Source organism: Lacerta agilis, chromosome 5 (assembly GCF_009819535.1).
Source record: "Lacerta agilis isolate rLacAgi1 chromosome 5, rLacAgi1.pri, whole genome shotgun sequence".
Classification (NCBI taxonomy): Eukaryota; Metazoa; Chordata; class Lepidosauria; order Squamata; family Lacertidae; genus Lacerta; species Lacerta agilis.
The window spans coordinates 79107558-79251736 of NC_046316.1; the positions used below are offsets into that span (position 1 = coordinate 79107558).

The window sequence follows — 144179 nt, forward strand, 5'->3', positions numbered from 1 at the left end:
TCATAAATATAGCTACTCCCAATAGGGCATGTTCATATATCACCATTGTAGAATTTGAGAAGCTTAAACTGGCATTTAAAAAGCATCGGCCCAGAGTTTGAAAACCGCAGGATTGGTCTTATCTTGTTTACTTCCATCATTTCTATATCACCTTTTTGCACTCAGGGTGGCAGTTGTTGGTACTGGCATCCATCTGTCTCGAGAGACAATGGAAAAGTGTACTTTTGCTGCAGCAAAACACAATAGCATACAGTTTAACAGGCATGATACAAAAAGGGGGAAGGTGGACCTCTGGAAATAAAGGATGGGGGAACATTCAAAGCTCTGCTGCTGCTACCAACAAGCCACCGACACGTCCCTCTCTCCGCAATGCTTTGGGAGTTTGAGTCACAGCCTCCAGAAGGTATTGAAAGAGCTGCCACCAACTTGCCACCTTCAAATGGAGCAGTGAAAAAAGGGAGCCATTTCAGTCGACACCTAGGACAGAGCCACTATGATGTCAAATAGTCTGCTGATTTTCTCTCACAGTGTCCCCTCTCTTTCTATTTGTTAACATTTCCTCCCCCCCCCCTCCAACTCTGCTCTCTGCCGGTTCCTCTGCTGTCAACATTGTAAGCTCCTTGGGGCAGGGAGCTCTCTCTCTCTCTCTCTTCCGTTTTTCTTCTTTCATTTACTTCCATGCCCATGGATGGTGCTACAGAAATAACAGTAGATTCCCTGCTCCATCACTCCATGCATTGTGGCAGCTGATTCTATACACTAGCGGGCAAAGTGCCAACTGTCTATTTTTCACAAGCTTTTTGATTTGCTGGGATTCATCTCTCTGGGACCTTCCAATTTAATGAGCACTTTCGTGGGCATGAGGACCCCCCTCCCTTCTTAGTTCTTTTGATTTGCTTGTCCTTGGGCAGGAGACAAAACAAAACAAGAAATACACAAAAGACCTTTTTACAGCTTATCCTTATATCATTAAACGGAAAACAGTGGGTGCAAGGCATTTTGCTGAAGGCGTCTATGCAAAGAGCCTAAATAAATATATATATATTTTCCCAATGGCAGAGGTAGCCATTTTATGCCTCGTATGCCTGAAATCAAACCAGAAATGCCATTGCAGTGCAAAGCTCTCACAGTGTGTGCACAGAGAGTAGGTCATCGGGCAAAGCTGTTCTTAGGCATGTGTGACATGTCCCGCTTGATGACATATCCTGCCTGTTTCTCCTTGTCATAAATACATTTCGTAATTGCTGCTTGCCGGTCAAAATGGGGCCCCATCTGCACAGCCGTTGAAGCAGCGCTGAAGGTCAAAAGATGGTTTTGCTGACAAGCGAAGTTTGGAGCGGAGTCAATTGTGAGGCTCTTTTCCACTCCCTTGAATCAGGTTCTTAGGACACAGGATAGGAATTGAGGCTGTTTAGGGAAGAAGGGGAGGGGAAGGGTAACACAAAGGGGAAGTTAGAGACACTTGAGAGGGAAATGGCCGTAGCATTTCCAATACAACTGTGAATCCCGTTACAGGAATTGCTGCTGGCACCAGTGAGGTCAGGGATAAGGCCTTGGAAATCAAAGAGCAACTGAGCAGTGCTGCTCAGCCTAAAGGCTTGAACAACAGAGAATGCTGAAGAGAAAGAAAGAGAGGAGAGAAAAACCCTCTTTTGAAATGAGATAGAATGCAGCTGAAATCCTGTTGTTCGAAACCCACGTATTGGCAACAGCTATGGAAAATTGCCTTGCCGGCTTTTTCTTTTCTTTTCTGTTTGATAAGTGTAAATGGAGCAAAGGGACTCTGAGGAGTGCTGCCAATATCTTAAGGTAATGTAACCACTGATTAACAGTGGGGGGAAGAGAGGCAAGAAAACAAGCCCCCCCCCCAAAGTGAAAGACAAGGATATTGGCAGCAGCAGTAGGTGGGGGGGGGAGACTGAGGATTGAAATAATGTATATGCTAGTGCTGGGGGCATACATAATAATGACTCTTGCATGGAAGTTTGGGGCTTTGTGGGGTGGAAATGTTATCAGAATAAGCGAGTTGCCCTGGTTCCCCCATGAACACGGACAAGGGACTAAATTAATAATATATATATATATATATTTTTAAACTGTCTCTGCTAGGACAAGAAAGCAAGCTTTTGTAACTCTTGCCAAAAGATACAGTGTCTGGCCTGGAGGACAGAGAAAAGCACACCCGTTGAAATATTTGAGGGGAAGAGAGGCTAAAAGGCAGCTCATCTCAAAATGCTCTTATGGGTCTTTCAGAGCTGGAATTGCAGCCACACTCCAATTTAAAGAGCAAACACTTACTGCACTTAGTTACTGTTTATTTACTAAACCACAAATAGGACTAACCATACTGTCAAAAGCTACATATATTTGAGAGGTGTGCCATTGCTAGACTGCACCATTTTAGGATGCAGGAGGTAGGTGGGGGTCAATATAAAAACTCTCCCACACACATTACATTGTGCAAGAGGTCTGTGATATTTTACCCTTTTACTCCGCAATCTGAAGACAGGAGTGTGTGGCGTGCTCTGGTCCATGGGGTCACGAAGAGTCGAACACGACTAAACAACTAAACAACAACAACTCTGCAATCTAGGAATTTTCAGTGGAGCGCCATCTTGGAGATCACCACAGCAAATCCTTGTGCTGTCTAAAAGTCTAATGTGATAGTCCAGTTGTGACAAGGATGAGCCAACAATGGAAAATGGTGGGAACAGATCCAGCAAGGGGCATGTTGCTACATGGAACCTGAGAAGCAGAAGGCATTAGTAGTCACAGAAGGCCATTCAGGACCTTGGACAGATCCCATTTTTAAAGCAATGTGTTCAAAGAAGGTGTGGATGCTAATTGTGTCCTTATGTCAGGGGTTGCCAACATGGTGCCCTCTAGATGTTGTTGGACTACAACTTGCACCATCCCTGATCACCAAGCCACACTTGTTGGAGCTGATGAGAGTTGGAATCTAACATCTGGAGGGCAGAATGTTGGCTATCACAGCATTATGAATTTCTTGTGTTTATCTAACTCCCCCAAGTCTTATCATCTTCTAGAGACTGAAGAACCTTAAAAGGACACTCAGACATCTTTTGCCAGACATGCTGCTTGTGGGGTGAGCAGTACTGATATGTAAGGCCATGGATGCAAGAATATTGCCTCTTAGGTGCAATCCAGCTGTAGCCCCTGGGTGGGGTCATGGCTCAGTGGTCTCAGCTTTTGTACTTAGTCATGGATCTGCTGCTGCTGGCGCAGCTGGGCAGACTTCCTCCAAATGGTGGTCTGAATCATGATGACAAGAGTGCAAGTATGAATCACAGAATTGTACAGTTGGAAGGGTTATCTAGTGCAACACCCTGGCGTGCAGGAATCCCTTGCCCAATGTGAGGCTCAAATCTATGGCCCTGAGAGCCAAAGTCTCATCCTCTACCAGCTGAGCCATTCCAGACTTGTGTTACACACTGAAAAAGTATGGTGTTCCTCTGATGTGTTTTTGCTGTCATCCAAACCAGTGGATTTGTTTCTTTGCTCTATAAAGGAGTGCTATCACAACCAGTGCCCCTTAAAGATTCTGTAGAAGTTGGTAATGAAACACTATGCAGCTGATTGAACTGCATAAGGTCATATTCATTGCCAGGAAGTCTGTTTAAATTTGGTATAAATCTGGGCCAGATTTAACTAAATAGTTGCACCAGTGTGAGCCAGCAGAACAGCTTTCCCACTCTTGTCCCCCTACATGCCCCACAAAGATGCTCTGGGGGTAAGTAGAATCCCTAAAACAGTAAAGGGGGGGATCCTCCAAGCAATTCACACACCCCTCCCATTCCCTGACATTGTTTTTTTTGGGGGGAGGGGAGATAATGCAAGCAGAAATGTCTGAGTTGATGGAATGACAAGATTAACATGATGTTGTATTCCACCTTCTGAATACCTTCTTGGGAAGGAAGCATTCAACATACAAATAAGTCTGGTTCCTTAATAAAAAAAAATGTAACCAGGTTGCTAACCAAAATATCATGGAGTATCTTGTGAAATGCCTTGCTGAAATAAAAGTGAATTCTATCCACTGGCATTCTCACAATCTACTAAACTATTAACCCCAGTTAAAAAGAGAGCAAGAGTGGAATAATTGGACTGGAATAATTCATTTTTAACGAATCCATGGTGACTTCTACTAATCATTGCAGTGTTAAGCAGGTGTTTAGCAACTGACTCCTTTATAATCTGTTCTCCTATCTTCCGTGCTATCAGATTGACATATCTGTAGTTTCCTGGATCTTCTAGTTTCTCACGTTTTGAAGATTACAAGTATTCCATACTAGTCCTACTCAGAAAAGACCCATTGAAGTTAATAGACACAGTTCATTAATATCAGTATTCAGCTCAGTCCTACTCCAAGTAGACTGACTGATATTAATGAACCAGGTCTATTAACTTCAATGGGTCTACTCTGAGTAGGACTGAGTTGAATACAACCCATAGTTAGCATTTGCATGCCTCCAGGCCTGGGACAGCCCACCCATTCTCCAGGATTTATCAAAAATGACAGCACATTGTGTGAGTACCTCAGCAAGCACTTTTTGTGCCCTAGGATGCCCATTCATCTGCCCTGGCAGTTCTGAGCTCATTTAAGATAGCTAGGCATCAGTTTTGAACTGCAATCCTGAGTCTTCACCAGTTAAGTTACATGTCCAAGGTTGCACATAGCTCCCTTTTTAAAATATGGAGGAGTTGAGCAGTTCCACCTTTTCTTTGTCACCCATTACTTAGCACTTGTACCTTCCTCTTCCTTTGAGCATACCTGAAAAAGTGCTCTCTCTCTCTCTCTCTCTCTCTCTCTGTGTGTGTGTGTGTGTGTGTGTTCTTAACATCCCTTGCCAAGCTCAGTTCATTCTGAGCTTTAGCTTTCCTGACACATCTCAACATGCCTGGGATACTAGTCTGCAGCCATCCTTTGTTACCTGTCCTTACTTCAATTTCTTATACATGCTGTCTTTGATTTTCAGCTCTTCACAAAGCCTTTTGTGCATCCACTGGGGATGGGCAAATCTGTCAATTCTGGTTTCTCTCAGTTTCTCATTTTTCCCAGTCTTAAGTTCACTTCACCACATTTCTGCATCAGTTTGCAGTTTTTGAAAGTCCTCATAACAACTTGTCAGGGTACACCACGATAGAGTCCTCTTACACTAAAGACTACTTTATTGTGCATAACTATTTACAGTGCAGAGCTAGCTAAAAACATGAGCGCTCAGTCACTTGCAGAATCCGGAAGTGCCCCTCTCCTGTTTCCTGCCCAGCACCAAAGCCTCGGCACCCTGAAACGAAGTGTTCTATGTCCCCTGACCCCCCCCCCATCGCTTCTGGCTGGCGTTGCTGGGTCTCTGCCCAGCTTCTCTGACCCTCGGCTCCTCCTCCTGTTCCGCGGGAGAGAGCTCTGGCAATGGGCTTTGAGAGGAGTCAGATGACAGCAGTGGCTGGGGCTCCCTGTACCTGAGCAAAACCTCCTCTCGAGGAGGTTCCCTACCCTGATCCTTCCCACTAGCAGGATCACCTTCCCTGCTCTCCCTGCGAGGAGTACTCCTGCCCGGGCTCTGCTCACGAGTAGGACCTCCCCCAGGCTCTCCTTGCGAGAAGAAGGCAAATCCCTGACACAACTCATCAGCATTTTAGTGCCTGTTTTGTCTACTATGCATATACATTTTTGTATGCAATTCTGCCTAATTGGAACATTTTTTCCCCAGCAGTTTCTCCTAATTTGATGCATGTGTGTGTTCTCATTTTTTGTGTGTTTTCAGAAGGTTTAAAGGCTGAAAAGGTTTGCACATGCCATCAGTAAAGGGCATTTAGTGAAACCTTTCCTATTGCAAGAGACAGGTGAGTAATTTGATTCAAAATAGAAAATTCTTTCCAGTAGCACCTTAGAGACCAACTGAGTTTGTTCTTGGTATGAGCTTTCGTGTGCATGCACACTTCTTCAGATACACATTCTTCAGATTTGATTCAGCTTGCATTTAAAGGTGACTCTATCAAAGTAGCACTTCCTGAAAGAATTTGAAAACTGAAACACCGCAAACCTTTGAAATTTGCACTTAGCTGAATTTTGTTATCCTGTTTGCCCACCAATGTTTTGAAATTTGCATATATCAGGGAACTGTGCATGAAATGAATATACTGGGGGGAAATAGTATACAACAATACACTACCGGTATATTTGGGAAACATATTACAAAAATGTGTACATTACTCAAAAATGTGCTTATTATGAGGAATTTGTACTAAAACGCAAATGATTTTTTATGAGGATTTTTTTTTTAAACTGTGAATTGCTGCATGAATTTGAAGAAATGAATTTAAGATTGGAGAAATGAGAAGCAGAGAACCAAAATGGACAGATCCTTCCATCCCTAGTGGTGGCCACTAGGCATAAGTGGATTGCAGGGTGGGATGGAAATGTTTTGCTTGCTTTATTGTTCATTTTCATTTAAATAAATAACCAAATAAATGGTTTTCATTGGTTTTTCAAAAGGAACATGAGAAAATGGCCATCTTATAAAACATTTCCCCTCCACACACCCCAAATTTCCAAATCCTATGGGAAAATGTTATTCCAAAGTTTCAGGTGGGTACCACTGTATTTGATGTCCTGTTGTGCATGGGATGAAAGGATGCCATTTCTCATTAAAAACATCCATTCTTCTTCAGTGCTAAATGGAACTAGCTGCACTTATTTCAAAAGGCAGCTCTGCCAAATGCTTTCCCAGTAAGCCCTCCCCCTCCCCGAAGGTTCATAGACTTTCTCTCAACCCTGAGAAAACCACCAAAATGCACCCCCCAAGAATTTGCAGCCTCAATAATGGGACCTCGAATTGGAGAGACATTTTCTGCACATCGCACAGCTGTGGGAAGCTGAGCTTCTATTTTACATCTCCTACAATACTCCAGGGTGTCTGACAATACTCTGGAGTGATGTGGAATTAGCAGTCTGGGTCACTGTAGGTGACTTAAAATGAAGTTTAATGCCTTCTCAAAGCCTAGCATGAGGTCCAGCACCAGAGCTGGTGGGACCTGCATGGTGCTGAGATCCCACCAGCTGCCTGAGGATGTTAAAAGCTGAACCACATAACCTTCGTTCCTGCGTGTGGCAGATAAAATAGTCATCTTGTATTGACTTTGAGTCCTGGGAGTACATGCTCACTGCAGGTGGACTGCATTGGCGTTCACTATTGCTTTACAATTGCTCAATTACATCTGGTTATAGTGGCATGCCAATCTCAGTGAGCGATTGTAGTAAATGGGTGCTCATAGGTGCTGCTAAGTCTGAGACTCCTTTTGGGCATTTACATGCTAAGGATCTTACTTGTGGTGGGTCTTGGGACGAAGGGGAGTCAACTATCTGCCTCAATGGGCTTGCCATGCCATCAGGGAGAATGAGGCAGTTGCCTCTGGCAGCAGATGTTGGAGAGCAATGAAATTTTGGAAAGAAGAGCTGAATGCACCATGTGGCCAGGCCTGCACCCTCTATGCTAGCCTGCTGCCCTCATGTGCAACAGAGGATGTGGTCCTGTCACTGGGATTTGCAAATAAATCCATCATTTCAAAATTTAAAGCTGAGATTCAGTACCTGGGTTCTGATAGATGGGAAGTGACGAGTTTTAATACATCATTTAACATTTCGGGTTTACACTCCCATATGCAAGATTAGGTTCTCAGAATTATTTACAGCACTGACAAACCTTTAATTGGATTTTTTTTCTGCCCCGGTGGCAGTGCATATGGTCATTGCCGACTTCTGGAATGTCCTTAAAGGGGATACTTTAAAATAATGGTATAGAAGACTGTACAGCCCTCACTGAAAAGCTAGCACAAACATTATGGCAAGAGGAAGAAAACATAAAGGCACTTTTGCTGGAATGTGGTAGAACTTTATTGTCTTTACAAATATGCCAGAAAGCAGAAGACCAGTCTTTAGAGTTTATACTAATACATGGATTTCATAATAACATCCCTGCCGATATTGTGTGGGAATTGTTACTATTGCAAGGGTGAAGAGATCTCCAAGGTGGGAGTTGTATTTCTTTGGTTTTGTTGACCTCACTTATGTAACACAGCTGTAAAATGTGGAATGTTTTAAAAAAAGAAAAAAATATTATTTACAGCACAGATATATTTTCTAAACCTGGAATGACTTGATTGCCTTGTGTATTATTTTTTACACCAGAATTTGTTCTTTTGTTCTATCAGCTCACATCAGTGTACAGATTGTGCTAAATATCTAGGTATTTATTAAAATACTGATCATCATCTGGAAACTAAGCCTTAAGACGAGCACTACATAGAATCATAGAGTTGGAAGAGACCACAAGGGCCATCCAGTCCAACCCCCTGCCAAGCAGGAAACACCATCAAAGCATTCCTGACAGATGGCTGTCAAGCCTCTGCTTAAAGACCTCCAAAGAAGGAGACTCCACCACACTTCTTGGCAGCAAATTCCACTGTCAAACAGCTCTTATTGTCAGGAAGTTCTTCCTAATGTTTAGGTGGAATCTTCTTTCTTGTAGTTTGAATCCATTGCTCCGTGTCTGCTTCTCTGGAGCAGCAGAAAACAACCTTTCTCCCTCCTCTATATGACATCCTTTTATATATTTGAACATGGCTATCATATCACCCCTAAACCTTCTCTTCTCCAGGTTAAACATACATGGCTCCCTAAGTTGTTCCTCATAAGACATCGTTTCCAGGCCTTTGACCATTTTGGTTGCCCTCCTCTGGACACGTTCAAGCTTGTCAACATCCTTCTTAAATTGAGGTGCCCAGAATTGGACACAGTATTCCAGGTGAGGTATGACCAGAGCAGAATACAGTGGCACTATTACTTCCCTTGATCTTCCCTTGAAGGAGCTGGGTATGTTTAGCCTGGAAAGGAAGAGACTGAGAGGAGATATGATAGCCATCTTCAAATATCTTAAGGGCTGTCACATGGAGGAAGGATCATGATTGTTTCCTCCTGCTCTGGAGGGTAGTACTCGAACCAATGACTTCAAGTTACAAGAAAATAGATTATGACTAAACATTCAAAAAAACTTTGACAGTAAGAGCTGTTCAGCAGTAGAACAGTCTCCCATGAGAGATGGTGGACTCTCCTTCCTTGGAGGTTTTTAAGCAAAGGTTGGATGGACATCTGTCTTGGATGCTTTAGCTGAGATTGCAGAGGGTTGGACTAGATGACCCTTGGGTCCCTCCCAACTCTAAGATTCTATGAAATCAGATGTGCAAAAGGAGTTCTATAAGTGCAGGAGCTTTCCCCCACTCTCTTCTATGGACAGGAGAGCACTCCATATATGCAATGGAGAATTGGCATGTCTGTACAGATTGCATCACTTTGCAGAAATGAACATGGCCGTAACTTAAGGTGATGTCCAATACAGGTAATTCTACTTTAAAATACGGACAGGACCAAAAGGTATATTCTACAGATGAATTATGTGGCCCTATAATTAATAATTAGCTGGCATTTCAAGACACTGCAAAGAAAGACAGAAAGATCAAAGGGTATAACGATTATTAAAATATCAAAGGGTGAAAAGCCAGGAGCTGAAAATAAAATAGTAGTAACACAGACTGTTGAAGGAGGAGATACTGTACTGCTTTAGGCAACTTTTGCCATGTTAGATCCATTCATTATCATCTACTTTTGTAAATTAGAAGATGGGAATGTGAAAGGGGGTTGGTTGCAGGAAAAAAGGAGGCTGCACTGATGCAAATCTGCAGGCCAGCTATTCTGGCCTGCAGATTCCTTGCAGTCAATGCATAGTTGATTGTGGACCAGTTCAAACTGGTGGCCTGGCCAATGTGTAGATGAGTCACATGACCCATGCCACAGAACACAAACAATGGTCCTATCACAAATCAACTCTGACAAAGAGCTGAGCTACCATCACAACACACACAAACACACACACACACACACACACACACACACACACACGGTTTCAGGACCAGCACCTGGATTCAGCATTGTTGGTCACCTGCCAAGGCCCATGTCCCAGCAGGGGGCCCATGGGCAATACTTGAAGCTTCCTAGCCTTGCTCTTCCTCATCCTTGCTGTTGCTGCCTGTTCACCTGATGTTTCTGAAGGTGAAAGCAATGGCATGAGTGTGGTAAAGCAGCTGTAGTTTCCTCTCAGCTAGCCCTCACTTTCTGAGAGGAGGAGGAGGAGGTGGAGATGGGTTTGATGGGCTTGAGGTGGCTAAGCTCTGATTCTCCAACACTGTTGGACTGTTGATCCCATAATCCCTGACCAGTGGCCACATTGTCTTGGGCGGATGGGAGTTGTACTCAGACCACATCTAAGAGAGTGCCATACTAGCTACCCCAGGTTAAATAGTCCATCCAAAACAGCAACAAAAGCTCCGTCATTTTGTCCCTTCCAAAGTACTTTCTTTCCCACAATCTCACCTTTCTAAATGATCTTACCTCCATATAAGCACCTTGTGTCTCAAAGAAAAGGGAAATGTTCCAGGGGAACAGGGGGGTACAGATTTTTCTTTAACGTGTGATGAAAAAATGATCTCTCGGTTCATTTTAATATATTGGTGTTGAGTTTTCATTATAGGTTTTTACAAAAATGAAGAGCTTATTCCTTTCTATTGAAATCAAATAGCAAACCTTTCATTCATTTAAATGGTACAAATATCCTTCCAAATAAATATCTAGTTAAATGGTTTGAGTGATCTGTAGAGGTAATGCATAGCTGCTGATCATTATTGCTATATTACAATTAAATATGTAGAAAGATACACTCTCAGAAATATCAGTTTATTTGGGGTTACATCCAATTAAATCAGGGAGTATATGCACTAAAATCAACGGGCTTGACTAACTTAAACGTCTTGATTCCAATGGTTCTACTCTAAGTTGGATGCAATCAATTGTCTGTAATAGTCAAGACACATTTTCTGCAATGTGTTTTCAATATTTCCATGCACCAACATAAAATAAAGGATGACAAGCCATCACAACAGCAAACAGAAAAAGAAATGACATTATTCCTCCTTTGTCACCACTGATTACTTATTAGTATTTCTCCTGATTTGAAACAAATATCTTAATGGCCATGCACCTATCAGCATTACTGAATCACTTCTAGATCTCCAGCTGATAGCATCTATACAGTGCACTGCTCTATAATTAGTGAGTGGGAGAAGGTTTAATATTTCAGAAATATCACTTTGGATGTTTAATTCAACTGGCTTCCTGCAGGCCTAGATAAAAATCCATGTGAATTACTTTCTAAACAATCTCTGATAGATGATCCATCACATCCCTTGGAGTTAGACCAGGTTAACCCCTAATACTCATGTGAGTTGAGATAACAAAATCAGATCAATCTAGGACTCCACTAAAATATACATATCTATTTCTGAACCAAAAATAAAATAAAATAATGCAGTTGGTAATAAAGAGATGGGTGATGAGATGCCCTGAAAGTGATTAGCCATGCAGCAAGAATAGATTTAATTTGGGAGATTGAGAGGTGCAGAGATAACTGCTTTCTGCCTACACACTTCTACCAGTGCTCTGTATAACTGAGACTTTAAATACTTTATAAACTGAAAGAATTAACCACCACAGTCCTGAACTGAAAGAACCACCTACATCATTTGTGCATTTATTCTATTATTAGTGTCTCACACATTAGCTGGTGAAATTCAAGAATAAATTAGATAAGAACGCAAAGGGATGAGCACTTGTCTTCTGCTTGTGCATTTATATATGCTAATGGAGAAAGGACCAGCGAGATGATGGGATGCTTTTTCTAGATCTCAGCAATGTGCCCAGGCAATTGAGAAGCTATTCACCTCCAGTGAAAGATTGCTAAAGAGAAAGGGTTAGGAGGACTATCTTATGGCCCTGCAAAGTGGAAACTGACTCAAGATGGTGTGGTCCAGAGGTGGGGAATCTACGACCAGCCTCATCGCCCATTATCCCCAGACATCCTGGACAATGGTGAGGAAAGATGGAAGCTGTAGTTCAGCAATATCTGGAATGCCACAAGTTCTCCACCCCTCTTCTATATACTACCAGTCAATTCAGTTGTCCAAGTGTGCAATCCTATACACAGTAAGCCCTGTTATACTCAGTAGGGCTTACTTCTGAGAAAACATGTGAAGGATTGTATGTAGTCAAAATGGCACCATCTATGGTCAAGTATTGGCAAGCTTGCAGAAGTAATCTTTAGAGGGAGGGAATCTTATGGGAAAGGACCAAAAATAGCTCAATGAGGACTGAGTGTTTTCTATTGCCATGGAATGCTAGCTGATTGTTGAAGTGGGGTGAGGGGAAATGGAAGAAAAAGAATGGGATGGTGTTTCCTTGAAGATGACATGGCTGGCTGGTGGCATCCTGAACAAGAGCATAGTACCAGTCAGTGTAGACAGTACTCAGCTAGATGGACCAATGGTTTGACTCAGAAAAAAGCAGATTCCTCTGGGGTCATGACATAGCTGTCAACCCTCCCTGCTGTTCCCCACTGCTATAATAAGGGAATTTCCCGCAAAAAAGGGAAATGTTGACAGCTATGGGTCATGTGGCTTGAGAAAATCAGGAAGCAGAGGATGTTGTTGAGCACCATGAGGCATCATTTAGAGGGAGAGGAGGGGGCAGTATCAGTTTAAAGAAATGTGCACTGTTGAAAACTATATGGTTTGTGCTTAATTGTTCTCAGGTGTCTGATCCTGTGCATAAACCCCAAAAAGAGCACGAGAACGAAGCCTTTCTGGTGCTACAGTTTTCAGCATGGGTGTAATTTACAGCTGTGCTGTATGAATGAACACCTAAGAGGGGGAGAGTAAATTGAACCAAATGATCCATTTATTCTTTTTTTTTTAAAAAAAAAAAAAATGGTGTCAGGCTTAAATGGAAAAGAAAAATGGAATTTAAAAAAGCCAAAAGAAAATGTGCTTGACCAAAAATGGAAAGCTTCTAAGAGATAAAATGATTTTTTTGGGGGGGGGGAATAAAATATGGTTGAGCTTTCTTATGTAAACAAAGCTGAATTTAATGCCAGCTGAAAAGGAATTGGGTGAAGCTGAAATATGGAGAGAGAATAGTTGACTGAATGGAAAGATTCCGAACATTTATCTTGGACAAAGAACAGATGAGTGTGGGAAGCTTTAGACGTGGAAGGGAACAGAGAAGCATGTGATGGAATCCATCATTGGAAAGCTGGAGGCTGGCTATAAATTAAAAAGCAGAAATAGAGAACAAGCTCATAAAGAGGTATATCTTTGCAACTGAAGCATGTCACTGTGAACTGGGGATATTTCAACCAAAAGATCTGAGATCGTTTTTGCACTTACAAAAGTTCAACATTAAAGACCGGGAACAAGTGGCCAAGAGCAGAGAAGAGCAATGCTTTTCATGAAGCCTGGTTTGGGGATTTTTTTCCCTTCCTTCTACAGTGCCTTGGAGATTTTGGGTGGGTGAAATTCAGGGAAGTGAAAACAGGGAAAATAAGAACATAAGAAATGGCCCATCCAGTCCAGCATCCTGTGGCCACAGCAGCCAACCAGATGCCCGGGGGAAGCCTGCAAGTCTAAGGTGCAATGGCCCCCTCCCCACCTGTGATTCCAGGCAGTCAACATTCAGAGATGTATCACCTCGAACTTGAGGTGGCCTTTAAAAAGTAAAGTGGGGGAAAGCAGCAGCTATGACTATGAAATAGCCCCCTTCCCCAAACCACTGAAATCTCTCTCACACTGCCTGTGGATGTGGATGGTTTTTGTTTGTTTGTTTGTTTGTTTGTTTTGAGGAGGGCAATTCCACACATCCCCATTTCCAGATTTCCACAAGTCCGAAGGAATTGGATATGTTGTTTCCTGTCCTTACTCCCCACAATAATGCTTCATAAGGCAATAGGTAGATGTTATCAGCGCTCTCTCGCACACAAGCACAGGGGTGCCAACTAGAATAATATATGGGGAGCAAGTAAGCCACTCTCTGCACAATTGGTCACACACGGACACCATTTTAATTGCAATGACCATCAATTTTGGGGAGGGGATTTGCCCCCCTCAAATATTTTATTGGTGGCCCTGAAGTGTCCTTCCTTGGACCTTAGGAGTTGTCTCCTATGGCAAGAAAACTCCTTTATGTCCTGCCATTTGACATTTCTCCCACAAGGGATTATCTGTTCATTTTATTTACTTTCCATCTTTCTCCCAAGCTGCTCCAGGTAGTGTACATGGTTGTCATCTTCCCCATTTTATCCTCTCAAAAACCCTGTGAGGTAAGTTGGGCTGAGCAGCAGTGACTGTCCCAAGGGCACACAGAGAACTTCATTGAACAGGGATGCCCTCAGGTCTTAGTCTAGCACTCTAACCCACATGGTCTGAGAAGGAATGCACTGTTCCAAACTGAGGGCAGAGCTAGACGTGACAAATGGCACAGGGCTGCTACCGAAAGTAGCAGTACCGTGACTAGATCCCCTTGGGATCCAGTGTGGGGATCTTTGTTCAGCTGACAGGCAAGCAAACACCTGACCACTTTTTTGAGGGGCAGGTGTTTCTCCTCCCTAGTTATTCAGCAACCCCACACTACAGAATTATGAGTTGCAAGGTTCCTCATGCAGAGAGAGAAAGAGAAAAATACTGGTGAACTAGTTTAAGGTGTTGTAGATGGTGCACACTTCAGAGCTGGCATGGTACCAACCAACGACAAAACAAAAGACACAGTGTCTGCCACCAGTTAAATTACCCCTTTATCAGCAACTTTCTAGGAACAATTGCATAGCATTATCCAGCCCCAAACAAAAACAGCAACACCCACATATGTAAATGATTGGTTACAGATAAAAAAACAGAGCATGCACAAGAGAGGGAGGGAGATTCTTCTAAATTATTCCAGGGATTTTATCTTATGGATTCAAGTTCCCAGTCCACCCACTGCAAATCCATTGGCATGCAAGCCTTTAATGCAGATGGATCTGGCTTGATAAACATATCCAGCTGCAAATGTCTGTACCACAGGTGCTTGGTTTTTTGTAACTCTGAGCTGGCCAAAAGCAGACAGATTTATTGGCCTCGGGGCTACTCTTCACTGGCACTGGAAGCAGAAGCATGTTGGTAAAAATAGACATGATATCCTGCTTTGCACGTGCGTCTCCGTGGTTGGTGGGAAGTGTTGCACATAGACAAAGGCAGCCACTGTCAGTACATGAGCAAACGTAGTCAACTCAGTCATTTTTAACCCACAGAAAGTGCAACTATCAATTGAAAAGCTATCACAGACATACAGAATTCAGAGTCAAGTTCAGGATCAATTTATGCATTGTTTCTGCTGCATTCATATCCTACTTTCCCACCAGTTAGTGATCCACAAAACATTTCACAGTCAATATGCAATAAAATAAAATTAATATTAGAGTAGACCCATTGAAATCAATGAGTTGCACCCCACTAAGTTCTACTGGGAGAAGACCCAGTGAAACTCTGACCCAGAAACTCCAGCAGGTGCAGAATGCCGCGGCGAGGCTCCTTACCGGGTCTTTGCCGCGGGACCACATTCATCCAGTGCTTCACCAGCTGCACTGGCTCCCGGTGGAGTACAGGGTCAGGTTTAAGGTGCTGGTTTTGACCTTTAAAGCCCTATGCGGCTTAGGACCCTCGTACCTAAGGGACCGCCTCTCCTGGTATGTCCCGTGTAGGACCTTAAGGTCCTCAAATAATAATCTTTTGGAGGTCCCGAGCAACAAAGATGCTAGGTTGGCCTCAACTAGAGCCAGGGCCTTCTCAGTATTGGCCCCGACTTGGTGGAACAGTCTATCACAAGAGACCAGGGCCCTGCGGGATTTGGCATCTTTCCGCAGGGCCTGCAAGACGGAGCTGTTCCACCTGGCCTTTGGGTTAGCTTCTACTTGATATTTATGCTTCATTTTTATTGGTGGGTTATTTAAAAATGAGACTGCAGTTTTAATTATTGAATTTTTAAATTTGTATTTTAATCTGTTATTTTAAATTGATCGTGTTTATGTTTATGCTGTGATTTTAATGAGTGTTAGCCGCCCTGAGCCCGGTTTTTGGCTGGGAAGGGCGGGGTATAAATAAAAATTTATTATTATTATTATTATTATACATAATGTCCATTAATTTCAATACTGAATTCAATTCAATGGAATCAAGTCCATTGCTTTCAGTGAGTTAGTTAGACATCACCTATTGTTATTGATGGGTTGTCTGCAAATAAGTTCTACTCAGAGTAAACCCATTGAAATTAATGGACCTAAGTTAGTCATGTCCATTAATTTCAAAGGGCATGTTCTAAGACTGATGTTGATGCAAACCGTTGTTGGTATTGTAATTATTATATTTAGCAGTGCAATCATGTGCAAGGCTCTTCTAAGTATTTTATGCTAAAGTGAGAACAGCTATTTGTTCCCTTGCTAAACACATGACCCTGTTGTTGTAATGGTTTTGTTACATATGTGATTGTCATGGAAGGATTTGGAGAACACCAAAAGTAGTGCTAACAGTTAAAGTCTTCTCAGTGTAAGGATTCAAGACCCCCTCCCACACACAGCATGATTGAAGGACCTTAAATTGAAATACGGAATCAACAAATGGCAGGTCCATCATTATTATGGAAAGAAAGCAAATCAGGGATTTACAGCTAATGAGCCCCCAAATGGTGTGCTTTTCCATTTTGAATTTCAAAATTTAGTGAACTTTTAATTGTCATCATTTGGATTTGGATTTCAAAATTTTGACCTTAGTCATTCCTGAAATGAAATTTGACTTCCAAATTCATCTCAGTGGAACTGAATAAAGGAGCATAAAATTGTGCTGTAAATAAACAACGGAAGTTAATAATACAAAAAAAGTACTGAAATTTATTGCAAACCCTACTGCAATCTATCAATTAAATACTGCCAAAGCTAATAGCTGCTTGCCAGTTTGTGTCAGAAACTAATTGCTACTGCAGATCAGCTGTCAGAGAATATTCGGGAAACGTTTAGCAGAAAACTCGCAGGAAATAACATGAAGGGGCAGTTCATTAGAAGTCTGTGGGAAGATGGCCTGCAGAAATAGTAGATCACTGGGAAAGATGAAAGTTGATGTTGAGCGTTCAATGTCTACCACTCAGAACTTGAAGTCAAGGTTTTCTGCCCCCTGGTCTTGCTATCCTCTCCAGACTGCTGTTTAACATTACTGAAAGACACCTTCTAAAACACTATACATGTCTATCACAAACTTGATTCTTACAAAACAGTGATTGCTTAGATCAGCCCTACAATTAGGCAGAGAGAGTTGACTGCCTCAGGCAACAGATTTGGGGTGTCAAGGAAAGTCAACAAATTATTAGTTATTTGGATTATTATTGTTGTATTTTCACTGGCAAGAGGGAGGAGAGAAGTTTGTATGTTATTTCTCATGTGCCAAAAATAATCAGTGCTATTTTTCAAGGGGAAAAAATGCTGGAACTCACCATGAACACCTCTCTCATAATGGCAATGGTGCCCACCTGAGAGGTGCAGGAACTAAGTTCCGGCTGAAAAAAAGTCCCTGGCTTTGAATGTCAAGATTTTTATTAAAGGTTTTCACAAAACAGTAAGATATAGAAAACTAATGTAAATAAAAACAACAAAGACATATACAAAAATTACAAATAGAATACCGAGACCTCACTTAAAGGTAGTTCTTGACCCTTACCATGCCAGAAAGTAGTAGCTAATCCCAGCTTTCACATAGGATATTTCCTTTCTCCTCCCAGCCGCTCACCCCAGGGGGACCAATATTTCCCTGCTTCCCACCCAGGGTCCCTCCATCAACCATCTACCGCACCCATGGGTGGACAATCCCTGGGCCCCAATCAATGCCCTGAGCAGAGGACACCAAAGAAGAAAAAGAAGAAAAGTAAAAGTAAGAAAAAGAAGCAGGAAGGAAAAGGGGGAAAGGGAAAAGAAACAATAAAGGGGGAAAAGGACTTCCAATTTTCCATATGCCTGTTACCTGTACATAAACAAAAGTTGAATACTGTGTGTGAAGGGGGGGGATGTAGGAAAATACAAAAATGTGTGTTTGACCAACCTTGGTGTTCATCTCCACCTATAACAGTGTGGGGAAATCTCAGACTCCGGGATCAAATGCAGCCCTGCAGGCTACTGTATGTTGCTTCAGGATTCTTCCCAGGCCAACCACCCTCCTGTGCAACACCTGTCACCAGTTGTTCTTTGCACCTTCCTTGAGTGTTTTTGCCTTGGCTGGAATGTGTCCTTGAACTCTGATAATGACTGGATGGAGGACAGCGAGGAGTGTGGGAGTCTGTAGAGAAAGCAAGCTACTGTACAATGGCAGAATGAACATGCATTGCTCTGCTCATGCCTCTCGCCCTGCCCACCCCTGACACACTGTCCTCAGAAGGTTGTTCAGAAAGGAAAGTGGTCCTTGGGCTAAAAAAGTAAATGGACATTGGACACATTCCAGCAAGGGAGAAGTCCTGTGCACAAGAAGTCCCATTCAACCTTGGGACTGCTGCCGCTCTTCCTAAGCCTGGCAATGGGAAAACAAGCCTTGAAATAGTGTCCTTCTATAGCCCTACCTGCATCAGACCTCTTTTGGAGAACTTACACTGGTCTCAGCTCAGCCAGCTGTGGCTCGGTCAACTGATCCCCAGCTGAGCCATGTATCTTAAGTTGAGCTGGAGTTGAGAACTTAATGCTGTCCAAGGCCAGCTGAGCTAGGAATCAGCCAGCTGAGCCAAATATCTAAGGCATCATAAGCTGCCCCACCTGGCAGATCTTCTCCATAGGATTGCCCCCTTAGTGTAGAATGCAACCAAGTAGAATTGCTGTATTGAGTGGACGGTGCGATATTTGTTATGATTATTTTCTAAGCATCCCCTGACGTATCTTTAAAAAAAAACTCCAACCAATAACATTACACCATATACAGAGATCATCAACACAGACACACCAACATCTCAGCTGAATGGTTTTACAGTGAATTTTATTATGGTTATTTGGTTTGCTTTTGTCCACAACCTCTCCTTTCATTATTATTTTTAAAACATGTGATTGTCTATAAAATTTGGAGAGTCTTACTTTCAAAATATACTCCTCATTTCAAAGGAAAGGTGAAATGAAAAGCTTGCAACGTTCTAAACTAGCAATCTGCAATTTGCCAGGCCGAAACCTTGGTAAGGTGCCTGGGGATTCAAAGTTGGTACCGAACTCCATTGAGATTATCCTGGGGTGGAGAAGAAAGACCTGATGGGATGAACAGACTGTCAGATTTAAGTGAACAGACGGTGAGATTTAAGTGGCATTAAGGGAGCAATCTTTTACACACAAGAAGCCAGCATAAAGGAAGCTGCTGTAAATTAAGTTGATGGAAAGTTACACCAGATCCAAATCCTGTTCAAAAGCGGGGCTGCTCCTCCTGCTCTGCATAAGCCTGGCAGAAGGAAATCAAGCTTTTAAAATAGTGTTCTATGCCCAGGTTGCCTGAGATGAATGGGTTTAGGAGGCCTAAATCCACCCTCTGGTCCTGATCCCATCATGAAAAAGCCAAATCCCTTTTGGGAAACTTACACTGCCTGGTTCAGTCAGCTGAGCAAGTCACACCAGCATATCTTGGGCTCAGCCAGGGTTGGAGGGATAACACCAGCTGAACGAAGAATCAGCTGTCTGATCCACAGTTCCATTGTATCCTAAGCTGCTCATCCCGGGGGATCTCACCATAGGTTTTCTCCCTTATCCATCCATTCCTACCTACTGCAGAAGGATGTTGGGAGACCAGATAAATTGATGATTTCAAAGCACTTTCCAAATTAAAAGTGCCAGATAAGCACCTGATAATAGAAAGAGTGCTCTTTGTCAGCAGATGATATGCTCCAGTGGAAGAGGGTGAAGGGGTGAAGAATGGTTTGCCTGAATAGCTCTCCTTTGATTCAGTGACAGTGTCAAGAAATAATTCTGTTCTCTGTTGGGAAAATTGGTATAATTTGACAATGAGCATTTGGGTCTCCAGAATGTTTAGTTTTCAAGGAGCGAGACAGTCAGTTTTAAAAGCCTCTTTTGACTTAACAAGAAAATTGCATCTTTTTTTATTTCCTGTAACATTGGCAACTCTTGATATACTCCTAACAAGTAAATTACAGCTGAAGCAGGATTAAAATGTTGTGACATTGCAGTTGGAGATCTGAGCCAATGGAGCTTTTGATGGCAGTGTTCTAGAATACTGATATTTCTGCTGTGTCCTTTACGGTGAAAGAAATGTTGCATTTATCTGTCAACATACAACAAATATTTATTCCCGCTGAAACTTACTTGCCGCAATCCAGCTCAGAAGACACATGTATACAAATAGGCTTACGCATTTGTGCTACTTCCTGGATTGGGAACAACAGCCATAAATGAGCTGTGTGTTCAGAAGGACAGATAAATACACACCCGGAGAAGGTTGTCATCTGTCTGTACTGCATCACTTGGAATGGGTTGCAATTCCTGATGTGCAATCAAATCTCCATCCTCATGCTTGTACAACTACCCATGTGGCTAGAGTTGGATCGGGGCCATTAGACATCTAACGATAATCACACTTGGCCTGATTTTCATTTCTCAAAGCTTCAAAGGGGGGAAGCACTTTATAACATTTATTGATATAAATAGAAATGGACCTGGGAGACAAGTATATTTGTGACGTGTCACTGAGCCTGCATAACATGCCTTATTGCTGGATATGCTACATTAGCTATCTCTGTGTTTGCCTTGATCTTTGACAATGAAGGCATTCCAGAAAGGCTGGAACTTTTAATTAGGGACCTGCACAGCTTTCCTTCTTACTAGTGTAATCATTAAATTGATTTTTCCAGTCCATCATGTAATTGTTCCAGCGAAGGAATCCTGCTTTCCACTCTCGTTCTGCTTCATCAATATTGCCTGTAAAACATGAAATGGGTGGCATTAATCTAAATTTAAATCTCTTTGTACATTAATTGAAAAATAATTCTGATTACCAATGCCATTTCCCTCTAAATACACCACACAGCACTACACCCTCCCCTTTGTCACCTGATTTATTGCAAATCCGAAAGGGCAACATTTTATCTCTAGATCTTGATATAATCGGTTGGTGTGAATAATTATTCTTACAGATCAATGTACAGTATCATATGGAATTTCGTTTTTAATATTTACACCCCTTTGACATTTACTAAACAGTGTATAGTTCATGAGGGATAGGCAACTAGTAACTTGGGTCCAGACATTGGCTTCTAATTAGTATGGGGACATTGTTGTTGTTGTTGTTCAGTCATTCAGTCGTGTCCGACTCTTCATGACCCCATGGACCAGAGCACGCCAGGCACGCCTATCCTTCACTGCCTCCCGCAGTTTGGCCAAACTCATGTTAGTAGCTTTGAGAACACTGTCCAACCATCTCATCCTCTGTCGTCCCCTTCTTCTTGTGCCCTCCATCTTTCCCAACATCAGGGTCTTTTCCAGGGAGTCTTCTCTTCTCATGAGGTGGCCAAAGTACTGGAGCCTCAACTTCAGGATCTGTCCTTCTAGTGAGCACTCAGTGCCGATTTCCTTGAGAATGGATAGGTTTGATCTTCTTGCAGTCCATGGGACTCTCAAGAGTCTCCTCCAGCACCATAATTCAAAAGCATCAATTCTTCGGCGATCAGCCTTCTTGATGGTCCAGCTCTCACTTCCATACATTACTACTGGGAAAACCATAGCTTTAACTATACGGACCTTTGTCGGCAAGGTGATGTCTTTGCTTTTTAAGATGCTGTCTAGGTTTGTCATTGCTTTTCTCCCAAGAAGCAGGCGTCTTCTAATTTCGTGACTGCTGTCACCATCTGCAGTGATCATGGAACCCAAGAAAGTGAAATCACTCACATTATGGCCTTCCAAATGATGTTGGACTCCAACTCCCATAAGCCGCAGGCAGCATGGTCAGTGGTCATGGATGATAGGGACTGTAGTCCAACAATACCTGGAAGGTCACAGTTTCCCCATCTTTGAATAAGGGAGAAGGAGTGTATTTCCTTCTGGAAACAAAACAAATAAACACATCACCTATTCCCAGTTGCAGAACAGTGTCCTAAATATAGCAACAATATGTTGTTGTTTGTTTTTTTTTAAAAAAAAAACAAGTAAAAATGGACCTGAAAAAAGGAAAGTCTTATTTGTTCAGTTTATTTGACATTTAAAACAGCTGGAAACAGACAATCAGGTCATGTATCCAAAGCAGTGACCAGAGAATGAATAACCGCTGTGAGGAGCATAGGGAGAAGAAACTCCATGGTGCAGCTGTGGCAGAAAAACCACAAAATTGCCCCAGGTGCAACAAAGCATGTCTCTCCCATATCGGTCTCTACAGCCACAGTGGTCACTGTAATTCTCCAACAGTTTGACTTAATCTTCAAAGGCGCACTCCTCCATTGTCTCCCGAGACAGACAGATGCCAACTAAGAGTTACTAAGAATATGCAATAACAAGCACTGAGAAATAGCCCTGTTATCACAGCAATCAGTTAAAGCACTCACCACAACTGCAAGAATCCTGGGAACTGTAATTTACCCCTTACACAGCACCCTTAACAAACTACAGTTTTCTGGATTATTTTGGAGGGAATGAGGTTTAAATGTATGCTACGTATTCATTTAGGATATGAAATAGGAACAGGGTAAGCATCCATAATATTATCCAGTCAAGAATAGCTCTCTGAGCTGCCTAAACAGGTTGATAATTATCTATTGTTATTGTTCTCTGGTAGCTCTGACGTGGTGTTTTAACCTTAGATCACATGAGAGGTATTGAATTGCAAGTTCATCTTTGTTCCCATGCTCTGTGGAAGTAAGGACATGTAAATGACCCTCTCCAGCGAGTGAAAACAGCTCCAGGCAAAATGGAAAGTGTAAGGAGAGACAAACCTCTGATTTTAGATCTGTTTGGGGTATGTCATATTTTATTTCTAAGATGATGAGCTTGTGCTGGACTGCACAAGATATTGTATGGAATGATTTGGGTGTATCTTTGATGCTTTTGTTCTGCTTTGAAGAAAGTTCGACAAGTAAAGTTTTGAACAATCTAATGGGTCAGGTATTTTTTTGCATCCAGTCACTTCAAGTTGTGCAATATTGATATCTGCAACATTTAGGGAGTAATCCTATGCACCAGAAGCTGGCATAAAGCAAGCCAGTGTAGGTTGAGCTGCTATAAAGTTACACCAGATCCAAGAACATTTCAAGAATAGGACTGCAGCTACTGCTCCACCTTTCATCTTACGTCCCCATTATTGGAGATTATTTTACTGGCCTATTATGTAACACAGAAGCATATCTTACTGATATTGGTTATTTCACAGAACATTTGGTTACATGCAGCACAGTTGCTCGTCAATACAGTTGCTCCAAACAGATGGTGTCTTCAGTTATGATTTCCGTGAGTTAATGTCAGATGATCACAAGGAACATTTCGTCAGATTCACGATATACCCACATCTTGCTTGAAACTGGTCCAGGTTCACACAAAACACACACATAGGATGCTTGTTCTTAAATGTCTCCCACATCCTACATATGATGGGATGTCATGATGCAAGAGATGATAAAATCTCTCAGACGTCAAATGGAAAACAATGTGTCAGATGAAGATGGCTACGTTCTTTCTCCACTAGGAAGCCTTACGCATAAAAGCTATTTGAAAAACCAACCAACCAAAGCCAGCTTATTTGTTAGCTTTCGCTGTCAGAGATACAGACAGTCCCAAACACAACATAAAGATATGACATGTGCCACTTGGCTGAGTATAAGTACACAAGAGAATTCGAGCATAACAAAGAGAAATAAAATGAAGATGTTGCAGCAGCTCTTTCATACTTTGGATAAAGACCTGGGCCCAGGTATAAGTACCTCTCCCAACAGATATGCAATACTGAGCACTGCCTCTACTTATGAATGTCCTAACTGGCCTCTCATGGTTAATGTCTAGAAACAGATCTATATTCCACAAATTTATGTAATTCTTTTTAAAAAAAGCAAAAACAAAACCCAAAACAAAACCAAAACTTGTGGCCATCGTCACTGTAAACTTCTTACAGCTTACTCACTTTAGTAGAGAGAGAGTGAGAGAGAGTTTTGGATTTGATATCCCACTTTATCACTACCCGAAGGAGTCTCAAAACGGCTCACATTCCCCTTTCCCTTCCTCCCCCACAACAAACACTCTGTGAGGTGAGTGGGGCTGAGAGTGTGACTAGCCCAAGGTCACCCAGCAGCTGCATGTGTAGGCCCAGAGAACTCTTGGGCCTACAAGCTCTGTGCAGTGAATAGGGGTCTCCAAGTAACTCTCCACACTCTTAACAAACTAGAGTTCTCAGGACTATTTTGGGGAAGCCATGACTGGTTGAATTGGTATTAAAAAGGTAAAGGTAAAGACTGGACGGTTAAGTCCGGTCGCAGACGACTCTGGGGTTGCGGCGCTCATCTTGCTTTATTGGCCGAGGGAGCCGGCGTACAGCTTCCGGGTCAGGTGGCCAGCATGACTAAGCCGCTTCTGGAGAAACCAGAGCAGAGCACGGAAACACCATTTACCTTCCCGCCGGAGCAGTACCTATTACCATATTTTTCTCTCCGTGGGATGCACTTTTTTCCTCCTAAAAAGCAAGGGGAAATGTTTGTGCATCCCATGGAGCAAAGGAGGCACTGGACGGCAGTGGAATCCCTCGGCTGCTGCTGCAGTCGCAAGCAGAGGGATGCCTCTGCCGCCGGAGCCAGCGCCTCTCCCAACTGCAGACTCCTATCCCAGCTCTTGCATTGTGGGGGGGGGGCAGCAGCAGCGGCGGGGGCAGACAGACAAGCGGCTGAAAGGAGCTGCTCCTCCATCTGTCCCCGCTTCTGCCACTGCCCCACCTGCGACGCTGGGATCGGCGCCTGCGGAAGATTTGTATTCCCTTTCAGGCAAGATTTCACAGCTCACCCTTTACACTATTGTTGTGTTTTTCAGTTGTTAATGAGGCATTAGGAGTTCTATTGGCGATTGTGAGCAACTGAACTTCCTAAATTCTGACTCTAGCACTGATGAGTTCTTGGGGTTCACAGAAGACTAGAAGAGTACTCGAGCCTTAAAGTCTCTCTTCAATTGTTAATGACAGTGATGATGGTTCTTAATGCCACTGTTGACTGCTGTTCACTTTACATGGTTGAAATATTATGCTGATATACCGGTTGTTTATTAAATACCAGTGTAGTACAACATTTGATTCAGAATAATTTTTCCTTGCTTTCCTCCCCTAAAAACTAAGTGCCTCCCATGGTCCAGAGCATCTCATGGAACGAAAAATACGGTAATCTACTTGCACTTTGATGTGCTTTTGAACTGCTAGGTTGGCAGGAGCTGGGACAGAGCAACGGGAGCTCACCCCGTCGTGGGGATACGAACCGTCGACCTTCCGATCAGCAAGCCCTAGGCTCAGTGGTTTAGACCACAGTGCCACCCACGTCCCTAAAAGTGGTATTATAGTGCTTCAAATGTACAGTGCAGATGGGGTCTTAGCTTCAACCCCTTACAACTGGAGACAGTTCATGACTCTGTCATTACCCATTACTGCAACTTCTGTTTGTGCAATGGAATCCTCTAGGGCAGATCTGCGGAACTGCAGGGGTGAGGAGGCAAGAGGGACAGGAAGTTCCATTGTGTGAACAGAAGGTGTTCTGTGAGCATAATGGCTTCATTGGATGCAATGACACCCTGTTCTTTATTCTAATGGATTTTAACCCATTGGTGGGTAGATCTTGGATTTCTAGTAGGGAAAAAACCCTGAAGTAGTCCTGACAAACCCAAAGTCTGCTCAGTCCTTTTTAGAAGGCTCACATCATTGCTGCTTCTAAGACTGCACTTCAGCCTAAATTTAGAAGAAGAAGAAGAAGAAGAAGAAGAAGAAGAAGAAGAAGAAGAAGAAGAAGAAGAAGAAGAGTTTGGATTTGATATCCCGCTTTTCACTACCCAAAGGAGTCTCAAAGCGGCTAACATTCTCCTTTCCCTTCCTCCCCCACAACAAACACTCTGTGAGGTGAGTGGGGCTGAGAGACTTCAGAGAAGTGTGACTAGCCCAAGGTCACCCAGCAGCTGCATGTGGAGGAGTGCAGACACGAACCCGGTTCCCCAGATTACGAGTCTGCCGCTCTTAACCACTACACCAAACTGGCTCTCAATAAATTTATTACCAAGTAAAGTCTGCAACTAATTCTTTTGGCTTAATTACTGAAAAAGAAATGACAGATTCCATCCATTCCTGGCTGCAACCTTTAGCACCCTTACTAAGATGAAAGTCCTGCTGATCTTGGTAGGGTTTGATTCCAAGGGACTATCACACTTCCATATTTTGCTTTTGAAATGAATGGAATCTGTGTAGGAATGCAGCTGTTCTCTCACCCTTTCATTTCAACGGGACTCATGCAGCAGATGTTCTCAGCAGACTGTGCTCTTGCAATGGACAACAAATCTTATGTGAATGAAGCTGAAGAGAGCATGTGAAACTTGCACAAAACTATATATCACACGAATTAATTATGTGGGGGGGAGTGTTAGTTAAGTGAAGGAGGTTGTCTTTTTGGAAGGACCTCTGGATTTAATTTTACACAGATAGTGCTTGCTCATAAAAGCCTTGAAATTGAAATTGAAATTAAAATTTAGTAGCAGCAAAGTGACCTTGCATTAACCAATTTACTGTACATACATACATTTGCCACCAAAATTACCTGTCATCTCCAGGAGTTTGGGAAAAAATATATTCCAGAATCGGCACTGCTGGGCACGTAATTTTGTACGAATCTTTGAAGCGCCTGTGCTTAATGTTAAGTATTTTTGTTCAGCGGTGGTGAAGACTGGCCATCTTGTCCCATTAATCTGAGTCCCATTGGGTGTTCTAAAGGATTAAAGAGAAGCATTAGATTCCTCATGGGAAATTACCTGTGCACATCAGTAGTTTAAAATTATACTGCTGAAAAGTTATTTTATATCAAAGATTGGTAGGGTTGCATGGAATTACCCCAGTACTTTTGAAACTAGATAGGAATAAATATCAACATCCCCAAACTTTAAATGGGAATTTGGAGGGGGGGAGAAGTTTAATTAAGAATAGAGAAATATGCATACAGTAATAAAATCACTGCTCATCAGTTCCATGGATGAGCCCAAGAGGTCAATGAGAAAATGCAATCTCATGGATAACATTAAGGACAATAAATTCACTAGCCTGGGTTGCCCAAAGTTCTTAATAAGAATGCTAATGCCTTATTCAAATATGCAAGAATACTATATTGATTTTTTTAAGGTAGAATTTTTCCCCCAAAGATATGCGCCTATATGGGTGAAATGAATGAAAATTGTATCCTGATTAAAGTATGCTGGAGAAAGAATGAGTTTCCTAATGGGAAAAAGGCATCTTTCCACTGTTCAAAATAATTAATGTGAGACGATGTGCAGAAATGAAGTGCTGTCATATATTGGAATTGATTATCTTGGACATGATGCAGTAATGTAGGGGTGGGTGATGTTGGGACTTGCAGGATCATTGCATCTGGGGGGGGGGGGGGCACAGGTTCCCTCTTCCTGTTCCTAGCTGAAGAAAGGAAAGTTCCTAGCTAAAGAAATCCTTCCATCCACAGGAATCCACATTAAGGGATCACTCAGCACTCGAGTGACAATATAAGAGCAAAAGAGGAATCTATATAGGGCATGTAGGATCACAGCCCTGAATTATGCATGCTCTCTAGACCAGGACTGGAAAACCAGTGAAGCATCCAGATGTTTCAAGACTGCATCTGCCATCAACCTTGACCATTGGCCATGCTGATTAGAGCTGATGGAGGTTGACTGACCAACAGTATCTAGAGGGCCACAAATGCTCCACCTCTGCTCTAGACTGTTTGTACCAGCCTTCTTCAACCTGCTGTCTTCCACATGCTGTTGTCTTACAACACCTGCCATCTTTTATTATTTTCCAAGCTGGCTGAAGCTTGATGGGTGTGTCCAAAACAAATGGAGGACACCATGTTGGGAGAAGGCTGGGCTGTATAGTGCCGATGTATGTGCAAAAGGGACACCTATAGGTTCCATACATGTGTTGAAACAGTCAAGTGAACAGGCACAAGTGGGAACAGGAATTCCGCAATAGTGAACTTCTCACAAACATGCTTGTTTGCAATTTTCCCTAAAGTACATATTTTTGCAAAACAATTCCCCACAGTACAATGTATCTTTGTATGCTACCTTCACAAATGTATGCATTTCTATGTATCCTTTACCTTAGGACTGCAGGTGGATTTTGGTACCCATTACTAGGCTGGAGAACTGCAATGCAAAATTCTGAGAACTGTGAATTTTGAAGGATAATTGCGTTTCAATTTGCATATCATTTCAGAAAGTGCAACTTAGATAGTTTGGCCCCTCATCCAGGGAAAGGTCCCTGCCCGACATTCCAGTGGTAGGGTAGAGGGACCAATAGCATGGTCTGTTTGTTTGTTTGTTATTACGTTTCCATTCCACCTTTTCTGCAAGGAGCTCTTGGTGACTTACACACTACTCCCCTTCTCCATAGATTAGGCTGAAAGATGGCCCAAAGTCATCCGGTAAGCTTTATGGCTGAGTGGGGATTTGAACCCCTGTTTCCCAGACGCTAGTCTGCCACTCTAACCACCACACCAGCACTCTCAATAGGGCAGCTTCCCATCCCATCAGCAATTAAGCAGCTGGGTATCAGCATGAATCAATAAGAAGAAGGAGCAGAGTTCTTTTTTGTTGACTTCTATTCATGTTTATCAGCCATCTCTCCAGAGAGGGCTCTGTCCAAACTTGTGCACAGCAAAGAAATGGCAAAGCAAATTCTCCAAAGCAAGGGAAAAGCTACAAAAGCTTTTCTTAAAAGAGGTTTACAAAATGCCCTGAATGATTATTTAAACAACACTCAGAGAGGAAGAAGGCAATAAAAGAACTGAAAAGTGCAAGGGCTGAGAAGAGTAATTGGGTCTCCTTTCCCATGGTCTCCAGCCAGGAAAACCAGCGAGGGAAAGCTAACTCTTTCCGAAGACAGTGGGAGTTTCAGTTTGTTTACCACCACTGAAGTAGAGGTCAAGAGTGGCCATTTTAGGAAAGAGTGCTGGACTGCAAATGTTTACTTCAGGGTGCGCTTTAGAAAAAAAAAAAATCTCCTAAGTGGCATGGTTGTTAATGTATGCTGCACTTAGCAGCTGGAGGGCCTCAAGGAAAGAGAACTGGGTTTAAGGTTCATGTTCATCTAAGGAAAAATCACTTTTGCAAGAGGCTGTTGGAAACAGATCGTTCGATTTGTACGCTGGCTGGGTAGTCATATCGCTGTTTTAAAACAACAAAGGATGCTACAGCTAAATGTGTTAAACAGGTAAACAACCAGCCAATGCAAAAATGAAAAGAACACCAGCTGTTCTTGCTACAGGCCACTGGCTGGATGCCTGGAATATCTCAACTCTGTGAAGTGACTACCCAGATGTAGCAATGGGAAGCAACTTTCCTTGCTCCTCCTGCTGTTGCGATCAGTGAAGCTGGTGAATGTCAGGCTGTGGAGGGAGGGCAGGCTCAAGAATAGGTATGTGGGTATTTTGCCCACCTTAAGACCAATCCCATGTCTTCACACACACACACACACACACACACACACACACATCATCATCATCATCATCATCCAAAACTTGGGTCCCAATCAAAACTGGCATGGACTGTTGCCAGTGCCAACCATTCATCAAATCATAGAATCATAGAGTTGGAAAGTACCCCCCAAAGGTCATCTAGTCCAACCCCCTGCAATGCAGGAATCTCAACAAAAGCATCATTCAAGACAGATAGCTATCCAACCTCTGCTTTAAAAACTCCAAGGAAGGAAAGTCCACAACCTCCCAAAGGAGACCATTCCACTGTCACATAGCTCTGATGGTTCTTCCTGATGTTAAGTCGGAATCTCCTTTCTTGTAACTTGAAGTTATTGGTTCGAGTCCTACCCTCCAGAGGAGGATAAAACAAGCTTGCTCCATCCTCCAATTGACGGCTCTTCAGATATTTGAAGATGGCTATCATATCTCCTCTTTTCCAGGCTAATACCTAGCTCCTTCAACTGTTCCTCATAAGGCTTGGTTTCCAAAGCCTTGACCATCTTGGTTGCCCTCCTCTGCACACATTCCCTTTGCTAAGCAAAACTCTACCTGATGATGAAAGTCACCATGACAAGAATGACTGATAATGGGGTCTCCATTATGATCCATTATGATCTTGAGCAGCACAGCCACATCGTTTTCATGACTGGACATATTTTAATGGGTTGGGTCTGTCTTAACATATTGCTGGAGGAGCATTTTGCGTTATTCGGTGTTTTAAAACTGGTATGGTTTCAAGCTGTTTTTATGTGCTGCATTTTACCTTGTATAATCACTTTGAGACTTTTGGGTGCATAAAGTGACTGATAAATGCAATGGATAATAGTAATTCATTTCTTCTAGTCAAGATAATTACTAGAATCCTCCTCACCTTCATACAGATACACACACACACACACAGAGATGTATGGAGAGAAGGTAGCAGAAATTTCAGCAAACTAGCATCAAGGTCCAACTATAACTCGTGGGTCGTTTCATAAGCTCTGCTTTTAGTTACTACATTCCGGGCATTTAACTCTTCCTGAAAGCCCACTGGACAGACACTAGTGAAGTCAAGCTTTTAGTCTAAAATATCCCTTAATCTGATCTGGCATGGCAATTCCTAGGTTCCTCAGTTGCCCACTTCTTTGCTAATTCTGCTCTGATTAACTTATGGCACCCATTTAATTGCATGTTTATTTGTGGCTCCTGAGAATAGTGACTTAAGCAGAGCTGACTAGTACTTCAGTTCAAGATCAGGACACTAATAGCACTGTCAGAATTCATTTAAGCACTCCTGCGCTATGAAGCAAGTCATGACATTCCAAATTGTACTTTACAGGTGGGAAGGGGGCTATTCTTGTGGATGCAGATATCACTTTGTAGGAAGTGATTGAAAACATCATGTGTTTAATATAATGCCCTGTCACATGAGACTCTGAAATATATGTATATTACTTGCATTGCTAGAGAATACTTATTACTTTAACAGGATATATACACAGAAATTCCCACTTATCAGATTCACCAAAAACACTGCAGAACTTATAACAGAGTTTTTATGCATGTTCAGTGCAGGCTGGTCTGTTCTACTGGGACAGCAATCTCACCTCATCCATCCTACACCTGTCTGTCTTCTTACTGATGTCCAGTCCTTCTCAGTCTAGAATACCTGGATACAGCTAAAGTTTTATCATTATTGTCTTCTTTTAACTTTGCAACAAAAGCAAGAAACAAAGGAAAGAAGGAAGCTATGAGATGAAGCAGGCTGACATCTGCCTTGATGAATTTAAATGTAGATTTTGCAACTCTAAATGCAACACATTGTCCAAGATTTTGTCTGAATTCCCACCAATATTTATCCTCCATCTGTTCTTTGGTTTGCTTTTCAGTTTTTTTTTACCCTCAAATTTGAGATAGAAATAATCTCGAATCTCATCTGGGGGCCATGTTTACGGAGATTAAATATTTTTAGAAGTGGCGCTATTAAATATATTTCATATTTAGTAATCTCTCCATATTTACTGTGCTCCATTCATGCAGGGTCATATTCTCTCTCCAACTTTACAAGTTAGAAAAATCTCAGTTAATAGCATTAGGCTGGCATTATGCTAGTGGAGGATCAATATGAGACCTTTGGGACACTGAAAACTCTGCAGAAGCAGTAAAACTGCCTTTAAAGGTTGCTTTTTAATAAACATTACATTTGTAAGCAATTGCTTATTAGCCACTAATTCCATAAGAAACTGTTTATTGGCAGCTGACTTTCGTAGATTTGCTGCTGATAGATAAATACTTTTTAGTCCAACAAAGTAACCTTAGTGGAAATCTTTACTTGGGAAGGAAAACTTCCATAATTAAAATGAATTTTTTTGACCATTATCGTTTTTGCACTAATATGATTAATGCAAACTGAAAGCACAATGTAAGCAGACATTAACTTGTTTTTTTTTTTTAAATTATTAAAAGCCCCATTGTTATAGATAGCTTATCATTCACAGGCAAAAAGGCAGTCAGCTTAATTTTTAATCTCTACAAACAACTTTCACAAGTTTGTAAGTCCTCTTTTTTGTTACAATTCACTGAGAACCCATTTCACCAAGGAAACTGATGTTAACGCAAGTCAGTGTAACATTTAAACCAGGGGGGTCCAATGTTGTGGCCCTTCATATGCTAATCACATCTCTCAACATCCCTGAGCATTGGCCATGTTGTCTGGCGCTGATAAGAGTTTGAGTCCCATACCGTATCGAGGGTACCATATTGCCTGCCCTTGAGTTAAGCATGCCATGTGCTTCAGGAGAAAAGTGAAAAGACATAACTACTTTTATTCAATAATAACATTACATTGTAGTGCAACACTTGTGTCCACAAAGCTTCACTAAGAGCACCCACCCCCCAAATAAGGTGTCAGGGTTCAGCCGGATGAGGAGGAGTGGTGGCAAGCCCCCCCCCCCCCCCGTGAGGCTGCACCCATGGAAGAACCTGGGGAAATGGAGGAGTTCGTACCTGGAGAGGACTGGTGGCGGCACTCCTCGAAAGAGGAAGAGTCAGATGGAGAGGGGGAAAGACCAGAACAGGAGGAGGAGGAAGTTGAGCCAGAATCAGGCCCTTGTGAAGAGAGAAACAGCCCTTCCCCTCCTCCCTTCTCAGCTGTAGAGCGTAGAGCTGAGAGCCGCAGGGAACAATTAGAGGCAGCTCTAGCTCGTAAGAGACGTGGTTGCAGGCCAGCTACTTAACAAAGGCTGAATGCTCCCTTCACTAGCACCTGCAACTGACATGCTGAGTGCGTGGTTGCTCTTGCTCGTTCTGTTCCTGACTCCTGGCTTGTTCCTGACCCTCGGCTTGTTCCTGACCCTTCCTGACTTGGACTGTTCTGACTTCGGCTTCTCCTGACCCCATACTGATTCCTGACTTCGGCTGGCTTCTGACCCGGACTGTTCGACCTTGGCTTATCTGACTGACTGCTGCGCTACAGCATGCCAACTTGTTGGTGCCCTAACATAAGGCTCCATCCAAAGAAAACCTGCCCATTAAGCTACTGGCACAACAGAGAGTTATTAATGAACTGTAGTGGCTGCATCTTCTTGACACCTTAAGAAAAGGAAGATTACCAGTCCTTGTCACCTTCAGATACAAGCAAGCCATAGACCTTTCCTGGGCACTCCAGGACACCAACAGAATAGGTGAGCTGTCCTGGAATTAACCAACCAGAGAGTCTTTCTTGGAAGCCAAGTGCTACCTTATCTTCAATGAAGACAATTAGAGTTAATAGTAATCGCTCTAATTGTAATAAATTCCTTCCAATAGCACCTAGTTGGTCTCTAATGTACTACTGGAAGGAATTTTATTTTTATTTTTTTATTTTGTTTTGACTATGGCAGACCAACACGGCTACCTACCTGTAACTGCTGCATGCTGTTCCTTTTATTTCATTGTCATGCAAACCACTAAAAAGAGTCCTGCTAGATCAGGCCCAAGGCCCATTTTGTTCATCATCCAGCGGCCAACTAGATGCTAATGGGGAACCCACAAATGAGACGTCAGAGCAATAATGCTCTCCCTATGCTATCTTGCATTCAACCTAGTGAATGCAGTAAATCAATTCACCGGTGCCAGCAAACCACTATAAATAAGTTCAGGAGAACAATATTTGGGAAACATGGAAGATGAACTATAATTGCCATGATCCCCCAGCATAAAATGACGCTGCCACATTGTGCTTTACTAACTTAGGGCTCATGGGAGGGAGAAGAGTCCGTTGTGCCACTGTGACACAACTTGGGGGGATTTTCTGTTGCCTGCTGTGTGGAAAAACTTCCTCAGTAAGCAGTGCTTAGGGAAGAGGACTGACGCAGCAAGTGGGGGAGGAAATCCAGTCCGTCAGCAAAGACACCTTGAAAGCTCAGCATCTCCCGTGTCCAATCACAGCAAGCACATCAGATGCCCTTATCCATGTTAGCTGGATTTTGCAGTAAACCCTTGTCAGTTCTCTGGGATAGTGAACTTACTTTAGGTAAAGGTAAAGGGACCCCTGACCATCAGGTCCAGTCGTGTCCGACTCTGGGGTTGCGGCGCTCATCTCGCTCTATAGGCCAAGGGAGCCAGCGTTTGTCTGCAGACAGCTTCCGGGTCGTGTGGCCAGCATGACAAATCCGCTTCTGGCAAACCAGAGCAGCGCACGGAAACACCGTTTACCTTCCCGCCAGAGCGGTCCCTATTTATCTACTTGCACTTTGATGTGCTTTTGAACTGCTAGGTGGGCAGGAGCTGGGACCGAGCAACAGATGCTCACCCCGTGGCAGGGATTCGAACCGCCAACCTTCTGATCAGCAAGCCCTAGTCTCTGTGGTTTAACCCACAGCGGCACTTGGGTCCCTGAACTTACTTTAAAGGAAGGTTAACTATTAGATATAACCATGCATTTGTTGAAATGTGCACCACCTTTGCTAGTCTAATGGAGACGATCGATAAATTGTGCTGTTTATGACTGGAAGTAGAGTCCTCTTTCTTTTTAGACCATGATAGAAAGATGCTCCTAATTACTTTGAAAGCTGGAAGAGCAAACCATATATGATTATTCTGCCCCCAGACCATCAAGTCACAGCTAGCTGTGTGTGCAAAGTCATCAATCAATCAGAGAATGGCAAGAAGTATTTGCGGCATTACAGAGACATAACACATCCAGATGTCTCACATAATTTCTAAAGGCCAGGAGGAAACACAATCTTCAACGTAGGGTAGACCTTCCCCTATTCTGTACTCACAGTGTAACAACTGCAGGGCAAGTAACCACCATGAGCCTTTGTGCAATTCCTGGGAGAGTCAAGAAGTAGAATTCCAGTGACAGAATGCACAACGCTTCCTGCAATTTCCCTGCTCTAATATGCAGACAGGAATGAGAGGCACTGAAGATTTACTACTGAGCAGTCTCTTCCTAACCCCCACAAATGGCTTGTTTTAGCCCTGAGCTAGTAGGAGAGAAAGGAAAGCTTGTTCGTTTGGTGAGCTGAATCATATTCCTGGGCTGTTATCACCTTATATAAAGGTAAATTGAAGTTGTGCATACGCATGCTTAATTAGCAAGGGAAATCAGCTGTTGCATAGCTAGCATCATTGTTATGTGGTGCAGCTTCTGAGATTGGCCCAGAAATGGAAGCTAGTGCAAAATGCAGCAGCTCGACAGCTCATTGAGGCAGACTATTCATCATGTTACACCGCTGCTGAAAGAATTGCACTAGTTGCCAATAAGCTGCCAGGCTAAATCCAAGGTGCAGGTACGAGCATGCAAAGCCTTGTGGAGCTTGGAACCAGGGTACCTTTGCCAGCCAGCCAGCTCTTACTGATGTGTTTCGATGTTTATGTAGTAATATACCACCTTGTGGAAGGTACTCCAGAAGGTCATAACCACAGCCCGAAAGATTATTGGTCACCCTCTCCCATCTTTGGAAGAACTACACAGTTTCCGCTGCCTTAAAAAAGTAAACAATATTTTTCAGGATCCGTCTCATCCGGGATACAGTCTTTTTGCACCGCTGCCTTCGGGCAAGAGATATAGAACAATTAAAGCAAGAACAAATAGATTAAAAAATAGTTTCTACCCCAGAGCTATAACCATCTTTAATGCTGTAACCAGATAATATGACCTTGGAGAGTTGTGATGGGTGTGTATGTATGTGCATGTGTGGCTGAAAATGTTTTGGGTTTTTTTTGGTCTTGATTTTATGGGGTGGCATTCAATTTTGTTGCACAATGACAATAAAGAAATCTTATCTTATCTTTTATATGAAAGTGACATTGATACAGTGGTACCTCAGGTTACAAACGCTTCGGGTTACAAATGCGTCAGGTTACAGACTCTGCTAACCTGGAAGTAGTACCTCGGGTTAAGAACTTTACCTCAGGATGAGAACAGAAATCGGGCGGCGGCAGCGGGAGATCCCTTAGCTAAAGTGGTACCTCAGGTTAAGAACAGTTTCAGGTTAAGAACGGACCTCAGGAATGAATTAAGTTCTTAACCAGAGGTACCACTGTATTTATAAATAAATACATCAATAAATAGCACCTCACACCTTATATATCCAACCCACCACAATGCTTTTGAGGAGAGGGCCTCCCACACATCCCATCCCATCAGCAGATCTGTATTCATACATGCAGAGGTTACAGATACTTGGAGAGTGTAGGACTTGTGAGGAACATATCTGCTGCTTTTTCGTTGCTTTTTCAGAATAAATGATGCTTTTATTAATTGCTTTTTTATAAAGGCCAAAAGGCCTCCAAAGCAGCTATCTTTCAGAATAATAGCACATGTAGATTTTTGACAAGGGTTGCAGTTGCTGAGAACGCTGCAACTGATAAGATAACCACAAACGGCTCCAGGATGACGGATACACATATTTAGCAAAACTCGTGGTTAAAATATTCGTAAGTCATCTAGGTTGTGCTTGGGACCCAGACACGAAGCCTGCTTGTACCTGTGGTGCTGGAACAACTGGTGGTAAAAATGTAGTTTTCCCTTTTAGCTTCATAAGATATGCATTTGGAACAAATGGTGATTAACACGTGTAACTAGAACAATTTGTGGTTAGATAAGGCTATGCTGCTTATGTCAACAGGTAAATGCTAGGGAGGCTTTGACCAAGTAAGGGCAATAAGGAATGGGCGTAGGTGTTCTGGGAAATGAGTATAATCAGGCGGTCTGGTAGGCTGTAACCTCTGCGCCGCCCTCCAACCAGCTGGAGGACAGGGGAGGGATTTTGCACTCGGGGAAAGGATAAAGGCTCCTAGGACTTTAAGCCTTAGGAACCAGTGTTTTATATCTCACAGAGAGAAACCATACCTTCCATTTTTTTTTCCCTTGCAGGACCTTGGTGGCCATTTTGGATGCCACATTCTCCTGCGCTTTCGCACTGCGCTCTCCCCCTCCCGCACCAGCACTTTTTTGGGGGGTGGGGGCAAGAACAAGGCCTGAGTCACGTGAATCACCGGGGAGCACATCCTGGAATGCATGTGTGGCGGTTCGCTCAACCTGCACAGGACCCCCAGACGTTTAACGGTCCGTTGATACCTGCGCTCACCACTTTGTCAATTAACCGCTACCACCAACCAGTCTGCCTGGTATTTACTTCACTCTGTTCAATCAAGGAGAATATTGGAAGAAAGCTATTTTATTTGAAGTTTAGTACATAAGCATGTGGTTTCTGAATAAACAGTTCTTTCTTGGTTGTGTTCTTGTTAACAACAGTGCCCAACGATTTCTCCCGCCCCTGTTCCTACTCCTTCACTTGCCACCCTCCTTCCAACCTCCCAATACCCACAACAAGCCCCAAGACAAAGACAAAGACCCCAACAAAAGACCCGCCTTCCTTCCCCGGGAGGGGTTTATATAGCCCACATAACTCCACCCCCTAAAGGTTCTTATTGGTTATTCCTTTTAACTCCTTCTATGCCAATCCTAAGTTTGGGTGATCGTCACAGCGTGCATCCCAGAAAATGTGTGTCCTGGTTTTGCATCAGAAAATATTGGATGGTATGACATTCTTTTTTTTTCCATCTTAGCTTCATGGCAAGTAATGAGCCAACTCAACAAATTTGCCTGCCTCAAATGAAGATCAAGAAGAAATTCCTCTCCTCAATTCCAGCTGCAGAACTTGAACAGACTGCTGTTTGATTCTGACTTCAACAGTGATGGTGGTACAATTTCCTCCACCCTGCCCAAGGGCAGCATGCTAGTTTAAAGGGTGCAGAGCAGGCCATCTTAGGAGACTCTGGGCCAGCTTTCCTGAACCTCAGCCCTCCAGAACTTTTAAAACTACAATTCCCATCATCCCAGACCACTGGTCCTGCTAGTTAGGGATCATGGGAGTTGTATGCCAAAAACATCTTGGAGGCCGAGGTTGAGGAAGCCTGCTCTGGGCCAATAGTAGGGGTTGTTCTAGCCCCAAAAAACAGCTTCCCAAGTTTCATTCTGCCTATTGATAGAACCAGACTCAATTCTTAGGAGGCTGACATTCTGAACTACTCTTAAAATAGCACTTACTTGTTCGGAAATTAGAATTCCAGCAAGCCAATCTCTCTCTCTCTCTCTCTCTCTCTCTCTCTCTCTCTCTCTCTCTCTCTCTCTCTCTGTGTGTGTGTGTGTGTGTGTGTGTTTAGAAACTGTGCTGCTTGACAGGTTCGTGAGACACTGAAAATTCACAGGTCCCACTTGACGAAAAACAGTGCTTTTTCATACAGCGCATTGTTAAACTATGGAATTCAATCCCACAGGATGTAGTGATGGCTGCAATTAGAATGGCTTTAAAAGGGATGTAAAAGGGATCTAGTATTAGAAGCAGTAGACCTTTGAATGCCAGGATCAGGAGATCAGAGTGCGAGACTGCTCTCGTGCTTGTGTCTTCTTCATTGGCTTTTCAGAGGCATCTGGTTGCTCAGTGCTGAAATGGATGGGCCTTTGGTGCGATCTAGCAGGACTCCTTTTATATTCCACAGGGGGGGGGGACCTGATTATTATGCAAAGTGTACCATCATAAATGTGCCTGCAATCTACATTTAAAGAACACACCTGATTGTTATGATTATTTATTACTCATTAAATTTCTATACCACCTTTCATCTGACGAACACAGGGCACTTCACAACATAAAAACACAAAAAGACAAAACAAAAAAATACCACCGCCCCCAGGTTAAAAGGCCATTGATTGTTTAATGAGCCAAAGGCCCAGGAGCAGAGGGGGGTTTTTGCCTGGTGTCTGAAGATATGCAACAAAGATGCCACATGAACCTCCTTGGGGAGATTGTTCCACAAGCGGGGAGCCACCACAGGAAAGATCCACTCTCATGTTGCCATCCTCCAAACCTCTCACAGAAGAAGAGTAAGAATTTAAGCCACATCTGGTTAAAAACATGAGCTCAACTATTCTGGGTCAAATCAAACACCCATCTATTCTAATTAGGGATGTTTCAGATATTTTCCCCATCTGTTGTTTCATTCCAGATCTTATATTTCTAAGGCACCTGGTCTTTGCTTCCAAACTATAATGGATGCAGTAGGAAATTTGCATTGTTTGGAGTCTCTGCCCACCCCAAAAAATTCCACAGTATACAATGCAAGTTTTCCAAAGTTCCATGACTTGGTTTGTGTCTTCTCCCTGTCAATGTTACCCATGAGTTTGCCTGTGTGTTTCAAAAAAATGAATATAAAATAAAAGCATTTTTTCTCCTGCTGCAATATTTCTCTTGGGTGGTATCACGATTCTTTTGGTATGGTGTTTTATCACTGCATAAGGGAGCAGACATGTCGCCGCTAAGACCACACACACCAAAATATTGGTGCAAGCACATCTGTGGTCATATCAAAATTGTTTTGTACTGTTTTCTGAACATTGGCAGTACAGTGGTGGTGAGGAGACGCAAAAGAATGAGAAAAAACTAAGTGCAGTGGGGAGAGGAAGTACAAAGAACCTCTGTGCACAGCCCATAGTGACACTGTGGAATTTGCCACCACAAGACATCTTTAAAAGTTTGACTGGGTTGCTGGCCATAGCAATTGCCTGTGGTAGTCGGCTCTGGGAGTGTGGGTCTAAGGAGCATCATGGGGTAAGAACCTCTCCATTTAGGGCAATTCCTGTGATATCAATTAGGATCCTGAGCTGGATTGTGTTATTATCATAACTAATCACCTCCTCCCCCCATTTTCTCTTACCTGGCAGCACTCATCCAGTTCCAAGCTTTCCACCTGCTAAAGACCTAGATGTGCCAATGGAATCTTTGTTGTTTGACCCCAACTCATGGCTAATTCATTCAGTGATGTGAGGTCCCTCGTCTTTACTACAAAGAAGCAAACCTTGAGAGCGCTACACAAGACAGCTCTCCAGAAGGTGACAGCCAGGAATATGGGTGCATTGCAAATACTTCAGCCAACTGGTGGCTGTAGCCAATTTATATTCCAACCAGCAGATGGCAGCAAAGAGATTCAGCCAATCAGAAGCATAGGCAAGATCCCAGCTACCAGCTCACAAACCTCCCCCCTTAGCAAGTGATTTCCACAAGGCAGGATGCACTCACATATTAGTGATTTCAACTAATTGCAGCATAGGAGACTTTGTTGAAGAGTTGCACAAATGCACTCAACTCAACGGTAGATCAGCTGTCAGAGACCTAGTTGCAATTCAGACTAAAATCAAGCAATCAACCTCTTCATTCCACAGAGAAAAGAATTCATTTCTGGTGTTTATCTCCCTTGCTAGGCAGATTTGCACCTCTGAGCATTCAGTGCTGCTAGTGATTTCTTATTTAATGAGGGTGGCAAGGGGTCGGGGGGGGGGGAGGCACAGATGTCCCAAACACCCTTTGCTGGTAAGCATATTGCAGCAGTTTAAATTCAGTGTTGCAGCTCCTACCAACATGGAAAGTGGACTTCTTCACAGCAATGCATCTTGGGTTTCTTACAATAAGGGTACACTACAAGCCTCCACCACTTAGTGACTTCCCTTTTTCTCTATAATCTTACGATTCTCTGTGATGTTACATTAGCACATCCTTCATATACATTTGGTTTACCATATGGAGATCTAGAAGCCTGGAGCCACAGTTTCTACAAATTGATATGCAAAGTTCAATACACACACACACACACACACACACACACACACACACAACCACCCTACACTCACATTGATCACAATGCTGGCGAAATATAACTTTCCTATTACAACTACAATATATACCTGGCCACTTACTTTAGCTACCTTTTCTCTAAACCATCCTCTGTGGCATTCTCCATCTTGCTTTCCTGAACTGTGAGTTCCCAAACTCCTTTCTGTTCAGTCCCTTCTTTCTTCAGTTTTCTCTGACACCATTGCACTTTCCCTCAAGCTGATTATCATTCCTTTAGGAGTCATTTCTCACTCCATTGCCTTGAGTTACTAGCAGTACATGTGAAAAAGGATCTAGGGGTCTTGGTGGACCACAAGCTTAACATGAGTCAACAGTGTGATGCAGTAATAATAATAATAATAATAATAATAATAATAATAATAATAATGCTATTCTAGGCTGCATCAACAGAAGTTTAGTGTCCAGATCAAGGGAAGTAATAGTACCACTCTATTCTGCCTTAGTCAGACCACACTTGGAATACTGTGTCCAATTCTGGGCACCACAATTTAAGAAGGATGTTGACAAGCTGGAATGTGTGCAGAGGAGGGCAACCAAGATGATCAAGGGTCTGGGAACTAAGCCTTATGAGGAATGCTTGCAGGAGCTGGGTATGTTTAGCCTGGAAAAGAGGAGACTGAGAGGAGATATGATAGCCTTCTTCAAATATCTTAAGGGTTGTCACACGGAGGAGGGAACATACTTGTTTTCTCCTGCTCTGGAGGGTAGGACTTGAACCAATGGCCTCAAGTTGCAGGAAAGGAGATTCTGACTAAATATTTGGAGAAAAACTTTCATGACAGTAAGAGCTGTTCAGCAGTAGAACAGACTCTCATAAGAAGTGGTGGACTCTCTGTTTTTAAACAGAGGTTGGATGGCTATCTGTCATGGATGCTTTAGCTGAGATTCCTGCATTGCAGGGGTTGGACTAGATGACCCTTGGGGGTACTTTCCAACTCTAAGATTCTATGATGCTATGACTTGGGCCTCTTTGCTTCTAGAGCAGCCTTCTACAAACTTGGGTCTCCAAATGATATTAGGATTACAGCCCTCATCAACTCTGACTATTGGCTAAACTGGCGGTGGATGATGGGAATTGTGTTTCAATATCTGAGGATGCCAGAGTCTGCTGTAGGGTACCTGCCCCCCTGCTACGCAACAGGTTCCATGCATTCTGAAACCTCTTCTCAATCCTCGGCTTTACCATGAGGCTTTAATCCCAGCCAAACTGACAACATTCCCTTCCCTCTTAGAAGTGCCACTGCTGCTGTTTAGTTGTCTGAGCAGCTGAACATTCCATGCCATCACACCAGCTCAGTCAGTCAGTGCCAGGAAGCTTCACTGATACAAACCACAACAGAAGAATGATAATGCAAGATAATATACAATAGTGGTGGACTGTGACCACAAACTGGAACCACCTATATGATGACTTATAAAGTGAAATCCCTCTCCAAAGGTCTCTAATATCAGTTGTCAGATTGTCACAATCCAATATATTTGAAATGATAGGTTTATTGTGCAGAAAAGTTCCCTCTCGGATACACACTGACTTTAAGGGGGGCGGGGATGTGCTATAGGTGCTACGTGAATCGTCCCATCTGATTTCCTCAAGTTGCCAAATGATGTCACTTGAAATAACAGGATTAGAAGAAGCTTCACTCCAGAATGAATAAAATGGGAATCTGACACCCTCACTCTTTATGAATGCTCAGTTTCATTTGAAGTCACTTTTGCTGTCATTGGGGCCCATTGATGTGCGATTTGATATAATGAGCGCTCTCTCTCTCTCTAGATTTCTTTTTTAAATTCAGAGCATTTCTCCACTTCAGCTAGTCATTTATCATCTCATCAAATGATGTGAAGGATTCCCTGTGCAATTTCATCATGCCTTATACCTAATTCACAAAAAGTCTATTCAGGGTTTTCATACCTATAAGCCTAAAATAAAAGGCAAATGACAGAAATATTTCATTTTGCAATTTCAGATTTTATTCATGATGCTAAGTTTGCATCGACGAGACTCCAGGGTTTATGATTTGTGGGGGAAGTAGAAGATTGAGCTCACCAACTTCTCATTCTTGCCTAGCCCATTCCCACCCATCTGTCTTGTCCATTTAATGTAAGTTCTGTGAATAAAAGCCTGTACCACTACAATGCTTCCACTCCTTAGAACTAAAGAAATGTTTGATTTCAGTTCCTTTCACAGGGAAAGTCCAATAACCTAAGAGAATTCAGGGAGATATACAAAGACTAAGCTGAATGGGAAATAAGGACTTGATACCACCTAGTTCAGCATTCTGGTCCCATAGAAGCCAACCAGATGCCTATAAGAAGTCCTCATGCAGGACATGAGGTTGAGAGCGTTCTCCCACTTATTCCCCCAAGCAACTGGTAATCTAAGGTGGACTGATGCAAAACTGTTGCCTGGTAAAGCTTAAACCCTAAGAAGCTATGCCCCAATGCCCCATATCCTGAGATGCCATCAAAATTCAAAATTAGGTGGCTCATATGCCAGAACTATCAGGTTCATAAATGGCTGGATGTGTACCAAGTCCAGTTATGTGTCTAACAGATCTTAAAATTATCACAAAGTTCATTTCCAGATTTTTTTTGTACATGCACTTTCTACATAACTAATCATCTGAATTCTGCATACTCAGGTGCTTCACACGGGGTGGTGTCATTTTAACTCTTTTAGCTACTCTTTGCCAAATCAATTAGGTTTAAATTTTGGATCTGAACTCCATCTACAGTTGATCACTTTTGAAGCAACAGTCAAACTCGCTGTAAGACCAGGACACAGGAAAACAATTTCTCAGAGAAGGAAGCTTTGTGATGCATGACATCGCAATGTATGCTGTGAGTCTACCGCGCTACAAATCACACATTGCCAGGATGAACAAACTTATTTGGCTGCTTATTATTATCCTCCACCTTTCCTCCCCCAAGAGCCCCCCCCCCTAATTGTATATGGTTACAAGATCTTGGAAAAAAACCCAGAGAACTTTCATCCAAGTTTTTAATGTTTTAATGTGGGATTTGATGAGCTAAGTAGTTTCTGATGGGGTAAGTTCACATTCATTGATAATAGGGTTATCGCAGCACTGAGTTTTGCCCAAAGTGACATTTTGAGATGAATTTGTTCTGCTGACCAACCAGTCCGATAATGTTGAATATGAGCAACAAGGTTTTCAATAACACTAGGAAACTTTGTGACCTAGTTTAATACATCTTGAATGGTTTCACCTAGAGCTCTTTTTAAAAGATCACTTTGGACAAACAATGCATTTTGAGAAGAGGAACAAGATTTCTCAAAGAAGTACCAGATGTTAATACGTCCTGGGGGAGTTTTCCAAGTTACATTCTAGTCTGCTTTTTGTTTCCTCTGACTAGCACAATAAAACAGAGCCAAATAAGCACATTTATGTAAATGTTTTTAATGTGTGTGATTCATACAGTCTGAGACCAGGAGGGCTTTTTGGCAAGGAATTAGAGTTACCCTAGTAGAGCCTTTTCTCTGTCTGTACATTGCCGTGACCCGTTACTCTTGCTTTCCTGTTATTGTATGAGTAGCCCTGAAGTGAGTTAAACCTACTACTACTCAAACTTAATAATGTTATCAGTTCAGGTCATTCACTTTTAACCCAGCCTTTTCCAGCTTGGTGCTATCCAGATGTCTAAATCTATATTTCCCATTGCCCCTGATGGCTGGCAATAATGTCCAGGGCTGATGGGAGTTGTAGTCCAAAATATCAGCTAGTGGGAGCCAGTGTCGTGTAGTGGTCAAGAGTGGTGGACTCGTAATCTGGTGAACCGGGTTCGCGTCCCGGCTCCTCCACATGCAGCTGCTGGGTGACCTTGGGCTAGTCACACTTCTCTGAAGTCTCTCAGCCCCACTCACTTCACAGAGTGTTTGTTGTGGGGGAGGAAGGTGGAAGGGGTTAATTAGCTAACCTATATATATTCACCTGAATGTATTGTTAGTCCAGTGACTGTATTAAGTATAAAAGAACTTCTTAAGCTTTTCTGTATGAAACTGCTCTGTAAAGCTGTGAACTTTGATCTGCATTGTACTTCTCTCTGGCAAGCTTTGCCTTACTAAGTGTCTGGAGATAACAGTAGACCTTACGCAGAGAGTACTGTAGCTGTCCTTGCAGAGAGGAACTGTTGCCTAGGTCAAGAGATAGGGTGGCCTTGCTGGAGTGCGCATGAACCAACTGAGGGCTAAATGTTCTTTTGCCTTATATGTCCTTTTGCCTTATATGTACAACAGGAAATGTACAACAGGAAATGTTCCTTATATGGACAAGAGGAAGTTTTCTGGGGTGGGAAGAGAGCCAGAGAACTGTCTATAAGAACTGTCTGAAAATTGACTAGTTTTGTACTTGCTTGGCTATCTAAACACCGAAGTACCTCTGCATGCAGAATAATAAATCTTTCTCTCTCTGAAGCCAGAAGCCTCAGGTGTTTTCTGCTTCCATGTTTTCTCACTGGGCGCAACAATGGGAACCCGTAGGGGCAAATAAGGCTCCAGAAGGGAAAGGATAATGTTAGCCGCTTTGAGACTCCTTCGGGTAGTGAAAAGCGGGATATCAAATCCAAACTCTTCTTCTTCTTCTTATCTGGATGGCACCAGGTTGGAGAAGACTGCTTTAACCACTGGCAAATATGGTTGTCTGCCAGGAGGAATTTGCAAACAACTTGTGGAGAACTGTCTCAGCAAGTTCAAACCCAATATGGTGAACCTGCTGAATAAGCATACAAATGACAGAAGAACCAGAATCTAGGTACCCATTGACATCCAAGCTTACTGCCCCCCTAAAACCCTTGGCCAGCTGACTATCAAAGGTCAGAAGAAACTACATTTATATTCCAATCTAGCTCTGAAAATATTTCTAATTGATTCTTAGAATATAATTTTGAATCATACATTCTGTAGAAGAAAAACAAACTGCAATCCCGATAAAGGATATTAAAAGCAAACATTATGCCTTCCTCTGATCCCTTGAGAAATGTCTGTGATCCAGTTGGCTCTCATCCTGGCATCCAGAAACTTGAGAAGCCCTTGAGCATCTCAATTTTCTGATGCCTAGACATGCTAAATAAAGTTCGGACCTCTCCATTGACATTCCTACTAGGTGACAGCCATCTTAGCTATAAATTCCTTGGGGCACTCAATTCAAAATGACATTTAGAGCAGGAAATGAAGTGGCATCAAGTTGCACATTGAGTGTAGTTGCCCAGGTATGATTTAGCTCTAGTTTGTCCTCTTGTAGGGCAGTCCAACTGTGAAGTTACCAGTGCATGAATCACATGTGAGAGCTGATGCAAGTTGAATCCCTGATCTCAACTGTGTGCAGAGTAGAAATGCTTTAGTGAATAGTCTTAAAATAGTTACAAAAGAAATGTTACAAAATGCAAAGTAACACATTGCTCTTAAACAGCAAGAAATGTAAACCCCTCTTCTTTAGGGAGAGAGATCGCCAATGCGACCTATCATCACCGCTGAACTTAGTCATTACTGCTGATGCTGTTGGCTCCACAAACAGACAAAGACACTGAGTTCTCAGTTTTCATCTTCCCTCTGCTTGACTTTCCAGAATAAGTCACCAGTTAGCATAAAGATTGTAAACAGCCAACTTTTTCTGCCACATTTGCTAGAGTGAAACTTCCTGACCAATGCAAACTTCTCTACTTTCCAAATGTAAATCTTTATATAAGTTTTTTCAAAGTTGAATGGATACAAAAAATTGCATTTCATGCAAATAAAACTTAAACCTGTAACATCACAGTGACCAAACTATCCCGGAACAGAGAAGGGCATAGTTGGTGTACCCAGTGGCGTCGCTAGCCTCTGCGCTGCTGGGGGCGGCGGCAGCGCAGAGGCACCCCCTGGGGGACGCGCGTGCCCCGTGACGTCATCATGACGTCACGACGCACGTGTATACAGAAAGGGGGGATTTCCCCCTTTCCGAGGCTTTTTTCGGCGGGGGGTGGTGACCAGCGAGGAGGGGGTGACAAGCGTGACCCCCACCTCGCTGGTCGCCCCCCCCCCACCGAAAAAGCGGCGGAAAGCGGAAAAAGAAGCAGAGCGGCGCTTAAACGCGCCTGCTCTGCTTCCTTTCCAGGCTTTCCCCGCCCGCCCCCCGCGGTTTTTTCGGCGGGGGGTGGTGACCAGCGAGGAGGGGGTGACAAGCATGACAACCCCCCTCGCTGGTCGCCCCCCCGCCGAAAAAAGCGGCAGAAGCACCCCATCCGTGTGCTGCTGCTCCCGGGGTGACGGAGGGAGCGGCGGCGCGTGGGAGTGGCGGGAGGGGCCGCCGCTTGTCACCCCCACCTGCCGCTGCTCACCCTGTCACTGGGGGCGTACCGCCCCCACCGCCCCTCCCCAGCGACGCCCCTGGGTGTACCAACCTAAGTTGACAATAGGTGCTCCAATGCAATAGCTGCATTGTTGAGGGGCACCCATTTCTGACCCCTCCATGGTGCAAGGGTAGGGCACATCTGTGTATCCTCTGTGTAAAGAGACAGGGCTGAGAGGCTGATCAGTGCATTTCCCCCTGCCCTTCAAATATGTTTTAGGGGCTGGTTGGGTTGCACCGGGTGCCATGGTGAAGTGGGCACCAAAACAATACTGTAGAACAGAGCATGAGAAGGTGGTGCCAAATTTTAGCATCACACAGGGCACCACTGAAATATGAGAACCCAAAGTCCACCACTGATAGCAGAAGTTGTACACTGTTGCATTGACCCGAGAACCCAAGCCCTCTTTTTAAACAATGCTCCATTATACTCAGAAATTAAAGAATGCATTGTTCTGATGCCCTCTGTAATGACTGGCCTCGTTAAAAACAAACAATTTGCAATAACTCCCAAGGCCGAATGAGTCATTCTGTAACCACATTTATTTCAGGCCAATTCATTAGTCATGGTTAGCCCAGATAAGGAAGAAGGGTAGTTTTATGAGCAGCTACACTGCCTAAGACAGAAATTAACAGGTCTAGGAATTACGCAGAGCAGTTTTAGGCTATTGCCAAAGGGTGTTAATTGTTTGTTATGGTTGATGATGGAAGAATGTACAACATCAAGCAGAGAAGACACCTGTTTGTATGTCCTGATAAAATAAAATAAAATAAAATATCAATAGCAGGGAAATGACTAGCACCTGGAACAGTGAAGACCAGATCATGGTTTGAGAATGCTCTTTAGTGTGTGTTCTCCTATATTAGCAGACCCCTAGTCATGGGCTTAAGTAGCAGTAGCAATGACTGGCAAGAGTAGTATAAGTTGCTGTGTAAAATTTCACACAATGACCTGGGTCAATGTTACACCAAGGGCTTACCTCCCCCCACCCCCAATATTTTATTCAATTTGGTACCCCTGCTACTGAGCCATAAAGCAAAACTTTCACTACTCTGGCAATCTGGGTGTAGAAATCCTCCCAGAGATTTGATTGTCCTCTGCGGTACTATTTTTGTCAGGCCAATGGTATTGGTGGAGAGTTTTTGTACAAGCTGTTGAACTGTTTGCAATTTCTCATTCTTAATTTAATTCTGTCTGCCTCTCTCACTATCTCAATGTTCTATATTGTTATGTGATTTTTATACTTACAGTTGTAATTTGGAAGTCGAACAGCTTAGTTCCCGAACGTTTCGTCTCCTGAACGTCGCAAACCCATAAGTGACTATTTCGGTTTGCAAACTACTTTTCGGAAACCGAATGTCCGACGGGGCTTCCGCGGCTTCTGATTGGCTGCAGGAGCTTCCTGCAGCCAATCAGAAGCCACGCTTTGTTTTTTTTTGAACTTTTTGGTAGTCGAGCAGACTTCCGGAACGGATTCCGTTCGACTTCCAAGGTGCGGCTGTATTTTACATTTCGTATGCAGAAGGTCCCAGGATCAGTCCTTGGCTTCTGCAGGAAGGGCCTGGATTTCCCTACCCTGAAATACTGAAGAGTCGTTGCCAGTCTATGTGGACAATATTGCACTAGATGGACTTTTGGCCTGACGGTGTTAGGGAATTTCCTGTGTTGCTATGTACCTCCTAAGGAATTTTAAATAGGAAGCTGCCATATGCCACATCAAACCATTGGCTCATCTAACTCAGTATTGTCTGGCAGCAGCTTTCTAGAATTTCAGGTCTCTTCCACCCTTACTTGGAGATACCATGGATTGAACCTGGGACCTTCTGCATGCAAAGCAGATGTTCTACCACTGAGCCATGAAGCCCTTACCTTCAAGCCTTGGGTTGAAGGGTAGAATACAAATTAAATCAACAATTAAAAAAACAAATGATGATAATATAGAATAATATGAGGGAAACGCATAAGTCCTTTGTCGGAGGAGCTTACAGTTGGAAAAAAAAAAGGAGACAATGAAGGCAGGGCAGATGAAGAAAATATAGAAAGAGCCAATAAAAGAGAGAAAGTGGGGGAGAGGAGTCATGACAAAGGGTTGACGTGAGAAGATGCAGTTCCAGCAATGTGGGCTGCAGTCAGGACTTCAAACCTGTAGGTGGTCAGTCAACTAAGCCAGTTTGACAAGAAAGGTCAGTACGTAGGTGAACAGCAAGAAGCACTCTGCATCAAACTGCGGCGATTCTTTGAGGTTATCTGAAATTACTGTGATGGGAAAGAAAGGAGTGGGGTGGTGCATATTAATAAAACACTATAAGCACTTGAGGTTCCTCAGTGAGGAGAGATTTAAGCCTGTGCTTAAGGCTACCATGCTAAACACACTTTCTAGGGAGTAAGTCCCACTGAGCACAGAAAGACCTGCTTTTGGATAAAAAAAAACGTGTTTATGCTGCTGCTGTAAATCTCCCATGGAAGCCAATGGGATTTGAAAGTTTTTAACTTATACTCTTTTTACCAAGGAAACCTCTGGGATATCCCCCCCCCCCACTTTTTTCTTGAAATAAAATAAAATGTCTCTGGGCCGAACTAGGTGCGATGCTGCAGATAAGACCATAAGAAGTTGAGCATCTGGGAATCTCACAAGCAGAACCTGAACGCAAGAGTGGTCTCCTTACCTGCAATTCCCAGCCACTGGGTGACTACGTAGATAAGTGTGCTGTGGGGGGTGATTTGGATTGGCACCTTGGCAAAGGGGAATAGTGGACCGAGGAGATGGGACTTATCCCCTTCTCCTTGCACCCTTTCATGAATGAGAACCATCTTCCTGATGCTGCCAGTAGGAAAATATTATGTGTCTCTTGCCTACGATTGCAAAGACCAGCTTAGGAACAGAGGGTATTTTAATCAGGGAAACAATTAATACCTCATCCCTGTATGCTGTGGTCCCCATTAAGACCACCAGCTCTGCATCTGTATTTGCCAAATAAAGCCAGGGTGGGGGTAGTGTATGTGCATTGGTGGCAGGATCTGTCCACATATGGAACCCCCTTTGCGCCCCAACTGGGCCAAGCAGGAAGACTGGAACACCTTCAGCATAATCCAGAAACCTGGACTCACAACTGTGTGTTATGAGCACAGCCTTCAGAGGTTCCATAAATGTAGATGTGGCTGCAAGAGCTTTGAAGCAGTTCTTCTTTATTACTACAAGCTACAGCATATTTACAGAATATACAGACTGTGTGGCATAGCTTCTCACGCACACATCTTATCTACAGCAGAGATGAAATCACACTCTCAAACCATGAGGCTCAGAGTCAGGAAAAGGAAGATCAAAGACACAGTTCTCTCCCCCCTTCTCTCTGACCACCAGGTCATACGATTCTCACCAGCCTGCCCCCTCCCTTGTTTTAAGGTGCCAGAGATCAAATCTAGTTTGGTACAGCACTGTACCACATTGGCTCTCTTTAATTTTCTTCCTCTTCTTCCTACTCATCTACCTGGTTGTGAGAAGCTGCAAGTTTTGTGCCTGTCCAATCCATTGCTCTGGTTCCACAAGCAAGCGTATCACCAACATCCCCTTTGATAACTGCCTCACTGCAGCAGCCTACAACTTTCACGAACGAAGAGAGGAAGGTCATCTAAAGGAGCTGAACAATTTGCAGATGCCCGCTCTTCTCCCAGTGTCAACAGTCTGGTTCCCAAACTTATTTTGTCAAACAACAGCAGGTTCAAATATGCTTAATTACGAGAGTCTCTGACAGCTTGTCAGTGCGCAAGCCAGAACTTTATAAAATTGTCAAACATTCATTTCCAGTTATGGGGTTGTTGTTTTTTGCCTCGAGTCCAAAACACAAATTTATTGAAACAGCTAAGTGGTTTTTGTTACCATTCCTCAATATTAAATAGGTGTGGACAGCCATCCTGTTATGATAAGAAAGCCAGCAAATTCCAAGTAAAGTGAAGAAAATATTATTTATAGCAAAATTTAACACCTCTCCTTTTCTAGTGTCCCTCCCCCTATACTCACCATTGTATAAAATGAACAGTACTGATTGTACTATAATTTTTAGTGGTAGTGGCAAGATATGCTGTCCTGTTTTTATTGTAATTATCTGTATGCTGTGTGTGTGTGTTCTTTTAACTCTATCAATGTTTATTTTTTATGTTTTAAACTGTTCTTTTTATCTATAAGCTGCCCTCAGTCTCTGTTATTTTATTATAAAACTAGCTGACCCGGCCACGCCTTGCTGTGGCTGATAAGGTGAAATGGAAAAGTAAGACACAGTATGAAAGAGAAAGCGTTTGCTTACTTACACCTGATCTCGTTGAAGTTCAGTCTGCGTGTTCTCTGTTTGCCCCTCCTGTTTTTGTCTTCATTGCAATAAAAGTACGGGTTTGTTAGGTATAGATGGTATTATGGTAAGGGGGGATAGTGCATAGTTTTACAGAATGGGTAATGTTGAAGGGTGAGTGTAACATGGAAGGGGTGAGGGGCACTACCGACTTATTTATATGGGGGGGTGGGGGACGTATGTACAGTGGAAGGTTGTGGAAGACGCATGTGGCATTTAGCATCTTACCTTGGAAGCTTTGGGTCTAATAGAAGTGGTGATAGGGGTTTTTTATTCTTCGCCTGGCTTTCAAAGCAGAGAGCAGGAGTCAAGGTGGCGCCACGGCTTCGCTCTGCAGCTGCTGGAGGCGGTGTCGGAACCCGCAAATGTGGGGTGGGACGTTTGTAGGTGGCCTGGCTCTGCCGCGGCTTTGCTCTGTAGCTGCCACCTCCCACAAAAGGCAAACGTGGTGTTTGCGGGTGGCTTGTCTTTCCAGCCAGTCCGGCCGCCCCCTGCAAATGGCAGACGGGACGTTTCTGGCCGGCGTGGCTATGGGGCCACTTCGCTCTGCAGCTGCTGGAGGCGGCGTCTGAAACCCACTAAGGACAAACTCGGTCTTTGCAGCCGGCCTGGCTTTCCAGCCGGTCCGGACGGTCCTGCAAATGTCGGACGCGGCCTGGCTCTGCAGCCATTGGAGGTGGCTTCAGAAACTCGGAAGCGGAGCAATTAGTGTTTTCAGGCGGCCTCGCTCTGGAGCCTGGCGAGGCAGTGCCGCAAACTGTGAAAATGGTGATTCCACCCATTGTGGCTCTATACCTGCTGGCGGAGGCAGCAGCAGCGTTTGTGGCCGGTCTGCCTGTCAATTGGATGGTGGCAGTGACGTCGAGAGAGGAGGAGGAGGGGTCGGAAACGGGTGTGCTGTGCTGTGCTGTTTAACGTCCACTGGAGGGCACTATATTTTTTGCACAAAATCACATTTTGACCTGGGAAAGGTATGGTATTTGTACAATGTAAGTACATATGATCACTCCCATATGGCCATGGAACGTTGTGTCCAAATTTGAATGGAATCGATCAAGGGGTTATGGAGAAAGGCGATCGTTAACAAACATCCAACTTGAACGATTATATATATATATATATATATATATATATATATATATATATATACACACACACACAGTGGTGCCCCGCTAGATGAAAATAATTCGTTCTACGAGTGTCTTTGTAGAGCAAATTTTTCGTCTAGTGAAGCGGCAATGCAGCGCGGAGGTTTCTGCGCCAAAAAAAAAATCGTCTTGCGAAGCAGCCCCATTGACTTTTTCGTCTTGCGGGGCAGCCTTCTGCTACCGAATGCCGTTCGTCTAGCGAGTTTTTCGTCTAGCGAGGCATTCGTCTAGCGGGGCACCACTGTAGATAATAAAATTCTAAGGGAATTTCAAAAGTAAGCTTCCTCTGGGCCCCATCCACAACACACCCAGAGAGTGAAAGCAAGCTAAATAGAGTTTTGCTACTTGTCCTTAGTCCTGTTACTGCTCCCTTGCTTGGAGAGGACAAGTAGCAGCAAGGCACAGTAGGCAGTGATGTCAGTGGACTTTGGGATATGACAGTGGGCCCCTGTTGGAGCGTGGGCCTTGACAGGTGCTATTTGGTCAGGGGGCTGACATTCAGGTTTCTTTAAATTTTAAACTCCAATGACTAAGCGAATCTAAAGCTTAGATAGGCTAAAAGTAGGTCTCTTCATGATGGGCTCTAATATCTCAATGAAAGCCTTTTGGATGCCTTCACAACAGTAAACAATGTGAAGATGTCTTAAAATATAAAAGGAGGAATATTTCAAATACTCAGATCCCAATTAGAGCCTGCAAAGCATTTGTTTCCTAGAATGGAAAAAAACAAACAAAGATTGTATTCTGCCAGTTCGTCTAAACGAAGCATTCCCCCAAAGGCCTAGCAATGGTATTTTTGTGAGTTCCCTTCACTTACTTCTTTGCAGCTTTCATTTCATCTGATTTGTCTATCTTTTTGTCAGTTTCATTTTTTAACTTCACTCATGTCTGGAAAACGGTACTGAATAAAGATAATGAATAAAGTAATGGAAAAGGCATAACCTAGCAACTTCTAGTGTTGGTTGACAAGCATTTTCTTCCATGATAAATAAAGCTTTGCCTTGCAAGGGTTTAGCGGAGCATACCACTGACTGTGATTGATCGTACCGGTTAGTGTCACTCATTTACTTCCAAAGGCTTTCTGAAGAACACCAAAAGTCAAGAAGAAAAATGAGGATAAAAATGTATTTTTAAATAAATAAAAAAGTAACTAAGTTGTCATCGTGGATTTAAACTTAAAATAAATCACATGAGGAAACCACAGAGAGAAATAGCCTCGTTCCAAGAAAACATGCCTTGATTAATATTCATATAAGTAACTGCAGAGAAGTAAATTGGCCAAGAATCAAAAGTTGTATTGAGATACTGAGAAACTTTTACATGAACAAAATAGCGTTATCAGCCCCAAATCATCCCACCACTATGACTGCATACAGAGCTAAAGGTAAAGGGACCCTTGACCATTAGGTTCAGTCACGGACGACTCAGGGGTTGTGGCGCTCATCTCGCTTTATTGGCCGAGGGAGCCGGTGTACAGCTTCCGGGTCATGTGGCCAGTGTGACTAAGCTGCTTCTGGCGAACCAGCGCATGGAAATGCCGTTTACCTTCCCGCCAGGGCGGTACCTATTTATCTACTTGCACTTCGGTGTGCTTTCGAAATGCTAGGTTGGCAGGAGCAGGGACCGGGCAACGGGAGCTCACCCCATTGCAGGGATTCAAACCACTGACCTTCTGATTGACAAGCCCTAGGCTCTGTGGTTTAACCCACGGTGCCCTTGCAGGGCTAGTCCCATACAGGGATAGTACAACATAATTGCTGCCTGAGAAAGAACAACAAATGTCACCCCCCAACACACATCCTAAATCAAGATGGCACGGTAACTGAGACTAGCCATGTTATTTTGCCACCTCAGGCAGGAAAGCGCCACAGGCTACTACTCTCTGTGGGAATGTAATTACAATAAAAAGTCAATATTGTCTCGTGGATATTCTGACCCTGTGGAATCCTTCTGACAGGCCTTATGTTTTCAGCCAATCAAGAATAAGTCATTATTTTGTCCCTCCTTTTTTTTTCTTTTTGGGGAGCCCTCGTTGCTACCTTTCAGGGCTCAGCTGTCTCCCAAGATTCACTAAAAGTTAAATCTCTGACCAATATAGCATATGAGAACACTGGTGATGGAGCTTGGTTAGTGTTGCTTGACGGGCAATGGATTCAAACTACAAGAAAGAAGATTCCACCTAAACATTAGGAAGAACTTCCTGACAGTAAGAGCTGTTCGACAGTGGAATTTGCTGCCAAGGAGTGTGGTGGAGTCTCCTTCTTTGGAGGTCTTTAAGCGGAGGCTTGACAGTCATCTGTCAGGAATGCTTTGATGGTGTTTCCTGCTTGGCAGGGGGTTGGACTGGATGGCCCTTGTGGTCTCTTCCAACTCTATGATTCTATGATTCTAGGTCATTTCCTGGTTTGCATGGAGAAGCCATTTTCAATGGAGCCCCATGACAGAAGCACGCAGCTTTATTGAGGCAGCACCAGGTTTTGAAATTTTGAGTCCCTAGCAACTTTGCACCCGGGGCAACCCTAAAATGCAATACGCTACTGTCCTTGGCTACTAGCCACAGTTTCTTTGTCCTGTCTCTACCATCAGCAGTCAAATGCTTTTGAATACCAGTTTCTGGGAATTGCAAATGTTATTGCACTCAAATCCTGCTTCTGCAAGCTTCTCACGGGCATCTGGTTGACCACTATGAGAACAGATTTCTAGCAGACAGGCCTTTGGCCTGATCCAGCAGAGCTCTTATGTTCTCATGTAAAAGGGGGGGGGGGTTGGAAATTGATCTTTCTCAAACTATTCTGTAGGACAGCTATTTCTCAGTCATGCAGATTCTGAGACAGTCAGAATCTGCGGAACTTGGAACCCTTCATCCAAATACATTTCCATCTAATGAACTCCAGTTCCATTGACTAAAGGCTAAAGTGACTAATGGAGCAACAGAAACTGGCTATTGGCAAGGCTTTGATGCCCACTCATTGGAATATTATTTACAGCTTAGAGGTATTTGCTTTCTTCTGCCCTTTAGGGAATGCAATGTCTGAGCTGCAGGAAATCATGTAATTATTGAAAAACCAAGACTCCTGAAGCATATCCTAAAGGCCACAAAGTAAAATAAAAAATTACACCCTCCAAAGCATGAGAAACACTGAGACAGCTGCAGATCGAGAATGTGTCACATGATATCACTTCCTATCAGCTCTTCATTCATAACCACTTTCCAGGCAGTATTTTTTCACTGTAATAAAATAAATTCATCAATGAGGCTGATGTCTTATGCTCACCCTGGGCGCACGTCCCATTAAACAGACTGGGTCTTCCAAAAAAGCTGTATAGGATTGCACATCTTAAGTGGGGAAGGACCAGTTATCAATGCACAGAACTTCTGAACTCATCAGGTAATTGCTTTGCTTATATTATTATACAGAAAGGTGATGCAAAAATGTCAGAATTAGCAGTATTTGTTTATATCCCAAACTTCTTCCAAGGAATTCTCCCCCCTCTCATCTACAAACTCATTTAAAAAAAAAAAAAAAACTTTTCGTGGTGGTCAAGGGACACAGAGCTTTGTGACTTTGATTTGAACTTGGGTCTGCCCATTCCTAGTCCAACACCATAACCTAACTTTCCACTACCTGGTGCTCTCTAGATGTTTTCAGACTGCAAATCTCATCTGCACCAGAAACTGAGGCCAATGGTCAGGGATTTAACAGAATGAACATAAAAAGAGCCCTGATGGATCAGAACAAATTCTTATTAGATTCAGCTTCTTGTTTCCCACAATAGCCAACCAGATGTATAGGAGGAGCCCACAGCCAGGGCACAAGCACAGTAGCCTTCTCTCCTTGTGGTTCTCCTGTGACTGGTATTCAGAGGCATGCTGTCTCTGGTCCTAGAAGTTGTACACAGCATTCATGACTAGGGATGGGGGAGACATTTGATTCAATTTCACACTTGTTTGAAAAACTACCTACTTCATAAGAACTAAAACACGGCCTTTGAAATTTTCACGTCATATTTTTCAGCTAAGCAATGTGTACCAAAGAAATGAAAGAATAATTAGAAAGATTATCGTAGGGCAAAGGGAGCATAACTATGCATATATTCATTAAAGTGATATGCATTATGTTTGGGGGAATTGCTTTGCAAAAAAAAAGTGTATATCAGGCAAAATTGCATACAAAATGTGTATATGAGGAGAAATGTGCACTAAAACGCTGGTGATTTTCATGAGGACTCCCCTCCCCTCCAATACACACACACACACACACACACACACACACACACAAACACACACAAATTGCTGCGGTAATGTGGAAGACTAAATTTAAGATTGGAAAAATACAAAACTGAGAGAAATTGAAATTGACAGATTTGTCCATCTTTACTCATCACTAGTAACATTGACTGCCTTTTCCTCCATGAATTTGTCTTTTTAAACCCTCATAAATTTGTGGCCATGGCCACACATTGTGTTTGCAAATTCCATAGTGTGACTTTGTGAGAAAAAGAACTTTCTACAGCACAACACACATAGTTATAAACGTGGAGTTATTGTCTGTGTTCTTGTGTAAAGGATTTGTGGCCTTCACTGCACTGGATCTCTCCAGGCCAAATGACAGCTTCATTCTATTGCTAGATACAAAAGAGTAATTGATTCTATGAACAGCACTAGAGTAATGTTTTGATGGAGTAATTTGTCTTTTCCATGATGGCTTTTTTTGGTCCATTTGTTAATAATATTACTCCAACTCTTAAGTGGACATCCTAAAGAATTTCTTTACTTTTTTTCTCCTTTGAACTCTGAGCCTCCCAAATTGCAGCCTACATGTCAAAATGAAATATCTTCTTAATTAGTCTCAAAGCAGGCAACCACATTTTGAAACAAAACAAAAGCATTTCAAATAATGCATAATGAAAAATAAGGATTCCCCTTACAGAATTTCCTGCTATTAAGATGAACCGGTTCTAAAAATGCCATAACAAGAAAGAAGCTTTATTTTTCCTGGGAAATACTCGTTCTCTGATGATGTCACAACTCTGCAGAAGGGTTTGGGTTTTTTAACCCACAACAACACATATTTAATGTGCATATTCCTTTCAGTTTTAAGAATGGCAAGATTTTTCCCCCTAAACACAAGCAACAAACCATATTATTAGGATTCTAAAGTAATCTAGGATGCTTGGCAAATTTGTGGATATCAGGTAAGACTGGTCTGATCCACACCTCCTGGACTGTGTGAAGCAGAACAAGATTATCCATCAGCTTTCATGATACTAACTCGGTTTTTGACTCAGAAAATATAGAGGCATAGGTTTGTGCTGGTTTGGGCCAATGGCCCATCTAGTCCAACGTCCTGTTCTCACAATGGCCAGCCAAATGCCTCTGAGAAGCTTGCAAACAGAACCTGAGTGCAACATCACTCTTAACACTTCTGGTTCTCAGCAACTGGTATTCAACGGCATATTGTCCCTGATAATGGAAGAGAATATAGTCATCATGGCTAGTAGTCACTTTCCTCCATGAATTTGTCTAATAAACTTTTAAAGCCATCCAAGTTAGTGGCCATAATGACACCTTGTGAGAGCAAATTCCACCATTTAACTATGTTCTGTGTGACACATGTTCTTTTGTCTGTATCAACATACTTACAAAAATCATATTTGAATAGAAAAAATGTTCAGAAATGTATTTGAAGGAAAGGATGTTCCAGTATATATTTCAATGTAAATAGGCGTGTAAATGAATAAATCCTAGATCAATGCAGAAACAGGATGGGGTGAATTTAAAGATACCTGCATGTAAAGGAATTTGGGGAAGAAATTGATTGATTCACTCATCCCTAATTTAAAACATTAGGAAGTCCAGCAACAATATAGGTCATGTAACTTAATATTACAATTCACATCCAAGTGATTTAGAATTAGTCCAATAACAGATATTTATAACTGGAACAGCTGGTGAGAAGTTGATTCCTACACTATTAACTTAGCTTTCCCAAATCTTGTACCCTGTGGATGTTGATGGACCCCATCTCCCATCATCCCTGACCACTGGCGTTGGTGGACTTTGGGCTCTCAGATTTGTAAGATGCTAGAATTTGGTGCCCCCACCTCTTACCCTTCAATCTACAGCATTGTTTTGGTGCCCTCTGCAGAGCGGTGCCCAGTATGACCACACTGTGCCTTCCTAAAACCACCTTTGCCATTTGGCTATGCTGGCTGGAACTGAAGGGAGCTGGAGTCCAACAGTTTGGAGAAATCTGCTCTAACTCTAGAGCACAGAAATCTCTATTTAAATGAAGACTGCAGTGAGACGTCACTAAAATGTGAGAAGTGTAGCTAGCATGGTGCCCTCCAGTTGCTGTAGCACTCCAAGTCCCATCAGCCCCAACAAGCTTTTAAATTGAATTCTGATCTGAAGAAGTGTGCATGCACATGGAAACTCATACCAATAACAAACTTAGTTGGTCTCTAAGGTGCTACTGGAATGAAAGTTTTTTATTTTGATTTTTTTTAGTGTGTGTGGGTTTTTAATAGTTCTATTGTACTGTGTGTTCTGCACACCATTTAGAGATGACTGTAAATTAAGCAGTATATGCATTGTTGAAACAAATGCAGAATAAATTACAAAATCAGAACTTTGCTGCAGGGGCTGGGGAGGCGGCCGACAATTACAGAACCATGAAACATGCCACCAACTTCCAAGGTTGGTGATCCAAACTTTGACAGCCTATCATCTCAACTGGCTGCCTACTCAAATGCTAGACTCTGCAAGGAAGTAGAAGCTGTGTTTGCAGGCGAAACACAGAACTCCTGAAAGAATGGGAACCTCTTGAAAAAATCCAGGTACCCAGAATAGTTTTGCTTTCAGAAAAACACACAGCAACAATGAACACACCATTTCTTTTACTTTGGAAGTGTCAGCGTGGAACAAAAAGAGAACTGTCTTCATTGTGTAAAGAGGGACAACAAACCTGTCATTTACATCTTCTTGACTTGAAGCCGAGTCTTGCCTGCAAATTGACTGTAAGGCTAAGATATCCCATTTTGCTGTTTCTAAAGGCAGATGGGGGTGTGTGAGAGAATTGTTTTTCTTTTGCTCATTTTAAAGTAGCAAACTCTTCCCCCCTGTTTGAATGGCTGTCTTGCAAATAGGCTGCAGTTATCTGCGCTGAAAGTCTAGCATTAACTAGCAGGGCATTGCAAATGTCAAACACTCGCTCCTTTTGCATCCCAGGAAGACAGATAAACACTGTTATTTGAGTTGCCGCTGAATTGGGCCTAGAGCAACATATTGAGTCAAATGTGGAGGTTCCTGCTTAGGGGAAACCTCCAAAGAATATCTCTCTCTCTCTCTCTCTCTCTCTCTCTCTCTCTCTCTCTCTCTCTCTGTGTGTGTGTGTGTGTGAGAGAGAGAGAGAGAGAGAGAGAGAGAGAGAATTGAGCTGCTACTGAGTTCTGCCTAAAGTGAAAATTCAACATAAATGTGGGTGCTTCTGCTTGGCTGTAATATTGAGGAATTTTGTGCCAAGCAAAAATAGTATCAATTTGACCAGCAATAAATATATTTTCTTTCCAAGAGGATGTTGCAGGTCCCTACTAAAACATTAGGAACATATTACAAATAGGCTTAGTCAGTTAGGTCATCTGGGGAAGTGCTATTACTGTTCCCCCATGGAGCAGAACCACAGCTCATATCAACAAGAAGTCGTGGCTTCATTGTTGTGGGTCCAACTCTGCTGTGTTTCCTCCCAAGAGAAGACTGACAGAAACCGTTCCTGATGGGTTTCAGATACCTAATTAAAACTTCTCTATTTCAGAAGGCTTTTGTTTTAAAATCTCTGTTGTTTTAAAATTTTGCAATTTCATTTTCAAAAAAGATTTTCAATTTCTGATGTTTTAAATTTTGTATATTATGTTTAATTTTTTACTGAAAGTCACTTTGAGACCTAGATTGTTAGAAGTGGGATTGTTTATTTAAATTGTAATCATTAATTAAAGTTATGTAATCATAGTTAAAGCTATGGTTTTCCCAGTAGTGATGTATGGAAGTGAGAGCTGGACCATCAAGAAGGCTGATCGCCGAAGAATTGATGCTTTTGAATTATGGTGCTGGAGGAGGCTCTTGAGAGTCCCATGGACTGCAAGAAGATCAAACCTATCCATTCTGAAGGAAATCAGCCCTGAGTGATCACTGGAAGGACAGATCCTGAAGCTGAGGCTCCAGTACTTTAGCCACCTCATGAGAAGAGAAGACTCCCTGGAAAAGACCCTGATGTTGGGAAAGATGGAGGGCACAAGGAGAAAGGGACGACAGAGGATGAGATGGTTGGACAGTGTTCTCAAAGTGACTGGCATGAGTTTGGCCAAACTGCAGGAGGCAGTGGAGGATAGGGGTGCCTGGCGTGCTCTGGTCCATGGGGTCACGAAGAGTCAGACACGACTGAACGACTAAACAACAAATCATTAATTAATGCATAGTTGTAACCCTTCTTTCTTTCCAAAATGGTAACCTCCAGAATTAAGAAGAGGAATACGAAAGGTGCCCTTCATGATGCCACCACCTGAATAGATGTACAGCAACAAATTTGGGAATTAAAGCTTAGATTATTGGGTTTATTACTTTTTATAGACATGGCTTCACCCCATCCGACACACACACACACACACACACACCAATATAATGTGAGAATAGCAATATCAATCCCCCTTCATGGATCACTGCCTTGTCGTGGCGAAGGGGCTTGAATTACTCAGGCAAGCTATGGACAGGTCAAGATGGACAGGTCATAGCGGAGAGTTTGGACCAAACGTGATCCACCTGGAGAAGGAACTGGCAAGCCGCTCCAGTATCCCTGCCAAGAAAACTCCATGGACAAAGACAACAGGCATATAAAAGATATGACGCTGGAAGATGAGCCCCTCAGGTCGGAAGGCGTCCAACTTGCTACTGGGGAAGAGCGGAGGACAAGTACAAGTAGATCCAGAGCTGATGAAGCGGCTGGGCCAAAGCCGAAAGGACGCTCAGTTGTGGATATGCCTGGAAGCGAAAGGAAAGTCCAATGCTGTAAAGAAAAGTATTGCATAGGAACCTGGAATGTAAGAACCATGAACCTTGGTAAGCTGGATGTGGTAAAAAATGAGATGGCAAGAATAAACATTGACATCCTAGGCATCAGTGAACTAAAATGGACAGGAATGGGCGAATTCAGTTCGGATGACTATCATATCTACTACTGTGGGCAGGAATCCCGTAAAAGAAATGGAGTGGCCCTCATAGTCAACAAAAGAGTGGCGAAAGCTGTACTGGGATGCAACTTCAAAAATGATAGAATGATCTCGATACGAATCCAAGGCAGTCCTTTTAACATCACAGTAATCCAAGTTTATGCACCAACTACCAGTGCTGAAGAAACCGAAATTGATCAATTCTATGAAGACTTACAACACCTTATAGAAATGACACCAAAGAAGGATGTTCTTCTCATTATAGGGGATTGGAATGCTAAAGTAGGAAGTCAAGAGATAAAAGGAACAACTGGCAAGTTTGGCCTTAGAGTTCAAAATGAAGCAGGGCAAAGGCTAATAGAGTTCTGTCAAGAGAACAAGCTGGTCATCACAAACACTCTTTTCCAACAACACAAGAGACGACTCTACACATGGACATCACCAGATGGGCAACATCGAAATCAGATTGATTATATTCTCTGCAGCCAAAGATGGAGAAGCTCTATACACTCAGCAAAAACAAGACCTGGAGCTGACTGTGGCTCAGATCATCAGCTTCTTATAGCAAAATTCCAGCTTAAACTGAAGAAAGTAGGAAAAACCACTGGGCCAGTAAGATTCAATCTAAATCAAATTCCTTATGAATACACAGTTGAAGTGAAAAACAGGTTCAAGGATTTAGATTTGGTGGATAGAGTACCTGAAGAACTGTGGATGGAGGCTCATAACATTATACAGGAGACAGCAACGAAAACCATCCCAATGAAAAAGAAATGCAAGAAAGCAAAGTGGCTGACCAATGAGGCCTTACAAATAGCGGGGGAGAGAAGACAAGCAAAATGCGAAGGAGATCGTGAAAGATACAGGAAATTGAATGCAGATTTCCAAAGAATAGCAAGGAGAGACAAGAGGGCCTTTCTAAACGAGCAATGCAAAGAAATAGAGGAAAATAACAGAATGGGAAAAACCAGAGATTTATTCAAGAAAATTGGAGATATGAAAGGAACATTTCGTACAAAGATTACCACAATTAAGGACAAAAGTGGAAAGGACCTAACAGAAGCAGAATACATCAAGAAGAGGTGGCAAGAATACACAGAGGAATTATACCAGAAAGATATGGAGGTCTCATACACCCCAGGAAATGTGGTTGCTGACCTTGAGCCAGACATCCTGGAGAGTGAAGTCAAATGGGCCTTAGAAAGCCTTGCTAACAACAAGGCCAGTGGAAGTGATGATATTCCAGCTGAACTATTTAAAATTTTAAAAGAGGATGCTGTTAAGGTGCTGCACTCAATATGCCAGCAAGTTTGGAAAACTCAGCAGTGGCCAGAGGATTGGAGAAGATCAGTCTACATCCCAATCCCAAAGAAGGGCAGTGCCAAAGAATGCTCCAACTACCGCACAATTGCACTCATTTCACACGCTAGCAAGGTTATGCTTAAAATTCTACAAGGCAGGCTTAAGCAGTATGTGGACCGAGAACTCCCAGAAGTGCAAGCTGGATTTCGAAGGGGCAGAGGAACCAGAGACCAAATTGCAAACATGCGCTGGATTATGGAGAAAGCCAGAGAGTTCCAGAAAAACATCTACTTCTGCTTCATTGATTATGCAAAAGCATTTGACTGTGTCGACCACAGCAAACTATAGCAAGTTCTTAAAGAAATGGGAGTGCCGGATCACCTCATTTGCCTCCTGAGAAATCTCTATGTGGGACAAGAAGCTACAGTTAGAACTGGATATGGAACAACTGATTGGTTCAAAATTGGGAAAGGAGTACGACAAGGCTGTATATTGTCTCCCTGCTTATTTAACTTATATGCAGAATACATCATGCGAAAGGCTGGACTGGATGAATCCCCAACCGGAATTAAGATTGCCGGAAAAAATATCAACAACCTCAGATATGCTGATGATACTACCTTGATGGCAGAAAGTGAGGAAGAATTGAAGAACCTTTTAATGAGGGTGAAAGAAGAGAGCGCAAAATATGGTCTGAAGCTCAACATCAAAAAAACTAAGATCATGGCCACTGGTCCCATCACCTCCTGGCAAATAGAAGGGGAAGAAATGGAGGCAGTGAGAGATTTCACTTTCTTGGGTTCCATGATCACTGCAGATGGTGACAGCAGTCACGAAATCAGAAGACGCCTGCTTCTTGGGAGAAAAGCAATGACAAACCTAGACAGCATCTTAAAAAGCAAAGACATCACCTTGCCGACAAAGGTCCGTATAGTTAAAGCTATGGTTTTCCCAGTAGTAATGTACGGAAGTGAGAGCTGGACCATAAAGAAGGCTGATCGCCGTAGAATTGATGCTTTTGAATTATGGTGCTGGAGGAGACTCTTGAGAGTCCCGTGGACTGCAAGAAGATCAAACCTATCCATTCTCAAAGAAATCAGCCCTGAGTACTCACTAGAAGGACAGATCCTGAAGTTGAGGCTCCAGTACTTTGGCCACCTCATGAGAAGAGAAGAATCCCTAGAAAAGACCCTGATGTTGGGAAAGATGGAGGGCACAAGGAGAAGGGGACGACAGAGGATGAGATGGTTGGACAGTGTTCTTGAAGCTACTAACATGAGTTTGGCCAAACTGCGAGAGGCAGTGAAGGATAGGCGTGCCTGGCGTACTCTGGTCCATGGGGTCACGAAGAGTCGGACACGACTGAACGACTGAACAACAACAACAACAATATCAACAGCTAAGTTTCAGAAAATACATGGGGGATTTCCTATCCAATGTTTTCTTTCTCACGTCATGCTTTATGGACACTTTCTGAGCGCTTGCAAGAATGCAAGGTCATATAACCCAGTCATTATATCTGCCTTTGGGAAGAGTGGAGTTAATTTCTCTGTTTATGTGAGAGAGCCAAAGAGGTTGGCGGTGCCAGGGGTCAGGGGGCTGTAAATAGAATACTTTTTTTGCAACTCAAAACTGTGGCGTTCATTTGCAACAGCTGTTACTGTGATGAAATAAGGTTCCGCTCTCTTGTAAGGTAAGTAACAAATGATCAAGAATGCTGGAAACCATATCTTGTCTTGTTATAAACACATCTGATACTGCCAGCTTCTGGAAATAATAGGATACATCTTGCCTTGATAGGCAATGAACACTTCCTTGCAGCCTTTGTGAAAGTGCATAAACAATCATATTGTTATTAAATGCTGCTCCAACTATCAGTATTCTCTACTGCTTCTGCCACAACCTGTATCCTCCTTCTGCTGCTCCACTACTAAATGACCCTGAACAATTTAGTATGATCAGCACACCAGGCCACTTCATTGTTCACCCCCAACTCTAGATCTTTTTTGAATAAGTTAAAAATCATGGATCCCAATACCAATCCTTGGAGGACTCCACTTTCTATATCTCTCCATTCAGAGAACTGTCCATTTCCCCCTACTCTTTGATTCCTGCTACTGAACCAAATCCTGATCTAAAGAGGAACTCTCCTCTTATTCCTTAGCCAGGAGTCTTTGATGAGATATCTTGCCAAAAGCTTTTTGAAAGTCTAAGTACCCTGGATGACCACTGTTTGTATGATTGTTCTCAGAAACTCTGATGGGTTCCTGAGACAGGACTTCCCCTGATGGCTCTGCTTCAGCAAGGCTTCTTCTACATACTTGGTTATTTTACCTTTAACAGCACTTCCCACCTGTTTTCCTGAGACAGTTGTTAAGCTAACCGATTTGTAATGTCCAGTATTTCCGCAGATTCCCCACTGAATCGCCCTTTAAAAATTGGTGTTGCATTGGCTACTTTCCAGTCCTCAGGTATGGAGGCTGTCCTGAGGGACAAGATACATATTTTATTTTATTTTTTGTTAGAAGAACAACAATGTCACATTTGAATTATTTGAGAACCTTTGGGTGAATGTGACCTGGACCTGGAGGTTTATCAGTTTTTGTTTTCTCTGTTAGGCCTCAAACTTCATCTCTCGTCACCACTATCTGCCTCTGTTCCTCATGTTGTTTTACTGCAAAAGTTTGTTCATGCACTGGGATCTGCCTTTTATATTCTGCTACGAAGACAGATACAAATAATTCATCCAACTTCTCTGTAATCTCCTTATCCTCTTTTGGCACACCTTTGGATCCCTTGTCATCCGAGGGCCTAATCACCTCCCTAGATGGTCTCTTGTTGCTAATGCATTTAAATAACTTCTTGTTGTTGCTCTTAATGTTCTTAGGGATGTGCTCCTCAAGTTCTTTTTAGCATCATTTTTTTTCATTACATACTGTCTACTGGCACTTTATTTTTTGCTAGAGTTTTTGTTCCACCATCACTGCCACCATATTAATAGCGGGAGAAGGAATAATAGGATTCAGATATTAGCTCCCCACTTCTGCAAGCGAGCACTGAAAAAATACTCAATAGCATGGAGGAATTATTCTGAATTTCTGAAGGACAAATAACTAGGAAAGAGACTAAGTTGTAAACATAAAAACATTTCCCCCCAAATACCCACACCTCCACATCCACAACTTACCCAGTTTTTGCAAAACTTGCCCAGTACTTCAGAATAGACCTACTCAGAGTTTCCTCCGCTTTGGTGTAATTAACTCTTCTCTCTAGAGGTAGTCCAAATACAAATTCTATTTCATAGCCATGTGGTACTCCCATCCACTCTGGCCAGGGTAGTTTTGAAGATCGGTGCTCAAAGAAGTATAAGAAAGCGTTGTTCTGTGCCTCGACAAAATGTTTTACAAACTCCACGGTAGGACATATGAAATTGTAATCTCCAACGATATCATCCATAGCATCACGGTAATTGAAAGGGTTCTGCTCTTCCTTCCAGTCCGTATAGTGAAAAGCAATCGATTCCAATCCCACTTCACTTGTTTCTGGGAAGGATAGTGCCAAGCCTGCCCGGAATTCTGTTTCATTGATAAGGCTATTGTTATCTTTGCTGAAGCCAGGTGCTCCGTACACAAGGAAAGCTGTACCTTCATCTTTGTTCACCCCCAACAAGATCTGTGTTTGTTTAAAATTCCCATTCTTCAACAAGGTTCCAGGAAGATCAGCAAGAAAATCGCCATCTACTACTGGAGTGAAGTACAGCTCTAAAAGAGCCCTGTATGATAAAACAGACACTTCATTGGCAAGTATATCCAGGGGATCTTTGCTCTGAAGACAAATTATTATCTCTGTTTCATTGCTACTCGTACAGTGGAGGAGTTTAGCTAGAGCTATAGTTCTCCGTTTTGCTTCAGATGGTAGAAGTGCGCCCCAAGGGGCATTTCCAGCACCACTCTGCATGATTGCCCTAGTGAAGAGAGGATGGCTTTGTGGAGAAAGGAGATGGTAGCTGACACCTCCTGCTCCAGCACTCTCTCCAAACAATGTCACACTTTTATGATTGCCACCAAAAGCTGCTATGTTGTCTTGGACCCACTGAAGTGCCAGCCGTTGATCAAACAACCCTGCATTTCCCGGAGCATCTTCATTCCCCGGCAAAGCCAAGAATCCCAATGCTCCTAACCTATAATTCATTGAAACAACGATGACTCTCTCAACACGGGCTAGAAATCTGCCATCATAGACATTCAATGAGGCGGTCCCGGTCTGGAAGCCGCCACCATAGATCCATACCATGACAGTTGCATTCTTAGGCTTGGGTGAAGGAACCCACACATTGAGGTAGAGGCAATCTTCACTGAGGTTTGTGTTTGGGTTCCACATCTCGGATCCTGAAAATCCAGGGAAAGTATTGTCTATGTTCTGATAGCAAGAGTTTGCATACTTGGTGGCATTCCAGACCCCTCCCCATTCTTCCCGAGGCTGTGGCTTTTTAAATCGAAGTCGCCCAACAGGTGGAGCTCCATAAGGAATCCCGAGGAACGCTGAAACTGTTCCACCAAGCACAGGCAAAGTCAACCCTTTGACTCTTCCACTCTTAGTAGCAACGATGGTGTCATCTTGAGGGACCACCTTCTTGACAAACATGTACAGCACAAGAAGCCACATGAGAGTGCATGCTCCATTAGGGTATATCATGTTTCCTGAAATGAAATGGGTGGGGGAGAGAGATTTTTTAAGTGCAGCAATGCAAGAGGTAACTGCATTCAGAAAAAAATATGTCCTATAGCCTTAAAGCATTAAAAATCACAAAATAGTAGGCATACCCTGGAGAGACCAAGAAATGAGCCTTACACAGTAGCTAACTTGAGGACCTAAGACCAAGCTCTCCTAGTGCTTTGAATTACAAATGTAGCCAAACAGGAGTGGAGAAAAATGAAAAGGGATGGGTACACAAGCATTGTCCTCCTCATAAGACCACAGGGAGTTGTTGTACACAGTAGAGTCAGGATACTGGTCTACCTAGCTCAATTCTACCTAGAGGTGGTGGTGGTGATTGAATTTGGGACCTTGTGCATGCAAGGTAGATGTTCTACTACAGCTATCCTCATCCTCCCTGAATGACCACATATCGGGGGTTCTGTCGTAGTGGATTTCCTGCATTGGTAGGGCATGTAACACTTGAGGTCCCTTCCAGCTTAATGAACCAACCAATTTCACTTATTTTATAGTCAACTTCTCCCATTTCTAGTCAAATTCACACGGAGTGTTTTCCCCAAGGGTGGCTAGTGCCCAGTGAGACTGATAAGGCAGACCAACACTAGCTGGAGCTTCAGACAGACAGACAGACAGAGCAAATTAATTCTCGTTTTACCCACCCTGATGAGGTCTACAAGGACAATACAGAGACTATGGAAGAGGAAGATTACATGGTCATCACTGCCTCCTGTGGGAATGAGTTCCATAGTTTAGCTGTGTGCTGTATGAGGAAGTACTTTCTTGTATCTGCCCAGCTTGATTCAGACAAAAGAATGCAGAGGGGCCTGTGGACTGAACCATTTGGTTACTTCACAAGATCTAAAAGAATTAGTTTGACACCATATTGAGACATTGCATGGAGAGCAGAAGGAGAAATATCCATATCTTAAGCCAAACCATATTTTCACACCAAACCATTTCCTGGAAACTGTGTGTGTGTTTATTCATCACACCACTAATGATTGCGCTTTCTTTCATATCGAGTTTTCTTTCAGGAGTTATGTTTGAGATTCAGGCCTTGATATTGACCTTAGTAAAAACCTCCAAAATGATATTGCAGTATCTTGGGTATTGTGAGTAATTTCTCCTTGAGGAGGTTGAAAAGATATGGGGGAAAGGAAAGAATTATGTGTCCTCATTACTGTCATTGTAAACAGTCTGTTCTAGGTTATTGAGTAGTACTTCTATCCTTAAAAGGAGCAGAGTTAATTTCTGTGCAAAATACAGCTGTGTGGCTCATTGAGGGCCATTTTGCTGGCTGTCTGCTTACAGTTGAAGGCTGAGAGTGGAAAATAGGAACATTTTTGCTTGAAGTGCTTCCTAAGTATGCGAGAGCATCAAAGGCACAGAAGGAGAGGGGGATTATCAGAGACAATATTTCACAGATTCAGTCGAATGTGAGAGCAAATAAAAAGCCATGGCATACAGGCCGAATACTGAAGGAAAGGATTTAAAGTAATAGCAGACTTTATGTAAAGCCTCTTGGGGTGGTTCATAAAGAACTGTAGAGCATGATAAAGGAGCATTAATCTATCCTTAAACTTTGCTCACCTAAGATCTTACAGGAAACTGCACACCTGTGAACTTTGTGCTTGCCAGGTGCTTGGCGATGACACAGCTGATCTGGGCTTGCATGCAGAATTCTCACACAAGATTTGACATGGAGATGCACAGCCCTGTGTGCATGATATTTTCATGAATTTATGCATTTTTTGTACATATCACTTGGCTGGGGAAGATGTTCATTCACTTCTTTGTTCCCCTGGGTGGGTCATGCCATTCTCCTTGCCTTCAGTGTTCCTGAGAGTGTCCTGCTATGCCCATGGACTTCAACATGCTGTCACAACATTCCACCCAAAAAAAAAAAAAAGGCTCATAGAGCAGTTTACATATCAATGAAAATATGACCGTCTCTATTCTCAGGCTTACATTTGAAGACACCTTACACAAAAGGGAAATGGGTCGGGGCAGAGAAGGATATAAGAAAACTCAAGTGCTAGTTGTCATTTATAAGTCCTTCTAGTGACTGGACATGAAACATGATTTAGAGCACATCCACGTGGTGATTTAGATGGATGATGTGTTCACAGAAGTGACCAAAATCAAGATCTTCTTGGAGATTTTACGTTAAGTAATATGTTTGATTGTTGAATATGTAAGTGTATGTCTAGAGACGATGGATAAAACAAACACCATTGGCTGTACTGCTGGATAAGTGTTTAATGGTTATTGTATTCACAGTTGTTTTAAAACCAAGAAAAATTATTTTGAAAAGACAAAAGATGTGAATAGAAGTCAATGGGTACAGTATCACATACTCACAGGAGCACAGAGGTCAATGGGCATGGCATGAGCACAGGTGGCCAGGCATGTGTGTGGTTAGAGGCACTCATTTTATTAATGTTACTTTACAAATACACTGTCTCTTTCTACAGCAGATTGGAGCTCATTCCGAAGTAAATGTGTTTAGCATCAGGGCAGGAAACACAAATACTGTGAAATATCAAGGTGGGGGAAATAATGGTAAAATATATTATTTTGTTGTACTGCAAATGCTTGAGAGGAGGAAGCAGGGGTAGGATGACACACACACAGTAGTAAAGTGGCTATGTTGGTGAAATTCTGTTTCTTGCTTTTCTGTTTATAAATGGGTAGGCCTACTTTTAAGAAATTATAATATGCATATGAGGGAGAGAAATAGGCGACTCTCCGCCTTTTCAACACAGTTGGCAAAAGACTGAGTGATTGATGGGGCTTTTATGACATTAGAAGAAAGCAAGCTGTTTCCTAAGCGCATCAGATTTCAGCTTGCAAAGGATGTAAGCTTGCCTTCTTCGGTGAGGCTGCAGTCCTAACCCAACTTATTTGGGAGTGAGCTCCATTGAATTCAACAGGACTTCCTTTACTTCCAGAATGTTGAATTAATGTGGAGGAATCATCAAAAATCTATGAAGAATCTTGCCTGCCCTGGTTTTGATCTCTCTCTCTCTCTCTCTCTCTCTCTCTCTCTCTCTCTCTCTGTGTGTGTGTGTGTGTAGAGAGAGAGAGAGAGCCTGGGTTTCATGAACAAGATTACCCGGCTTAAAGGTTGGGCTTTGGTTTCAAACTGCAGAAAGTACAACAGGCAATTTGATTCAATAATTGATTTGCAAGTTAATTATTAACCGTACAAATACAAGTGAGCACTGTGGAGGCTGTCTTCTGAGCAAGATAAGGAGATAAAAAAGTGAAGAATCAGAAAAGGAAGAAAGGAGATTGTGAGAGGGGGGTATGGAGAACTTTGCACCGTATCCAATGCACACTTACTCAAAAGTCAAACCTATCCAGTTCAATCCTATTTATTTCCTAGCAAAGCATGCCTATGATTTGCAGGCTGTTTCACCTTGACTTCTTCCAGTCTTCCTGTGGCAAATAATATATACATGATTTAAAAAAGAAAGCAACAATATATCTGGGCAACTCACCCCTCCACACATACTTCTTTTCACAAAGTGGACATGATCCTGTTAAAAATAACTAAAGCAGTGTGTTGTGATGACTTCACATTGTGCACACCTCAAGACACATTTCAATGTCCCTGTGGGAATGCAAATGGATGGTGATAATGGGCAATTAACAGCCTAACAGCTACACAACTTCCGAATAGTTTTCTGAAGAATTGAAGGCAATGCTTTCTGCAAATGGTGAGAAGTGATCAAGCAGACAGGTTTTTGCAAACAATTTTGCCGTCAAATTGAATAGGCCATAGCAAATTGTGATTCTTTTTCCTTTCTATCTTTGCAAATCCCATGCTGACAAGGAAGCACCATTGAGGTCAATGGGTTTCTTCTCAAGTAGGCACAAAGAAACAACCCAATTCAGTTCAAATTCTGCCAAATTTGCACTTCCTAAAACCGCAGGCGTCATTCAAAATTCGCACTTCTCCGAATTTTGCAATGCAATTCACAAAGCAAGTATTGGATACAAAAGGGCATATACAGTAATAGTGAAATGGGCATAAAATGTGTGTGTCAATGAAAATAACAAAAATGCATTATATAAGGGGAAATTGCTTACAAACATGTACTGTATATAGCATGCAGAAACTCACACAAAAATGCTGAAGAATTTTCATGAGGATTTTTTTAAAAATGGAAATTGATGTAGAAATGTGAAGAGCTGAGTTTAAGATGGGAAAAATAAGAAATCGAAAGAAATCGAAACGAAAAGATTTGTCCTTATCTATTCCCAAGTAAAGGCGAAGGAAGCTGCATCCTAATGGTATTCTAGGATACCATTAAATATACTTTAGTCTGATTAATTTCCCCATGGCACAAGTACATAAAACAATTGTTGTAGGAATTTATGTGCTGGCTTGCAGCCAAGTGTCAGCTATTAAATATGCACACTGGAACCACACATAATGTTGTGCATGCCACAATTATCCCTATAACAGCTTGTGCTGACTTATTTTTTTCTTGCGTGATGGAGCAAAGCACTGAAGAACAGGTACGAAGTTCTCTTTCGAATATTTTCCAAAAGCTAACTCTCAACTAAAAGTTAAACTGTCATTGTTTGGTATGAAATAGTTGATCCTGTGCTTAGGTTAACGTGAAACAGACTGAAGAAAGTAAAACTCACTTTATTACTTCCAGAACAAAATAAGTCAGAAGATTATTTTAGCCTGTCATCCAAATGGAGATACATTGGTTTATTTCCATTAGTCTTTATCCATGAAATTTCAACAGAACATACTTTGGTATTCTCATTCAGTGAAGCAATGCAATTTATTTCAATGATTGTTTCCTCTCCTTGCAAATCTTTAGCCAACCAAGAAATCTATACACAAGGCTGTGTAATCTCTATTTAAATTCAGCAGATAGTTGAATTAATAAATGATTTTTTTTTTTACTTCAGTTTAATTTACTTAGCCCAGAATCCATTGAATAATACTATGGTCCGATACACATGCCTGCTTATTTGTTCCATCAGTTCCATTTGCAGAATAGACTTTGTATTCCCAGCAGAGCAACAAATGGACAGAGCATAACGTTTTAGTAGACTGCAATTCCCATACAAATCGAGCTTAACTATAACGTATGCTGATAGAGATCAACATAAATAGAGAATCTCTTACCCCGTTTCGTATTACAGAGTTGCCAAAGTGTGCGGTTTTTTGTTTTTTTTTAAGATCCAAGATCTTTAATACTTCAGCAAAAGGCAGTCTTCAGCTGCTTCTTTAAATGCTTGCAAATTGGACTGTGCTGACATTATAATGAACTGTTTAAGAGAAAGCTCGCGAGACTTGGCAACAGCAATTTGATCTGAAGGCAGGCGGTCTTAATATCAGACATCTGCTCAAAGGAGAATGCCATCGTTGTTGAAAGGCTTTGCAGTTAAGTCAAGTAGGGAATCGGAGCATTCCAATTTTCAGGATTTTGTCAGGGATGGGGAAATGAAGGAGGTGCGTGCATATTTAGAAAAGCCAGTCCACTGGAAGCACAAAGTATAAAAGCAATGCAGCTTTTTCCGTGCATTTTTCCATGTTTAGTAACATTCACATGCAGGTCTAGAGGAATCATTGTTATCATACGAGCTGTCTTCAGCCGGTTGGTGGGACTTGAGACTTTGTTTGGCACCATCACCAGTATGGGGTGGGTGGGAGGAAGAGAGAGACAATAATAATGCAGGAGAGAAACAAATTTAAATTAAATTCAAAATAAAACACACTACAGTTTTGTTTTGCTTTAGATTATTTTTATACTGCCCTTCATGGAAGCCCCAGGATGGTTTACAACAAAGTCAAACAAGCTAAAGATAATACATAAAATCCCAGAAGTGCAACCTGATATCTGGGCCACCTAGCAGAGACTTATTTAGACCCCCCCCCCGGTGTAATTTTCCATCTCTCTGTTATGGAGGCTATAATAAAAATCCCCCACAATGCCCCAAAGCAACATTAGGGGAAAATCAGGTCTTCCCTCACAGAGGGGACGTGTTGCGGTGCCACCTGGCAACCAAACCCTGTGTTGTGGGTGGGATCGTTTGGATAGCCACAACACCCTATTGGTAGGTCCCTCAATGCTGGGAGCAATCTACCCAATGGGACGCAAGTAAAGGACACCGAGGGACCTATATAAGCCCATGCATGTGACCCAGAGCTTCCTCTCTGGGCCAGTGCATCGGAACACTCCCCCACCTCTCCCTATATTTAGGGCTTGCACTTGACCTTGCTATGCCATCGTGTGTCACCTGTCGTTGGGACAGGGGCACAGCAAGAATTTTCCCCACTTGGCTGATTGGCTGTTGCCACTTGGGTTTCACCTGCCGCGTAGCAAATCATCACAACTTGTAATGTTGTGGATAGGCTCTGGTTCAGGTGATAGGGGTGGCAGAAGGGTCTTGCCATCCCTATGTAAAGGGTATTCCGGTAAAGGAATCCAGTGACTCAGTGGTTTGGTCAACCCTGAGAGGGGTTGTGCCCATGCCAGAGTCCAGGGGGACATCAAGGTGGCGGACTGGCGGGGCCCACTGTTCCAGGTGTTCACCCTTGGCTGACCTATGCTGGTGGCCCTGGGTCAGCGCTGCCTGGAAGGGTGCAGGGAGCTAGGCGAACCAGAGTCTATGCAAAAACTCACATGGTTGTAATCAATAAAGTTGTGGCCTAAATTCTGCCAAAAACCAAACCAATAATTTGAGTCTTGACTGAATTTATTTCTAGGGGGTGGTTAAAAGGTGTAAACACGCAATTGTGGGGAATTAAAAAGGGAGCTGCAAGCCACCTAGTGCCAATTTCAGTACTGCTGTTGTTCATCACAGCTGCTACTACTGCCACTGAAATTTCTGCGACCCACCAGAGGCACTTTGCTGAATTGTGGAGCAGACCCTACCCAAATGCTTTTCAGGAATGCACTTATTTATAAGCCACTTATATGTGCCTTTTTTGTATGTGTAAAAAGTGTAAGGCAGCATACAAAAGCATGAAAGGCATACAAGACATCACAAAACATTATTAAAACAGCATGAAATACATTTCTACTACAAAGCGTGTTCACGTGTTACAGTCATTTAGTGTGCCAACTTTGCATCTGTGCACAGTTGGAGTTGATCCTTAAACTCATAGAACCATAGAATTGACGAGTTGGAAGATTCAACCAAGGTCATCTTGTCTAACCCCTTGCAATGCAGGAATCTCAGCTAAAGCATCCAAGAGAGATGGTCACCCAACCTCTTCTTAAAAACCTCCAAGAAAGAAGATGCTGGTTTGGCTGGTGTTGTCAGCTGTGACATCATGTGTGTGTGTGGGGGGGTGTTTGCAGACTGGAGGAGATGGAGGCAGAAAGACAGGAAAGCATTTGATTGGATGCAGGTTTCAGCAGCTGTTCAAGTTGCACTCTATAAAACAGTCTTCTGGCTTAAACTCACTGTGTGCGGGAGCACTACTCTCAATCTTAATTTAAATTTGTAAATTCAAGTCAAGAGAATGAATGTCAAGGAGGAAGAATGGTACAGTCCAAATAATACTGTGCCATCTTGGAACAAATATGTCACCATTCTGAACCTCTTTAATTTGCATAAATCTGACATTGTTGGAGTGACATTATTGTGTGAACGCAGTATAGATTTTTTAAAAAGTATTTCCTTCTTTCTCGTTAAAACAGCCTGTGCTCCTGCTTCTGTCACTTTAATTGGTCAAGGTGAAAACAGTTTAATTGGGTTTACTCAAAGCTGTTGACAAGGTTTTCTTTTTAGATGTGTCCTTTTTCTCTCTCTCTAGCTCCTAGTTTGTACAAAATTATGCCAGGGCTGTGGAGAAGTGAAAAGTTTGCACTTAAAACACTTTTTTAGCCTCTAGCTGAGTCTTTATATTTTGTTTGCTGCTCTCAATGCATCTTTAGTGCATTTAAAAACTCTCCAATGAGTAGTTTAACACTTCCATGCTCCCATGAATGCAAATGATGCTGCAGATAACGTTTTACCTGAATAAAGTTGTAAATGTAAATGCTTGGGAAGGGAGATTGGAACCCACAGTGGGGACTAAGTTGCAATTATTGTTGTGATTATTACTTATTCCTTTGAGCCCATTAGTGCTGAGAATGGTGGAACTTAAGCTTACAGAAAGTGGGAAGAAGAAATCACATGATATACTTCAAAAGAAGCAAGGCACACAGGATTTGTGAGTGTATTTGGAAGTGAGCCCCATTGAGTTCAATTGTATGCTCTCCCAGGTACATATGTATAGGATTGCAGGCTCAGTTTTATTAAACCTATGAAGCAGGGATGGGAGTCTGGATCTGGGTGGGCCCCCACTTTGACAGGGGCTATCTGTTAAGGTTCAAAGGGGTTTGCTGTAACCACCAATCACAGAATCATAGAATTGTAGAATTGGAAGGGACCCTGACGATTATCTAGTCCAACCCCCTGCAATGTAGGAATATGCAGCTGTCCCACATGGGGATTGAACCTGCGACTTTGGTGTTAGGAACACCATGCTCGAACCAACTGAGCTACCCATCTGAAGAGGAAAAATGTCTGTTTGCCTCAAGAGTCCAAATGGATCTTCAAAGGGGCTCACAGTCTTCTTCCTTTTTAAATAAATTTATTTAAATTTTTAGATTTACAAACAATCATCAAGCAAACAAGTAAAATGATTTCCATAAGTTCCCTTGGACTCCCCCCCCCTTTTGTGGGCTTATGTCAACCTTTTCCCTGCATCTTCTCTGTTAGTTCAGTTTCATTAAATCTCCGATAAAACCATAGTCAAATGTTTAACTGCAAGTGTCATTCCAATTCTACTAATAATTTTAATTGTTTAAAATGATTTTTTAAGGTATATTATTTATTTCCCCCATTCCTTATTGAAATTTTGGTCATCCTGATTCCTAATTCTTCCAGTCAGTTTTGCCATTTGTGCTTCAATCTGCCATTCTTCTCTGGTAGGGACTGTGCCTCCTTTCCAGCACATTTTTGGTAATCTGAGGATAGTAATAGTCTTTACTTGAATGCTGTTATTTTAAGCAATATGCAAATATGCTCATTCTACATGCCAATTTTATAGCTTTGTTTTTCATCTTTTAATTCTCGTAAGTTATAATTGCTCTCTCTCTGTTATATATATACATTATAAAATGAAACAAAAGCAAACTTTATCCCCTGAAAAAGGGGGAGCTCACAGCCCATGAAAGGGGTGGGGGAACAACATTGTACAGCCAATCCTATTGGAGCTCATTGACATCAATCAGCTGATTTGTGCCATCCAAACAGGGCCGCCTTAAGCATATGCTAAGATCCACCTGGCACACACACACACCCGGTTGTCCAGAGTTGTCGACCTTTTTTTAGGTTGGGCCAGCGAGGCGCACACAGCAGAGCTGGCCTGGCCCACCACATCAGCAACAACAGAGGAGCCCGAGGTGGTGGCAGCAGCAGAGCAAAGCAGGGGCAGGGCGCTGGGGGGGGGGGCAAGTGGAGCCCAGCGCAACATCAGTTGAGCCTGTGGCGACAGCAACTGAGTGAAGCCAGGTGCCTCGTGTGAGCAGCCTCTCAACGGCCTGCCGATCCCAGGTGTGCAGGAGGGCGGAGCCAGTCGGGTGCCTCAGTGCCTCGCACGCCCGCAGCAGAAGAGCTGTGGTGCTCCGACGGGCTGTGCTCCACTCAGCAGTGGCTGTCGGCTCTTCCCAACCCCCGGACTCCAAAACTCGGCCCCAGACTCTCGGCCTGGTGCCCCTGCATCAACAAGTCCCACTTGCAAAGGAAGATTTGGGGCCTGCCTTTGTTCCTCTGTAGCCATGTCGTTATTTGTCTCACACTTGATGTAGGACAGGTGGGTGGTGTGGAAAATGGCCTCACAGGTCAAATTGAAACCTGTGCCAGGAACCTGCGGGCCAGATGATCCCTACCACTACAATAAAACAACATAGTGATTGCACCAAAGGCAAAGTTAAAGCAGAGCTTTAGACTTTTTTTTGTAATACATGGAAATTCCCCAATAATTCTCTCACAATGAAAAGGTGAAATAGATATATGTTTCTGTAGCATAACTTTCCAATATTAGGAAAGTTCATGCTACTTACCTGCTCATTTCAGCAAATGGGAATATCTTAAACTATATTACAACCAGTGAAAGACTTCTTTTTTATATATGTCAGCATATAATGTAGAGCTATAATTTTCTCTTTACTGCTCTAATTATAGCTTGTTGTAAAAAAATTATTCATTAGTAAAATTATAAGTTGCTAGTTTACAGGAAAAAAATCAGGAAAAGGCTGTAAATGGGGGGAAAATGGTTCTTGGTATAGTTCTTTTCATAACTAGGTATTTCTTATGAATATATTTTTCTGGTACATTTATTGCACATAAATAAATGTATTATTTTGCTGTTTGCTGGGCACTTATAAAAAGCTTCCTGGTTAGCCTGCATAGTCTTAGAATGTACTAAAAATGAATTTAGCAAAATGGAAGCAACTTCAGAGTACAAACTCCTTTCGGAACAGAAGGCTCTGTCAGCCTGTGAAAATGCAATTGGTGTGTGATCATGAAGATCTCATTATAAACATCTGTGAAAAATTTCCAGGAATATGTCACGATTTCTGCATACTGTGTAAGTATATCACGGCACCATCTGCTTAGAAGACATGGCTTGTCAGAAGGGTGTGTTAGTGGGGAAATATAGTAAATGTGCATACAAATGTATGCAGATATATTTGATACATAAAGCATGCCACTGAAAATGACTTCAAAACAGGTTGGCGATAGCAGAGAGCAAAACATCAACCAACCCAGTGAGGACATAAACAGCAGATATGGTGAGATCTTTGAAAATCTCCCTTCAGTGATGGTGGCCTGGTGTCACATAGTGACTACCTGTGCAATCTGAGTCTTGCCTACTCAGAAGTACCGTAAGTCCAAATTAGTTCAATGGGTCTTATGAGGGCTTATTTTTTTTTCCTAGAAAAAGAGTTGCTGGAACTTGTTGACCTTTCAGGGGAGCACCCAGCCAAAGTTGTGGAGGTTTTTTTAGGGGAGATGGGGGGGACATGCCACCCTGTTCCTCAACAACAGAATGCACCAAAGAGGTGAGTTCCGGTTGTAAAAAAAGCCCTGGGTCTTAGTCTCATGTATGTACTAATACTGTGGCCTGAAATCCTATAAACACTCAGGTGCTGTTGCTGGCATCCATCTGTCTTAAGAGACAATGGAGTGTGCCTCCAGGGGTGAAGTTAAACTGCAAGTTGGTTGCCCTACTAGAAGACAAGGTCCAGCAACTTGAGGCCCGTATATCTACGCTTCAGAAAATTAAGGAACCGGAGCTTTTCATGGATGCAGCAGAGCACACTGTCTGCACCAATGGGGAGTCAGGGCACATCCCTGAAGAGGAGGACAGAGGAGGGTGAAAGGTTGTTTTCTGCTGCTCCAGAGAAGCGGACACGGGGCAATGGATTCAAACTACAAGAAAGAAGATTCCACCTAAACATTAGGAAGAACTTCCTGACAGTAAGAGCTGTCCAACAGTGGAATTTGCTGCCAAGGAATGTGGTGGAGTCTCCTTCTTTGGAGGTCTTTAAGCGGAGGCTTGACAGCCATCTGTCAGGAATGCTTTGATGGTGTTTCCTTCTTGGCAGGGGGTTGGACTGGATGGCCCTTGTGGTCTCTTCCAACTCTATGATTCTATGATTCTATGCTGTGGTAGCAGCACTGAAGTGACCCACTTGGGGCACAAGCCTGGGCAGTGTGTATGGACACACACACCCAGCTTTGCTTAGAGCTTATAGCAGTAATAAGTTTAGAGCTTAGAGCTTATTACTTATAGCAGTCATTCCTGTATTTGTACATTGCATCATGGCTATTGTAGCCTAAAAGTGTCATCCTCATCACAGGATATGACAGTACACAAAAATGTTAGCATTTCCTTTCCTTATTTATTTGAATTTTATACTACCCTTCACCACAAGATCCCAGGGTGGTTCACAAGATCACGTGATCTGTGATCACGGATATCACAAGACTACGTAGTGTGCATTAGTATGTGAGAACGGTAAAGCCATCCTGGTACACCATGAATGTGTAGGGGGTTCACCGAAATCAAAGCAGATTCCCAAACTACCACAAAATTTTAAGGAGAAAATAGGAATGTGCCAGAATAGCCATATTTGCCCTGCATTATAGTGGTTTCAAATTTCAGTGGCCAGGGAATATGTTGCAGGAAATGTAGGCTTAGCTTTGTAAGAAGCTTGCATTTTGATGTAAATTAACAATAAGATACTGCCATGAAAATCCCCCCTTGTTGTAATAAGATGTGAAATGGATTGTTGCACACCTCAGCTCATCTGCCTCGGGCATTTGACATTACATACACTTCTTTTTATTTTGTCACTTTATAGGTTGGAGCTGTCAACAGGTGGGTTCCTGGCATTACATATCAAGCTGGTAATAGCTATGGAGCCGTTAACAAGTGGGTCTGTTTGTCATGAATCCCTGCGCCAATGTGAGCTATGGAGCTATTAACACATCTGCCTTTGACAGGGGACCTTTTAACAACATCTTCACAAGTCACCTGATATAATACATGTGTCAATCCATTCTACAAAACGGCGAAATGGATCTTTGAAGCAATGCAGGGGTGCGAGGACAATGACTGCCATGAGGTAACCTCTCATTAATGAATCCCTGACACAACAGGTGTTGCAGCCTCAATAACTGTGAAATAAGGATAAAAGTGGGGAATGACCAAATCAGAGATGAGGAAATAAGAAAAGATCAAATCACAAGGGGGGGAGGGCAGACTAAGGTCTTCTTAACACTCATCCTGTTGTATCCAGAAAAAGATGAGACAAATCATTTATCTATGAATAGGTGGTAAGGGAAACTTCCTATTCTTTTCCTTTCCTCAAAATATGACCCATTACTTTTCTTCACTCCTTAAGGAGGGGACAGGGGTGCAGTTCAGGGGAAATGATTCAGGGAAAGGGTTAATCCCCCCAGGCTGCTGCTATTTCACTCTGGATCACTTGATCCTACTGGCTATGCTCCCCTGACTCTGATGGCTCCAACCTGATGGTCCATGTCTGAACCAGGGATACTTACATTTCTATACATGTTCCCCATGCCTATGCATTTAGGCACCTTGATCATGCAAGGGTCAAGTCATATGGGGAGCCTAGACATGCTACAGGTGACTCCCAGTTTCAGACCTTCACCAGTAGCATATGCCCCTGTGCGACAGGGCCACTGGGAATGTGATGGAGGTGGAAAAGCCTTGCAAAATGCAATGCTATCTTTAAATGCCCGATGAGATACGAAGGTCTTCATCAGGTGCCTGAAGTTCCACAGGGACTTGTCTGATCTCTGCTGGGAGGAAGTTCCAAGAATCAGCAATGCCCTCTATGTGGGGCTACCTTTGAAGGTGACTCAGAAACTGCAACCAATCGAGAATGTGGAAGCTAGACTGGTGACTGGGAGCAGTCACTGGGACCATATAGAACTCCATTGGCTCCCAGTACATTTCCAAGCACGAGTCAAAGTGCTGGTGCTGACCTTTAAAGCCCTAAACAGCTTTGGCCCTATATACTTGAAGGAGTGTCTCCACCCCCATCGTTCAGCCCAGACACTGAGATCCAGCTCCAAGGGCCTTCTGGTGGTTCCCTCACTGCGAGAAGCCAAGACACAGGGAACCAGGCAGAGGGACTTATCGGTAGTGGTGCCCGCCTTGTGGAACATCCTCCCAGCAGATGTCAAACAGATAAACAGCTATGTGATGGTTAAAAGACATCTGAAGGCAGCTCTGTTTTAGTATGTGATGTTGTATTGTGCTTTTATAATTTTTTGTTGGGTGCTGCCCAGAGTGGCTGGGCAACTCAGTCAGATGGGTGGCATATAATTTTTTGTTTTTATTTTTGTTATTGTTGTTGTCGTTGTTGTCATCATCATCGTCATCTGATGGATATGAGCCATGAGTTATCACTATATATATAAAAACTCCCTAGGAAATCTCAGTGATTCAGGCAGGGATCTTGTAAATCAGACAGCTCTTAATGCCTGAATAGTCCTTGCAACTCTGGTACTTTTCATACTGCTGTAACAACCGGTTTTACACTTTCTTTCTGCCTTTCAGCATTGTACACCCACATGGACATCAGTCCCTGGCCAGACTGGCAGATGCCTGGAGCTGGTATGTCAATTTGTCACTGCATAATTCATAGCGCATAATGCTACAATACCAAATGGTGTCAAAAATTCGGAGGAGGTGAGGACTATAGGATTTAGTCTGTTTGCAATAAAGATGTCCACACTCCTGCAAACTCCGGAAGAAAGTTTAACAGCACAGAACCTCATGTTGACTCATTGGCTTAAACCTGACAGACATTAACACTGTCAGGTTGGTAATTATTGTTGTCTCTGTCGATGCTAGAGTAAGAGAAGTTCTTCGGAGGGAACAGAAATAGAATAGAATAATTAATACAGTTAGCACGGGCTACCTAAAAAGGAAGCATATACTGAATGATCTCAGCAAGACTCAGAGAGAGAAGCATAACATCAAATTGAAAATGCATACACTTATCCAAACATAAGAATTAGTCTGGAACCAGACTTACTTATTCTCATTCATTTAACCAAATGTATATATTACTTGACTTGAACAAGGTAAAACCTCTAAGTGGTTTACAGAAAATAACTAAAATTATCAATTAAAAGATTGATTTTGTACAAATCTAAAATGAGTATTATTGCGGCAATGAAACATTGTCACCTCCACAGATTGAAGCAGTCAAGGGAAGACAAACAGGGCAAGTCGATTATACAAACTGATCACCATCCACAGACAGAAATAAACCTTCCATCCATGCAAGGCTTTTGATCCAGTTGAGAGGTTGTACTGGCAGAGAGCAGGGGTGACTTTTGTTGATTCTCTTTTACTTCTCCTGTCTCCACAGCCACTTCCCACACTGTTCTGCATAGTATCCCAAGCCAATGGTTGTGGTGGCCACTGGGGTGTGCTATTGCCCTCCACCGCTAGAATTCTCCTAGTGGATCTCAACTCAGATGATGCTCTCATGGAGTCAGTGTGGTGTAGTGGTTAAGAGCGGTAGACTCGTAATCTGGGGAACCGGGTTCGCGTCTCCGCTCCTCCACATGCAGCTGCTGGGTGACCTTGGGCTAGTCACACTTCTCTGAAGTCTCTCAGCCCCACTCACCTCACAGAGTGTTTGTTGTGGGGGAGGAAGGGAAAGGAGAATGTTAGCCGCTTTGAGACTCCTTCGGGTAGTGAAAAGCGGGATATCAAATCCAAACTCTTCTTCTTCTTCTTCTCTATGGGAGGGAACAGGGCTCTCCTAGCAACTCTCAGTGCTGTAAACAAGGTACAGTTCACAGGATTTTGTGTGTGTGCAGGGGAACTATATCTGGTATATAAGTGGTATGATACCACTTAAATGTGCAGGGCAGATGGGGCCCAATGCAGAACAAATTCCTGGAACACACAAATGCACAGAGGAAAAACCCCTTGTCCGAAATCATGATTGCTGAATAAATACATACAAATGTTGCAACAGACAAATAATTTTGCTTGATCCTGTTCCCACTACCATTCTCAGAAAGAGCACTGTCACAATCTTCTCTGGCCTTGCCCTGATTCCAACATAGCTGTTGGGGCCAAAAACCTCCTCCCACCCCACCTGTCAGGCTACTGCCAGCGACTCTCGGCTGGTTGCCCAGGAACGTACAAAGACAAGGGAATGTTTCTTACCGTCCACTTTTTATTCAGTACAGTGGTACCTCAAGTTACAAACGCCTACGGTTACAAACGCTTCAGGTTACAAACTCCGCTAACCTGGAAGAGTTACCTTGAGACGAGAACTTTGCCCCAGGGTGAGAACGGAAATCGTGTGCCGGTGGCGCAGCAAGAGGCCCCATTAGCGAAAGCATGCCTCTAGTTTCAGGTTAAGAACGGATCTCCGGAATGAATTAAGTTCGTAACTAGAGGTACCACTATATTTACAGAGAGAGGCTATAGAACCCATATATAATGGGGTTGTCCACCCCCACCCCCCCATCTTTCTTACTTCCTCATTCATCATTCTCACCGTCTCTCCTGCGGGTGCTGCTACACGCCCTCTGTCTTTGAGCTCTTTGCTCTCCTACTCTCAAGGCACACCGGGTTCTGGGAGTGGGTGGGATTTGGAATGCTTTCTAAATACACTTTGTCCATCAGCTGTTGCCCCCCCCCCGGTGCTTGTTCCTCCTCCTCTCTTCCTCTCCCATGATTTCCCAACTCTCCTCCTGATCTTCCTCTGAGCTACGACCTCCCTCAACCCCCGTTGTAAATCTAAACTGTCTTTCTCTTCCACATCCCTGGAATGGTCAGCCTGGGGAGGCTGTCTCCACCATTCCTCCTTTGCCCAGTCCCTGACACTACCTTGCATTCAGTATCATGTAGCGTTACTAGCAGCTATACTGGAAATTTTAAACAAAAAATGAATGAAGAAAAAGGTTAAAGAGAGAGAGAGAGTAAAATACCCTAGATTGGTTAAGTCCAGTCAAAGGCAACTATGGGGTGCGGCGCTCATCTTGCTTCAGGCAGAGGGAGCCAGCGTTTGCCATCAGACAGCTTTCCGGGTCATGTGGTCAGCATGACTAACCCACTTCTGGTGCAACGCAATACTGTGACAGAAGCCAGCGCACGGAAACACCATTTACCTTTTTTTTACTTATTTATCTACTTGCACTGGTGTACTTTCGAACTGTTAGGTTGGCAGGAGCTGGGACAGAGCAATGGAGCTCACCCAGTCATGAGGATTCGAACTGCCAACCTTCCAATCGGCAAGCCCAGCAGGCTCAGTGGTTTTATGAAGAAAAAAGAAACAGCTGGCACACATTTCATTCAGCTACCACCACATTGCTTGCAGGTGCATTTCGATCAGCCACACAAGTCCTCTAACGCCAAGCAAAATAGAAAATTCAGTTAATTGTTTTTGAAAATCTCTTCAGAGCCCCATTTCTTTCCATTGTTCCATTCCAAAAACACAGTCCAAGACCTGGCAGATACCCCAAAAAAGCAGAAGAAAGGGGAGGGGTAAAAACATATTTATTTTCTGTTCTGTTTGAATATTTTTTAGCCTATGCAAACTGCTCGTCTTCCGTTTCACTATGACATATAGAATCTAGCAAGATAAACTGGTGCTTCCCCCCCCCACCACTTTGAACATTTTTACCCCTTAGTGTATTTTATAACTTATTGCAGCATTTTCATGCTAGCCAGCTGCCTCTGGCAAATTGATTGCAACAAAGCAGAGCTCCAAACACATCCAGTCACAGAATGCAATTGGCCACAGCTACAGCTACAAGTCTATGGATCATTTAAGAAGGATGAAGTCTATTTAATCAAACTCAACATTGTTCAGAGGACAAACTACCTTAAAAAGAAATGCGAAAACACAGCCCCCCCCCCCATTCTCCTGCATGATGTTTGGACTCCCAATGAAGCCTGGGGTAGCCCAGTGTCCTACAACTGATTTAATTAAAAGCAGTTCTTTTCATCCAGCTGCAAACAAATAGTTGCTAATAAATTAAAAAGACTTGTTCCCCTTATTGATACATGATAATCACATACCACCAGGTTGTGCTGTTGCACTTATGCACCATAAATATATACAATGGTAGAACTATGTTACCATGTTTCTCTGATGTTGACATTTGTCTCTGGGAAGGAACTTAAACATCGGAGCACAGAGGCAAGGAATTATTCATTTTCTCCTTAGTTTAACTGCTTAGCATTCTCCTGGAGAGCTTTGGCTCCATCATTCAAGCACCAGCAGTGTTCACTGGCCGTGAACTGTGAACATACGCCACAGGAAACAAATAACTCACCTGGAAAATCATATGATGCAAAGCTGCTCTAAAGATGGGCAACTACAAAGCTAACATAAACATGTCAAGTCAGAAGAAAGCTGCATTGAGTTCAATGGGAATTTATCTCAGCTGATTATACAGTATATTGGAGGAATGTAGTCTTAGGAGTCCATTCATCTTGCAGGACACCATTCATTGATTAAGACTAGTATTGCAACCAATGTTCTTTGAATACAAGAGGTGGTGATGGCTAACATCTTAGGTGGCTTTCTAAAAAAAAAAAGGATTAGACAAATTCATGGGGGGGGGACATGGCTATTAATGGCCAGTAGCCAGGCCCAGCTTTTCTCCCTCCACTGTTGGAAGGAGCATGGGAGTTGCTGGGAGTCACAAGTGTGGAGAGTGGAGGGGGCGCAGATCATTATATCCCAAGAGTGTCTCTCATTGCCCTTCTCAGAGCTTCAGCAAACTGGGCTCCAATGCAGCAGTCTATCATGGCTCCCGGTCCCTCAGTGTGGTGTAGTGGTTAAGAGTGGTAGACTCGTAATCTGGGGAACGGGTTCACGTCTCCGCTCCTCCACATGCACCTGCTGGGTGACCTTGGGCAAGTCACACTTCTTTGAAGTCTCTCAGCCCCACTCACCTCACAGAGTGTTTGTTGTGGTGGAGGAAGGCAGGATATCAAATCTAAACTCTTCTTCTTCTTCTTCTTCTTCTTCTTCTTCTTCTTCTTCTTCTTCTTCTTCTTCTTCTCCTCAGTGCAGCCTCCTCCAGCCAGCACTACAATGGTTCTGCCTACTTCCTCCTCCTTGTTCCCAGAACACCTTTAGATTTCAAAAAGGACACATTTTTCCCCGTGACATCACTTTGGCAACCCAGGAATTTATTGCCTGGCACAGTTCTGCAGCTTGCATTCTCCTTCCATATCCCAAATACCATCTAAATACCAACATTTGTTATTTTCTACCATTCACTAACTGATTCTGGACCTCAGAATTATGACAGTATATGCCAGTGATGGCCAAATTTGGCCCTCCAGCTGTTGTTGTTTATTATTATTATTATTGTTATTATTATTATTATTGTTGTTGTTATTATTATTATTATTATTATTATTATTATTATTATTTGTACCCCGCCCATCTGGCTAGGTCCCCCAAGCAACTCCATCAAATATTAAAATACATTAAAATGTCACAGATTAAAAACTTCCCTAAACAGCGCTGCCTTCAGGTATTTTCTGAATGTCAAGTAGTTGCTTATCTCTTTGACTTCTGATGGGAGGGCGTTCCACAGGATGGGCGCCACTACCGAGAAGGCCCTCTGCCTGGTTCCCTGTAGCTTTGCTTCTTGCAGTGAGGGAACCGCCAGAAGGCCCTCGGCGCTGGATCTCAGGGCTAAATGATGGGGGTGGAGACGCTCCTTCAGGTATACAGGACCGAGGCTGTTTAGGGCTTTAAAGGTCAGCACCAACACTTTGAATTGTGCTCGGAAATGTACTGGGAGCCAATGTAGATCTCTCAGGACCGTTGTTATGTGGTCCCGGCGGCCACTTGTTTTGGAACTACAACTCCCATCATCCCTAGCTAGCAGGACCAGTGGACAGGGATGATGGGAATTGTAGTCCTGAAACAGCAGGATGGCCAAGTTTGGCCATCACTGGTATATGCATTCCAGAGAAAATGTATAAACCAGGCATAAGCAAACTCCGGCCCTCCAGATGTTTGGGACTACAATTCCCATCATCCCTGACCACTGGCCCTGTTAGCTAGGGATGATGGGAATTGTAGTCCCAAACATTTGGAGGGCCAGAGTTTGCCTATGCCTGGTATAAGCTTTTTAGGAATTAACAAAGTTACATGTTGGTGTCACAAACTCCCCCCCCCCCCGTGTGTGTGTGTGTGTGTGTGTGTGCACGCATGCCATTTAAAAATTAGGAATCTCAACTGACTTTCATGGTACTTTTCTGCCTCATCCAGGTATACACCAGAATGAGATCTGCTTCTTTGTAACAATATAGAAGCATCAAATGTCCTGCAGCTATTTTCACATTTACCTTGTGTTCTCAAATTTTCCATTATCCAACATAATAACTTTTAAAAGTCTACAAGGGTTGCTGAGCATGATATTTAGATGCCACTACCAGAAAAGGTTCTTAAGTTTAAACCTAGGAGATATATTTCTTATTGCTCAAAGACATAATTAAGGGAGAGTTATAGCTCCTAGAAGATTACAAGAGAATTGGTAAAAACCAGCAAAATTTTCACGAGGAAAATAAAAGCTGTGCCTAACACATTCACATTCTTTAAAAGATAAAACAATGTAGAGTGCAATTTGAGCAAATTATTTACACTTTTCAAAGGCTCCGGATAAAAATCTATCACAAAACGTTATTACAGGAAACCAGTAACCACAGGGTAAAAGGTAAATGTCTGTACCATGGTTTTAAAAAGTGTTTAAAAATACAGAGGGAAGAGAGGATGAGTACAAATGGCTAATTTTCAGCATAGAAAGAGGTTAATAGAGAAATGCCCTGAGGATGAGTAATGGCTGTGGTCTGCCTAGGTATAAAATATGGACATGGTCAGGAGGCTTGCCCTGATTTAGTTAAATAATCTTTCTGTATTTCACATTATATTAACCTGCTTTAGTGACTCGCATGTTTTTACTATTCAGTTTTGATGAAAGTGCCTGAGTCCCTTCTGTTCATTCTTGTTTAGCCATTTAAGAGTCAGAGGGACACATGTGTGTGTGATGTGGCAGATCTTCTGAATCTTGACAGCTCAACACATTGGAAGGTGAGGCAAAGTTTATTGCCGTTTCATAGCTGGTGTAGCCAAGGGACTCAAGCGCTGGGTGATTGCGATGATCTGCAGGGATGGGGATCGAGGGGATCCAAACCCACCAGTTGCCTGCCCCCAAATGCCTCATTTTCAGAGCTGCTAAATAGCAGTTGCTGGGAATCACAAGCAAAGAGAGAATGTTTTTCCCTCCTCAATTCCTCTTTGGCATCTGGTTGGCCATGGTGAAAACAAAACGCTCAAGTAGATAGGCCTTTGGTATGATCCAGCAAGCTCTTCTTATGTTCCGGCCATCAGGGAGAAACTTGGACCAGTACTATGGCAGAGTCCCGTCAAATGGCAGTGCCAACAGAGACTGGAGGAAGGGTCAATATGCACAATCTTACACTTATTCGCCAATCCCCAGACCGCAACATCTAAGGAGGTGTTGGGAGTGCTCTGAAAAACTGGAATTTTGTCATAACTATTGATGTACATGGCCAGAAATTTGTGGGGAGCCAAGTACCAGCCCAAAGTACAACAAAAACAAACCTCTCTGACTCTGGGGAATTTGATTTGAATGCATTGCTACTGATGGGATCCTGTACCATGTCAGTATTCACAGGATTGGGTTGAAACCAACCACATGCCAAAATCTCCCTGAATATGAATACTTGGCTAGACCTTTCCCAACATGTAAACTCTGCATAGTATGGTGTTTTTGATGTGTGTGTGTGTTTTTGAGCCACTTATCCCTCACATACAGTTAGGCCAGTGAAAGGACTATTGGCATATCCGAGTAGGTTCTCACTCCAACAAGACACTTGATATAGTGAGCGTTTTGCTGAAATGGAGAAGACAAAGATCTTGTCTCTTGAGGCAAAGATCAGAAATTTAGCAGCAACAGCAGAAAGACTGTAGCAAGGGAGGCTTGCGAATTCCAATATGAAATGACAAGTTTTGCACCTCTTAAACCACTGTGTGGACCAGAACTTGGCTATCTACCATGTTTCACACTTCTCCAACTATTGCAATGTTTGGTTAGAATTTGTATTGTTACAGATTAAATTCAGAGCTAGTGCCAAGTATCAGACTAGGAATAGGCAGAATCTGGTTCAAATCTCCACTCAGCTATGAAGCTTGGGTCAGTCACTACGTGTCAGCCTAACAAAACAGCCTAAAGGGTTGTGTTGAGGCTACAATGGGTTCAGTAAGAATGATATGGCCTACCTGAGCAGCTTGGAGAAAGAGTGGGGATAAAATGTAATAAATGTAATAAATAAATATTTGATGGGTGCATCTTATTGAAAATTGTTGATTTTCTATGGTATGTAAAAAAGAAAAAAAAGAAAGAGAGGGTGTCAGAGCTTTCCACCATTATGGATGTCCCCTCAGTGGTTCTCCGCTAGCAAGGAAGGGCATGGGGCAAGGCCTAGAGTGCCAGTGGCCTAGAGTGGGCCATTCTTTTTTTTTTATTAAGATTTTATTGGTTTTCCATATAAACAAAAACACAAAACAATACACAAATACAACATACAACTTTTTTCAAACAAACCTAAACATAAATACATCTATAACAAAACACCTACATCCCTTTACATTTTACCGATAAAAGGAATTCTTGTTCCAAATCTTCTAAAAAAAAGACTTCCCCCGTTTTCCCTCCTTTGCCTTCAATACTAATATACTTTGATAACATCCATTTTTGGCTTTAAAATCCATTATCCATATCCACTTTTATTAAAATATTCCAATAAATTTCTTTACCTTAATAATCATTCAGATATCTTTAGTTCAAAATCATAAAAACTTGACATCTTATAATATCACATAATAATTCTTAAATCAATCTTATATTTCTTCTTATTTAAACTGCTGCTGATAGTCAATCACATATCTCTTCACTAATTCAAAATCCTATAATCTTAACACACTATCTTCAGGGTACCATAGAGCCGTCCTAATTAAATTTCTATCATTTTCACCCTATCCCCCTTCTTACCATTTTCCTACACTCTCCCAAGCTCACCCCCCATTCATCTTTGCATCTCCCTCCATCATCCTTGTTCAGTGTCAGCTCACAATTTATAAACCTCCCCCCTGGGAGCCTCGGGAAACACCAACTCTCATCTTCCAGCATCTCCACTTCGTAGTTTGAATTATCTTCCACTTGTGTCTTCAAAAATCTTCTCACCTTCATCTCTGGACTCCCACTCCAGAGACAGGATGTTGCTCTTTCAGTCGAAGCATCAACCCTGTGTCTCTCACTCCAACAGGGTTTTCCATTTCCTTGGATTTGCTCAGTCACTTTATTGCATTTCTCCAGTATTTCCTCCAGCTCCCTGGCAAAGTTTACTTCCAATTTGTCAAAGTTCTCCCAAATCTGGCTACTTTTTCTCGATCCATAAATGATTTCTTTAAAATTAAACCTTATCAAGTCCATTTTCTGATTCATCAGTTCTAATTGTAAAAGGGTTGTCCTTTGTTCCTGGGTAGTGCCCGGATCTAAGATCAGTTTAAAAACGAAAGCAAGCATGGTTGAAGAAGACAAAGGGTGTCAAGTGTCAGTAATTTTCCATCTTTAAGTGCTAGTTTCCCAGCGCCATTTTCCCCTGAGACAGGGTGCCAAGAACAATCCAAAAATCCACAAAAGAGATATTTCCAAAATCTTCAATCCCCTCACAGGGATTTAATCCATCTCATCTGTCAAAGTACTTCAAAGCGACATTGTATCTAACAGTGCAGCTGCAGCTACTTGAAACTAAATTACCTTCTCTGCACAACAAAGGAGAGGGACGGGCTTCCTTTTGACATCCCTCCCGGTTGCCAATTGTTAAATTGTAATCCAATTAGTTCCGTACTTACAGCAGCCGGGGTTTTTTTCTTTTTCTTTAAATTGACAGGAAATGCTTGGCGCTCAAGTCTGGCGGGATCGCTGCTTTGTTCTCCGGGGGCAGTCGTCTCTTCAGTCCCGTGTCGGAGCCTCACTCACCCGATTTTCCCCTTTACAAGGGTCAATCGGGAGCGGGGATGACACAACGGGGACCCACGAGACCGCGGTCCACGGGACGCTCTTCCCGTGGCTTTAAGGGGCCCGAGGCGCAGGCTCGGTAACCCCTAAAACCCCTCGGGGAACCGGAGCTCTTCAGCTCCCGTCCACCATTACCCGGCACCAAACCGGAAGTCTGGAGTGGGCCATTCTTTCAGGTATCCACAGGATCCTAGTTGCCTTCATTTCCATGACACCCACCTCCCTTGCCCCACAAAAAAAGAGAGAGCCAGAAACTGCCTCAATCAGAGAGCTGGAATTTTTATTTCCCTCCCATTGGAGGATGTGGGAACGAACAAAAGAAGGTCATTATAACCTTTTGCAGGGCTTAGGAAGTATGTCACAAACTCCCCCCCCCACACACACACACACTTGCTCATGTGTGCCATTAAGGATATTAGGATTTAGGAGATGTACAAATGGAACAACCACTGATATAGAAGTGCACAGGGCACTGTTGTTCATGTGGAGCTCTCTGTACATATCAGAGTCCTGCTTATTATGGGATCTCAGCAGCAGCAGCAGCAACAACAAATGTACAGGTATGCCAAAACGGCTGCTGTGAATTTACACTCTCTCTTGGAGGGCCTGTTAAAATATCTCACATTTTTTAATTACAGGACTGGAAGTTTTCCCAGACTAAAGAATGCATCTGGACACTGAGAAGTTTTAAAAAGAACAATTAAAATGAAGTTAGTAACCAGATTATTTAAAAAAAGATTGCATAAGAAACACACTTTTCCCCACCACACTTTCTGAAAATATAAGGAACAACTCTTGAATTGGGCAGTCATACAAAGCATGTCTATGTTCTGATCCAGGCATTATCCAACAGAAGCATATATCCAAATACCACCTATCTGTTATGGACCTTATCACCTTTGCAACAGTTGATCATTTTTTTCTTTAAAAATATCAATTTCATTTGAATATCTGTCATGAAATTTGGATGGCATGCATTGCCTGATAGGTTTAAACTGAGATGGATGTTATATTATTAATGTAAGCTGATGTTTTACCTTTTTCTCACTTTTTTGTTGTTAAACTTGCTTTTAAAAAATAAATAAATAACACACCTTCCTGAGAAGTGGAATTTCACACATCCATCTGAATTGCAAATGTTGCTGTCCTTTGCATCTCCTCACCTCCTACTCCTGACTAAATGCCACAACTCTGTTTTTACAGTATTAATTCATTAAGAAGTAGAACAAATGCCAGCATCTCCCACTGTTCTTCTGAGCTGGCTTTGATTCTGTTAAGCTGATCCATGCCCGCCCTGAAAACAGAGCAGACTGGAAGGGGGTAATGTCAGCCTTCTTTGTTCCACCTTGCTCAAAGTAATCAAGCATAAAACAGGGCAAGCAAACAGGTGAGTCAAATGAGGACTTAATGGCTGACCAGAGAAATAAGCTGACTTATCTGCAACTTTAAATAAAACTTCTCTCTTTACTAAATCATCATCATCATCATCCACCAGTGGGTGGTGATTTAAGCAGCTGTACTGTAGAACATTTTGATTCCTGAATATGAAACAGGTGTATGAATGTTGTAAATGTTTCCAGTGGAACCCCAAAGAAGACAGGTGGGGGAAATAGGGACTGGATGCAGAGGTTCATACCCTTTCATTTAGAAAGTGGGTTCCCTACCAACACTTCTGAAGATCACAGTACATCTCACAATGGGGTTTAATCTGCAAGGCAGCCCTGTTTAGGGAAGTTTTTAATTTGTGATATTTTAAATGTATTTTAATATTTGATGGAAGCCGCCCAGAGTGGCTGGGGAGACCCAGCCAGATGGGCGGGGTACAAATAAAAAGTTGTTGTTGTTGTAGTAGTTGTAGTTGTAGTTGTTGTTGTTGTTGTTGTTGTTGTTGTTGTTGTTATTTCCCTGTGGGGACAAAGATGTGACTTTCAGGTCCCCAAATAATAATAATAATAATAATAATAATAATAATAATAATAAAAATAAAAAACACAACTTTTTATTTGTATCCCGCCCTCCCCGACCAAAGCCGGGCTCAGAGCGGCTAACATCATATAAATAAGACAATATGCATAATACAATATACAAATAAAATAACATTCAACATTCATTAAAATAATATAGAATAATAATAATAATAATAATAATAATAATAATAATAATAATAATATCAGCATTTCAAGGTTAAACAGAAATCCACTCTTGACAGTTACAATAAGTAATTTCTAAACTCTAATCAATAAAACAGCAAGCCACAGTGCACAACATAATACAATACAAAATGAGAAGCAGAGACTAGAAGGCGGGGCAAGGCAGGTGGAAAGAGGCCTTGTCTGATGGAGTCTCTCCCCTCAGAGTTCTTCCTCCAGGTACAGCTTCCTTATGAAGAATCCCAGGGCTGGGTGGGTGGGGCAAGGCAGGTGGAAGAAGGCCTTGCCTGATGGAGTCTCTCCCCCTCACAGATGGCTGTGTTCTGTTTGGAAATGTTTGGTTTTTTCCCCCTCATCCCAATGGGGAAGAAAACACAATACGGCTTTATTCAGATCATCACATCAATACATCCATATCGCTCACTGGAGCCTAGAGATCAGTTTCCCAATGGAAACTGTTTTAGTCAACAGCAGATTTGGATTTGTAAAATACACGCAAGTTGCCCATTTATTTATTTATTTTAACGTTGCTTAGAATCTTGTTTTCCAGTGGAGAACATGATGTGGCCGCACTTAGAGAAGGACAGAAACAAACTAGAATGGGTGCAGAGGAGGACAACCAAGATGGGCAGTGATGTGGAAAACAAATTATATAGAAAACGGCTGCAAATGTTATGCAAACCTTTTCTAAAATAAAACAGGGTATGGGGGTGGGGGGTGGGAGAGAGATAAGAAAAGTAAATACTGTCTAAGTAACCAAGACTAAGACACAGACAAGAAAGTTTCTGTTGTTGTTTGCTTGTATAAGGATGTGACTGAGATTGACTGGGAAATGATGGAAACTAAACAGGTATGAGGCTGGGTAGGATACTGTGAAGGAAACAAAACACAAGCTGAGCAAATGCCACCAAATTTTACCAAAGTCTTTCTGAGAGACAGTGTACGCTTGCTGCATTTTAAGGCTTCGCCATCCCTTCCTTCAAGCTCTGTGATTGGAGAGCATTGGGTGAGATTCTAGGCCTGGATTGGAAACTAGAGTCTCAATGAGCAAAGTTCATGTCCCCTTGTCCCCCTCTCCTAACAAAGTGATTTAATTAATAATTGAAACATTTTGGAGACAGTCTGTCTGGCTTTAGAGATATCATATTATTATTTTTTTAGTTCCAGATCAGTACACATTGGCACAGAGCAATTCAGGTCCATTCAACCCAATTTGTAACCATCTGTAGCTACCTTGACCTGATCTAGATATGGCACAAATTGGCCCAGTTTGGTTTAGGATTTGGACAGATCGGTTTTCATCAATACTATTAGGTCCAAACCCCACCCCACCCCCATTTTATATTCACAATGTAACATTTTAGTTAACCTGGAATCTAGAGCAAGGGCCCTCTGATTTTTGTCAAGAAAGTTTAATTATTTTGCTTAGGTTGTGTTCCTGAACAAACTTTGATATGAATTAAATGTGATTTGCAAACATTGACCCTCTCTATGAAATAATTTAGAGGTATTGTGTCGTTATTGCATCATTTTTAGCAAGGTATATAAAGAAGAAAATGACCTCTCTAGATAGATCACCAGGACATATTTATATATAGAAATGAATAAGTGATCTGTGGTCTATGATACTCAAGTGCTCTAATAACAGTGATATATGATGGAACCATTCTAGCCATGGCAATTAATCTCTTCTAAAGCGGCACACCTGATGATAAAGAAGCGTGCTTGAGATCTACTGGTACCTTAAAATCTACAAGTCTTAAGAGCAAAAAAATAAATTTTATCAGCTAAAAGGCTGGAGACATGACATGCATGTAGGTTTGAGAAGAAAAAGGGAGGAATGGCTATATTGTGTGATTTATAGTATCTGCCTGAAAGAAATGCATACTTCCTAACTGATGTAGGGTATTTTTTGTAATAGATCTGATTGATTTTAATGTATTGGGTTATATCTATCTATTATTTATTAATTTCATTTGTATTCTACCTTTCTACCCAAAGGAATCCAGGGTAAGAAACACTTCAGGAGGTGGTTCAGAGGAAGGGTGTGCTCTTCCTGGTGTGCCTCAAAATCATCCACTTTGGAAAGGGGAACAGGGATGCCCCCAAACTCCCGGCAGAGAATCTCAGTGGCCACTGGGGAAGGGCTATATGAAATGTTGAACTTGTCCCCTTAGTTCTTACTAAATCTGATGCACAGCAAGATGGTAAAGGTAAAAAAAAATGTAAAGGTAAAGGACCCCTGGACAGTTAAGTCCAGTCAAAGGAGCCGGTGTTTGTCCACAGACAGCTTTCCCGGTCATAACTAAACCATTTCTGGCACAACAGAACACCATGATGGAAACCAGAGGGCACGGAAATGCCGTTTACCTTCCTGCCACAGCAGTACCTATTTATCTACCTGTGCTGGTGTGCTTTCAACCTGCTAGGTTGGCAGGAACTGGGACAGAGCAACGGGAGCTCATCCCATCATGGGGATTCGAACTGCCGACCTTCTGATTGGCAAGCCCAAGAGGCTCAGTGGTTTAGACCACAGCGCCACCCGCAAAATGGTACAAGTAGCATGGCAGTAGACGATGTGTGCATCAAAAGGACCAAGTTGGTTCTCAATTTCCCAAACCCCAAACACCCCACTATCACATTGGATCCTGCAAAAGGTTTGAAGAATGAAGGAGAATGCTGAAATTAAATAAGCCTGGTGGCTTTTATTTATTTTGATGTTTATTGTAAATATATTTCAAGTGCCAATATGAGTTGTGTCCCTCCCTTCTTCTTCTTTTTAAGTATAAAAAGGAAGTAAAACAACAGTTTATTGTGGCAATGCTTCATACTGCCCTACTTCTGTAAATTGTCTCAAAGCTCTAGGGTAAATACAAGAACATTCATGTTTTTAAATTGGATACAAAAGCGCTTTCTCTGCTGCCGCATAAATTGCTACATGGAGGCTATCAGATATGTCTGAATATATTGCTGTTCAGCAAATTGCAAACAATGTTGAGCTTTGCTTCAACTTTGGTAGACACCCTCAGTGCTTTGGTTATCTATCTATCTATATTTATCTATCCTCTATCTATCACCTATCTATCATCTATCTATCTATCATCTATCTAAAAAATGTGCTGGGTTCTAAGGCATATCAGTGCAAGAGTTCCCTGCTGCCAGCTATGAAGTCCTTGCTTGAAAACATCAGGGCAGAAGACATGGCTGCCACAAATGGATTGCACGCCATGTTCTCTCACTTGGCAGTCATTCTTTGCTCAGCACTTCAGGAAGGGGAAGATATTGCAGGAGAGGCAGTGGGTGGGCAGTTCTGTCAGTTTCAGTCTCTCGGGTTTTCCAATCTTAAGTTCTGTTCTCCACATTTTGACATATGTCTGTGAATTTATTTAAAGTCCTCACAAAAATTGATCAGAATTTCAGGGGAAATTTATCCTAATATACATGGAATGGGAGAGGAGGTCCTCTTGTCTTCTGTTCCAGGTAGCAAAACAGCTTTGTCCAGCTCCGCCACAAAGAAGGCTGCTGGATCAGGTTCACTATTTAATATCATATCAAGCCATCTTCTGTGACACACGGGATCATTTAAACACCAGTCTACTCTCAAGCTGAATTTGGTACAAGCTAGGAAAAGCTGCACCATGTAGTTTTCTTACCTTAATAGATTTCCTCTTATTCTGACAGGGGGCAGAGGATATTCCACCACAACATATATTCTTATTTTGACCTGATTTGAGCTTGGCTTTGCACTTTTCCCCCTTGGTTGTTCTCTAGTTTAGGTTCAACATGCATGCTCAGGTTCTCTTGCAACACTGGAAAATGAAATATGAATACATATTTTGGTTCAGGCCCCAGCTCAATTTGTCTTTCTGCTGACAGTCTCTAATATTTATTCAGAAAATGATACTCTTATTAATTTTTCCCTGAGATCTACTATTAACCAATATCCTGTCCATGTTCTGTTAATGAAATTGTAGGACTGTAAAGGACTGGAAATAACTGTAATAGGCATCAGTAATCCCATTGCCATGAGATGCAATATTATTGGATTGAATACAATAAAACCCCTTTTGCTTGCAAGATCTATCACTGAGCAAAAGACAAATAATGCCTTTTGAGATTTGGAAAAATGCTAATCAGGGGGGAAAATGGAAACAAATTAAGCTTTGCCACGGATGAGGGGAAACAATACCTTTATGTAAAGACATTTTGAAAAATAACTGCATTTCAAAAAATATAACCTACCCATTAACTTTGAGCTGAAAAGTGATGGAAAACTTGAAGAACGCTTTAATTTGTCTTTTCATAGCAGGAAGTAGGTGCAGAACACTAACATTAAAAGACATTACTTTCCCCTTGTGTTCCAAACTAGCTGTTCTGATTGAAGTTTGACTGAGAGGAAGGACTTTGGCAGAAGTATAATTCTCATGGAAACAGAGAGGGAGAGCTGTTCCTCCCTTATGCTCCACAATTAAACGTGTGGAGCCCTGAATTTATTGTGATAGGAAGAATAATAGTCTTCATAGCTCCTTTCCCCGCCCTGCCTTAAAAAGAACTGATAAACATGTCCATCAATCGCTGAAGAAGTTCTGGTGACATTGAAAACATGTTGCAGGTTTTGACTATGCAAGAATACATTTTAGATCTATTGGAAGAAAATTTAATTCTGAGTGTGCATGAGCTCCCACACACAGTTATTGAGATCTGCTGAATGGGAGCCAATCTTGGAGGGCCACACTACGCATGCGTATACTGTATTGGCCTGAATATAAGCCGCTCCCTTAAAATTCAACAGGCACTCACGCCCGTTCCGTTTTACCGTATGTCTATTTCAGCAGCAATATTGTAAAAGCCCATTTTTGTAAGGTCGCGAATTTAAGCCACACTTTAACTTTTCACGGTCAGAATTTGGGGGGAAAAAAGTGAGGCTTATATTCAGGCCAATATGGTATATATTTTTCCTAAACAAAATGCTATTGGTAGCCACTGTGTGCGCATGTGTGAAATATCAGAATCACAGCATTTTTGGTTGGGGTGTTGAGTGTATTTGTCTGCTTATTTATTTATTATTAATAACTGATGTACTGCTCCAGCTGCGCTAATGGCCTGGTTTGGGATGAGTGAAGATGAGTCGGCTGTATTTGTTTGTTTGTTTTTATTATATTAATAGCCTATCTTTCTTTCATAAAGCTCAAGTTGGCTTACACCACTATTCCTCTCCGCATATTATCTTCCTAACAACCTTGTGACATGTGTTAGACGGAGAGACAATAACTGTCACAAGGTCACACCATGAACTTCATGGTTGAGTGGTGACTTGGATGCTGGTCCACTCTAACCTCTATACCACACTGGATCTCATTTGTTTTATTTCTACTTCAGAAGCTTCCAAGAGAGATTACAAAACACTATTCAAATGCCAATAGTACAAGAAACTCAAACACTAATTAAATGCAGTCACAGCTAACATCTGTGTTCTCAAGCAGGGTAGACTTGACCTGGCATCTGAAACGTAACAATGATGGTGCCAGGTTAAAATGTCCAGGGAGAGAGTTTCCATGATGGGCACCATTACAGAAAAGTTCCTTTCTCCAGTTGCCATCTGCCTAATCTGTGTTGGCTGTTCATATTGATGCAAAATCCGAACAACCAAACCTTTGAGGCAATCAGCAGCATAATGGCCCTCTTCAAACATTCAATAAATGTAAACAGGAGGGAGAACAACAGGCTGTCCTTCCAACCTGCATGAATTCATCAAGTGGAACTCCATGCACACAGATGAAGTATGGAGGGCTCTAGATAAAAAATCAGGAGCTCTGCACACACAGGGGTGCCCACTCAGTAGGTTGAGATTAGTGTCTACCTCCATGATCTCCCCTACCAAAATATTTAATGACCATGCTTTTGAAGGTTCTGAAAAGGACAAAACTCTCCAAAGATTTCCAATTATATCACATAATAATAATAATAATAATAATAATAATAATAATAATAATAATACAATAATTGTACCCAACAAATCTGACTGGGTTGCCCCAGTCGCTTTCAAACAATATTGAAATTGATCTTGAAATTGAATCCTCCCTAACATAATATGTGGTGTAGTGGTTAAGAGTGGTAGACTCGTAATCTGGGGAACCGGGTTCGTGGCTCCGCTCCTCCACATGCAGCTGCTGGGTGACCTTGGGCTAGTCACACTTCTTTGAAGTCTCTCAGCCCCACTCACCTCACAGAGTGTTTGTTGTGGGGGAGGAAGGGAAAGGAGAATGTGAGCCGCTTTGAGACTCCTTAGGGTAGTGAAAAGCGGGATATCAAATCCAAACTCTTCTTCTTCTTCTTCTTCTTCTTCTTCTTCTTCTTCTTCTTCTTCTTCTAATGCATGTTTTTGCATTATTTTCACTAATAAATGCCTTTATGTGCATATTGCCCCAGTGAATATCAAAGGATGGCCTTGTTTCAGTTCTCATATTGCTCCAGAAGGTGCAAATTATGCAGGTTCACTTTTAAATGTGAACAGACTTGAAATTCTCCACCATCACACACACCTGACCTCCAGAAATATAAAAAGCAGCTTCCTGTGTTCCATCTAGCTCAGTACTGTTTGCAGTGACTTCCAATGGATCCCAGAATTCCAGACTGGGTCATGGGTGTAGTGGGGGGGGGCAGGGGGGCAGCTGCCCTCCCAAATCAATAAAAACAATACAAATTAATAAAAGTCTGAGGTTCTGCCCCACTGACAAAAACCTGCAACTCCCAACAAAATTCCTAGCTACACCCATGGCACATTTTCAGCCCTACCAGGAGATTCTAGCAATTAAACCTGAGACCTTATGCCTCAAAGCTTAGCTACAGCCTTTCCTTAATAGAACATCTGCAAGTGGCACAATGCATGCCATGTTTTTGATGGTCTTTTATCTCATTTTTTTAAAAGGTTATACAAAATCCCATGCACATGATGGTTTATAAATATTTACATAAATAAATGTGCACAGGGCTCTCTTCATGTGATCAGGACCTCTCGTTTTTCAAGGCCATTCAACTGAACACATGTACATTCGACATGTGTAAACCCACTTTCACCTCCCTGAGATTTAGATGAGCAGAAAACTCCAGTGCATTGAAGACGTGTGGGGAGATGCACTGAGTGTCTGGATCCTGCCTTTCCTGTAAACACTGGGCTTTTACATATAATGGTTTGAAAATAAGTGGTAACAACATTAAAAAAAAATAAAAAATCTCAACCATCGTTAGTATGCATAACAGCAATTTGTTTTGGAAGGAGCGGAGGCAGGAAATGAAGGGATCTTCCAGTTAAGCTTTGAGAATGAGAGATAGGTTTCCATTTCTCGATTCCAATTCTGTTACCAAGCTCAGCTCCTTTTGATTGGCATTGTGATTGTCCCCATCTGATGCTTTCTCTCTGGGTTTATATTGGAAAAAGTAGCCCTTCATTTATCTCATCTCTCCACTGCAATGCCTTTGAATTTGCCAAATGAGAATCCCGTCAATTCACCAAAATTGTTTTCTCAATCTAGGATGAGCGATGCCATATCTCTGACGTGTTTCTTACCTTATTTTTCTCCACCATATGTTCTTCTCTTGTAGCCAACAGCATCCTAACCAGGGGACAGCTCTGTGAAAAATGTGACAATATATCACCCAGCGGTGAATTTCTGAAGTGCCTATGCATCATTTTTAAAGTTGCAATGAATCCTTTGATCCCATCTTATCTTATCAGTAGGCATAAGAAGTGCATTAGAATTTGGGCAGCAGAACTGCAGGATGTCAAAGGTAACACACTATATTTGGTGTGTGTGTGTGTGTGTGTGTGTGTGTGTGTGTGTGTGAGAGAGAGAGAGAGAGAGAGAGAGAGAGAAGTCACCTCCAGATTGTCAAGGCCTCCTGGGAATGTAGGTTTATGCAATTAAAGTGGATTAAAGCACTCTGTCACCCTAACACGACAAATCTACTTTAAAGGCAATGTTTTTGTTTTCGTTGTTTTCCTGTTAGGAACATGGCAGGGAAACACACTGAAACGTGTGAGATGAGCAAATGGTTATTGGGAAGATGGGTAAACACCATGCAAAACTAATCAGGATGAACGATCATTGTTGTATAACCACCCGCTTATACAAATCACAGTGAATGCTCAATAAAGACCAGACACAGTTAAACCTCTGTGTAAGCTTTGCTCAAGCAAATCAGGATGAATGCTCAATAAAGAGGGGATCTGGAGAGAGGTAATATTTACAGTAAAACATTCAAAGTGACTCTCGTGTTGTGGATTAAAGGGGGCCTCCTACTGTGTTACTTAAGGAGCAATAAATGTTTTCAGCTTTGTCATTCTTATTTGTGTGTCCTGGTTGCATGTAGGACTCTGTGTGATCGGTGTATCCACATAGTCAGGGCCCTCAGTTGCCTAGAACTTTTAATAATGAGTTACAGCTGCTCTACTCCATCCACAGGTACACCCTGCATGCATGTAATGCATTCTTCGAACTTCTTCTTCTTCTTCTTTGGCGATCACTCGTAGCTGAGTAAGATTGTCTTCCATAAACACGGTTTTAACAATGAGTTCGTAAGTGAGTGTGGAGGCCAATTCTGGATCCACACGTCCTTCCACAGTGGGGACATTGGTTTCCAGGCAGGAGTTGATCACGGTGTGGATTTGCCAAGCGTGCCTTCCTCTTATCATGTTTCTTCCTTGCGTCCTGAGTTCGAGTGTCTTCAAAACCCATGACGCCTTTGGTAAAGGCCGTTATCCAACTGGAACGTTCGCAGGCCAGTGTTTCCCAATTGTTGGTGTTTATACTACATTTTTTAAAATTTGCCTTGAGACAGTCCTTAAACCTCTTTTGTTGACCACCTGCATTGCGCTTTCCATTTTTAAGTTCAGAATAGAGTAGTTGCTTTGGAAAACGAGAATCAGGCATCCACACAACATGACCCATCCAACAAAGTTGATGTTGAAGAATCATTGCTTCAATGCTGGTGATCTTTGCTTCTTACAGTACACTGTTATTAGTTTGCCTTTCTTCCCAAGTGATGTGTAAAAAAATTTGGAGACACCATTGATGGAATCTTCCGAAGAGTTGGAGATGGCATTTATAAGTCCATGTTTCACAAGCATACAGTAAGGTTGGTAGTACAATAGTTTTGTAAACAAGCATTTTGGTTTCCCTGTGAGTGTCCCGGTCCTCAAACACTTTGCCTGAAGCCCTAGAGAGCCACTGCCCATCAGTGTAGGCCATATGGAGCAAGATGGACCCATAATATAATTATTATTATTTGAGCTAAAGAAGCAATGTCACGGCTGCATTTTTGAATGCAAATTGTCTCAGTCCTACGTCCCTTTGAACCTGAGAGCCGAACTGCATATTGCCACTGACATATGGCAACAGCTTTATAGATTTTACTGTTGTTTTTTCTAGTCTGCCTTTTTCCAAACAAGATCAAAGTGGAATACAGAGTTACCCCCCTTAATTCAAAATGGAGAGACACCCAAACTGAAAGTTTCACCCACCTTTACAGGGTACCCATGTAGCATCTTCCCATTGCATTCTGGTCCCAGAAGGAAAATCAGGCTGAAAAGCTCAGAGAGAGATTTGCAACTGGTACAGCTGACTTTGCAAGGCTTAAAAAAAAATGCAGAAGCAAAGAAAAAAATCCACCACATCATCTATTTTCTCCCTCCTCCCTGAAAAAAAAATATTCAGTGAAATTTGCCCCTTCCAAAGGCCCTGAAACTCCACATCCACTTCGGTCCAAATTTACTACAATCTGCTAAACAAATCTCTGTGGTGTCCTTATAAAATTGGGACAGGTGGGGGAGAAACAAACGAGGGACTTTCTGTTCTATAACCTTTCACTATTTAAAGTAATAAAGTGAAATGTGTTCCAAAAATTGTGATCTACATAAACTGCACAGGCCTTGTCTTTATTATGTTTTATTCAAAATTCCTGAACACAAAGTCAATTTTAATTTATTCAGTAAAATTGGGAAATTAATATTTTATAGAGACCATTGTGTATTCTGGAAGTGTTTCATTTTATGACCTATGCTATTTGTAATTATAAAAATGCTACATTTTATACATCTTTAATGTTGCAATGCTGTTACAATTTGTCGTTCGCTTATGGTTCCTCCCACAAAATTCTGCCTTTAACTTGGAACATTTGACACATCCATTTTGTATTCCATAGACTGATTTTTAAATGCAGGGAAACGTGTCCAGAACGGGAGGTTGGGGAACCCATCAAAGAAGAACCAGAAATGAGCACTCACCACTATATGGTGGGATCGCGTGCGGTGCTACAGTTCCCAGGTAACTTGCTAGTAGAAGGGGGCTGGCCTGCTTCTCAGTGTGTTATTCAGAGGTTCACACCCAGCCTCAGCTTTAAGTTTCGTTTCCTGGGAATGTAAATCAGTGGAAGGTACCTTTTATCATATGTGGTGGACATGCCCAAGGGTTAAAGCCTTCTGGGATAAGATTTACAATGAACTTAAAAAGGTAATGAAAATTACCTTTAGTAAGAAACCAGAGGCTTTCCTTTTGAGCATGACCAACGAACAGATACCCAGTCAAGATAGAGTATTTTTTATGTATGCCACAACAGCAGCTAGAATTTTATTGGCAAGAAATTGGAAGGGTGAAGAGATCCCAACGGTGGAAGAATGGCAGATGAAGTTAATGGAATACATGGAGCTTGCCGAACTGACCGCGAGAATCCGAGACCAGAGGGAGGAGAAGGTGTCGAAGGATTGGAAGAAATTTAAGGACTATTTAGTTAATGGTGTAAAATTGAATATCTGAGCAGAATTAGCTGTTGAACAGGCTTTAGCTAGATAAATTTAAGTTAAAGTTTTGGTAAGAATTTTACAGTATATGATACAAATAAGAATGTCTAAAGATTTGAGAATAGACTAAGATCTATGCTTTTAATAAAGGAATCTAAGGACAAATAAGATGGTTAATAGTTATGAAAGTATATATATAGCTACCTAAAGTATATTTGGATTAACAATGCAGTGGAGGGTGTGGGGGAAGTCCTCCATGCTTAGAAGATAGAATAAGAACGAGATAAAGATAAGTGTTTAGACAGGTTTGTATATGTTTTTCTTATGTTTATTGTGTTTTTGTTTGATTTGTTTATTGTTTATTGTATTTTGTATTTTCATTGTAGTTGTGTATGTTTTGTTCCTTTATATATGCATATGGAAAATAATAAAATCTTAAAAAAAAAAAAAAAAGTTTCGTTTCCTGGGAAGTGGGGCCAGACCCATTATAAACAGGGGGATAAGCCGGTGTCAGCCAGGCAGACGGCTCTGGAGATTCACCCTCCCTACCCTCCCTTTGTTAATGTTTCTTGTTTACAGGTTAGCTTTTTCATCCTGTTTAGCTGGCGCTGCTATGGTCTTTGATTGGTTGCTGTTGAAGGACCGGGAAGAAATTTTTTTCTGCACTGGCAGGTATTGTCTTCCCTGTAGCAATTTGTCACAACTTTGGCAGTTATGGCCTTGGATGCAATCCTTTCGTTTTTTCTTCCCAATATGGGTGTGTGTGTGTGTGTGTGTGTGTGTGTGTGTGTGTGAAGTGGTGTCTCACCCCCCCCCCCTGCGACGGCAATTCCAGGGTCCCCTCTTAAAGGGGTTATATAAATGGGTGTCACTGCCCTACACTTAAAGGTTGTCAGTGAACTACTCTGTGTGCGGAGATATGGGCTGGGCTGCCTGCCTACACTTATGTCATACGGAGAACCCCCATATCCCATTTACCCTGATGTGCCCCAGTTCCCCGGCTGGGGTGCTGGGAGGGATACACACCCAAGGCCTAAGCCAAAGTCTTCCTACATTCGGAAGTTTAAGAAAGTTGTGGCCGAAATTTAATTCCATAATGTTGTCATAGAGTCTTTATTTCCTTTCCCACGTTCCATGAGGGTTGGAGCTGTCACGCCTGGTCACGCAAACAATGTTTTAAGCTCAGACTAAGAAGATGAGATATGAAATTGTGGTCTGAGTGTGGACAGCATGACAAGAAGCAATGGCCCGCTAGCCTCAACAACAGAGCACCGTTCCTACCCCTGCAGCTATTTAGATCATTTAAGCTGCTTTCTGTCACATCATAGCCAGATCTGATGTTCTAAATAGTGCTCTGCACAGGTGGGTTTAGGGCAATGCAACTAGGCACACAGAGTGCCGAGCTGAGAGGCCGCCTTCCCTCCTCCTCGCCTCTTTCTCAAAGCCCAATTAGCGCTTGCTTCGGGAAGCAGGCATTAGGGATCTGATAGGGTTTGCCAAGCTAGACTTTGGGAAGGAGACAGAAGGACTCTAGGATCTTGCCAGAGCCTCATGCCTCATCCCCCTAAGCCCAGTGTCTCCCTTACCCAGCTTTGGGAAGGCGGCTTTGGGCAGGGAGCAGGACATTTGGCCTCACACAGGGTGCCATATTACCAAGGTCTGCCTCTGTCTAGAATCACTCAAGAAGGAATGACATAAACAGGTATCCAAGCTTGAAACAGCTTTCAACAGCCATGAAATAGCTAGAGTTCCACCACCACCACCCCCGCAACACACAGAGAGAGACAAAAGCTTCAGAGTGAAAATTGTTCTCTTATAATGGCAATGGTGCCAGAACTGTGTTGTCTGACAAAAAGTCCTGAGTTTCACATTCCCATTTATTGAAAGTCTAAAGTATACAGTGACATGACGTTTCATCACCTACATGGTGAATTCAGACTTGGTTCAGATGTGAGACATCCACCACTGAAAAATAATGTAAAGGATCACAATTTGATTGGCAGACTCTATTCCCCACCAACAGGCTTTGCTTGCGGCTTGGGTCAGAGTGTTCACACAAATGTCTACTATGACAAAATTAAAATCGCCCTGAGCTGGTGGCTTCACTGCTTCCCTTGCCACTCCAGAGGCTTGTCTGAACTCACCTTCCATCTTAAGATGACAAGATCCATATTTTAAAACACCCTATTTGAATGCGAACTACAGCCCTGCTGCCGTTCTGCCAGGAATAGAAAACTTTTCTGCTTGCAGAAGCTTTCCCCAGTAGCTGAGTAGATGATCTCTTGGATGGCAAACTGCTGAGGTTGTTCTCTGGGATCGTGATTGTTGACCATTGCTGCCATTATTGCCTCTCTTTGAGAAAAGGGTATTATGGAACTCAAAAAAGTTCAGAAAAGGGCAGACAGGATGATCAAGGGGTTTAAAAAACTTCCCTCTGAGGAAAGGTCACAACATGTGGGGCTTTTTGATTTAGGAAAAAAAAGGTGAGTTGGGGGGGGAAATGATAGGGAGATATAAAATTGTGCATGGTATTAAAAAATGGGTAAAAGGTAAAGGGACCCCTGACCATTAGGTCCAGTCGTGTCTGACTCTGGGTTTGCGGAGCTCATCTCGCTTTATTGGCCGAGGGAGCCGGCGTACAGCTTCTGGGTCATGTGGCCAGCATAACAAAGCCACTTCTGGCGAACCAGAGCAGCACACGGAAACACTGTTTACCTTCCCACCGGAGCAGTACCTATTTATCTACTTGCACTTTTGACGTGCTTTCGAACTGCTAGGTGGGCAGGAGCAGGGACCGAGCAACGGGAGCTCACCCCATTGCAGGGATTCGAATCGCCGACCTTCTGATCAGCAAGTCCTAGGCTCTGTGGTTTAGACCACAGCGCCACCCGCGTCCCTAAAAATTGGGTAAAGAGCGGGAAAATTCTCCCTCTATCATAATACTAAAACCAAGCACTAGTGAACAAAGTACTTCATGCAGTACTTTTAATTAAAGTGTGGAATTTGCAACCACAAGATGGCCACCAACTTGGAGAGCTTCAAAAGGAGGTTTGACATATTCATGTAGAGAGAGAAAAATATTCAGTGGCTATTAGCCTTAATGGCTATTTTCTGCTTTCAATGTATTCCTCTGAATACTAGTTGTCATAAGTCACAGGAAAGGAGAGCCCTGTCATGCCCAGTTCCTGCTGACGTGATTCCCATGGGCTTCTGGTTTGCCTCTGTGAGAACAGGATGCCGGGCTAGGTTGGCCTTTGCCCTGATCCACCAGGGCTCTTCTTGTGTCATCCTAAGTTCTGTACTGTGTAGATCTTCTCAGATGTCTTCTCCAGAGAATGTGACATATAAATAAGCCAATAATTATAATAATAATCAGACCGTTCTGTGCTTAATAAAACATAGTGTGTTGATGCTGAAGAATGCTTACAAGTCAAGCATTCTCACCCTAGAGAGGTATGAAACCCCTTTGAATCATCACTCATTTTACTGAAACCAGTTATTTCCCTTCAATTTCCTTAGACGTTCCACCTATATATGAAAATGAAAAATTTCTCAAAATTTCACATTGTGTTAGAGGAAGGAAGGGTGGGCATGGGGTGAGGCCTTCTCACTTAGATGGACAGGCACGTCACCGGACGTTCTCCGCGTGTTCCTCCCCCCCAAAAAAAGCACTTGGATTAGTCCCTTGGTTGAAGGGCCAATTTGAGAATGACATCAGTGGCCTTGTTTCCAGGACCAAGGAGTTAAAACCCACTGTGACAGGTACATCAATATACAAGTTGAGGGGAAGAGTGAGAACTGGAGTTCCCACTAAGCTCAGTAGCTAATGCATGGATATTCTCTGGATACCCCTTACTGAAACAGTTGGTTTGTTCCCCTCTAGGGAGGGAACAGACATGAACACCTAGCATAGCACCCACTTGCAAGCTAGACATTTTTGCAGGAATAGAGATTATTGGGAGCAAGGGGAGTGTCACACCTTGGGTTTAAAGCTTGGTAGGTGGGGATGGGAACATCTTGGAACAGCTTCTCAACTCCTGTGTAGTCTTGGACTTCTTATCACTGATCCTGGATGTGTGACCCTTGGCTACTAGGCCAGGCTCATTTTGCCCACCCTTCTCCCTTGAGGCTGGATTAGGCGATACTTACAACTGTCTGCTGTCATGTTACTGCCAGAGGAGCAGTAAGCACTCCACTGAACTGAAATTTCAGCCTTCACGACTTAGGAAAACAGCCAAGTAAACAGCTATTTTGGTGGAGGAGGGTCAAGATATTAACCGATACACATGAAATTTCATATATAGCTATATAATCCCTAGTATAGTAAGATGAGACCTTTGGAGCAGGCGTTTTAAAAAAAAGTTTTTATGAGCCACCCTAGTAGGGCAGTAATTGTTCCTTGATAATTTGTCACCCCCTCCATTATGGAACGTGGGGCGATCCGCCCCCTACGCCCCCATTGCTACGCCCCTGGTTACTGCTCTCTGCTGTCAGGAGCCAGGGCAGTTTTGTCTTTTCCCTGCCCCCACCCTGCTGTGCCTACGCTGCCCTTATATTTTGGAAGTCACATTTGTTTAGAGGTCTACATCTGCAGAACCCAATTCATTAGGGCCCAAACTGTATATGATGTACACATTAGTGATGAGGGAATACTAGTGAATCTGCATACAATCATTTTCTTATGCCACCACTTTCAGAGCTGATTGTTGGAATTATAAATTGACTTGGGATTTAGGCCTTAATTCATAGGGGAAACCAGTATTTATTTATTTTTTTGGCAAGGGGATGCTAATTGCCCAAATTTTCATGGAGGAAGGGATCAAGGAACAGACAGTCTGTCCCTTCCACAACTTCCTCTATGAAAATTTGCATACAACCTCCATATCCAGCTTCAGTATGATTCCCAGAAGACTGCCCCATTCCCAAAATGATTTCTCCCACATTTACAAGGCTGAGGACATACTACACAATGCATCCAAATCTCATTGGCCACATTGGATTTCGTTTTGTGCTTGCGAGTGCAATGTGCAGCCAAGAAATGAGAACCCTCGCGGAACCATTTGCAAAAACTAGCAATGTTTAATATAAAGTCACACTACTGAATTATAGCAATTTGCTTTTCTCATTCTCTCAGAACTTTTCCATCACTCTGAATGCCAATCTGTTATTTCCCTCAGCCATCAGGAGCCTTTATTTATGTGCTATTATTATTGGCTGGCAATAAAAGCACAATGTATTTTAATCACATATGCCATAATAGTGAAATTATGATTGGAACACCTGGACTGCATAAAAACTAAAGCAATACAAAGGCGTGTGCGGAAGAACAGCCTGCTAGCCCTAAGTGGTGTTTAGAAGAGAGCTTTGATGAAGAAAAATACTTTTAACAGCCCTCAGGCCTGCTTCTGAAACTACTAGCGTTATGGACCATTTAGGTATTGATTCCATTTTTGTGTGATTTACTCAACCTTTTCTTCCCAAGAAGACTTCCATATCCTTCTCCTGTCTGTCAAAATCTATTATTCTTCCGATGATGGAAGGCATATGTGTTTTGCAGAGGGTGGGGTCAGTATCTTGTATAATGCTAACACTATTTTTAAACAATGTTGGTTGAAATTTATATTGCGTCCCTTTCTAGTAGTTAACTTATCTGTGCTGCAACAGGTTGATCAATCTGTATCCTTTTACATAGTGCTCAGTATTTACACTGGCTGGCAGTGACCTTCCGGGATTTCACACAGGGGACATTCCCAGCCCTACTTGGAGATACTGGGGATTGAACCTGGAACCTTCTGGACCTGGAAACTGCATGTTATGTCCTTTACTCAGAGGGGTCAAGGTTGTGAATGGGTATTCCTTAAACCTTTGTGGTTGATGGGCACTTGCCTCAGGCTCTTTGGGACTCAAGGAGTAGTGAATTCCGTGGGCCTTCCTAAGTCTCGGAAAAGGTACATTGAGATGGGGAGGATGCAGTAAGCACACTCCCTCCATTGCTATCTGCCTGGGTCACGCTTACTTTCATTTAGATGGCAGGGAAGATCTCTAGGCAGACAGCCAATAAATCAACCAACCAACCAGTTACTCACTGAACTGAGCTGGAATGAGGTTCCACAATATCACTCAAGATGATCCCCTTTTCAGGTAACACTGATTGCCTTGCGTTCCTTGTCCCCTGAATTCCACACGGGTAACTGCATTATTCCAGCCCTTCAACCTCTGTTGTTTATTTTAGTGTATCCTAGCTCTCACAGCTAATTATCTATCCTCCCTGTTGTTTTTCAAATTACCCATGCCTCTGTGCTGCAGTCTCTTGGCCTTCTTCCTTGTGGAGAACTAAGGGCACCAGGTTAAATTTACTCATGAATGCCTGAATGTGAATTTCCACAATGAATCTGGCCCTCCTATCTTGCACCTGCCCTTTCTTAACCCTGCTAACGGTACATAATGAACCAAAATTTGAAGAGTCTTCTATAAATGCCCTCACTTGACACTTCTGGCTGACTAGAAGGGCACATGTGTGTCTGTATTCATTGACTTCATTTATGTATCCAGTACTTGTGTTTCTTCCTGTTGTCCTGTTCCTCATTCTCCATGTAGGTGCTTAGAATTGTAGCAAACTATAATGGCATATGGTTATTTTGTCCCCTGAGAAAGGAAGGGTCAATATATGTAAGGACTAGTGCACCCTTCCATTAAACTTAGAATGTGGCTTATTGATGTGCTAGTGGAGAAGACCAGAGTTCTTTCTCTGTCACAAACTAGAGCTCATTGCATATGTGTGTTGGTTGCGTGTTTAGACCTTTAAACCACCCCCTTAAATAAATTCAGACAAGACTCAAATTTTGGTTTGGTTTTTTGGCAGAATTTAGGCCACAACTTTATTGATTACAGCAAGTGAGTGGTTGCATAGGCTCTGGTTCGACTAGCTCCCTGCACCATTGCAGGTAGCGCTGACCCAGGGCACCAGCATAGGTCAGCCTAGGGTGAACACCTGGAACAGTGGAAACCGGCGCCCGACTAGTCCACCACAAAGATGTCCCCCTGGACTCAGGCACGGGCACAACCCCTCTCAGGGTTGACCAAACCATTGAGTCCCTGGATTCCTCTAACGGAATACCCTTTGCATAGGGATGGCGAGACCCTTCTGCCACCCCTATCACCTGAACCAGAGCCTATCCGCAACCTTGCAAGTTGTGACGATTTGCTATGCGGCAGGCGAAACCCAAGTGGCAACAGCCAATCAGCCAAGTGGGGAAAATTCCTGCTGTGCCCCTGTCCCAATGACAGGCGACACACGACGGCATGGCAAGGTCAAGCGCAAACCCTAAATATAGGGAGAGGTGGACAGGTGTTCCGATGCACTGGCCCAAAGAGGAAGCTCTGGGTCACATGCATGGGCATATATAGGTCCCTCAATCCATTTGGCTACCATCTCATTGGCCTGATTAAATCCAGCATCGAGGGGCCTACCAATAGGGTGTTGTGGCTATCCAAATGTACCCACCCACAACACAGGGTTTGGTTGCCAGGTCTCACTGCAACACGTGTCCTCTTTGAGGGAGGACACAATTTATGGAAGAGGTCATATGATCAACTACAGAGCACAAGCTTTGAATCCCTTGCACTTCCAGTTATAAAGGGCAGGTGGGAGGTGATTTCTGGTGGATGCTATTTCTGAGAGGAATGAACCGCAACATACAAAACTATATTATCCAGGAGCCAACATGGTGCTTTCTTTCTGCCTTTGATGGAGGCAACTCTGGGACTGCAGCAAAATCTCTAATCCAATTCATGGGGATGTGCCCAAGAATCACAATTACTTGGCATTGTAAAAAATGCAGAAAGTACCACCATTGCAAACTGGTATGCCAAATCATGACACCTACAAGCTATGGAACAGTTTACATGCTATATCCAGATGAGGAAAGACGGGAAAGATCCAGAATACTGGGTTTGGTATGGTTGTATTTCTCATGTGAATACCTCATATCAGAGAAGGAATATTCCATTGCAACAAAGACAATTATGAAATGAGTTGTGGACTATGTTAATGTGTGTGTGTGTGTGTCATTGTATTTTATCTTGGTTGAATTTGTTCAGAGTGCTTTGTGACCCCAGACTATAAGGTTTATGTTTATGCTTATTTTAAGTAACTTTCTAGCCTTTCTAGAACATTATGGGACAATATGCACATGTACCTTTTAATTTATGTGAAATGGCAGTGAGGGTGTGGTGGCTACATTGTATATTTTTCCTGGTACCAAGGGATGTTCCCTGCTGCTAATAAACATTGTGCATGTGTGTGTGTGTGTGTGTGTGAGAGAGAGAGAGAGAGAGAGAGAGAGAGACAGACAGACAGACAGACAAATAAATCAATACTGTGGTGGCGGGTGATTTTCTCTCTAATCGTGTTATGCTACACTCATGTTTTGTGACTGATGCCACCAGAACTCTTTTAAAAATCAAAATGTGCCCACTGCTCCAAAAATTTTGGTGACCCCTGAATTGGGCTATTGATTTTTTTGTACATACTATTTATTTTTGTTTTAATTTTTTAAATTGGAATTGTTGTATTGATAGTCTGATTTTATATGTAATGTGGCCCAAACTGGGATCACTTGTCTGATTAAGGACATGTTAAAATTGGGGGGAGGGTTAGATATGCATAAAATTGCTACTCCTTGTGTAAAAATGTGTGACACCATCATGCTTCATCAATTCTTCAGTAGAGAACATTTTTACCCCATGCTCTTTGCAATGAATTACTGTCTAGCAGGACTTCTTAACCACCTTTACTTGCAAAACCTAAAATTTGTCAATCAGATTTACAATGTACAATCTCCCTTTTGTGAATGCATGCTGACTATTCTTAATTAAATCATAACTTTTTAGTTGTTCTCTGGCTCGTTCTGATGAATGTTGCTAGTGGAGATTTCAAGCACCATAGTCAATCTTTTAAAACCTGGATCTTTCCTAGATTCTCTTTTTAAAGAAACCTTAAATCTTGATCAACGCCTACAGCTCCATCGGCTTCTCACCAATCTACTGCACCTTCCTGGGATTCCAAAATGATTTAGGGGCCTGTTTTTCACAGCTGGTTTCTAATCCTCATTTATTATTCAACTGCAGTTGTGATTTATATGCTCAAGCATGCTAGCTGATTGTGTCTAAAAATTAGGAATGGTAGCAAGATGGCTTGCCTCCAATTCACATGCCTTCCTTAATTATATGGCAAAAATTCAGGTGGGGGAATGGACGTTAAACATCAACTCATGCGTGTTCGTCATCGATTTTAAGAACTTGATGCAGATTGTTCAGGAACCTGCTGGTGGAACAGCTCCCATGTGGCCCGGTGTCTAATGTTTTTGACAAGTATCTGAAAGTTGGATTTCAGTTCATCCTTTTCAACTTCTGAAAATCCAAAAGAAGGATAATTGTTGTTACCTTTGCGACATGGGGGAAGATTCAGTGTGACAACTTCCCATTTTCATCACGTAAGGTCAGAAGTCCTTGACCATGTGGGAGAAGTTATATCTGGGAAGGCCAATGCTGGCATTGAACTATCAGCCCTCCAGAGTGACTGGGGCAACCCAGTCAGATGTGTGGGGTACAAATAATAAAGTTGTTGTTGTTGTTGTTGTTGTTGTTGTTGTTGTTGTTGTTGTAAAAGCTTTGAGAATGCAGTAGATGTGTGCTTACCCATCCAACCATTTAAGCATTGTTGAACTTTTCCTTTTTTTTTACAAAAAAAGCTGGACTCGAAATCCCATCATACCTGACCACTGATGGGAGTTGGAGTGTGTAGTAATTATAGCAATAAAAAGACCAATCATCTAGTGTCAGACTAGCTGATTTCTGCATGTGGGATGGAAGAGGGTCCATCTTGTCCTTTTGTCTCAGATGGCAAAATGTCTTGGGCTGTGCCTAGTTCTGAACAATGGCTACTCTTTAGTTTCTACTTTGGCAGTTGCAAAGCCATTTCTGTTATATTAATATTGGATATGCAGTCTTGTTTTAATAACTAATTATAGATTTGTTATAGCAGATCACCCTTCTGTTGTTTTCAACCAGAACTGTTTATTTTCTTTCTTTCTTGTAAATCCACTTTTTGTCTTTTTGTTTTCTTTTTATCAGAATGTGTCAAATCTATGAACGGCATATTATTTTGCAAACTTCAGACAAGCGCAAATTTTGAAGCGCAAATCAGTTCACATATTGTTTTGGAGTGTGTGAATTAGGTTGGTTTGCCTTTCGGTGCAAACTGTATTGACTTTCTCTCTCACACTAGCCGAAGCATGGGAATGTGATAATGCCTTGTCCTGGAGTGTCTGTTTAGTTATATCTGGATTATTTGAGAAACCTGCCACAGGGATGTCAATAAGGAGCAGAATGGGCAATTGTTCTGGTTTCCTAATCTGCCTACTGAGTCAGTTGCATCTGTTAATATACTCAGTGTTTAAAAGAAAGGGCTTATGTTCAGCACAATTTGAAAATGAAGGGTGGTATCCAACTAAGTCATACTCAGAGTAGCCCTACTTGAAGTCAATGGCCATAAAGTCACTTAAGTGCATTGCTTTCAGCCACTCGACTCTGGGTATGACTAACCGTTTATATCACCCAGAGTTACTAGCTCAATTACAGCTACCCCAGGCTTCTTAATTTTTCGGTCAGCTCTTTTTACACTGATGCTTCCTGACACGACATGATTGGTACGTGGGAGACACCACAATCCCAGCAAAGAAGCTCTTGCTACAATGCCCTGGAATTAAACTATTAATGGGAAATGTAAGAGGACATAAAAAGGGGGGAATTTTATGTCCGGATTGTAAAGTGTAGGTGTGAACAAAGTCCAGATTTGTAAAGGTCCATTGCATCCCATAGCTCAGGGTGAACCATTTATTGTTGGGATTAGCTGTTGAAGGCTTAATAGAACTATTAATTGAGAGCACAGCACTGAGTAACCAGGAGGTGGGGAACACATGTTTGAGGAAAGCAATGCTAAAATTTTCAACAAATGCAGTCCCCTCTTAGCTGTTGGCTGTGTGTCAGTACTGAATGCAAAAGACAAATGAGCCCCTTGGGTTCCTGTTGGTGTACACTTCAATGCAGATCACACTTGGTCAAAATCTCTTCTCATTTTAATTTTGGTAACAGTCAGTTTGCTTCTGTATGGGACATTCTTTGTTTTAGTTAACAAGGGAAATAAATCATTGGTTTTCTCTGTATTTCTTCATCACTGCAGGGGACATGGGTCCGCAAGCCTGCCCTCTGAGCAAGAGAGACAAACTGCAGTGTGGAGAATAAGAGAGAGAGAGAGAGAGAGAGAGAGAGAGAGAGAGTGAGAGAAAGAGAGAGAGAGAGAGAGAGAGAGAGAGAGAGAGAGAGAGAGGAAGGAAATTGTTAAGTCATGGGTGCAGTGTCTATATGATTTCAGCTCTTCATGTAATCAGCTCTTGGTAGTGATTCAGCATGCTAGCAAGGATATGGTAGGAGTCAAGTCTAACAAGAACAATCTCCTTTATTGCAGTAGGAACTTGACTGACTGGAGGGAAAGGGCGAGCTCCTTTTATACTCTCAGGAAGAGGAGTTGGGGGAAAGGATACATTTAGATTTTGGCGAGACCCAATCAGAGTAAGGATCCAAATTGTGCCAACAAGTTAACCAATAACAACTGTCACCGCACCCATGATCCATTCTTCTAGTTTGTATCCTGGCTTCATTCATTTTCATTTTATTTGTATCCCACTTTTCTACACACACAAAAATCATGCCCAAAGCAGCTTACAACAAAGGAACAGGGTCTTGGCTACTGGCTTACCCCCATAGCTCTTGGCTCCTGACTCACCTGAGACTGTTCTCTATAGTCCAGACCTGATGTCAGGTCACCTCAGAAAGGCAAGTAGTTTTCAACTTCTATTTCCTATCAACTAAAGAAAACTTGTGATAAATTGTGATAAAACATTTCTCACCTCGTCGTTCATGAGAAAACATTTTCCTGCCTTGATCTTTTACTTCATTCAATCGGTTGCTGGGCTTGTTTCCCCCCCCCCTTGTTTTTTCTAATGCTTGGTTTCTTTGAATTGTTTTTCTGCTATGGGCAATATATGTCATTGGTATAAAAACTTCAGAGCTTTCAAAGGGCAGCTAATACATATTTTTCATCTTGACTTGGTTTATGCCACATGCCATTATCAGATTGCATTTAAGCTCACCATGACAGCATGTCATTGTTCAATTAGGGTTTTCGACATCATACCTAATTGTAAATATTTCAACTCCTCAGGTGCCTCCTACATTTGCCTTTCACTTATTTGTCACTGAGAGCCATTGCTCAAGCAAAGGAAAATGTTCATGTGTTTTTTGAGGGGGAAGAGAGCAAAGAAACCACATTTACTGCTTTAATAAATATTATATATAAGTTTTTGAAGGGACATAGTTGACGCAAGTTCTTGGCCTAAATGAAGAGGTTAGATTTCTGGAGCCTTGCAATGGTATCTTACACGAGTACTCAAAAGTAAGCCTTACTGAGTTCAGTGGGGCTTACTCCCAGGTAAGGGGTTCTAGTAGTGCAGCCTATGCAAACTAGAAGTGCTGTAGTTCACATTAAGTATAATTGATTAATTGCACACTGAAATGGAGAATGCACATACTGTATATTCTGGCGTATAAGACTACTTTTTAATCCAGGGAAATCTTCTCAAAAGTCAGGGATCGTGGGTGGAGAATCTGTGGTCGGGTATATCTCAAACTCTATATTTTAACTGGAAAAGTTGGGGGTCGTCTTATACGCCCAGTCGTCTTATACACCGGAAAATACGGTATGTATATTGCTCAAAGGTTTAACATTTGAAAATTCTATTAGAGTATACTAAGCTAGAAGGAAGCTCTCTAAGCCTCTGAGTTGATATTTAACTCTTGGTGTTCTCTGCTAACTTTTGCTTGGTGTTTTAGCTTTAGATCATGTGCAGTTTTCCATTACAAATCTCCACCTTAAAGGGTATTGCCTGTTAGTCTTTCGCTGGACCCCACAGAGAAAAATAAGGATGTGATAATGACTCTCTAGGAGCTTCATAGCCTTAGGCTGGAGAGACAGAGATTTGATTTTTACTGTGATTGCAATTATGTTATATATATTTAAGAAGAGACTATGCTTGGAGAAGCATATGCTTTATGGAATTAACTGAATGAATCATTGGTGGGGTTTCTTTTTTTACCTGTTTTGAAGAAGTTCTGTTTAGTAAAGCTTTGAATCATAATTATGGGTCTGGACAATTTTCATTCCAAAAGAAGTCAACTTTTATGCATCTAATCGCTTCAAGCTGTACAATATTAATATCTGCAATAGCCTTGTGTGCAGAATGTCCCAGGCTCAGTCCTAAATATTTCCAGTACTAGGAATGAATTGCAGCCAGTCAGTATTGACAATACTCAGCTAGACGGACCACTTTTTCTGGCTTGGGAAAAGACAGGTTCTTATGTTGCCAGGGTGTTCCACAGTGTGTTGGCCTGCTACACTAAAGGCTTAGTCCCTGGTAAAACACAACCAAACCTCAGAGAAACTGGGGACAACACAAAGGGCTCCTTCAGAAGACCTGCTGGGAAACTCCAACGGTTCAATCTCTATAAGTTCTCCCATGCCATGGGGTCCCAGTTCATCTCCCTCTCCCCATGCCTGCAATTTACTTTTAAAAAGTCATTCCTGCGATTGCAAATTTTGTGAATGTTGTCTTACTTAGTTGGGTTTTAAGACTATGGACACTTCTTAAGTACTTTACAGCTCCATTGGGTAAAATTATCGTCTACATGTTATTAGTTCCCTTTTTAATGAACGCTTCTTCAAACTATCTCCATATTTTGTGGAAGGGCGGGGAATTAACTTTAGGCAGGAAATCAAAGTGTATATAAGAACGAGAATACATGAGTGTGCTTCTAGAACCTTCATAGATTTCTTCAGCACCATGGTGAGGCCTCTTGAGGCAACCACCTGTATGAAGCGGCTCAGCAAAGCCAGTCTGAAATACATTACCCTTTTCATTTTGCTGCTGAAGCTCTTTCCTGGAAAAGCACTCGGAAGCAATTCATGAGTCTACTGCAGTGGATTTCCAGGGACAACTAATCCCTTCCCAGGGTATTCTGTGTTTACACCAAAGGTTTAATCAAGTACCACTTGGTGACATTCGAAGATTTCTAACTGAGTGGCATTATTTCTAATGTTCTCCTGGAGCATGGAGCTCTTCTAAAAGAAAAAGAAAAGGACACATTTTCAAAAGCTCAACATGAACATGGAAAGGAAAGAATAATGGTTCACTGGGTGGTTTTATCAACCTTCGCTACCAGCTCCCCAAGGCTACGGGTTACCGAGTGCTCCCAGCCTAAAATTAAAAATGTAATTCTTTGATAATCCAGCTTCTTCTCCTGTGTGGTATAGTGGTTGAGAGTGGTGGACTCGTAATCTGGTGAACTGGGTTTGCGCCTCTGCTCCTCCATATGCAGCTGCTGGGTGACCTTGGGCTAGTCACACTTCTCTGAAGTCTCTCAGCCCCACTCACCTTGCAGAGTGTTTGTTGTGAAGGAGGAAGGGAAAGGAGAATGTTAGCTGCTTTGAGACTCCTTTGGGTAGTGATAAAGCAGGGTATCAAATCCAAACTCTCCTCCTCTTCTTCTTCTTCTGCTCTGGTGGAGGAGGCATGGTCTCTAGGCCTGCTGGGGGTGGCCTGGCCTGCACCACCACCACCACCACCACCAGCTCCTCCACCTCCACCTCCATGGGTTCCTTCTCTCACATGAAAGATGCACGTGGAACAAGCATTGGTTCCAGGAGGTGTCTCCTGTGTGATGGAAGCCTGCTATGATTTCCTCCTTTCCCCAAATAAGGTTTTCCTTACCTCAACAGGGAGTAGCAGAGGTAGGAGATGAGCCCCAAAGAGGGAGCTAGTCTTCCTATGAATTTCAGGGCACCCTATTTGAGGAAGGGAAGGACTGGAATTCTCAGCCCTTCACTTTTGAGTTCATTTCCAGTCTTTGCTAAGCTCTCGTCATTCCAATATTTCAGTTCCCGCAGCTCAAAAGCAGGCCTCTGAGTTACCTACCCGTCACTTGTTAGATTTGTTTGGTCATTTGTTTCAAGGCAAAATGTGTGATGGTAGAAAGAGTTTTGACTGCCAGCCCACATTAGTTCCTTGACGTTGCTTCAGTTCTGGGCACCAGCCACATAATAAGAGTGTGTCATTGATTTTAGTTGGGGGGGGAGGCACCCAGAAGTACTGAAAGCTTGTAGGCAGAGGTATGTGTGGGAGCCTGATCTGGATCAGGATGCAGGAGTGAGAGGGGCTTTAACCCTTTGCACTGTGCTGCAGTCTGTATTTGAGCCCCTGCATGTGCAACAATAACCCCCCCCCAATTAATATGTGTGCATGTAAGAGAGAGAAGGAGGGTCCCATTCACCACTGGCATGTGGGCCCCCACACATTAACCCTGAGGGAATGAGTACTCTGAAGAGGAGGAAGGTTCCCACACTCTTACTTTAAATTATTCTTCTTGTTTTCTGAAATACAGGCCAATAATCTCTGGAATGTTGTACTATCATAAAACTGGAGTGGCATTTCATGAAGTTCCATTCAGTTCATTTGGTGGTATTAAATACGATCTCTCCTGCATGGGAAAAGCAAATGATTGTTCTCTCTCTCTCTCTCTCTTTCTCTGAAGCCAACTGTGTAAAATGTACTTCAATAAAATCCATGAAAATTAATATTCAATGATTTACAGTAAATCTCCTGAGTACAGAAGGCTTGCTCTAAGACAGGAAAGGCAAACACTTGTGGGTTACATTATAATGATGGCTTATGCTAATTAAACTGAAGCAGAAATGCTTAATTTATGCCTTACCATCAAATGGATGGTGGGGGGAACACCCTCTTGGTTCAAGCTTTACCTTATTAAGAGGATTTACCTCCTCTTTCCTGTAATAAAAATCTATTTTTGAGTGTAGGCAGAGAAAGCAATGACTCGCAGTGCTTTGCCTCCAGTTGCTGTGCCATTTGGGATCTCAACCTCCATTCAGTGTAGTGGTTGCAATTAGGTTAATTAGAACATTATCTCAAAGTGCACAGCTATTGAGGAGTAAGGAGAAAAGAATGCATTCCCACCATCTCTTACTGCCTTCTCACAAATAAATGGATTTTTGCTGGAAATTATTTTCTAATTATACCGAATAATCTCTCTCTCCCAGGGTTGGGTGACATTTAAATATAACAACTGAAGATCTCTACGTGAAGAAGGGTTGTTGACACAGAAGATCAGTGAGCAGATCGCCTCTGATTTTGATCAGATTAACAGTATTAGTAGATGGGCATTTAACTCTTCCTCCCATGCTATTTCTCAGATCTAAATCCCCCCCCCCCAAGTTACTATGAGAACTACATGCAACAAGATATACAGAACTATAGCCCAAAATGCAGGAGTGCCAACTTGAATAAAATATTGTGGTGGCCCAGGCAAGCCCCGCCCCTCATAATAGATCACATGATGCAGTACACACACACTATTTAAATGGGAATGCCCATCAACTTTGTGGAGGCCCCGCCCCCTCGGATATTTTATTGTGGGGGCAGAAGCCCCCAAGGCCTCTAGGAGCTGGCTCCTATGCCAAAATGCCAGACCCATTATAAGCCAGTCATATGAGTTGATCTCATAATGAGCCACACTGTGAAGTCATTTCCTGATATGTTATTGGTTTCTCACCCATGCTCCAGATTATTGGTTGTTGATGGGTGTGGTGGACAATGAACAGTGTCATGTCAGGACATGGGGTGCTTTGTAACGTATAGCAAAAAGCATCCCCATGTCTTTACGTTATGTTGTTCAGTATACAAAACACCCACCCACCCCTGATGGCCATTTTTCTGGTGGAGGCAAGGGAGAAAGCAGTCTTATGGTGGTGAACCCCATGTTTCACAGATAAAAATGGCAGCAACTGCAATTATGTAGTGACTTCAGTTGCTTTGGAAGCATTAATGTTTCAAGGACCTGATAATACAACCTTGACAGAGAACATGGGCTGCAGATAATAAAACAATATTATCAGCAATATTAAATAGCAATAATAAAATATGTTCTGCCGTAAACTGGATCTTCGCCCTCTCTCTTTCCAAGTTTGTAATCTGCAATTCAAGCAGGGTGATCTTTCCCAGAGCTATCTGGAGATGCCGAAGACTGAAGTGGGACCTTCTACAGACAAAGCAGGCTCTCTGCCACTGAGCTATGGCCCTCTCCCAAGGTCACATCTTCCTTAACACCACTAATAGCCCCCCCCCCATGTGAATTGCTGCACCCAAAGGGAGACTTTTTACAGAGATTTGCAGATGGGGAAAGAAGGCTTAAACTTCCCCTCTCCGTATACTTTGGTGTTGTTGACTATTGTTCCCCACACCTGGTATTTAATTAAAGAAGAAACAAACAATGGCATTTGGGTCCCGACACTATTTATATGTTGTTTTTGGTTTTTGTCTGGAACCAAAAAAGATCACAAATAGATGCCAATCATGGTCCCATCCAATGCTACAATTCTATGACTCTATACTACAAGTCAGAATAGCCAGTATTGGTCTACAATTCACACTGACAATCCCAGGAATTGTATATCATTAAGGGTGGCGCTGTTTGTTAACACACACACACACACACACACACCTTGTATTTGTTATTTTGTAAACTGCTTATTTAGTCCTAAGTACTAAGCAGCATATAAATATACATATGCTAAAGGTGGACATATGGATGTGGGTGGCGCTGTGGTCTAAATCACTGAACCTCTTGGGCTTGCCGATCAGAAGGTTGGCGGTTCGAATCCCCATGACGGGGTGAGCTCCCGTTGCTCGGTCCCAGCTCCTCCCAATCTAGCAGTTCGAAAGCACATCAAAGTGCAAGTAGATAAATAGGTACCGCTCAGGCGGGAAGGTAAACGGCGTTTCCGTGCGCTGCTCTGGTTCGCCAGAAGCGGCTTAGTCATGCTGGCCACATAACCCAGAGGCTGTACGTCGGCTCCCTCGGCCAGTAAAGCATGATGAGCACCACAACCCCAGAGTCGTCCGCAACTGGACCTAATGGTCAGGGGTCCCTTTACGTTTACCCTTTACCTAAGAACAAACTAAGGTGCTACTGGAAGGATTTTTTGATTTTATATTTTGTTTTGAAGATTCCTTAGGAAATCTCTCTCAGAGCGCTGCAATTTTTTTCGTGGGAAGTGTTTTAAATGTATTGTGAGGGTGTGACCCTAACATCATTTGGGGACATTGCTGGAGGAAAATGGTGGTTATAACACACACCCCTCAAACTCCCCTCCCCCGATAATATTTGGATAATGTCCTGCAAAATAGCCCACTTCAGCAATAAGGGAGAGGGAACAAGAAAGAAAATGTTCACAGTTTTTTTTCCTCAGGAAAAAAAAATCTTCTGAGTTTTAAACTCTAGGTTTAAATACACAGGTAATGAATAAATGGTTGAGTGTCAAACCTGGTGCTAAACCTCGGTTTCCACTTTCTGTAGTGTCAACTCTGACTCTCAGCTAATGAAGATTCTCATCACAGAATAAACACCTGCTCTTTGTGTTTAGCTTATGAGTGGTATCAGGGAAATAGAGAAAATAATAAGGATCAGGTAGCTGTGACATTTCCAGCATAATAAGAAATAAAGAATTGCCAACAGTCTCAATGATTCTGAAGCTTTGATGGGCCCAATGTGGGTTCAATTAATTTGGTTTCTAGACTTTCATTTTCCTGAAGCATCCGTTTCTCCCTATTAATTTTGGAGCTTAAAGCGACTCATTTGGACCGGCCCATTCTCCTGGTGTGTGTTATACAAGAAGAATATCTGATATGAGTTATAGAGAAATGTGAGAGAAAATGCGAAGGTCAAATGGGCTGTGGAAAAATTCCCACAGATCATCCATCTTAGGAGAAGTAAAAAAAAGAAAAAGTCACAAGGAAAATAAAATAGGCATGCAAAATCTTGCCCTATATATTACTGTTCCAAATTATAATAGATGACATTCTATGACGGCAAGGAATGCATTAATTGATTCCATAATATCCTTCTTCTGTCATTTTATTTGTTCATTTTCCTGCATTTACTGTGCATAGGATGTTCCATAACAAAAGTTCTACGAGCAGCTCCCCAATCTAATGGTGCAGATGCACATAAGCGCACACATAAAAAGATAATATAAAATGATAAATAGTGCTTAAAGAATGGCAATACGATTAGAACTCAAACATCAAAGATAGCACATGGGTGGGGGAACTCAGCTCCAGGGAAATATGAAATATGTCCTCCCCGTACATCTCTGTTCGGCTCTTGAGATTCTCTCCAGGCCACACCCTCCCCAGTCATGCCTTGTGCATTTCCTTGAGTGCTTTTACCTGGCATGAAAGCATCCTTGGTGAGATAAGATCTCAAGGCTTAGGCAGGAAGATCTGACATTGGATGCCTCCTCCCCACCACCACAGAAACTTCTAAGACATTTGCCCTGCCAAAGTTAAAGCTTTAATATTGGCAGGGTTGCCTAATTTGCCCTTCCTGAAACGCCGTATGAACTGAAACAGTTGTGCTTTAAAATTCACTCTTCTCCCTAGAGCGCTATTGGGCTCAGGTCTTACTTATGGGCTTCCCCATATGAGCAACTCCTTGGCTACTATGAAAAGCAGGATCCAGGAATAGATGAGCCACTGCCCTGATCCAGCCGCCTCTTCTTTTGATGTCCTACAAGTCCTCCTCCAATTCCATGAGTCTATAATCATTGCATTTTCCTTCCAAGGAGCTGGGACATATGCCCCCCCCCCATTCTGTTCTCACAACAAACACCTCGTGAGGAAGGTTAGGCTAAGATTTGCGTCTGGCCACCCAGAAATTTTTAGAGTTGAATGTAGATTTGACCATGGGATTCCCCAGGCATCAGGGCTATCTTTACCCAGGAGTGCAAGGGGTGCAGGGGACCTGGGCGCTGAATTCTGGGGGGCGCCCGGTGCCCGCCACTGAAGCCGCCTAAGCGTATTGTATTGAGCTGCTATGTGGCAGTGGGGTCAGAGGCACCTTTGACACAACTCACCAAAGCCGGGAGGAGAGGGAGGGACAGGAAAGAGGGAGAGACAGACAGAAATAGAATACGCCTATCTAGCAACGGGAGCATGCACAGGCTCCAGAAGAAGAACTTGTATATGCATGCAAGGGCCCTCCCTGCCCCTCTAGAAATAAGGTTGCTCCCACAAGGAAAGGCTGCCCGAGATGGCTCTACCACACATGGAGACAATGCCTGCCCGTCTCATCTTTCAGACAGCTCCCTATGACCGTAAGCGCATGCATAGAGTCTTTACACTGACTCCCAATGTGTTCTTTGTCTTCTTTAGAAAAGCTGGTCTTAAACAAAAAACAAAACAAAAACCCTCCTTTTGGAGCCGCGCAGGCGCGAGTGCTATTTATCAAATGATAAATCATGTCCTCCTCCCAGAGAGCACGTGTTGCGGTGAGATCATCAACACCTCACTGCTGTTGTGGGTGGGAGCGATTGGATAGCCCCAACAACCCGATTGGTGGTCCCTCGGTTGCTGGGGTAATTCTGGCAAACGGGATCGTTTCATGCCAAGGGACCCACTGCACGCTGCATTGAGCTTACTCTTTTTCACCTTGTGCACCGGATCACCTGCCCACCTTACCTATATTTAGGGTTCATCATGACCTTGCTATGCCATTGTGGGTTGTCTGTTCTTGGGACAGGGGCCCGGTAGGAATTTTCCCATTTGGCTGATTGGCTGATGCCACTAGGGTTTTGTGTGTCGTGTAGCATATCATCACAACTTTGTAAGGCTTGGCGGTTAGGCATTGGTTCAGTGGTGGTAGAGGGGATGTGGATATGCTGTGCCTGCCCCTCCAATGCTAGATTATTCCATTAAAGGAATCCAGGGCCTTGCCTTGCTTTTGTCCAATCCGCCTCCAGGGGCTCGGGCCACACCAGAGCCCCTGGGAGCATTTGAGGTGAGCTTGAGTCTGAACCTGGTCCAATGCTCCCCCAGGATGTTTTCCCTGACTGACATCTGCCAGAGTCCAGGCATCAGTGCTGCCCTGCTGAGGTCAGGTGCAGCTAGTCGGGAACCAACGCCTAAGCAAACCACTCACAATCTGTAATCAATAAAGTTGTGGCCAATATTATGCCAATAACCTTAAACTAAATTCCGTTTTAATTGTGTCTTTATTTATTGGGGGAGGTCTTGGGATCTTAACACGCAATAGTGACGTAAGCATAATAAAAGTTGATTTGGGGGCTAAACTAAATTTGGGGGCGCTGGGCAGATCTTTGCACCCCGGCGGCACATATGCTAAAGACGGCCCTGCCAGTCATATTCCAACACTCCAGCCATCCCATTGTGCCGACTCTCTAAAGATGTGGTGGTTGGAAGGGTCAAGCTAGGGGATGCAAATCCGCTTCCCACATTGCTTTTGTGCTGTGTAAAATAGGACTTTACGGTGATGGTTTTGGCTTCTGCACCTGAAATGAAAAAGATAGATGTTCTTACTGGTGCATTTCTCTTTAGGGTATAAGGGCTGATTGTTTGAAATAAATGAAACATCCCTCGTGCAAGAGTAAAATGGCGACAGAGATCCAAACACTCTCGAATTTCAGAACTGTGTAACTGTTTTACTCTTTATCCTATAAACAAGTCAAATGTGACGAGCTATGTAATAGCTTTTTTATGGTAATTATATCGGTTTGTTTGGTCTTTTTACCAGATCATTAAGCTGCTGAGGATGCTGGAGGAGTAGATTTCTTCTTCCAGTGTTTGAAATGGTCCTTCTTTGAGAGTATAGGAAGATTTTTTTTTGGAGGGGTTGTTGTTGTAATGATCAAAAGCTTTTTAAACAGCAGGAAAAAAAGAGATTTTTGACAGTGTTTTTGTTTGTTTGTTTGTGTTCTCTGTAGCAGCATTTGTCCCTAAATTCCATTCAAGAATTTTCTCATTTCTCTATTTAAAAATATGACATAAGTACTGCCCTGCCGCCCACAACACAAAATGGGAAAGGAATCACCTGAAAAAGTGTGAAGCCAGCATAAGTTGAGAATTTTCCTAGGGGAAAATTCTGAAAGTATTCCTCCATAATCCAACCCCAAAATGGATTCCTTCCTCAGCAAGTTCAGAAGCAGAAACTTTTCAGTAGCAATGTGTGAGAAACATGACCCCCCAAAATCTACAGCTGCTCTTCTGTTTACACCAGCACTTGTAAATTTCATTTTTATGCCCTAGGTCAGGTGTCCCCAGACTTACTGGACCTCGGGCCACTTCCTCCAGTGCCAATCGCATGGCGAGCTGGAGTGCAGTGGAGCGCGCGCCCACACGCTATTTCTGGAGCTTGTGTCCATGCATAAGCACCATTTCTGGCGCACTTTCAGGTCGGTTCAATGCCGGAAATAGCTTGTGTCTGTGTGCATGGGCCTCCACAGACCCTGGGCCTCTGCAGACACAAGCTATTTCCATCGCTCTGCTGACCCGAAAGTGAGCAGCCGCGCTGCGCCAGTAAGAGCGGGCGGCGGTAGCGGGCGGCGGGGGTTGCCAGGGGCTGGATAAATGAGCCCCTCGGGTCGCATCCGCCCCGCGGGCCTTGGTCTGGGGACCCCTGCCCTAGGTGATTGTAGAGTACTGTGACCAGCATTAGGGATGGAGAATCTGTGGTCCTCTAGAAGTCGTTGGACTCCAACTCTCATCAGCCCCAGGGGGTAGGCCAGAAGTCAGGGATGATGAGAAATGTAGTCCAACAAATTCTGGAGGGCCTTATGTCCCTTGCCCAGCACCACCATGTTTCTAACATAATGACGGATTTGTCATGAAACGACACCTTGAGAAGCCCCCATCTTGTGGTTACACATACATTCACAGAACCTTCATATACTTTCTCTTTCTGCTTGCTGCTGTTGAGAGCCACACTTTTCAGTTTTTCTATAGACAAAAATTGGTGGTAGCTGTGCTTCAATGGTTGGTTCGTATTGCACATCTGAGTGATGACGTCAGACCATGCCTGCTCATTGATATGTTAACACTATAATGCTTTTAGAAACACCATCTTCACTGTCTTAGTAGTGTAGGAAATGCCGCCGGGAAGGAAGTCCAGATGGTATATTTCGCTTTGGCAAGATTGTGGTAGGCACCGATAATGCCCATCATCTTTAAGAGCAGAATATCTTTTTTTCCTCAGGAACAGGAAAGTGTTCATCTACCAGCTCATTCAAATTAAATAGCCCCAATTCTAGGGGCTATAATTTGAATTCCAAATGGCTGCTCCTATTGTTACATGCCACATTAACTATATGCACAAGTTAAAGAATAAAACATATTGGAGGCACGGGGGGGGGGGGAACGGAACACAAATGGCTTTTCGGTGAAGAGGCTACAATGGAAGAAATCAAAGTTGTTATGTGCGGTGTTTAAAACAACAATGCTCCATCAAGAAATCATTTCCAGCCAAGTTTTTAAAAACTTTGAGGATGGTACCACTCTTTGGCTCTTGTTTTCCTAAGAGGATGTATCTGAGAAAAAGAGAAAGACCACACTCACCATCCATTTCATGCATTCAGCCTTGACATATGAGTGTTAGACACATGAGTGGGTGGGTGTGCATGAGTGGGTGGGTGTGCCCCCCCCAATATTGCATTTTCAGGTATAGTGGACCGAGGCCATTTAGGACTTAAAAGGTCAGCACCACCTGTTCTTCCTAGCCTGTCCTCTTGAATCTAACCACCAATAAACATGCTTAGGAAAAATGATTGACAATGGCCTCAGCCCAGTATACCTGAAGGAGTGTCTCCACCCCCATCATTCAGCCCAGACACTGAGGTCCAGCACTGAGGGCCTTCTGGTGGTTGCCTCGCGGTGAGAAGAGAGGTTACAGGGAACCAGACAGAGGGCTTTCTCGGTAGTGGTGCCTGCCCTGTGGAACGCCCTCCCAGCAGATGTCAAGGAAATAAGCAACTATCTTACTTTTAAACGACATCTGAAGGCGGCCCTGTTTAGGGAAGTTTTTAATGTTTGATGCTGTATTGTGTTTTTAATATTCGGTTGGAAGCGGCCCAGAGTGGCTGGGGAAACCCAGCCAGATGGGCGGGGTATAAATAAATTATTATTATTATTATTATTATTATTATTATTATTATTATTATTATTATTTGGTAGTTTTCAGAATGGCACTGAAGCATAGAGCTTATTGCACTTGGTTTGCTGAAAAATCAGTGCATTGGTGGCACAGGTGGTAAGGCTGTGTGCTGGAGGCCTGAGCCTATCTCCAGCAATATTCAATATTGAAGGAATAGGCAAAGATCTTTCTAATGCCTTACAGGACAAGAACCTGAATGCCTGAGGCCTGTGAGCTGCCTTGGATTGTTTATGCACCAAGTCAAAGTCCCCTTGAAACATGGGCATGTATGTAGAAGATTCATAATATCTACCACCTGCAGGTATTCATACTGATATTCAAGGGGATCATCTATCTTGGACCTGGTCCTCACCATCAGAGAGGAACTGATTTGAGAAGCCGAAGTATTGTGAACCTTGGAAGGAAGTGATCATGTCTTCTTGGGTTTCATGATATTGAGGCAAGGGAAAGCTGAGTGCAGTTGGACATGAACTGTGAACTTTAAGAACATTGATTTCAAAAAGCTTAAGGAACTATTGGGTGAGATCTCATGGCTTGAAATACTCAAAGATAAGATAGTCCAATATGGATGGGAGTTTCTTAATGGTGAAATACTGAAGGCAGAAATCCAGACAATTCCAAGAAGAAAGAAAATTTGGAGGCCTCTAAAATAACTGCTGTAAATGCATAGGCAATTTACAGATGAGCTGGGATTTAGGAAGAGCATGTATAAGAAATGGAAGAAAGGGGAAATCATGAAGGAAGAACCCTACGGGTTCCCATTGTTGTGCCCGGTGAGAAAACATGGAAGCAGTCAAAAGACACGAGGCTTCTGGCTTCAAAGGGAGAAAGATTTATTCTGCATGCAGAAGGCACTTGCTGTGTTCAGACAGCTAAGCAAGTACAAAACTAGTCAAATTTCAGACAGTTCTTATAGACAGTTCCCTGGCTCTTCCTCTTATCCATATAAGGAACATTTCCTGTTGTACATTTCCTGTTGTACATATAAGGCAAAAGGACATATAAGGCAAAAGGACATTTAGCCAGAGTTGGTTCATGCGCACTCTAGCAAGGCCACCCTATCTCTGACCTAGGCAACAGTTCCTCTCTGCAAGGACAGTTCTACTGTCTACTGTTATCTCCAGACACTTAAGTCATCATTTGCCAGTGCAATGCAGATCAGAGTTCACAGCTTTACAGAGATGTTTCATACAGAAAAGCTTAAAAAGTTCCTTTATACTTAATACAGTCACTGGACTAACAATACATTCAGGTAAATATATACAGGTTAGCTAATTAACTCCTTCCAGTATACACTAGTAGACAACAGTTGCAGGGAGAAGGTCAGGCAGGCTACAGCTCAGAATGAGCTCAGGCTTGCAAGAGAGGTTAAAAATAATAATAATAAAATACGTTTTTTTCTGCTATGTTTGATGCAAGAGGAAGAACAAACAAGTAGTAGGTCCTCTGAATGGAGAAGATGGAGAAATGTTATTGGGTGACAGAGAGAAGGCAGAACTGCTCAACACCTACATTGCCTCAGGCTTCACCCAAAAGGAAAGCAGTGCCCAACTTGATGATAACAGAATAAGTGATATAACAAGGCAGCTGATGCCCAAGATAGGAAAAGAGGTGGTAAGAGAACACCTAGATACTTTAAATGAATTCAGATCTCCAGCACCTGATGACCTGCATCCAACGGTACAGAAGGAATTGTGGGTGTAACCCCAGAGGCTCTGTCTATTATTTTGGAGGACTCTTGGAGAACAGGTGAAGTCCCTGCAGACTGGAGGTGGGAAAATGCTGCCCCAATCTTCAAAAAGGGTAAAAGTACTGACCAGTCAGCTTGACATCAATACCAGGAAAAGAGAGGGAAGGAAAGTACCACTGTGCAAGCAAAAATCCTTGTACTAATGAAGCAGTTTCGTTAGGTGCAACCCACAGAAGGGTCTAGAGATGGTCAATATCAACCTGCAGTTGATAGTATGAATCTTCTGGATCATAAAGGGTTGGTATAAATCAGGGATGTGGAACCAGTGGCCCTCCAGATGTTTCTGGACTCTTTAACTCTCATCAGTCCAGCCAGCATAGCCAGCGGTCAGAGATGATAGCAGCTGTAATGCAGCAACATCTGGAGTGCTGCAATTCCCCATCCCTGGTATCGAAACTGGGGTGCTGTCCATTTTGACTTTGCTTGATCATCAGCATAGTGCCATCTGCTTGTTGCACTGAATGCACCCTCAAAACAAAGTCACCGCTGCCCAGCCTGAGATATTCACATCTGAAATATGACCAAGATTTTTTTTGAAGCATTTCCCAGGTCAACTATGAATGCTAAATTAGTTTGGTTCCTAGAAAAAGGTGCAGAGCTACATGCTGTTGTTTTTTTCTGGGCATGGATATGGAACAACACAGGGAGAACACACCCTAGATGAGAGAAGCAAGTTCAGCCAGAAAAAGATAACTGTGGGAGAAGTTAATCCCCTGCCATTCTGCTTCTTTCTTTTTTTGATATAAGTACGCACCGATTCCCTACCCTGTTAGAAAATATTTTACGCTCATGTAACCCCATTGATTGATTTAATTAAGCCTGTTGGTAAATTAGGATTTTAAAGAGTCACTCATCCAAATAAACAGCAAATTAGCAAAATGGGCAGGCTCCAAGGTCACCTCCTGATTTTCAAGCTGGGCCCAGAATGCATCTTCTAGAAATGTGCCGGATAATGTGATTCATTAGCAAAATCATCTGAGCAGTTGAATTTGGTTTGGGAAAATGGTGGAAGTTTTAAGTCTGATTTGCTTAATGCCCGAGACATCCCTGATGCTGCTTGTGCTGCATTTGCTGGTGAACATTTCCATTTCGAGTTGTAAAACTCTAAATGAAGGCATCTATGTTTTAGTGAGGTAACAAATTGAAACCTCATATGCTGCGGTATGCTGCATGTTCTCCTGCTAATAAATTTGATTTGGTAAGCCTTCAAAACGGAGCATCAATTGAAAAGAAGTTGTTTTTGCAGGCCTTTTTAATATTCAGTGTGCGCCAACGAGTATTGCAGATTGTGCTGCAAAACAACGGAAGAAGAATAAACCTTAACTACCCCTCTCAAATGCTGAAGCAGTTAGGCAAAGCTGTAGATACCAAGAGAAACATAGGGACATAGCTGCTTTATACCATTGGTCCATCTAGCTCAGTATTGTCTACACCGACTAGCAGTTGATTTCCAGAATTTCCGACTGGGTTCTACCTAGAGATGCTGGGAAGTGAACTTGGACCTCCTTCACAAAGCAGATGTTTTCCCATTGAGGTGCTTCCCCAACAAGGCTGTCTTAAGCATATCCGGTGCCGTGGTGCAAAGCTCCCTCTGGCCTCCCCGTTTCCCAGAGTTTTTTAGGGAGGACGGTGCTGCTGGCGGGGCTGGAGGAGGCGGGCAGCGGCTGGAGGCCAGCTCCTCTGGCAGGGAAGAGGCAGAGGCTGGACATGGCGCCTCCCAGCTCAGCTGGCTGCTTCGTGCCATGGTGGCCAAAGCAGAGACAGAGGCTCTGGGCATGGCGCTGCTTTGGCACGGCATGGCGAAGGCAGGCAAGGGTGGCAAGTTGATGCTGGGAGGCACCGCATCCAGCCTTCACCTCTTCCCTGGCGCCCTCTGGAACTTGGCACCCCGGCGCCCCACACCACTAGCCTCTATGGGTAAGACGGCCCTGTTCCCCAAGCAGGGGTGCCAACTTGAGTAAAATATTGAAGGGGGAGAACAGGTAAGCCCATAATTGGGGGGGGGACGTGTAAGCCCACACCTCTCAGAGCTGAGAACTTGGAAAACATAACACCTCTGCCTTATCAGGATTCAGCTTTGATTTATGGACCACATCCAGATTATCACCATTTCCAAGCACCAGTGTAGCAACTGCACAATCTCTCCTGACCCAGATGAAACAGATAGGGAGAGGGAGAAAGAGAAAGTGTTCACGTATTGCTGGCACGTCACTCCAAATCTCCTGGTGACAGTTCCCAGCAGTTTCGAATATTTAAAATAGAACTAAGGGAACAAAACAGGACAACTCCTGTACATGTAGCCAATTAATATGGCTAATTCAATTATAGTCCTGTCCTTAGGCTGTTTACTTGATCCCACTAGTTCTCCTAAAGGCTGGCTACTGTGAGATGAGGATGCTGGACAAGACGGGACTTTGGTATGAGGCAGCAGGGCGCTTATTTTCTTAATTCAAATGGGACTTGTTTCTGATAAGTGTTCATTAGATTGTTGCCTTAAGGAAGAGGGGGAAAGTGCTGATAAACTGGGAACATATTTAAGATTAGGATCTGTTTGCTAGACATTGGAAGGCGTGGATTAACTAGAATGTTTCCTCTGAAATCCTTTTATTCTGACATGCTTCAGTGTTATGTCTATTGTGTTCCTTTATCTATCTATCTACTTTACAATTCAGAGTTGGTATGTGAAGCAACAAAAACAAAATATCTTGTGTGTGTGTGTGTGTGTGTGTGTGTGTGTGTGTGTGTGTGTACTGTATATATTTATATATACAGTATATAGCAATATAGATAAAGATATTGATATAGATATGTGTATGAGAGTGTGTATAGGAATAGTCAGTTTTCTTCATTTTTTACATAATACAAATTGGTAGACATGAAAATCTGAGCTTCTCCCCCTCTACTACAGTAGCTATTTCCAGATAATGTCAGCACTGCAGTCCATGAGCATTTTGAGAATTAATTAAAGTGTCATGAAACCGTTCTTTCATTAGCATATATGTGGTCATAAAAATAATTATAATTATTTCTTAGAGGTGGAAGAGACTTAAATTTGATTGATGGAATTAATGAATATGAAGCCCATTCTGACATATTAAACAGCAGAATTATTGCCCGCCCCCATTTCTAGAAAGAAAACGGGAATTGAGTATATTAAATGACTATGAGAAATATGCTACAGAAATCTTATCAAGTTAAAAAAAAAGTATTGCCCAATATTGCTCGTTTATTTGGGAACCTAAAACAAAGTGTCTCACGGTGACCAATTGTAGTCTCTCAGCAATAATAAAGGGGCACAGTCATGACCCCACATTAAAGGTGAGTTGGCTGAATCCTGTTCAACCACTATAATTGCAAACTGCTTCAATGGATTGACTTAAAACATGGCATGCACACGAAAGCTCATACCAAGAACAAACTCAGTTGGTCTCTAAGGTGCTACTGGAAAGAATTTTCTATTTTGTTTCAACTATGGCAGACCAACACGGCTACCCACCTGTAATTAAAACATGGCAGTTTAATAGAGGCAAATTTGAGGATGGCCCATGCTGAACTTTGGGTAGAATGGATAATAAATTGATTGTGTTATGGGCAATGTTATTCAACAGGATTTCATAAGGGTGCCCGCTAGACATGATCAGTAAGGACCTATTATTTGTGCTGGTTAAGAAGAGGGAATGGGATATTAGGTTAAGTGAGAATGAGTGACAGGTGGAGGGGGTTAACTGGAAAATGACAGAACCTCTCACAAGTTTGTACTGAGCATGTGCAAGGGGAATCCCTCAATGGAATCGTACTGAGTAACGCTGCCCACAAAAATGTCTCCTTGATTTGAAAAAAAACACTGCAAATATTACACTATCGATGGACAATAGCACATCCTAGACCTAACACATGGTTTCCCAAAACACACGACACAAATTACCTCTGGGAAGGGCATCCCAGCAAAATGTAGGAGAGAAAAGGCCATGCCACCAGACAGCTTCATGAATTCCTTTGCCAAAAGTTTAGCTCATTGAAAGCAATCCATTTCTTATCCTTTCCTCCTTAAAGATCAGGGAATAAAAATGAGAAAAGTGAAATACCCATGCATATTTTTATTGGCTTTGGCAGGTATGCTTAAGGTATTTTCCTATTAGCCATATATTTCCCTACTTCAAATTAAGTACTAGAAACTACTTTAAATGCTTTAGATTTCCAGATGCATACAGCAAGTGCTAGTGCAATGTGATTTTTATTATTATGCATAAATTCTCAGCAGAGCATCAGAGGGAACCAGCAGAAACACACAGAGCAGAAACCAGATAAAGTAAAGCACTGTTTAAGTCTCTTTGTTTTCACTTAATTTGACTAAATCATTCTCAAAGTTTAGCCACAGCTTCCTGAAGTTGGTTAGCAGCACGTTCAGCAGCCTACTTGATCTCTACAAGATGTCCTATTTATTATTATTATTATTATTATTATTATTATTATTAATTTGGTCTAACCTCTTTCCATAAATCATAACACAAAATAATAGAACACAAGAGTTAGGAAAACCACAAATGCCATTCTAGCTAAGGTTTTTGTTGTTTGTTTGTTGTCCAAGCTACAGAAAAACAGTAACTCCACTGGCTGAATTGAAAAGGTTTCTGCAGGGACTGGTGCATATTTTTTGGGTCTTAAAAAAAACAAAACCTGGAGGGGGGCGGAGGATGTGATACAGTTTATTAGAGCAATAACAAGTCACATGCCCATATTTATTTTGGTATTTACTTCTACAATTTATATCTTGCCGTCAGATCGTTTAGGTGTCCCCAAAGTGCCTTGTATCATAAAACAACATAAAGACACAATAAATTGACATTAAAAATTCATATAAAACCTTAAAAAACAAAAGCAGAAGAGCCCAATCGACACATTAAGGTAATTCTCAACCATTTGGAAGGAAAAAAAGAACAGACGCTGCTGGTTCCTGAAACCTCTGAGAGCACTGAGGTCATCAAAAGTTGAGAGTTGGTTGCATGTCTTAGCTTACTGATCGGCTTGCAGTCTGATGGTTAGAAGCCTGTCCACCAACCCTTAGAGGCTTGCTGGCAGCACCCTCTCTTCTAACATTGTTGTAGAGCACTTTCCCCAAGGATGCCTCACTGACACTAAGGGAACAATCCCTTAAAAAAGAATTAGACAAATTCGCGGTGCAAAATGGTATTCTTCTCTTTTCTTCTTCTTGGCGATCACTCGTAGCCGAGTAAGATTGTCTTCCAGAAACACGGTTTTAAAAGTGAGCCCATAAGTGACTGTGGAGGTCAATTCTGGATCCACACGCCCTTCCACAGTGGGGACATAGGTTTCCAGGCAGGGGTTGATCATGGTGAGGGTTTGCCAAACGTGCCTTCCTCTTAGAGCGTTTCTCCCTTTCATCCTGAGTTTGAGTGCCAAAGTCCATGACACCTTTGGTAAAGGCTGTTCTCCAATTGGAGCGCTCACACACCAGTGTTTTCCCAATTGTCGGTGTATATACTACATTTATTTTTAGATTTGCCTTGAGAGAATCTTTGGACCTCTTTTGTTGACCACCAGCATTACACTTACCATTTTTAAGTTTGGAGTAAAGTAGTTGCTTTAGAAGACGATAATCAGGCATCTGCACAACATGACCAGTTCAACAAAGTCAATGTTGAAGAATCATTGCTTCAACACTGGGGATCTTTGCTTCTTCTAGAACACTGGCATTAGTTTGCCTGTCTTCCCAGGTGACAGGTAATTTTTTTGGAGACATTGTTGATGGAATCTTTCGAAGGGGTTGGAGAGATGGCATTTATAAGTGGCCCATGTTTCACAAGCATACAGTAAGGTTGGTAGAGCGAGTTCTCCTTCATGGAGAGCACGTGTTGCGGTGGGGGCCAGCAAGACACCCCTCTGTTGCTGAGCGGGAATGTTTAGATGGCCAAGGATTATGATTGGGTTCTGCGGGTTGTTGGGGAGAATTGAATGTTGCAAGTTTTGATGGACATCCCAGAGGCTATATATGTTTCTGGCACGCAGCGTGAGCCCCTCTTCGAACTGCCAACCTTCTGATCGGCAAGCCCTAGGCTCAGTGGTTTAGACCACAGCACCACCCGCGACCAGATTGTCCATTGTATATTTCTCCTCCTTCGTGCTTTTAACTGAAAGAAGTCACTCTGCTCTCCTAGTCCATTACTTTCTGCTGTCTTTTGGAGACTTGGTCATTGTTCTATTGTGTTTTTCATATGGTTACTTGAAAACAAATTGCTGCCTCAGATTTGTATGCCGTAAAGTCAGGTAGCAATGTTTTAAATTGGGGGTGACTGTGTAGGTGCTGTTGGACGATCCTTCATTCTAATTGGGGCTCATGGGAGTTGGAGTCCAACAATAACTGGAGGCCAACAGTATTCTAATCCTTGATTTAACTAATTTACTTACTTCGCCAAACCGTTATTAGGCGTTACAAATATAGGCCATCATAAAACATCCATATATAAAATTTTAAAATATATACAAATAAACAGCCTTGTAAAATATGTAATAATGAGGATTTTAATTTCTAATTAACTAACTAAATGTGAAGTTTCATCACACTTACGGACACTTCTGGAACACAGAAACAACACCCACATTTATCTGGATTTTGCTGTAGGTAAAGTTGGGGTGGCAGTTCTAAGGAACAGCATCCATGTCACTTTTATTTTATCCCTGCTACCTGTCTGTGCTCTGTGTGTGGTTTATCGCAAGCCTGGAGGAAGGAATAGCTTAATAAATTCTTGTTGGCAGTTACTGCCTGATCCGTCCTTTAAATCTTGTTATCAGATATGAAGCATCTGGATGACCCGATTTAACTGCTGTGGTTATACAAAGCAATGCTCTGTAATAGTTTTCAAATGGTAGCTAGGAATTGTAAACTGTATTGTGCACCAATATATATATATATATATATATATATATATATATATATATATATATATATATATATATATGCAAACAAACAGCATTAAAGGATGTGCAGTAATTAGTGCTCTTCACAAAGCAGCTTCCATAGCAACAAGTAACCTAATCTTATTACTGTAGAGTTTGTATGAAGATACCTGTGCTCTGATTTCCCAGAGATATGGTGATTGGCAGCTGTTAATCTTAGAAATACAGCTGCTGAGCATTGGTGAAATCAGGCAGGTCCCTCTGAAGCCAACAATTTGCATCTGTCTGGAATCTAAACCGTAATCTTCTGCATTTAATTCATATAAGGATCTCAGCATGGTGAGTTCTGAATTAGAAAGCCTCAACTATGTTATTATTACTGGGCTTGATCCAAATGTTCCTTTCCTAGGACAGAAAGAGTATTAATATTATTATTATTATTATTATTATTATTATTATTATTATTATTATTATTATTATTATCATCATCATCAACAACAAATGCACTTTGGAGGGGTTCCTGTTCAGGGTTCCAGTCAACAAGCAATGCCCCCCCATACTCCATTTTGTTCTGGAGCAAAGCTACATTAGGTGGATTGTTGGAAATTAAAATAGCATGGCTCCTCTTTCCAAAGTGAACCTCACTTGGTGGAAAGAAAAGGGGGGGAGAAACAAAGACTGCCCACCTGGTTCCTTCTGAGGAATTTTCCTAGACAGGTGTGGGAACAAGGCATGAGGAAGCAGTTGCAAGTAACTGTAAACGCAAAGTATGCATTTTAGTAACTTCCATTTATGTCTGTCAGTATTTGCCTTGGTCTGATTAAAGGAAAGACAGAAACTGTTTCATTGGCATAGAGCTAAATCTGAGGGGAAGGTTTGAAGGAATAACTTGAGTGTTCCTAAGGAGCACTTGCTTTTGCTCAGAGTATTGTATTTACCTCCCCAATGCCATTTCTTTCTTCCTGTGAAGCACCCTGTGTCCAATTACATTTGCTGCCATGAATCATCATAATCTAGAAAACTCCTGGAGCATTTCCAGAGTCTCAGGTGTGCCTGCTGAAGTCAGGCAGGGTTGCCAACTCTGGGCCTTGAAGAATTAATTTGAGCAGGAGGCCTGAGGAGCAAGTGATATCTGCAGAAAGAACTTGTTTCTATTGGCCATTTGAGGCTTATTAAGATTTGGCTCTAGGGTTCCCCGGTTCAAACTTATCCCGCCCTGCTTCCACCTTCCTGTGTGAATAGTTGCACAGCACAAGAAAATCCAGCTGGTGCAACATCTGCCAAACCTCTTTCTGCCCCAGAGTTATTGCTGATGGTGCCAGAGCGCTAGTCCTGAACTGACAGAAAATTGTGCCTGCACTCCAGGTAGTCTCTAGAATGAGACAAAGCCACTTCGCCAGTGTGCTTATTAAGGGCATATCTGTCTGTTACATTTTGGAGGAAAAACAACGTAATAACCATAACTGCAGAATTTGTTGCCACATAAGGCAGTGATGGCTACCAACTTGGGTTCCTTTAAAAGACGATTAGACCATTTCAGTGGCTATGAAGCACCATGACAGTCTAATCTACACTACAGTTGGCCAAGGAAGGTACAATAGGCAACATCTCACCATCCTACAGAATTTCTGTGCAACTGATTTCCCCCCCCCTAGAAATGTCAAAACTCAGCCTTTTCTCATTTTATTTTAATGGGATTTTTCTTTCCTAATTTTCTTCCAATTTGTCAGAACCATTTCCTGGTTAAGAGTTCAGAGAGTTCACTGAGGTTCAAAGGACCTCAATTTTTTGTCTAAATAAGATTAGCAATTCCTTGATCCTGCTCCAGGTTTTACTGCAAAGCAGAGGCTGCAGTCCTAAATGCCTTCTTAGGGAGCAAGCTATCACTGAGCTCAATGGGACATACTTCAAAGTTTTGGCTTTTTAAAAAAAAAAAAAATCAATGTTAAAAGTGCACAGCTTGTTCAACAGCAACCAGCTATTAAACATAGAAGCAAAGTCATTTTACCATCTATTATGTCGGATGAAATTGCTAGTCTTCAGCCCTTCTATCTGATCTCCTTCCACCTTGAGATGATGGTGAATTCTCAAGGTTCACCCCTGTTCAGCTGTGGAATCTTAGATATCCTTAGAGGAGCAACAGTGGAGAGCAGGAACCTTCAGAGATCTCCACACTACCAGTGACCCATGCCCTAGGATTAGAGGTAAGCGCACCAGCTACAGTACCTGGTAGATCCCAGCCACTTTCATCCTCACTAGGCCCACAGGAGCAGAGGAGAGGATGACCTGGGTAGGATCTTCAGAACCACCATCGAAGAACCTGGATGTCTCATGAAACCACATGTCTAAATCAGGCCCTGGCTGAGAGCCAAGAAGGAATGTGGCCTTAGCTCCCTGTCTCCGATCTTCTTCATTGTTAAACAGTGACATCTTCAAGCTCCATCCTTCCTGAAGTGGGGAAACAGACAGGAGTGACCTGGAAACTTGCTATATCTAAAGCATGTGAGCTATGGCTTGTTCATAGTGGTCTCTTGCAAGTATGAGTGGGGCATGTCAAATGTACAAATTCCACATCATGTCACATCAGATTCATTGCTTTTCAGTTTAATCATTTAGCAGCACCATATAAATTGTGTCGGATCCAGCAGAATTAATCTGAGCCTTCACATAAAGCTGAAAGAGGGAGTGGGAAACAGCATCACTCCTTCAATTTCCTCCTCCCCCTCTATGTATTTTTCAAGGGAGGAAAACAATGCATTTGCCACCTCTTACCCAATGGGGAAGTAAGGTGGGGCTCAGAGGCTTTGTGGGCACCAAAAGAAGACATCGACAGCATCATTGCACCCACAGATGCCACAATGGCAACTCCTGCTTTAGCATAAGGCAACATCACTTTGTTTTCTGTTGCGTATTTCTATTAAGTTAAACCAAACCAAAAACCAAAAACAAAACTCTCTCACAGACCTGTCAATTTGGAAATGTGCAGGTACTTGCATCTTTGAAATCCTTTGTTAATGCAGAAGAATTTTCAAGGCTAACCTACTTATTTTGTCTTCCCTCCCCACCTAGAAAACTATGGCAGTCCCTTATGGACGTTACAAAAACATCCACACATTTCTAATCAATGTATAAAGTGGCCAAAAATAAAATAAAATACCCAACCGCAACCCGTCTCTCTGAGAATGCCAAGGAGCTGGGTGGAGAGGAATTTTCCCCAGCAGACTAAAATTGATGGGACTGCCTTTAAAGGGAATTTTTAAAATACTCAAAATGACTTTTAAAAATAGTTATGCAAATTATTATGCATCTCTGGTGAACAGTTACCTTCTCTTTTATGGATAAAAGGGATGTGCCACAGTGCACTAAATAAAATGTTCTGTATATCACATTATGCTTTCTGTCTCAGGAAAAAAAGAGAGTAAAATACCATGTTATATAGAAGCTCCCCTGGTAATACTCCAGTACTAAATATATGTAGGAATATCTTCAGCATTTGATCAAAGGCCCTCTCCAATGCAATGGACCCTGATCAAAATGCTTGAGATCAGGATGAGGGAAAATAAAACACAGCTTTTCACGCAGCCTGTTTCCCACTTCTCCTGCCCCAAAGTGAAATGAACCAGTGGCGAGCAGTCAAAGCGAAACGCAACAGCAATGGCTGCAGGTGCTCCTAGTCCCAAGTGGAGCATCGCTTTTCCCCAGTGGGGATGCAGCTGCCAAGTGACACCATCTCCGGTGGGAAAACAATATGGCGCACACTGTTCCGACTGTCGGAGAATGTCCCCTGGGCCTACTGCTTTGACAGGAATGCAGCATAGAGTGTTTTCCCATTGGGATCTGACTAGAAATCAAAGGGGTCTTTTCCTTTGGTGGGAATGGTGCACACAGCATCACTTGGATGGTAGAGAGTCCTGGTTGCATCCTATGGGATTCCTATTTGGGGAATCCCATGGGAGTCCTGGCTGCATCCCTTGGGAGCCCTAGTTGGGGAATCCCAGCTGCAGCCTGAAGCATTAAACCTTCATCAAGTAACTTGAAGTGCCTACATCCCATTCTGTCTCCACTTGATTGGAGGTAAGTTTCTTTCACCTTTGGGAATGGGGATGAGAAGAGGTAGACATCAATAAAGTCACTTGATTCATTTGTATCTTAGCAATGTTGCTTCCCTGTTGTGGAGTATTATCCAACTATCCCTTGGCAGTCTTACTGGGGGGAAAGACAACTATCTAATTCTTCCATATATATTTTTCTTTTTGCAAGATGAGAGGCTGAACATCGAGATGATGTCCACTCAGAACAACATTAGGAAAACGTGGTGGCTTTGTTTGTCAGTCTGCTGAAACCTAGCATTTGGGGAAAGTTGGCATAGCAGTTGTCAGAGCATCAATATCAATAAGAAAGCTGGAAACCAAATAAGTGGCAATAGCAGACACAGCTGTGTGTGCCCACTTCCACCTGCCACAGCCTACTAATACTGTCACTGCTTTTTTTAGCTGGCATTTTTACAAGATTGGGAAAATATATATCGTCTAGTACCACTTATTGCAAACTTTAAATATAGAAGCCATGTCTGCAGAACAGATCTCGAAAGACATAACTGGAAAAGATTAATTATTTGAATAACTTGCATAAAGATGAGCAGGAAAAGGATTGGGTGTGGAGGAGGCACTTCTCATTTCCAAGGGTGCTGTAGCTTCCACCGAGCCATGCTAAGGGAAAGGAGGGCAATGGCTCCCACGTGCTTCTTCTGCATGCAAGAACTTCACTCATACTAGGATGCAAATTTGTGTAGGTGGCACCATTACATTTCAGCAAGGTTAGTATAGTGAATGGAGATATTGTCATAGACTGGCTGGATGCAGAGGAATGGTGGGAGGAACCAGCTGGAGAACCACCAAGAGAAGAAGGCTCAGAGCCCAGGGAATGGTGATGGGACAACAATGAGTGGTCAGTGTGGTGTAGTGGTTAAGAGCGGTAGACTCATAATCTGGTGAACCGGGTTCACATCCCCTTTCCTCCACATGCAGCTGCTGGGTGACCTTGGGCTAGTCACACTTCTCTGAAGTCTCTCAGCCCCACTCACCTCGCAGAGTGTTTGTTGTGGGGGAGGAAGGGAGAGGAGAATGTTAGCCACTTTGAGACTCCTTAGGGTAGTGATAAAGCGGGATATCAAATCCAAGCTCTTCTTCTTCTTCACAGGGCACAAGACTTAGGACATAACATTCAAATGGAAGACTGGGGAAAATTATGGAAAGTGGACTTAAAAATTTACTGACTGCACATTGTTAAGAGAGAATTATATGAAGATGATGAACAGGCTCCAATAACAGGTAGGTAGCTGTGTTGGTCTGCCATAGTCAAAACAAAATAAAATAAAAAATTCATTCCAGTAGCACCTTAGAGACCAACTAAGTTTGTTCTTGGCATGAGCTTTCGCGTGCATGCACACTTCTTCAGATACCAATAAGTATCTCCAATAAGTGTTGGAAGTGTAAAGAAAAAGAAGGCACATTCTTCCATGTGAATTATTTTTTAAAAAAATAAATAAATATGAGTGGTCACGGGGAGAAGAGGGAGAAGACTGAAAGAGGTAGTGTCAGAAGCTGAAGAGGCAAGAGGGCTTAGTGAGCTGAAAGAGTCTGTGGCAGAGAGCAGTCCAGAATCAGAGCTGGAAGCTGCAGCAGGAGAGTGGGAGGAGAGAGACTAAGAGGCACAGATGGGTCCTCGCTTGTCTCCCAGAAGCAGAAGAGGTATGAAGAGGGTGGAGGGGAGATTCGTGATATGTAGACACAGTCTCAGGTTGCTTGGAAAACCCCCTGGAGAGGCAGGGACTTAGGTAGCTGTGGGAAGGTGAGGACTTTCAGTCTCCGCAACTGCCTTCATGGTTGTTGTTTTTTTGTTTTGTGTTTTGCTGTTCTCACTATTTCCCATTGCGTTTTTATTAACTATTGCAACCTGCCCTGGAAATTGTGAATAAAAGTGCAAATAAAAATATCTTAAATAAAAAAAACCTACATCGCTGTGTGCATAAATAGTGTTCTAGGGCTGAAATCCTGCTTGCAGGTTTCTCACCGGCATCTGGTGACCACTGTGAGAACAGGATGCTGATACAACAGGTTTTACTTGTGTTCTTAAGCTGCCACATGCAGAGAGCAGCAAGGAGCCTCCTCTACTCATCATGTGCAATTTAAAACACTGTGCTATCATGCACCATAATGTTGGCATGATTTTGACTTTGCTCTACATTCCAAATTCTCAAAAAAATAATAATATCTTAATCTCCAGGAACTGCAAGCAAGTGAATAATGTCTGTCCGTTGTTCCTGCGCAGGAATTCAATGACAGGGATGTGAAAAAGGCTGTGCCATGTGTCTGCAACCTCCCACGGTTGTTTAAATTTTAAATTGATACTACTGAACAGCAGAATCATAGAATCATAGAGTTGGAAGAGACCACAAGGGCCATCCAGTCCAACCCCTGCCAAGCAGGAAACACCATCAAAGCATTCCTGACAGATGGCTGTCAAGCCTCCGCTTAAAGACCTCCAAAGAAGGAGACTCCACCACACTCCTTGGTAGCAAATTCCACTGCCGAACAGCTCTCACTGTCAGGAAGTTCTTCCTAATGTTTAGGTGGAATCTTCTTTCTTGTAGTTTGAATCCATTGCCCTGTGTCCGCTTCTCTGGAGCAGCAGAAAACAACCTTTCTCCCTCCTCTATATGACATCCTTTGATATATTTGAACATGGCTATCATATCACCCCTTAACCTTCTCTTCTCCAGGCTAA

The 144179-nt window shown here is 42.6% G+C and overlaps 1 protein-coding gene across 1 annotated transcript; it reads right to left on the reverse strand.

Moving 5' to 3' along the window:
- Positions 1-20584: 20584 nt before the first annotated feature.
- On the reverse strand, positions 20585-73198 carry BCHE (butyrylcholinesterase). The gene is made up of 4 exons (XM_033150585.1): positions 73077-73198; positions 66393-67905; positions 26759-26925; positions 20585-20927 (listed from the first exon to the last, which is right to left on the reverse strand). The coding sequence occupies exons 2-4, from the start codon at positions 67898-67900 to the stop codon at positions 20803-20805; spliced, it is 1800 nt and encodes a 599-aa protein (XP_033006476.1). The 5' UTR covers positions 67901-67905; positions 73077-73198; the 3' UTR covers positions 20585-20802.
- Between the last annotated feature and the right edge of the window lie 70981 nt (positions 73199-144179).

Bases quoted from the DNA above. Each gene is read 5' to 3' on its own strand.
- BCHE (XM_033150585.1), bottom strand. From the start codon at position 67,900: ATGATATACCCTAATGGAGCATGCACTCTCATGTGGCTTCTTGTGCTG. The intron at 26,926-66,392 runs GTAAGTTGTGGA...TTAATCCTTTAG, and splicing joins GCAAGTTTTGCAAAAACTGG to AACACCCAATGGGACTCAGA. The intron at 20,928-26,758 runs GTAATTTTGGTG...CATGTTTTACAG, and splicing joins CAAACTCCTGGAGATGACAG to GCAATATTGATGAAGCAGAA.